The sequence below is a fragment of the Poecile atricapillus genome, chromosome 9 (assembly GCF_030490865.1).
Source record: "Poecile atricapillus isolate bPoeAtr1 chromosome 9, bPoeAtr1.hap1, whole genome shotgun sequence".
Lineage (NCBI taxonomy): Eukaryota > Metazoa > Chordata > Aves > Passeriformes > Paridae > Poecile > Poecile atricapillus.
The window spans coordinates 8,960,684-9,082,579 of NC_081257.1; the positions used below are offsets into that span (position 1 = coordinate 8,960,684).

Sequence of the window (121,896 nt, forward strand, 5' to 3'; positions counted from 1 at the left end):
TTGCACAGTGAAAGGAATTTTTTTTTCATTTTTATGTTCTCTAACAGACATGAAAAGTGATTTCTGAGATTAATGCAGTATAAAATTTTAACTCACTTTGTATAACTTCCTTCTTTTTAGACAGGAAGGGTTTTTTCCTCATCTATATTATGACATGCTTTGGCAAAAGCAATCTAACTCTTTTTATCAGTGGCAGCTTGGGATGGGCATAATATTTACAAATGATGCCATGAACAAGTTATGCAAATCACCCAAAATGAGAACCAGTAAGCTTTTATATCCTGCCAAACAATCGTGTATTGTAGAAATGCCACATTTTACAGTCAATTTGAGAAATGTTTAAGAGACTTTAAAACATTAGTGCCCTATTTTTCATATTGCTCAATACATATAACAGGATTTGTTAGTACCATGAGTCCAAAAATATAAACCTTTGGAATATGACAGAAAAAATAACTGTAATAGATTTTAAAAATGTAAGAGACTTTGAAAAGCCTCTTGGAAGTTCATAATACTGTCAATTTTTTAAAGATCTTGTCTAAAATTGAAAACCTGTATGACTGCGGAGAGGCAATCTGTGCCTTTCTAACTAGTATAAAAATACCGTTTCTTAGTGCATGTAAATGAGCCATTATAAAATAAATCAGAAAAAAAGTAATGGATTCTCTTAATGTATGAAGCTCTTCAAAAGGCTCATCTCCACTGCAGAATTCACAAGTGTCTGAACTGAGCTAAGGATCAGTGACTGCCTGGCCACATTAACTGATTTTTAATATTGTTCCACAATTCCTTTGGCAGTGTCCTGGAAGATTCTTTTTCAGGAAGATCTGGCTACTCAAAGTAGGGTTCCTGGGAGTCACAAATCCCAGGGGGATTTGCAAGACCTCCCTTTCCTAACTAGTGTAAAAGCAGCAGAACCAACTCAGCCTGTTAGCTTCTATGCCAAAACTAACTCATTTTAAAGTGATTTAACTAAATTTGAAGACATTATTGAATTGTTTGTAAGCTTTAATTTTTTTCAATCATAAAAGGGACACGTGGATTTTTGGATTGAAAAAGAGCAGAAACTTTCCATTGGAAAGGAAATTGCCAGTCACAGTAGTAACCCACACAACTTTCTTCCCCAAGTGAAACAAGGGAACATCTTGGGGGGGAATAAGGAGCAAACATCGTAATAGTAAATTTGTGAGAACTACAAAATGATAACTTTTTAAAATGTGCTATTGAGGGTTTTTTTCAAGCAAAAATGTTTTCATGCCATATTTGAAATCCTTACAACAGCTTTCCACCTTCTCTGTAAAGACCTAAGAAGAAAGGGCTTATCTTTTCAAAGCTCTTCTAAATCTCCATCTCCCTGCCAGACTTTATTGAAAAGGTTACAGAGCACCAGTGCCTCTTTCGTGGTGTTTTACTGTTTGTGTGCTGAGCCCAGTGCCCTGGGTTTGCATGAGGCTGGTGCTGTGTGGCTTTTTTGCAGTGATGAACTGTTTACTGCTCAACAAGGGCAAGCTGGGGGTTTTCTAATCTTGGTTTTCCACTAAGTCTTTTTATTAAAGGCTCACAACAATTTTGTTTTGATTGAAGCTGTGACAGAAGCACTTGGGCTGGATGAAGCCAGGCCAGGCCCTGCCAGGGAGGACAAGGTGGGACATTTCAGAGGTAAAAATAAATGCACGGTGTGAAGTGTGAGGTAGGGAAGAAGGGACAGGGGTAACCGAGTCCTGTGAGGTGCTTTGTAAGTGCAAACCTTTGTGTAGTACGATTAAATATTGTACATCCTTGGACCCTAAAGAACCACAGGGCCTCTCAAGCTGAGTCTTCTGCTCTTTTCCAAATTTATAAAATATTCTCCTACACTGCTGTATAGAGTGTTGGGTGTTCCCAGTCCAGCTGAGACCCCTGCCCACCCTCCTGCCACACTTGTGCAATCGCTTCGTTTGTCAGGCCCAAGTGTTGGGGCTGAGTGGGAACATTACCCCTCTGTGAAGCATGCTACAAGTTTTTGGCATTGAGAAAATAACTCTTATACTGAGTTGTGCTGGCAGTGTAGTATTGTGAGCTATTTCACCAGTGCTGTGGCATGTGCAATATATATTGTGCATGTTGCAGCAACAGGAGGCATGATGAATGGCTTATGTGTGCCCTGCTTTCTGCTTCTGTTGATAAGTGACTGATAAAGCTGACAAATAGCTGGATTAAGTAAACAGAGCCTACATAACTCATTCAAAGCGAATAACTGTTTACAAATTATCAATTGTTATCTGCACAGTTTTGAGTTAGGAATGATGGATCCCGTTCCTGTGCAGAAATAATGGGCCAGTGATGTGTATCAGGTATGTGAGCAGTAAAACTGGCCATCTGACAGTGCTCATCCTCAGGACAGGGACTGGCAAGAAGGTAAGAAATGTTGCCTGGACCAAGTAGAGCAATTTTTGACTCCAGCAAAGAACAGGAATCTGAATACAGTAGAGGCTTCGGGATTTGGCTCCTAAATACAATCAGAATAATTTTAGGCTTGTTTAGAAGCTATTGTAACTAGTTACTACTCAAGGACCAATTTCCTTCTCATTCCCACGAGCAGTGTTTGCAGAAAATGTAGAATGCATATCTTTACTAGAACAGGAAGAAATGCCTGCTAATATAATGGCACTTCATTTCATAATTCACTGTAGGATGAGAATGGGATTTCAGAGCTGCTGATGTTTTAATCTCACGTTTCCTTGTCCAAATAAAATGCTGTGCGTGAACCACATCGAGTTAAACAGATTTAGTTCCTCAGTGGCTGTGTCACGTTTGTAGCACGTGTTAAAGGTTTGTGCTCAGCTCTCTATGATCAAGTGCTTGCTTTAATTTAGTGAGTCGTCCCTGCAACATCCTGATAACAAAACGTGGCTTCAGATTCCTGAGATAACACTGAGCGCCGGATGCACATCAGAGAGAAAATGGCTTGGCAAGAGCCTGGATGGATCCACAAAGAAAGAGCTTCTGAAGGGGCTGGAAGTGCTGACACATCCCAAGCCCGCAGGCAGCACAGAGAGGGAACCTGCGGCTCTCCAGGTTCCAGCCGGAGCGCTGGCGCTGGAGCAGAGCTTCCAGCGGGGAATTCAGGGGATGCTGAGAGCTCCGGGGCCTGGCTGCGCTCCCTCTTGGGGTTTGGCACCCTCTGCTGTCCAGTTGTTGAACAAAAACCCCCAAAACACCCCGGCAATCGGACCGCACGGGAGACGTAAAGGAGCTCATCAAACTCTTGACTGAATAATTTTGGTAATCAACCCCCCACACTTTTTCTTGCTGCAGTATGCAGTGAATGTTCACCAAAAAAACACAAAACAACAACAACAACAAAAAAACCCCCAACAAACTCAGAAAACCCAAAAACCAAAAGAAAACAAACCAAATTTTCCTGCTTCACAATAGTAATTGCATTGGCTCTGTTTCTCATAAACGAGGTAACCAAGCCTTGGCTCCTGAACCCACTGCAAGGCTTCCTGACCATTCAGGCTGGATGCAAACAAAGCACAAACACTGATGCTGAAGAAGTCTCAGATATGCTGAGAAAGGCTTTTTCTGCCTCTGCAAGGGCTCTGCACAATTATCACCAAGTCAAAACCACCCTGCCACAGTGAAAACAAGCAGGTTCCTAACTAACATCTGGCATGGCTGTTCTTGCTACACGAGCATCTTGTGCTGCAGCTGAGAGTGCTGAAAATTGCGTAGGACACCTTATGCATGTTTTAGCTATTTAGTTAAATGTTTATTCACTCCAGGGTTTGTTTTTTTTTTGGAAGCAATTAACAAATACTTTCCTTGACAGAGAGACACAGAGCTTCACTCCTGCAACAGAAACATGGGACACCTGGCTCTGCACAAAGGGGAATTCAAACCTAAAAGCTCTGGAAAACAGGAGGCATGTTTCTATTGTGTGATTACCTCCACTGAATACCTCCCATATATGATTGACAAGGTAAAAAATATTCTGTATGGTAGGCATGGGAGCCTGTAAGGGAACAGCCGTTGTTTGTCCCTTCTGTATTTCACATTTTGGATCTGTACTTGCACACTGTATTCAAGCTAAAAAATAGAAATTCATCACCCAGATCTGCAAAGCCCATGGTGCCAGTCTTCCCTTAACAGGACACCAGCAAACCAAAGCTGTGCTTCTCAGTAGAGACCCTTCAATGGCTTTGATTGTTAAATGGTTTGTTACGTCTTTATGAGTTTTCAGATATCCAGTATGAAATCCATGGCAAAAGTAGGACAAAGCACCGCTCTTATGCGGGCACAGATCGTGACAGGCATTGCTGCATTCCTTCCTGCGTTAGCTGGAGTTCTGAGCCACATTTCTTGTGCTAATCTGGACTCCAGAAGACCCCCATAATCCAGGACAACAAGCACAAGTGCCTGTGTAGGGCACGTGGCATGGTGGGCAGTGCCTCGCCCCTTGCCCTGTGTGCCCTGGAGCTGGGGGGTCTGGGGGTACAAGTTCAACCAGGGGCTGTTCCCTGCAGGAGCTATGCCTGCTAATGTCCACTACATCCCCAGGGGAAAGTAATTTGGAGAATGCAGCTATAGAGTAAATTGCCACTTGTTTCTCTTACGTTTCACTTCACTCCAGCAGTCTCAATGCTGCTTCCTTAACAAAGGCTTAAATCCTTAAATGGATTTACTAATCAACTGCTTTTCTTTCCATACCCACTCTGCTTCTCCTCACATCTTCTCAGACCTGGGAGGATAACTAAAGGCTCAGAATGCTCATACTCATTTCTATTATAAGAAGAAGAAAATACACTGATTCTAAGAAATTCCACTTCTGGAAATAGCTTTGGGTTTTTTTTGCTGCAAGAACCATGGTGTTCTAAATAGACTGCAGCTCTTCACATTCAGTCTCAATAGAAAATAAAATGGAGGAAGTGCAGAAGGCAGCACTGGCATGATTTGCATATAGTCTTTGAAAACGAGCCTCAGATAGTGGCAACTGAAAACCAGCTTTATATCAGGCTCTTGCTGCAACAGTGCTCAAGTCAAAGAAAGAAAACCTGACCTTGTGACAAAATAACCCTCACTCTGGTGCATATCTGAAACAAACAAACAATAAAGATGAGACATTGTTATTTTAAAGAGGACACAGAATTAGAAACTTGAGTGGTGGGAAAACACTAAATAAAACCCAGAATCCTTATTTGAGATCTCCAGTGAGTAGAAGCCATGGTACCTAGTGTTGCCTGTGCATAGGGCACTCTGCTGCTGATCTATATATTCAACCACAGATTGGTTTCCCCAAGCATCAGCCAAGACATTGTTTTTATTGATTTATTTTGCTATCTTCCCACTGCAGTGATAGGATGACAAAAGAACCACCTGTGGGTATCCTAATATATCTAATGCCAGCAGATTTTCAGGTTGAATACAAACAATAAATCTTTCCAGGCACAAAGGGGGAACCGTGAGGTAAGTTATTTTGGGAAACTAAAGAGCATGATTTAGGAATATTGGGTTTGTTAGAATGGATCAGACCAGTCCTCCTGCTTTACTATCTTCTCCTCAGAGATAGTTCCTTAGAGATGACACAAAAGAACACAAAATGAGCCCCAAAATAGTAAAGTGTTCAGTGACACTTCCAGGGACTGGTCTGCTTTCCAACAGTGCAGCAATAATTGTGTTACACCGGTGAGCAAGAGGTGAATTATGCATATTACAAGTGCTCCAAAAATCTGTAGAATTTCCTCAGGAACACAGGTATAATACAGGTGCTCGTGGCTGTGCTGATCACTGCATCTCTTGTGGGACACAGCCTGGATTTTCCCTAGGGCAGTACAATTAGATTTGTTGTGCAATTTCCTCTTAAATTAAGGGAGAAAATGAATAAATATGTAAACCTGTTCCACCACTTAATATATTCACAAATCAAGGCTAAAACAGTAGTTAGTCAAAGGTGTTGTAGAGTCTAGCACACCAGAAAACAAAGTTCTCTTTCTCCTCTGTTCTTCCAGTGGGGTTTCCAGTCTCCTCACTTCCATGAACAGGCTGAACTTGTCTTGTGGGGTGCTCCTAAAAATACATATTAAGCCTTCATGGTAACACAAGGCTTCTTGGATCCAATCTATTTCAAAAGAATAATTTTAAACACTCTTCAGCTTTTTGCTAGTTAAAGCTTCCAGAGTAACAGACCTCTGATGCTACACTACTCTGCTTTCCCCAACACAGGTCCAGAGTGGGCAGGAGTGGCTGAAGTTCCCTACCCGTGCTGCTTTGCTGATAAATCTTAGCCCTGACCTATTCTTGGTAGTGCATCTGGAAAGGTTAGTTTCTGCTTTATAGCAATTTCAGATCCTGGTTTCTGCACCATACTTGTCCAGATTTTGAGCCTGACCAATTTTATTCATCCTGATCTTGGATTTTTGATAATTATACTACAACATGGTACACATATATGAGCACTGCTATATATGTGGCTGAAGAATGCAGTTTTGAATGATCTGGTAAATTGTCTAATATATTTACACTTCTTTAGATTGCTCAAAGGAGCATAAATAAAGGCAGTGTATCTGCCCCTAAAACCCCAGATATCAGTAGTGGTTGCCTCTGTAAGGTCAAGGCAGTAATACACACCTGCCAAATTTAGACATGCACCCTTCTCAGACACAAGAAAAAAAATCAAATTTAAGATATAAGAGCTCCAGAGATATTTCAAAGGAAGCCAATAAAAGAGAAAAGCTAGAAACTGACACTCACCAATAACAGGATTCTTAAAGCCTCAAATTCGATAAACCCACAAACCAAAAGAAATTAAGCAGGCTGTGTCACTTCAGGATATCATGCTATGGGATTTTAACAAGATTCATGGGTATTAAAAAGTAATGGCATGAAGTGGGTATTTAAAGTCAGTATTGATTTGTTGCCAGATTCTGCATATCAACAATTGCACTTGAGTGTCCATTTACTTTGCTCAGAAATAAATATTCCTGCCCAGCTGCATGTGCTAGTTGGAAGAGAATCAGTTTTCACCACTGGCAAAGGGACAGGTTGTTATCTCAAGCCACATGGTTCATTGATTTATCCGTGGTGGAGTAAATACAGAAATTTATAGGAATGCTGTCAAAATCATTTCTTTAAAAGCTTTTTTTGGAAGAATGATAGTGAATTCCCAGGTAAGAATGCAAGAAGCTTTCTGAGTATTTGGACTTATTAACTGGTTGAGGTAAATTATCTTCATTTGATGTTTCTGGCTGGCAGAGTTAATTTATTTGTACAAAAGTATTTAATGATGCAGGGAGATTGTTATTGGTGGTTTAATTATTGTTTTGATCAGAGCTTCTGTATGGGTGGTAGTACTCCTAATAAGATAATAATACTTTTTCATCTGTTAATGAGTCTTTGGAGTATTCCCAACACAGTTTTAAGTCTTAGTTGTTTTCCCGCTCTTGGCTTAATTTCTGTGTTTCATTTGGCTTGCATAATGAAACAAGATGGGCTGCTTTACTGCTGTTTATAATAGGTCTTCCTAGTATGGTTTTCTGTACTTGGGCTGATCAGAATTTTCCAAAACTACATAAACATTTTTAATCTAAGGGGAAAAAAAATCACTCTGCCCATAAATGGAAAGCAGTAAATTTGTTCTCAGGTAAACTATAATACTGTTTTTGCACAATCTCATTGTGGTATCTAAACTTTACTATGAAAAAGCATGTTGTCTGCCTCTCTTTTCCATCTTTGTCTCTTAGAAAAAACTCCGAAGTATTCCCTGTATATCTTCCTGCAAATACTTACTAAGCAGTTGGTAAGATCACAGTCAAATACAGTGAAAATACTGACAATATGGGCAGTATTTGAAAGTTAACAGTGGGAAGGGTATGGCCTGGCTGAAGTCAAGGGTACTTCAGCAGTGGGTGTTGATGTAAACTATCTTGTACAGAGGTTAATTGTAATAGTATGAGAAGTTGGGAAGTGGATAGGAATGATGAGAGGAGAACCATAAAGATCACAGTTAATATCATATAAACACAGGAGCTTTGTTTTTCTCTAAAGGTGAATATTCTAGTCCTCATAGTATTCTTCTTTATATTTCTATACTTAACTTTTCCCAGTTGTGTGACCACACTTCCTTCCCCTCTGCTTCATTTTTGTTCCAAATTTACTGGGCCTGGCTCTCCTTGTTTTGCAGTCCACCTTGGTTCTGTTGCAATAATGTGCACATGGGGACAGCCCACACTGCAAGGATATAAAACCATGGGGACACGAAAAAGCAAGCAGGGCCTAAATGTTCTTGTGTTCTGGCTGCTGCAGGCACAAACAATATTTCAGTCCTCTATGACAGTTATACAGGTATCTACTACAAAAATCGTACTGGAAGAAGGTGGCAGAAAATTCCTTCTCCTCTGGAACTTTCTCATCCTCTTTGATGCCAAGGAAATAAAGAAATGTATTAAAGTAGTAACAGAAATGCTCCCATTCCAGCTTTACCTTCAGAGCTGGGTGATGGCTTTTTGCTAGGTCATTGTCAGGGTTTCTTTGGGACTGTTTCACTGTTTCTTATGTGATGGGGTGTTTCACCTGTGCCATCTCACAGAGCTTCCAGAGGCAACAGGAGATGCACAGAGACCTGGGAAAAGATGGGTTTTTTTACCAAAAAGAAAGAGAGGACTGGAAGGAACTACATTTGGAAGGAATAGAACTTCTTGTATCAGGCATCACAGATCTTCAGAGTTAGCAGTAATTTCCTATTTGGTACACAGTGAGCTGGGGAAAGGGCACATCTACCTATAATTTAGGAAAACTGCAAGATTACTCATAGTTTCTCCCCTCATCTCTCCCAGGCTTTAGCCTGAGAAGTTTTTCCCTCTCTGTTGTGACCTGTATGATGTGCCTTACACATGCAAATCTTCAACTGTGTTAAAAATTAAAAAATTATGAATATTTTCATAGTATGGCAAATATCCTAATATCTTAATTACTAACATGAACCTGGGGAACACAGCTAGAACTGGACCTCATACATAGGGAGCTGTTGCACAAGTAGAAATTGAAACTCTCTGAAAAGGTAAGTCTAAATAGACTAAACAAAAGGCAGAGGAAAATTATAATGTAAAATGAACAGCACCATGGCTGGTAAAAATCACATTTCTTCCATTCATTTATTCTTTTTACAGTTTTGGGAATTAATCTGAAGTGTAAAATGAACCCAAGTGAGGTAAAATAGGCACTAATAGGAAATAATAAAATAGTATGTACAGCAGTCAGGAGAAATGAGAAAGAAGTAAAATTCAGGTGGAAAAGCAGTGAGACATAAAAGAGACACTCAGAAGTTGAACAGAGAGAAGGTGGAAGGTGGGTGTCCTGTGCTGCAGAGACCGGTCTACAGCTGCTTTACTGCTGCTGCTGCCAGCTGAATGTATAACTAAAGGTCCTGTAGCCTCTTTTTTTTTTCCTTCTTCTTCACTTTCCTAAAATCACTAAAATGATGTGCCCTGAAGCCTTCTTGAGCAAAGTCTAGAGTATCTAAATCAGGCAGCTGGGGAAGGGAAGGTGTGGAGCAAATCACTTGGATCTGTTTCTTCCCCTCATCGTACAGCTGAACCTGCTCAAGCATACCTGCATGCCAATAAAATGCCTTTGAAAGAGACCTGCCTCTAATATTTGAAAGAAAGTGTTGCTTCAGTAACTATTAACAACCCTCAGTGTCCACCCCACACCCTGCTGGCACACCTGGCACCTGCTGCTGACAGCAGGAGCATCTTTAACAAGGCCACTGAAGAAGCTGGGTGGTCTGAACTGCACCACCTTTTGTGCCATCAGCACATCTGCAACAGCAGAGGGAAGAGTCCGAGTGTCTCTTCCTTTGTGTCTGTATTAGGGTTCCTTTGAGCATGAACTGATTGTCTTTCATGGGACTGTCAGCTGAGCCTTCCACCAGTGCTAAAACTGCCACCATTTTCAGGCCAACCAAAGTGTGAACCCAGGAAGAGCAAAGCAGAAGTCCAGGGATGTCACTGAGTCACCCACAGGAGGTTATCTTCTGGGTTAGAGTTAGTCTGATCCACTGGTCACAGAAATGGCAACTGCAAATACTTCAGTGCACATCTCTGGTTATTATCCTACAAGTACAAGCTGTGGAGAACATTGAAGGTTAAAGATTCCTTGGCAAATGTTCTTTAATGCTGCAGTAGAATAGTGTACATTTTGGAGGAAGACATGAATTCTAAGCTAACAGCTAAAGATCAACAGCATCTGCTGAGAAAGTCCCTGTAGTTATGGAAAATTTGACGAGTTCAAACCACTGTGGAGAGTCAGACTAACTCAGCTTAGTCTCAAATCACCTTTGGGCATCCTGGGAAATGTTGGTTTTGAGCCTGCAACTCTTGTAAGGGCCCTGTTTCCTCCAAAACCACCAACTTTTGCCCCCTTAATGGGCTGAGTTGCAGACGAAGGTCATAAGAGGTCCAAGAATTTCAGAAGCACTCTTGGATTCCCTACATAACACACAAAAAATAATTCCAGTAAGGCCAACATATGTTCTTCATACGTCTCACAACCTTTACTCAATCAAATCTACCCTATAAGTAGGGACAAAAGCTTTTAACCAACCTGTAACTAATTTGAATGAATATATCTGTAACTCAAAGCATTCTTCTCTGCATTTTCCTCTCACAGATAGTGTTCCCATAAATTAATTATCCCCACTTCACTGAAGGGGAATGCTCTGTTCCATGAGTTTCATCTGAGTACAAGCACAGAACTGCAAACCCACACCAGTCCTGTTCTCAGTGCAGGGGTGTACAGCTTGAGCCTGCTGTCTGTGCAAAAAAAAGTTCAGAGGAACTTCTTGGTACTCACAGTTTATAGGAGTGTGCTGCTAATTAATGTAGCAAAGCAAAGGCAAGCTGAATGTTTCCCTGGAAGAAGCAGAAAGCCCTGCTCAGAGAAACTGGCTGGCACTGAAACCTGGGTACTGATTATCTAATGCTGTTCACACAGCTTGAACACTTCAGCTTCAAAACAGGTCTTCCCTAATATGAGAGGACAACTGAAGGAAAAGGTGGTGTGATGCTAACAATAAATGTGACTTGCTGGATCAGTTTAGAGAAAATTTAGAATTTCTCATTAATCACTTAACACAAACAAGGAAAATAAGTTTTTTAATGATTAGGAGGTTCCTAAAAGACATGTGGCTTATTTCGTATGAAGCATTCCAGTTTAATTTTGTGGAAGAAATGGCCTACCACAGTCTGCACCAAAACAAAAACAAGTGCAAAAACACAGTGAGAGGTTGTAGGGAAACAGGTGAACCATTGTGGTTCTTGGAGATACATGTGTTGCTAGGGATACCTCTGGTTGAAAAAATGGGACACATGGAGGAATTTGTAGGTAGTCTGGAGCCAGGACGTTTCACAGAATCTCAGGAACAGGCTGCTTTACAAGGACAACATTTGCCACCTTCCTGACGTGGCCAAAAGTGTGGACAGGTTGCAGAGTGAGCTGCTGGAGACCTCTGAGCAGGCTCAGAATGGTAAATAAACTTAAAAATAGGACAAGATGCATATTTTTAAGGCATGGAATCTTAAACTGCTCTAGCACAATTGATCTATTGCCTGGAGTACCAGAAATGGGTTGGAATATAATAGCAAGAAGTCATGCACTTAAAGATTAATTAGAATAACTGGGAGTGAGCTCATCAAATGTGAGATTACAAGAGGAGGAATCCAGGTAGGTTATTGGTTGTAGGATAACTATGATGCCACTGTAATGTGGTCTTAAAAATGCTAATGTATTCTGGGATGCATCGAGTGAGGTATTTTCAGGAGACGGCGAGATATTAATATCGTGGTACAAGGCAGTTGTTAAGACCTTGTTTAGAACACTGCACACAGGGTAGAAGGTATAAAAGGACACTGGAGGAGTGGAAAACCTATTTGGAGAGAAGATTAAAAGCAAAGCAGAAAGACTGAGAATGGATGATCTAATTGGTATTTATAGGGACATTTTAGGTAAATATCAGAGAAGCAAAGTTATTTAATTCGAAGGGCAAAATGGTAAAGACCTAATGGGTATAAATTGGTAGTGAATACATTTACAATGGAAATTAGAAAGTTTTTAGTATCAGAAGAGTGGATGCTAGAAAAACCTTGAAGATAAAAGTAAGGCACCTTGGCTGTTTGATGGCAGCTTAGTTACCCAGTTCATCCTCCAAACTGGATAATAAAATGCTATTGGGTTTCTCACAAATTCCCATTCCTGCAAAAGGGATAGAAGGAGATTTAATCCCCGTGTGCTGAAATGTGTATTTGCAGTGTGTTAGCCCCGTGTTTCAGGAGTTTGCTAACATGCCAGAAGGTCCAGCAAGATTCTACTTCCTTTCCGTGCCTTTTTAACCTCCAAATCAGCAGAGATGACACAAAGTTAACGTATCATGGAGCTGGCCAGGCGGAGGTTCTGTAAACAGCTGTCCTTCTGTGACTGACGATTAATAGGACACAGAAGATCGTTTAGATGTTTCACGGATCAGACTGGTGGATCACGTTTCTTTCTCTACGCAGTTGTGTGTACCAAGGACTCATTTCCAGGACCAACGTCCAGTCTGAAAGGGCGTGCTTCTTGCTCTTGTCAGCCTGAGAAGTTAGTGATACCTGACTTTTGAGGTTTTCTTCCTGTTGCACAGTAGTTTGGGGCTTTTGCACATCAAGTCCTCCGTTTCTTAGCGGCTGTGCTTTGGTGAGGGGGTGGCTGCCGTGCCTGGCGGTGGCCGCGGACATGCTCCGGGAGACTCAGGGAGCCTGGCCGGGCTGGCCCGGGGCTGCGTGGAGCGGCGCTGGGTTATGCAGGCGGTGTCTGCTGGGACTCAATTAGGCGGTGCGGCAGCGGTTTCGTTTGAATAGTTAATTGCGCGGTGCCGGGCCGGGAGCGCTCGGCGGGGCGCTGCGGATCGGCATGGCGAGACCCCCCTCTAGCGGAGGGCCCGGGCCTCGCCCGCCCCTCGGCGGGAACGGCAGCGGGAGCGGGCGGGCCGCCGCTCCGGGAAACGGAACCGCGGGCAAGAAGCGCTCCGGGCCCGCGGGGCCCGTCCTGGGGCAGCGCCGCGGCCGCTGCGAGCCCCGGGGCGGCTCCTGTCGGGCGCGGGCCCCGCTGTCCCGGGCGGCGGGCGCGCTGTGCTCCCTCCCGAGCGCCACGCGAAACGTCGTCGCTTTTTTACTTCAAGCCAGTGAGAAACGGAGGTTTCTTATTCTCGTGGAGAGCAGCATCTCTCCTGCTAGAGGGGCTGCGTGGCCGGCTCCGTCCTGCCTGGCATCGCAGCGCATCGCTAAGGAGTAATCGGAGCCCGGCGCGTCTCCGCGGTGCCGCGGCGCGCAGAGCGGTGTGTGCGATCTGCCCGCTGGATGCGTAATGAGCAAGTTCATGGTTCCATTCCTTCTTCCTGCCCGCTGTTCCGGCACTGCCGCTCTGTTTATTTGTTGGCACTTGTTTTGCTCCAGAGACAAACCATACAGCTCGCTCGATCCGCCTGCTCTTCGCCTCGAACACCCATTTCGGCTCGGTAGCAACTGGTGTCCAGCACGACGCGAGGGCACATACGCACGGATAAGCTCCGGTGCCCGCGGGTTGGGCGAGCCGGCCGAGAGCCCGCGGCCCGGGAGCGCGTCCCTCTCGGCGGCGAGCGGACCGGAGCGCGGCCGCAGCGCTCCCGCCGCCGTCTCCGGCCGCCGCCGCCGGCGGGCGGATGCGCTCCCGGGGAGCGCAAAGGTTTTTCGCGCTCTGCTCCCGCTGTCTCCCGCTGACCGGCGGGCTCGTTGCCGCCCGGCGCCTCGGTGCGGACAGGCTGCGCGGATCGGGGCGGGGGACTCTCCCTTTCCGCCCCTCCGTCCCCGCCGCACGGGCAGGAGCGCGGTGTTGCACAACACGCTTCCTTTTTCTTTCGCTTCGCTGCGCCGCGGGCAGCGGCGGCGAGTGCGCGGGGCGCCGGTCTCCGCCCTGGCTGGGGGGGACGACACGGCCGGTGCCTCCCGCCCGCTCCCCGCCAACTGCGGCGCTGGCGCGGTCCCGCCGGCCGCGCGGCCCCGCGAAGGGGTCACCGCCGGTCCCCGCGACCCGACCGACGGGGCCGGTTCTCTCCGAGGGGAAGGGGGCTAAAATCCTCGCCGGGGCGGGGGGGATGGACTCGGGACCGCGCATCCCGCGGCAGGCACCGACCGCGCGCTCGCCCGCCGGGCCGTGTCCCTTCCCGCGGCGCCCGGGCAGGGCGTGGACGCCCGCCCCGCCCCGGCAGAGTGGCGGCGGCGGCGCGTCCCGTTACCGGCGGCCGAGCCCGCGCTGCCCCCGGCGCGGCGGGAGCAGGTGTCCGGGGGCAGCAGCCCGGGGCAGCGCGGCGGGGGCGGGGTCGGGGCCGGGCCCCGCGGGGCCGGGCGGGCGGGCGGCGGCGGGCTCGGCGCGCCCGCGGCAGGAGGGAGCCGGAGCGCCCGAAAAGCCGTGAGGGGAGGGGAGGGCGGAGGGGCGGGAGGGGGGAGGCAGGCGGGCGGGCGGCGGGCGCATGCGCTCTGGCGGGCCGTGCCATATTGGAATGAGGCAGTGAGCGGAGCGCCGGGGAGCCCGAGCCCCGGCAGCGGCGCAGGGCTGGAAAAACTCCCCGCAGGTGAGGCGGGCGGCGGCGGCGCCCGCGCGCGGGCGGAGCGGCCTCGGGCGCAGCTGTTGGGGGCGTTTTGCCGGCGCGGCGCGGGGCCCGGAGGGTTTTTCCGGGCTCACGAAGTTTGGATGCGGGAAAAAGGCGGCTAGGCAGGAGGAGGAGGAGGAGGAGGAGGAGGGAAGAGGCAGGCGGAGCGCGGCGGGGAGGCGGCGGCGGCAGCGCAGGGGGGGACGCGCCTTCGGCCGCGCCGAGGAGCGATGCGCGGGGCTGGCCGGGCGCCGCCGCGCAACTGCCCGCGCGCAACTCTGCGCGCTCCCGCCGGGGGCCCGCGGCGTCCCGCGGCGCGCTCGGCCGAAGTTGCCCTCCCGGCCGGCCCCGCGCCCGCCCGAGGACGCGCCCGGCCCCCGCGGGAACTTTGTGCGAGCCGCGCCGCCGCCCCGGCGCGGCCGGTCCCTGCCCGCGCCCGCGGGGGGCCGAGCCCACCGAGCGCCTCTCGCTCGCCCCCCTCCCCCTCAAAATGGCGGTGGAAGGGGACCTTTAAACCCCGCGCCGCTCCGCTCCGCACCCCCGCCGGGCGCGGCCGCGCTCCGCTCGGCGCGGCGCGCGTCCCGCCCGGGGCAGCGGCTGGCGTCGGTCCCCGTCAAGTGGCCCGTCAGCGAGCGGCTCTCGCCTCCCGGTCGGGCTGGGTGGGTGGGTGTGGGGGGAGAGGGGCGGGCGCCGCCTCCGCGGCCGCGCCGCCGGCTCTCCCGCAGCGCCGCCGCCCGCGCTGCGGGGCCTGCGCTGCCGCGGGGCCGGGCATTGTGTGCGCGCCGCGCCCGCCGCCGCCGCTCCGCACCTCCGGCGGCTCCGCGCCCGCCGGCGCTCCGGCGAGCGATACGCAGCCTTTGTCTCTCGGGGAGTCGGTCTGCGCTGCCCGCCGCTCCTGCACCTGAAGTCGTAAATCGGGTGCCGGTGACACTGCCCGGGCGGCCGCCGGGGATGCCCCGGGACGCCAACTTCGGGCTGGGGAGGGAGCGGCGCAGGGGCAGCGGCTGCGGGAGGGCTCCCGCCCGGACAACGCCGGCTGGAAGCGGGAGGGCGGAATGCCCGCATCGGAAGGACTGAGCAAGTTTTCCGTCCGTGGCTTTTGCAAACTTGCTACCAGTCCCCGTCCCCCCCCACCCCCACCCCACCCCCTACACAGTGGAAATAATGAAAGGAGAAGAAAAACAGCGCGGGCAGTTAATTGTGAATTTGTAACTACGCTCGCTATTGCAGTTCTGCAAGGCCCCTATTTATTGAGAAATAGGCCAGTGATGCCTGTTTCACAGTCACATGTGTGCTTTAGCGAAACAATTATATCTACTTTGGAGAAACTTGTTGCCATTATAAAAAGATTGTACATGGTAACCCTCCTCATGTCCGACAGTAGGATTCTGGTGGGAGAGGTTTTGCAGCAAAAGAAAAGGCCTAACTTGCTGTTTCTTTGCTGTTCCTTCCTTCCTTCATGGGAGCTGGCTGCTGTCAGTAGCCCAGGAGGTTACCATAGCGAACAGTTCTGTGAGGCAGAATATAAGGTGCACCCCGCAAAACTCAGGCTGGAGAAAATGATAATTCACCTTGTAACTTCAGAAATACCATTGTTGCAGCCTACTTAAGGTTTTCAATGTGTGTGAACTGGTCAGGAACATCTGACCTGTAAGAGGAAAAGTTGTTAATGGCGAGTAGTCATGCGCCTTCAGGACTTGGGGCTGTAACTTGTAGCATCTACAGCATCCAGCAGGATGAATTCCTGGTCTGGCTGCGATCTGTGATTACTGTTTCAAAACAGCCAACTGTTTGGACAAAGTAAATCAATGTGAAGGTAAAAATAGACCAATTAACTGCAAGCCTACGTTTTTTGCGTGGTGAATGGTACTGACATGGATATTACAATTAAAAACAAAAAAAAAAGTTAAAAAGTATCTGTCTATGTAAAAGATAATCTCTAGAGAGAAGACTTAGTGGCCTTCCCACCTTGGATTTAGCCACTTCCTCTTTTGCATTTGGTTTGTGAATTGTTGCCGTGATTGAAGGATGAGAATGAAATCTGGTTCTTCCCAGAACCTATGTTTGGAAGATGCTTATGGGACAAGACAGGCAACCCAATAAAACTGTTCTCACTGCCTTTTTTAATGACTCATAGTTAGGAGGTGGCAGGGGAGTGTTGGGAGAATGGCTTTGCTGGTGTTTGGTGTGTCTGTGCTGGGCACTTACCCTGGGACACCTCAGGATGCTGTCATGTTAGAGCTGACACGCTCCTCACAGGAGACAGCAGTGCAAGGCAGAGGGCAGGGAAACAGTGGCAAATCTCTGTAGTTATTGATCTGTATGGGTTTTCTTTTGCTGGTTCCCCCCCCCCTCCCCCCCACTATTAATTTGCTGCTATTGAGTTATCTTATCTGATTCTTAAAACTGGCAAATCTCCTAAGCAATTGCTGTGTGGAAAAGGTGGATTAAGTGTAAACTGACATGTTAATGACTGATAGAGTTTGCATGGTGTGATCTTTATATTCTGGGAACCCTTTCTCTGCCTCATGGGGAAGATGTTAATGACTGATGCAAAAACAACATGTGCCACAGTATGTTTTGATAACACATTTCAGGGGATTTTTTGTCATTTCTTGGCAGACCAGTGACAAATGTAGACCACAACCTTTCTGTCATGGTTGCCTTTTGAATCCACCATATTTGGAATACACCTTAATATCATTGCTGTGCTTCCACTTGTGAAGTTTGGTCGTGGCATGATCATCATGCAGTGATGCAGACATCAATACAGTCATTTGGTGCTGGCTTGACTTAAGTAATTGTCCTACAGCTGATGCACTTGAGGCACGTGGCAACTTAATTACATGAACACGATGACAGTGAAATGATTCACGTTAAATCCACTACAGTGTCCTTTAAGGGCATGGGAAAATTAAACCTGGAGGTGCTTAGCAAGGGGCATTTTGGGGAGACAGCTTCCAGTGCCTAAAACCACAGGGCTTGCATTACATCCATTGTTCCTATAATGACATGGCAGCCTTAATGGTACAGAATTATCTTGGGATTTGGTTTCTTGACTTAAGTGTGCAATTCTGTGTTTTGTAGATTGGTCGTTGACTTGAAACAGTGTAGCCCGTTCAAGTTACAAATGTTTTCTGGACCTATAACAGCTTTTTTTGTGTTGTCCATCTGACTCATCTTGCTTGATGATTAGCAGATTTTATGTGTCATTTTTATTTTGGTCTCTTGGAGCATCAGTGTTGCTGCTGGTAGTGGACTTGACTTTGTGGTCCTTTTCTTCTGCTTTTGGGAAGTGGCTGTCAAGTTTTAGGTCATATGTTTAAACTTGAAATGGGTGTTATTTAAGGCTTTTAAGGTCGGAGGGCTCTCCCTCTCAGGATTACTTTCTTACTTGAAAAGTCATGGGGTAGAATAAAGGGGAAGGAGTTGGTTTTTTTTGTTTTGATTCAAGTGCTTGTTGAAATGGTCATGAAGGCAGACACTGTCAGTGTGTGAAATCCTGAAAAGGAGATTTAGCAGTTCACATTCTCAAAGTTCAGAAAAAGTCAAAAATGAGAGTAAATTTTAATCTTAATTTTATGTTAGCATCTAATGATTTTTAAAGCCACGACATCAGTGCAATGATATTTTATGGTAATTATATATTTTTCTGACTTTAATCCATAATTCTTTCCACTGTGCGCAGTTTTCTTTATATTGATAAAACCTATGAGAGAAGCATTGAGATGCTAATTAGTGCTCTTTTGGTTTTAAAATAGGTTTGGTTCCCAGGGTGCAGAATATAAATACTTTTTTTTAAGTTAGATTAGATGCATGTGAGATGCACGTTTTCTGTTCACTTTGTATCTGTGTTGATTTTTCCCCCTTTTTCCCAGGCTTTGCTGAGATCTTTGTGGATTGGTGGTGGTCACAGGATAATAATAGTAATAATAGTCATAATAGTAATAGTAGTCATAATAATAATAGTAACAATTATCATCATTGTTTTGCCCCTATTTATGGGTGAGATTGTGGTTTTTTAAGTGTTCCTAGTAAAGGCTAGTCTGTAGAATTAAAGCATTACAACAGGAATTTTTCTGTGCATTCTTAATAGGGCATCTCTGAGGGGAATTACATGTTTGAATAGTTTAAAAGTTCCCCTGTGAGAAAGGAGGGTGTGAGCTTAGGCTGGAAAGAGATATTGTGCTTATAAACTGGGACTCTCCAGGTGACGCTCCGAGTCTCTGGGAAAATTAGTGAATTTTAACTAATGCAAAGCTGCCTGGTAGTTACTGAGTGGTAGGGGAATGCTTTAATAACCTTTGGAGATGGAAAGCCGTAAGTCTTCGGGGTAGTTTTCTGCTTTGTTTGGCTTGGGAGTGTTGGGTTGTCACCCACAGACACCACTGAGGAGTGTTCAGCTGGGAGCTGTGTAAATAAAGGAGGCCTGGGAGCCACACGACTGGGGAAGCCCAGGTCCCAAGGTCTCTTTTTTCCTCTATCTCCCCCTCCTCTTTTTCCCTTTCTTTATGTCTTGTGGATTGTCTGGGATGTCTTCATTCATCTTTCAATGGAGACAGTGATGTTCAGATTTATTTTCCCTGTGAAAATAAGCATCCTAGTACAACACTTGTTGGATCTCAGTGTCATAGAAACCCCAAACCCTCAGTCATGTTTTGTTGACTTGGTTTGGGGAAGAGTCATGAGAGGAGAGGCAAAAAACTGCACACGTGCAGGTATTCCATGTTAATCTAATGAGCCTTGTTTCCTAGGGTAAACAGGTGAACAATAATGTTAAAACCTGAAGTAAGAAAGGCTTCACTGAGGTTTGCAGTAGAACAACCATCTCTTCTGTAATGCTTTTCTCTAGTACTGGTATTTCTGCTCTTTCAAGCATCTTTTTTTTTTTTATATAAGACAGAGCAGCCTTAAATGACACAAGCTTTTTGCTGCATGGATTACCTGTGGTAAATAATGCACAAGTAAGAGTTTTCCCTTCACTTAAAGTTGGTGGGAGCCATATATTTTGTTTTGGTTTTTTTCCACCCATTGGGATTTAGCACATGAACAGGCTACAGATGCTTTTACCTACAGTGCAGGTGAGTTGTAGCTACAGAGGTAATTTCAGCAATTTGTTCAGATTATGTGGACATTTAAAATGTGATTATTGTCCCCAGAGTCATCCTGAGCAGCAACTTGCTGGTTTTCAAGGTCATTGTTTATATTGCTGTGGCACTTCATTTACACTGGTTTATTTGCTGTTACACTTGAGGACACTCTTGTTCACTACAGAAATGATCTCTTTCTTCAAACAGATGAGTTGGGAAGGAGATTAGTAGAAAGTGATGCTATCTAAAAATGATGCAGCTATTAAACTGGCTTTGAGGTTCTCTGAGAGTGCTGATCAGTGAGAGAAAAGATGCATCTTGGATTATTTTTTTCTCTAAGAGTAAATGATGTAGGGCTGAGCGACCTCCTCTCCCATTTTGGCTGATTGGAGTTGAGGGCTCTCAGCATATCTCAAGAGGTGCTCTGTCTTGCAGAATTGGGTCATTGGCTGAAAATAATGATGGTGGTGGGGAACCCTGCAAGGTTTTGCTGTTTGTCACTTAATCCTTTTCAAGGATGCGAGGGACTGCAGCAGTGATCCTGAAGTAGATATCAAATGGATTGGAGAAGATGAACTCTGTCTTGATGTATTTAGAGGCTGTAGTCACTATTTCTTCTGGCAATGGGTGACAGAAAGCCATAAATAGCAGCTTCAGATTTGTCATTGTTTCCAGAAGAAACCAATCAAGTCAGGAAGTGAAGGCACTTCCCTTCTGATGCTGGGTGCACATTTATTACAAATGGCTCTGCGAGGCCTCTGAGTGTCTCACCTCTCTGTACTGGAGCAAGTGATGCTGTGGCATTTCTTATCTTCTTTGTGATCTCTTGACCTGGGAAAATACATACAAATGTACAATTTATTTTTTTATTATTTGGTATATTTTTTCTTTTTGTTGCCTGACAGAATGAAATCCATTTAGAATTCCTTCCCTCCTCGGGAGCTGTAGTAACCTGCACGTTTGCAGCTCAAGCATGCACTTTGCTCTCTGCACAGGGAGCCATGGCCTCTGGTTTAAAAAAAGAAAGTTATTTGTCTTGAAATCATAAAAAAAAATTAAATCTAAGGTCTGTGAAACTCCATTATACTGTAAAGCGTTGTCTGAAACCACAGTGGGTTTTTGAGAGTATTTTTCGTGTCAAAGCATCTTTTGAAAGGAGGCCAACACTGGCTTTAGTGCCCAATAACTTTGAATGAGGACATGGTGCTGAAAAAGCTGTGGTGTTTCACAGCAGTATGGAAAAATGCTAGTGAAACCTGACAGGGGTCTGTATTATAGACATAGGCTTTCCCTCACACATATAAATATATATATATATGTATTTGTATATACAAATATTAGTGTTTATTTTTTTCTAATGTCAAGTTCCAAACATGCCCCCATTCATGTGTTAAGCATTAAATTGTTCAAGTTGTGTTTTCAGGTAAATTACAGGGCCTGTCATTAGATTCCTAAAGACATGTCCAGGTGGAGAATGCCAAGCAGACAGGCAGGGGGAATACACCAGAATGCTTCCTTGCAGTTGGACCAGCAAAACTCACAGGATGCACACTGGAAAAAAGAAATTATTGAAGGAGGCAGTGATTCCTTCCAGGATTAACTGTGCTCATTGCTCTTTAAAGTGTTAGCATGAGGGTTAAACTAATGGCCCTAAGAAATAATACAAGTACAGGATCAGTCACAAGTGTTACAGATACAGCACTAATTGGCCAATTGAACCGAGCTAATCAAGTCCCTTTAAATGAATGTGGCCATAGGCGTGGGCATAGGGAAATCTTCTCCTCTTCCAGGGAAGCTTTTCCTCCTCTTTTTGCAAAACAAAATCCAATCTATTTGGCTGTCAGGCTTTTTAGTCCATTGGCCAAGAGCAAAAGTCTTGTTTTTCATGTGATTATTTTATATCATAAGTTATTTGTTAAACTTCTTTAATAGATTTTGGGGAGGGAGAAGTAGTGTAATTTTGAATTCTCCTTTTTCTTGTGGCCAAATTTTACATTTTGGACTTATTCCTTAGCAAATTTAAACATGTATTTTGTTGCTCTCCTTAATGAAAACCAATGTATTTAGGGAAGTGGTTTGTTGAAGCACATGAGTCCAGTTTGTTTTGATAATAAGCCACTTCTAGATAATTCTAGCCTCACTGCAAGTGTAGAGGGAGTGTGTCCAACAGCTGCTTTGTCTGGTTTTGATTTTTTTTACTGGTTCATGTTATGTAAGAAAGAGATAATGACTGGAAGAATGAGGGAAGGTTGTTTCTTCTTCTGGTCTTCATACAAAAAAACAGATAGCAGTAGCAGCTGGAAGGGCAAGGTGACAATAAAAGCCACAAATTTTTAAACTAAAGTTAATGTTTCTTGGTTTAACTCTATGTTGTTACTTAATGAGTACCAGAATATTGTTTTCTTTGTTATTGCCTTCTCTGTATATGCTTGAAGGTAAGAATACTCATAATCCAATTAAAAGGAAAGTGCAGTTTTTATTTCTAATTGAAGTTCAATTTCCATCTAAAAGCAACTTGACAAAAAATATTATTCTTATGATTATCAAATAAGAAGTGCTGAAATTATCTTTTCATTATAAATCTAAGTTTTTATTTCGATAGTCATGTTTGATCTTTTGCATTTATATTTTGTTTCCAAACAGTGGTTGCATCTTACTGGGAACTATTTTTAGGTTGTTGAGAACTTGCAGTATTGCATAGTTTAGTATGCTTTTATTCAAAACAATTTATATAAATGCTTTCCTTTTGTGCTGTGATGTAGATAATGGCATCAAAATACACTTTGTGTCTTGATCATTCATATATGCAAACATGAGTACAGATAATATTGCAGAAAAAATAACAATTTTCTATCAATTACTGGAGGCATCTTTACAGAAAAATGGCAGCACTGATGCTTCTGAAGAGGTGTGGTTTTAGAAAGCTGGGTTACAGTGGTGGATGAGTCTCTGAATGAAGTGGTGTTTTTTTGGCTTTCAAAGACTAATGGTGTATGATTTCTTCGTTATCTGCCTTACCTTAATGCAGCTGACAAACAGCATGGCAAAATCCACCTCAGTGTGTAAAATTAACCCTTCTGAGATTCTACCTTAGCAATGAGATTTGAAAGAAAAATAATGCTGTGGTGGCTCTTGGGCATGACTGGGAAGTTTCTTAGCATTGCTGGAGGAAGACTGGCTTCAAGTCTAGCTGAAACTGGGATGAGTATAAAAATTGCCATAATGTGTCAGATCAGACCCCTAGTCCTGTGTCTCAGGAAATGTCTTGGAGTGAGGATAAGAGGCAGTGGAGTAGAGCACGGCACTCTCCGCACTGATGAGGCTGTGCAGGAGCCAGTCCACAACTGCCTGTGACTGTGGGTCTGCAGTTTATTGTGTGCTGTGTGAAAAGTGCTCAGTCTGTGTTTTCTGGTTCTTGTGGTAGGAGAAATAGGGAATAACTATTCCTTATGCTTCTTTTTGATAGTAGTTTTGATTTTGCACAGCTCTTGTGCTCTCCTGTAGTTGCACTGCTCAGCTCAAAGACGGAAACCTCTTGTGTTGTACAGAAGATGCTGAAGCTGATCTGTAGCTTCAGTGCTGGACAGGGGTTCTCTTTCTGGATGTGGATGTTTCTTATATTTGCTATAAAACTGAGTAGTACCTCCATCCCTATTAGTATAGAAGTATTTCAAGCCTCTGATGCTCTTTCTTACCTTTTTATTTTGTGCTTCTAGTAGTTCCATGGCTGTTTGACAGCAGCACTACAAGCTATCTCCAGGGGCCCTGGATTCTTAGAATTGTCGTACAGTGTTTGTTGTTTTCTTCTCCATTCCTTTGGGCTCTTAATGAGTATGAAATTGATGGTCCAAGAGAATTAGTTGTAACAGTTTCAAAATTCTAAGTTGCAGTAGCTAATTTCAATCGCATTGTATAGGTGCAGTTATTTCTTTTTCTGTGTCTTATTATCTTGCCTTTAATTTCATCTGCTATTATCCTTCTGCAGTTCTTAGCAAACAGCATTTATTTTTTTATCTCCTGAATGGTTTTGCATTGTTTTAAAACTTCGCACTCATTTTGTGTTTGTGTGCTTCCCTTGAAAAGCAGGACACAGTACAGTCATTAGTCCTCCTGGTATTATGAACAACTACTTTTTCTTTCTATCATTATTTCATGTCTTTATAATCAGGATTTTAAGTAGGAGACGTTCTAGAAGAAGCTCCACAATATTTCAAGTCTCATTGGATCTAACCTGAGGTGATCACTGGGCTTGGGTTTGGCCTTAATGCCCAGGTTGTATTATCTGCTTTCTAAAACTCTTACTTCTTGACAAATTAGTTGATGAATTACCTTCATTTAATGAAGTTTTACCATTTAGTGATCTTTGACTAGATCTGCTGTGCAGCATATGGTATGGAATTTAACACTGATATTTTCAACATTTAAAAAGTATTATTCTGAAATTCCCAGGTTGTGAAGCTTTTGAAATGCTGGTAATTCAGATATGTGTTGCCACACACCAAGCCTACATGCTGTGGTGTGAATAGATCAGTGGGTGCATCAGTTTGGAAAAGGACAAAGTGAACATCCCTGGTCTGGAGGAACAAGATCAAATCAGTCTCCTTGTGGCAGCTGCATGGTGCCTTGTGGCATTGTGGCCACACCTGTGTGATGGGCACAGGGGAAAATGGATCCTGCATTTGATCCCTATTGTATGGGAATATGCCACAATCTATAGGATTTATATTCCACGTGATTTACTTTGGTATAAGGTAGTAAGTATGTTGGAGATTGTTGTACTAAGAGAAGTGATTTCATTTTGCTGTTAATGATTGTTTTTCTGTCACCTTTAGAAAAATCCATTCACTCTTTGTACCTCAGCAGTTTTCTGTTCGTTTTGTGGCCATTCACTTCTGGGTGTGCCCGGTTCTCATATCAGAGAAGGAGCTTTTAATCTTTTGTAAGATTTTTGTTAAGCCCCTTTTTGTAACCATAAAGGCTAACAAAGTACCTTACTGAGAATTAAAGTTAAGATGTTGCTGAGATGTTGACCTCAGCTTTGGAAAGCTTTTAGGGAGTATTTTTCTAGGCCAGTTCTTCACTCAGTTGATGCTCTTGCTTTGCATAGAGATCTGATAATTCATTTTTTTCCATCCCTGTTGCTCCTGGAGTGATTGTGGCAGTGCTGGGCTGTGCAATTTCCGGTTGCTGCTGAGGGCAGCACTTAAGTGGAGATGGAGTAATTTACATCCAGTACTGCACTTGCCACTTAATGTTTTCTAGCAGCTCCATTTCTATAGGGAGCAAATCAAAACAGACTTGGGCTGTCAGCGGAGATGTGTTTTTTAAACACAACCAGGCGAACGGTTTTCTTTTCCATTTAATCAAGAGTATATTTAGAATTGAATGTCACAGCAGAAGCATGTGATTATAATACATACAGGTATTTCTAGTAGGGTTACCTCCAAAGAACTTCCATGGGCTACACTTAGATGCAGAATATTGACATGGAAAAATGCAGGAGGCTTCATAAAATAACTTTTTAAGGTAGTGTTTTCAGGACAAAGGTATCCTTTGGTTTTTCTGAGGCACGGTTTTTATTACATCCTGCTACAGAATTAAAATTCTAATTTAATGATCACAACTAATGATTCAAAAGTTGAAGTGGAACTTGAATAGAAGAGTATTATCTCTCTTTTGTGTATATTAATGAAACAAGGCTACATGTGACAGCACGGTAATGTCTGAAAAAATATATACTGAACTTTGCAGGGAAAGGGCTGCAAAAATAATTCAGTGGGGGGGAAAAGTATGAATTTGAAAACACTTTTTATGACAGCGTAAATGTTCCAGTGTTGTTAGGATCAAGCTTTGAAATTGTACTCCTAAAAATAGAGAAATCTTTTTCAGTTGCACTCTGTCTTTTGAGCCCTTAGGCTCAAGTCTTGTTTTTCTCTCTGTATGAACAGACACGAAGAAAAAAGAATCTTAAAATGAGAACAGATTTTCTTGTAATTTTACCATTCCTGATGTTGGGGTAATAAGAGCATCAGCCCTTACTGTGAGCTCTTTACTAAAACCCTGTGCTTTAACTCTTCTTAGGCCTTTAGGCCTGTTAATGTTCTCGTGGTTCAAAATGTGTAGTTGAAAAATGTTGTCCTTCTTTTCTACTTTCTTTGTTTTTTCCCTTCCTCTCTTTTTAAGCTTTCAGTACTTTTCAAAGGGAGGAATGAGAAGGGAGCACATCAGTTAATGAGCAATGGAAAAAGGCAAGGCCATATTTTTGTAGCATTGCCTAGAGAGAGAGAATTCCATGATTTAGCACAGCTCGTAATAGAGTAATTGTATTTAGGGGGAAAAGATCCAGGGAAAGGCTGTGTTTTGCCATCACAGTTTGCATGTGCATGGAGCAGTAGATGACTCAAAGGGAGCTTTAGCAAGTTAAAACAGCATTTCAGTGGATAGTGCAGGCACAACTCACAAGCTACAGTGGAAATTGGTCTCTGTTCAGCTCCCTGTCTGAGGGTTTGAAGATCGTGTTTGGTTGAAGATGTTCCAAGATCATATGTGCAGACTTATGATGATTATTTATGTTGATGCCTGAAGTCTCTTGGAATTAATCAATCCAGGAGGACCTGTACTGGCATTATAGCCAGCCTAGTGTGTATGTTTTTCTCAGTTCTAGAGTTAAAGTGCCACATTTAAAGCCTTGTTACTCTGAGATTTTCTCAGCCTGTTATGAAACTTCACTTACTTCACTGGAAAAGCTCGGGTACTGCCTGAACGCCAAAAGGGTATGAAATAATCCAGGCTGTAGGCTGAGAAGGAACTGTATTTCTGTGCTTTTAGCCTCTTGTTATTTCTGCTTGGACATAATGTTAAGAGATGTGCTGGCAGTGGATCTGAAATAGTGGCTGGGTTCTGCTCGGGCACTAATGATAGCTGGAGAGGGATTTTCTTTTCATACACAAGAAGTTGTGTCAGGGTATCAGACAGCCAGGAGCATGTATTGCTGACACAATGGCAGTGTATTCAAGCCAGCTTGTCTTTTTGTGAGATTTGTTGGATCTCACAGGTAGAATGAAAAATATGTTACGGTACCCAGATCTGTAATTTCACATAGAATAGTGTGTCCTGTAAATATCTACTGTTTGAGCAGACTTCTTCTAAGAGATTTGTGGTGGAACTTGAGACATTGATATTTCTGGGTTACCTTCAGATAAAAAGGGAGATTTTTGTATGTTACCCTTATAATGCACCTCCTTAGATATGCATGCATTTCCATTAAAAACACATTTGCTAATCTGAGCTTTTAAAACAAAATGTGAATAAAATCTTGGAAAGCAGTGGGAGACCTGAGGACTCTACAGTGAAAGGATTGAACTCTGCCATCCACAGCCTCTTATGAATAAAGTTAGCCTTCTAAAGATAAAAGAAAATTCAATTACAAAGCAAGAAGGAGGGCTAAGGGGTGTAATTAAAACACATAATCCTAAAAACAACATGAACAGTGCTTTTTCATGTTACATTTAAAAGCAGTCTGCTTTGTGTGTGCAGTTGCTATTGCTTAAGATTATTGATTTAGTTTCCTGGGGGAAACACTTTTGAGAGGATGTGAAAAGGATGACGTCTATTGGTGTGATTTCACACGAGCATTCTACTTAAGGCAGTTTGCTGGAGAGTTTTCATTCACTGCTTGCTAATCTTTCTTGGAAAAAAAAATAGAAAAGGGATGAAATGAAGTGCTGCTTCTCCTTTCTTGTCACGCAACCAGCACTTGTCCTGTCAGCCCGAGTGCTGCAGGCAGCACAGGGACAGCTCTTTCTCCCCTCTTACATCCAATCCAGCACTCCATTCCTAAAGTTTAGCAGTTGGACCTGGATTCTCAGAGCATTTGGAGTCCAAGTCCCGCTGAAGCGTGATCCAGTGCCTAAAAGCTATGATAGGATGTACTGCCCGAGGTCCACATTAGTCTGGGAACTGGAGAAAGCTCTCTGGAGTTTGGTGCCGAGCGCTAATGCGGCGCTGTAGTAAATACACATCTGCTCTGCTGCGCTGCTCCTCTGCTAATTAGCAGCTTAGTCTTATGCTAATGGAGGAGTTGGGTTAGACCACCTATCTTCTTGGTAGTGAGGCATTCCCTGGCTGGAGTTAAAGCATTGCTTTATCAGGACTGGCTTTTATGACAGAAATATTCTGGTTCTGTCTATAGCAGGGTGAGGTACTCGCGCACGCTGACCTGCTCTGCAGCTGGGTCAGAAAGGAGAAGCTGTAGGTGTTGGTGAGTAATTGAAGGTGACAGGCTGTCCATCTTCAGAGCTCACTCCTTCAGGAACTGCAGCTGGTTTGATTTCACAAACAGGGATGATGCCTGATTTGATGGAGAGGAAGAAGCTGTGAGGAAGGAAAGGTGGGAGGGAGCTGGAAAAAGAAAAATGAAGATGAGTATAGAGATCAGGGTTGAACGTGAAGTTGACACTCAAGAGGTTTCAGAATGTCTTTTGAATGCTCTTCTCTTATGCTCTCAATACCATTCAGAAACTCATCTCTTTCCCAGTACTCTAGTGTTAGGTATTACCATTTTCTTGGAGTATTTAATACTTTAGGCTGATAGCTTGATAAAATATTAGTGGCATTACTTCATAAATTATTTTCTGCAAAAAGATTTCTCTGTTAAGGGGATATTTTGAATTCTTGTAAAGAAAGCATGCATTTCTTATAGCAGTTGATGTGCATGTCTTGTTCTCTGCCTAAATATTGTATGTAAGCTTAAAGAAAAACTGCTTGACTAAACTTTAATGTAAGAAAAAAATGTAAGTTTTGTTATGAGGTTTCTTAGACAAAAACTATTCTTGCCTCTATTCATCTTTTACCTAGAATACCTTTATGTTTGTCTGCTTTTGTAAAAATAACTTGTGCCATCAATTTAGTTCCTTTGATAAAACTAATAATTAGAAGATATGCAATCAGAAACTAAAAGCAGCTATGCTTTTCAGCTGGAGAGAGCAAGTGTGTAATCACTGCTCAGAGAACAGGTTCCTGAATTCAGGCTGCAACCAGTGCATTTGCATTTTGAATCCATAAAAAAAAAAATCACAATCCTTTCAGAAAAAGTCAGTGGAAAACCTGTTTCTGCAAGAGATGAGCTTGCTTGTTTTCTCCTGATCTGCTGGGAGATAGAAATGCAGAAACCTAAACGTGTTGCTAGTGTTTTTGATGAATTGAAACACTGTGTGTGACTCGGATCCTTCCCTCAGGACGTGTTTCCTGGCAGCTGTGTCAGACTGAAGTTCTGGGCTTCAATCTGAAACTGGCCTTTGCCAAACGTGTCTTGCATTAAAAGTTTCACAGCAGCTTTTAAATGCCTTTAAGTGGCTGTAGTCCTTTGAGGAGCCTCATCTCTGATGGGTTTGATAATTAGCTGCTGGCAGTGTGCTGGTGTTGCCCTGGAGTGGAGCTGGGATTGCAGGGAAGGTCTTTATGGTGTCTAAACCCACTTTTGGGATGGGTTGAATGAATGATGCAACTGCGGTGTAGATGTTTGGGTCTTGGAGACTGTAACAGTGACTTTCGAGTATTTCATGAAATATCTTGGGGAGAAGTTTGAGTGTTGATAGAAAATCACATCAGGGGAAAGGTAGAGACTAAAAAAATAAAATATATAACAAACTTTTCTGCTTTTCGTAGGTCTCATGTAATCTGAATGTTGAAGGTCTTTGTGGATTGTTTTAAGAGTTGCTATAGCATAATGTCATGTTGAGCAAATATATTCTAGACTTTTCTGATGCTTCCTCACACAAAGAGTTAAAGGGCTCAGCAATTTTCACCTGCTGTAGTTGCCAAAGAAGTGCAGAGAATGATTTACAGAACAGATTAGGTACAGCGCAGTTGTACATGTCCACAGGTGGCTGTCTTCCCCAACAACAGGAATTTTCCTTTTTTACTGTTGCCACTTTTATACGGGTAGGGTGTTTTTGGTTTATTATTTTTGTAATAAGGCACCCACACTCTGTCATACCTTTTACACATGTTTCTATCTTCCCAGTTTTGATGGGCAGCTGTTAATTCTGAACTCTGATTATTATTGTCTCTGCAGTGCTGCGGATACACTTCTGCCAACACTCACTTCGAGCAGTGGTTTTGTTTTGTTTTCTTATTCATCACAAGCCATGTACAAGGAGATGCATGAGGCATTCCCATGTGCTTGCAGGCTGTAGATGCTCTTGCTTCGCTGACTTGGTGATAAAATGCCTTCTCTGCCAACAGCCCAAACCATTTCCACACTCCAAATATGAAGTTACCAGAGTCCCCACATTTGTAGGATCGATCTTTTTCTTTCTCTGTTGTCTAAAGTTTGCTTCAGGGACGCAAGTGGAAGTTAATGGAAAGGGAGCCTAGTGTTAGTTCATCCTCCTGAAAAACTTGAGGAAGGATTATTTGGAAAATTAAAAAAAATATATATGTAGAAACTGCAAAGCTTAAACTCTGCTGCAGATACAGAGTGATCTTTATGACTTATCCTGTGTCTTTCAATAACCAATCAACTGTAAACCAAGAGCTTGTAGCAAGATTGTTTTACCTTGAACTTTATTTAAACTTCTCTGTGTTGTTATTCTCTTATATTGGTCAATAAGACTTCATATATTGCTGCTCATTAGCCTGATTTTATCACAATAATCAGTTTTATAAATGGTTGTAAGCCTAAAAAGATAATTTTGACAGTTCTCTGTAGGAAGCTATACTGATAACTGATGTTTGCTGATAATTTTTCATTATATATTTAACTGCTATGTGAAAGGTAGATTGAGCTTAGACTAAAACTCTTCTCATCAATGCGGACACTATATTCATGCTAGATAGATTAATATTGGAAAACCAAACCTTTACTAATTTGCCTCTTTCTCCTTTTACCACACTCTCCCCTGCAGAATGACAAAGCCTTTGCAGACTTTATATAAATAAAAAGGCTGAAACCATTTCTCCTGTCATGAAAATAGTACAAATTTTGCAGTAACATTAGTTCAGAGTTGCAGTAGATAAGAGGTTTAATGTGCCTTCTGTTTTTTTGTGGGTTGCCTATCAGGTTTTAAGAACTGAAATAGAATATTGTGTTAGAATAGAAACAAGATTGTATCTACCCAAATACAAGAAACCCTTAAAAATTATACAAAGTGACATGAGGAAAATAGAGAATTCGTGTTTGCTCGTTCATGCTATCAGGATGATTTTGGGCACAAGATGAAGAGTGTTACAGTGAATACCGTGGCTGGAGGAAAGAGTTTGAGTCTTGATGAAGGGAAGGGCAGGTACCAGTGCGTGGAAGGACTGGAGTTAACAATATGTCCCAGAAATAACAGGCTGCCAGAGCGAGACAGCCTGGAATGGGGTGGCCTTGGTTTAATGTGCATGTCATACACAAAATGTATTGATCCATTTTTGATCCCTGTCGGTTCTTTTTTGCTTGAAGACTTTCCATAACAATCTTTTCTTTGAGAGACCAGAATAGAAAAAACGTTCTTAAAAGTTCCTGGTTTTGGCTGCTGCAGCTTTTCAGTCATTGCACATGTAACTGCATCAAACCCATTTGTCTCTTCTAGTTAGAGCAGAAAGGAGTTGTTTTTCCTGTAAGTTTTTTCTGGCCAGGATGAAGGATGCAGGGAGCTGTTGTCGCTGCCCTGTGGTACCTGCCTTGCTCTATGATATTGTACAGACACCATCAGTGGCTTTTGACCTCCCAGCTTGAGCTGCCCTCGTGCTGCCAGCCTGGGGCTGCCTCACCTGCAGGGCTTCCTCTGCCTCCACCAGAACTGCTTTAGTACCAGATTCCTTCTCACAGCTTATCTGTGCTCACCCCAGCTCACACTGCAGCAGGGAGCTCTCCCAACCTGCACTGAGTGCCCAAGTGAGATACTTACACTGATCAAACTGGGGAGCAGTTCTAGGTGAGCTTTAATGTCTTGCAAATCCCCTGAGCCATCCAGCTCTCTCCCCATAAATGTGTCAGGTGGCCTTTTCAGCTGCTTGACTGTGACTGATTAAGAGTGTGGGGAAACTTGTGTGCTGTGCAAAATTTCTGTCTCCCCTTCATTTGATTCCAGTTTCTCCTTAACCACGAATTTTCCTGTTCTTTTGATGATGTCTGGTTCTCCTCCTAAATTTACATCATCTGTTTCTCTGATGTTGTCATTTTATTGTGTATATAAAGCTGAAAGGTATTTCACTGAGCAGGTGAAAAGCTAGATAATAGATCTTGTTTAATCTGATATCTAAGGCAAAGCTGTTGATAAATATGTTTTAATAATTTAGTAAACATTTTAAGGTTTATAAGTTAATACTTTTGAATAACTGAGGTGACAGTCTGAGCTTGCTGTTGGAATAAGTGCTCCCTGGAGCTTATGTAGAAAAATTGGGTAGAAATTTTGAATAAGGAAGGTGTGATGTGAATGGCTATAGTGGATTTCTAGGAAGTGCTGACACGTTCCACATGTTTTAAGCTGTGCTGAAATGTGATTGTTTTGACAAACCTGAGATCTGCAATTCCTCCAAGTTTTGATTAAATTTTGATTTCCTGTGTGACATCACATCATCATGATGTCATGCTACTGGGACTTCTTCTGCACAGTCTCATTCAGTGACAGAAGTGACCTGTCTGGTTTAGCTTTGGCTATGGGGGTCTGCTGATGGAGATGCTTTCAAAATTACTTTAATCTTCATTTGTTTTCCCTCTTAAAAACCACCCTAAATACTGTCTCTTTGCAACCTTTTTTTATTAAAAGGTTAGCACTGCAAAGCACAGTGGTGTTTGTACAGCAATATAATTTCAGGTATTATCACACAAGTCCCACATGCCCCAGCACACCTGAGCTGAATTCTCCAGCTCTGTTTGTGTTACAAGGAGAAGCTGTTGTGAAGTACAAGTACAAAAAAAACCAGGGGGAAGCACCTGTCCCCTCTTGGGACACCTGATACAGTAGCTCAGCAATTTAGAATAGGAGTCTGAATCTCTGGTAAGTAGAAATTTGATGTGAAGACTTGGATCGTACCTGGGGCATTGCCCAGGTCTGATTTCCTGTGCAGTTTGCAGTGTGAGGAGTCACTTCAAACAGGATCCTCGGAAAGCTGCCAGATGTTGTTCTGCTGTCTGCAGACAGCAATCCCATATTAAGTCTTTCGCTTGGTGCATCAGAGAGCAAAAAGCACATGCTGGTAAAAGTAGGAGGTTATTTTCAGCTTTACTGTTTAAAACAGGAGATCTGGAGTGTGAGTGTAAAACAGTGAAGTGGCAGTGAAGACTAAACCAAATTTCTAATTTCCTCTTAACAACTCCCCAAGAACACTTGATTTCAGTAGTTTTTCTTTAGATACTGATAGCGGATTAATTTGGTTACATTATAAATTAATAAGCCCTCATGGCATTTAACTTAACTTCCACTTTATTTATTCCTGTTGCAATTATTGTCTTTAACATCAGTGCTGCCGTAAATTGTAGAAACTAATTTTGAGTGTCCTATGCCTACAATTTCTTCATAGCAAAGTATTAGAGGCTGTGCTACAGTGATGACTAAGAATCACTATAACAGAATTGTTTTGGGGTATTTTTTTTGTAGGCATCTGTTTAAGATCAGGATGTTTCTAAAGATGCTGTCATTTATGTGCCTTTTGGGTACTTACAAATTCTCGGTAATAGATGGTAATGATGTGATCTCTGTCTGAACTGACTATAAATGCATCAGCTATGAAAAATTAAACTTGGGCTTTTGCATTAAATGAAAAGGTACTGAGCACAGAGGCAGAGAGCCAGTGTGGGTTCTCTCAAATCCAGAGCACACCCAAACCTCATCTGTGTTCAGTGACAGCTGAAACCAGAACCCATTACACTTTCAGTAATTCTGATCAAAAGAATGAGAAGATTGCATGTTGCCTGAGCAGTTGTGTGGCAGTGCTGGATGCCACCACCTGACTGCTCTTCATTGTCTCTGGCTCCTGGATCAGTTCAGTGGAAGCCACTCATGGGTCAGCATCAATGGTGCTACAGAGCTGGCATTGCCACCACTTGCTGGGTTTTATTTGTGTTTGTGGTGACAATAATGAACTGGCTCTGGAGCAGGGAGGGCAGGAAACTTAAGAGCAGCTCTGAATTTTATCTTCAACTCCTGAGCAGCATTTGGCTTTAGCATCTTTAATTCACAGCTGCCTCCTAGGAAGGCACTGGCCTTTTGGGAAAGCTTTTCTGATCAGCCTTACAGCAGTGAAAGTAGCTGGAAACAGCCAGCCTGAGGAAAAAGCCAGCCATAAATTCCTTATTTCCTCATTTTTCTCACTGTGTTTTCCCCTATGTAAGTGAGAGAACTGCATCCCTCTGTATTTAGATGTAGCACTTTCAGATCTTTCAAATTTCTGTTACTTTGTCTCTGCTGGCTTAGAAAAAAGCCAGGACTGGGCAGGCAAACTGATTGATGCACTGGAGTTCACTGCCTTGCTTTTAGAGGAGGAGTGTGCTAGGGATGCAGGGCACAGCAGGAAGGGTGGCATGTCACATTCCCTTCTCCAGAGCTCAGCTGCAGCAGCAGGCAGCCGTCCTCTTGCTGCACTCTAGAGGCAGCAAGGTAACACGATGTGCTGGGCAGTGGAGACCTCTAAACTTAGAATTTGCTGCCCTTTAGATCTGTTCTACCTGTGTTACTCTAAGCTCAGGGGAAAACGTCTTTATTCATCAGTCCAAAACAGGTCTGGCACCATAAACCAAAGGCAAATAGAGTAAGCCCCAATTAAAATTAAAGAGTGATTGCCCAAGAAGAACTATTAAGTAAAACCCACAAAATGACATTCTATTATCCTGAGCAAGGTGTGAAATGACCAGGCTGAAGGGTCGATTTTCTAAGATTGAGCAACTGTTTGTGCCAGGAGCCAGGTGGCAGGGTCAGAGCACTGGTGGCTGTGGCTGTGCCAAATGGTTTTTCTGCTTACTCAGAGCAGAAGGCTCACAGATGATGCTCAGAAGCTGATGGCATTCCCCACCTGGAGCCTTAGCTCTGTGGTGGTACTCTTGTGATGGATCTGGCATCATCATTGTAACATAAACACTGGTTTTCAGGTAAAAGCAAGGGGATTCTTCCTTTTCTGAGCAATGAGTTTCACAGATTGGGTCCAGCTGGCTGCATTGTTGTAGGATAGATGTCTGAGGCTTTTGATAGTTCTAGATAAAAGTGTTATTTCCCATTCTGTTCAGTGAGTGCTAAGAGGAAAAAGGAAGATAACCACTCACTTAAATCATTAATAAGTAACACTGAATTATCTTGACAATGGACATTTTTTTCATCTGGAGAGAGCTGGAGTACAGGTGCTATGTTCTTGACAGTCACTGATGGATGCAGCTCACAGTCTAAACTGTAAGCTGTCTTTCATATTGATCAAAATGTATTTATGTACCTTAAAAGTTTGATCTGGTGAGCACAGATGAATTTTCATATCTAAGTGAATGAAACATATATAAATGTATAAATGAAGCTACTGTTTTCCCTGTACTTGGGGTTCAGTTTGTACTCTTGGTCTATGGTAAATGAAGTTGTACATTTAAAAGCAGCTGCTAAAGTAAAGATTCTCGTTTGACACAAGAAGCTGAAGCACGTTTCTCCTCTTAACAGGTTTTTTTTTTCCCTTGGAACCAGCACAGTTACTGTCAGATATAAGTTCACTTGAGTTTCAGAGGTACCAGACTGTGCTATAGTGTAAACACAGCTGCTATTGAGTAAAATAGCTTCAGTCTTCTCTAAAGTATACAAGTTCAGTGTTAGTGCAATAATAGATGCTTATTTCATTAACTGTTAGTCTGCCTGCAGACTTCCCTACCAGACTAAAACTATGAAGTTCCCCATGCTTGGTCTTCCATTAACTGATAAAGGATGCACATGGAGGGTAATGCTGGAGCTTCCTTGGGAAAACCTGCATCTCCTGGTCACCCAAAGGGTTGGATAGAGGGGTTTCCTTCCTCAGATTGTCCTGTGGGAACAATCCATGCAATGATGTGCAAACCATGTTACTTATGCTGGTTAAGTGAGTTCACATAACATGCCTGAATGTTTGGTATAGTTGTGTGTACTTCAAATATCAGCACAGATAAGGTCATCTCATGTTCAGCACTGAGTGGGAAACTGGTCAGGAGCAATTAATCAAGTACTGATGAATGTTGATGGACATGGCCCCTCCAAGTCCTTGGCAGTACTGCTGGTGTCAGGGAAGCAGAGGTAGCAACCATCTATATAGAAATCCTGATTTAATTTTTTTGGTCACTGTATGCTTGTATTTCCTGTGGTTCTTTTTGTAACTGAAAGAAGGTGGGGTTTTATTTTTTCTTATTTTTTAGCTTATGGAGGACAGCTTATTTAATGCATAGGGAAATGGCACAGTGATACAACTTAGCTGATAAATGAGAATCTTTGCATGGCTGTGCTCATTTCAGACAATCTGGGCATAATGGTTCTCTCATCAGAACCAGCTTTAAGGAGACTGATCCCACAGATGTGTCTCACTTCTGCAAGTTTGTGGATTAAAAAAAAGTGAAAGTGCACCATGGAATTTTGTCCTTAAGATAACTAAAATATAATTTAAATAAAACAGGTCAACTTTGTGTGTGTAACCATCCAATGACTGAATATGTGGAGCTTGTTAAATACCAACATTTAACTTATATGACAAGGCTGAATTCCCTTGTGCTGGTTGTGAATTGGTATTTTTGAGAACTGTGGTGTGTAGATCTCCTAGAGCTGTGGGAGCACTGCTGTCCTGTTCATAGCACAGAACCTCTGGAGCAAGTGGGTGATGCTCTGGTGGGTGGAAAGCATTGAGAGCAAACAGGTAGAAGAAGGGCGGAAAGGGTTTCAAGGCTTCTTTGTGACTGATACCCAGAGAAATCAATTGCTGCTGTAAGTGCAGCTAACCTGAAAGTATAATCCAGACTCCTGTTTTGTGTTTCAAAACTCACTGAAAGCTGCTGTGTAGCTCCAAAGTCGAGCTGCATCGATCAGCCAAGTCCTAGATGACAGAGCTGTCCCCCCCTGGCTTCTTCTGGCACGATGCCTGGGGAGATTTCCAAAATGTGAGAGCCACAGAACAGTGCCAGACTGCTGTGCTGTTCTGTGGCAGGCACCTGAGTGAGCCCTGCTCCGTGGCTGCAGGACAAGCTCGTGCTTGAGCCTCTGCTGCACATCCCTTCTCAAAAACACAGTCACTGACCTGTGTGCTGAATGCTGCCAGTGCTGATGTTGCCAGTTAATGCCTGCTTGAGAACCTGGGGTGTTCAGGTGAATCTAGAAAAGATTTTCTTACTCGAGCTCCATAGTTTCTGGTCTGTGCTTGGATATTTCCTGTGCTCTGTCAGAATGGAGCCTGTGTGGAGTCAAAGCACACTGTGTCACAGCCAGGATGATGGGACACTGACAGGATTATAAATAACTGAAGACTGGAAGTTTCATTCATCTCTGCTGTTAGAATTGAATACTGTACCTGATCAGGAAGATGAAGGGGGTAGTAGTTGTTTATAAATCTTATCAATAAAGGTTTAGCCTAGACACAGTCTCCTCTTTGGCTTTGCCGTGTGAGTTGGTTTCAGTGGAAATTTAATGTGGGGTAGGGATGAATGAGTGGGTGTGGAACTACATTCTTCAGACCAGTGCAGCCTAATTTTGCTTAAGTTATGAGTGGAACTACAGACAAGTTATAGAGAATGTTCACACATCTTTTAAAAACATGTAAGTGGTGAGGTCTGGAAACAAACATTTGAAGGTAGGTTTCCTTGTTGAGGCTGAGCCCTGAGGAGCTGTTATTCTCAAGAAAAGCCTGACCTCTTCTTTCAGGTTCCTCTGCTTTCTTTAACATCAAAGGTTCTATTAGCACATGTTGAGGCAAGAACTTATTTGGACATTTACTGTTAGTGCTTTGATTTTTGCTCTCTTCACTGTTGCTCACTTGTTTGTGGAGGTGTGGTACTTGTGGAAGATTTTTGTGGTGCAGGCCCAGGGTCAGTGGCATTTCCACCATTTCTTCACTGAATCCAGGTATGGAGGTGAGCAAAGCGATTGCACAAGGCCCCTTTTTGTGTCAGAGTAGTTGGAATCAGAAGCCTGAGACACCTCTGCATTTCCACTTCCTCTAACTCACCAAAAATCTAAACTGTCCATGAGTGCTGGACTGAAATAAAATTTAGGAGAAGAAAAAGACAGCTCTAAAAAATTTACATTTGTTCTATTTTTCTCTCCCATGCTGGGTTCTAAGAGGCAAAGTCTCTTCCCCTCTCTCCCCTTCAGAAGCTGTCCTTTTTGAGCTCTGGAAGCAGGAATAGCACTGAGCACATCCCCAGGCTCCTGGAATTGCCCTAAGCCAGCATAAAGCCATGGTGCATATAACAAATTTAGGCTAAAAACAGGCAGTTGTTTCTTTTTTTTTTCTTCTCAGTAACTGAGTTTTGTCACAGTAGCTGGCATTCTAATGTACCAACTTGTAATTAATGTCAATGAAATTTAGCTTGGTTGTTATTTAAATAATGCAGTAATTTTGGTAGCAGCATTTGTGGGGTTTTGTACCATCATGTAGAGAAGACAGAGTGTGGAAAGTAGAAGATAAAAGACTAAAAATCATTGAAAGCTGGCAATTTCTGAAGCTGTGAGAAATATTTACAGTGCTTATTGTAGTAATGAATGCTGTAGAGTTCATGGATGCAGAAAATGAGTAAGCTCTTTGGGACGTTGTTCTCAGAGCCTTTTCTCACATCACAGAGGATGATGCGATGGATTTGTTTGGCTGAAGGGAAAAAAGGCTTCTAGTCATGAAAGAAACTGTTTATATGGACCTGGGGTGGCTAGTGTGTGAGGAAGAGCAAGAGTTTTTAGTTAGCTCTTTGTTTTTGCAAAGAGTTTGACAGAATGAGACCTGTATAGACAACTTTTATCTTAATTTGATTCTGTTTTTCCTATGTTTTTAGATCTAGGAAATAATGACTGTAACCTTGAGGTATAAATAAGTTGGACTTGTAGGGCAGGAATTTTAAATGTAGAAGATATTTGCTACACCACTGTGGTGTAGGTCAGTAAAATAAATTTCCAAGTCTTTTGCTGAAGTGTTGGTGTTTCTTCTTCACAGAAATCTCTGGACTAATTGGTTAATGTTTAAAGGAGGAAATTTTGTTTCTGAAGCAATTGGCTGTTTTCTAGTTGTTTACTCTTCCTTTTGCCCTTAGTTTCTCTGATCCTGATGGTAAAACTGCAATGATTGCTTTTACTGACCCCCTCTTTTCCTCCTTTCCCTTGCTCCCCCTGTCCCCAGCTGTGTGTGTACCAGGAGGAAGAGCCTAAAAGGAGCCTGACACCCTTTCCTCCTTGAGGCTTTTCTTATCAAATTTAAGTTTTTCAGGCATGATATTCTTTAAATATGTATGATCTAATATGTCTGTGGTCAGGGAATTGAGTGATGCTAAAAGTGATCTTCTTGTCTGAGGAATATTCTGGTGTTTGCTGTTTATAATCCAAGCAGCACTAAGGATGTAACAGTGCTATTTCCAAGGCAGTAGAATCAAATAAAAAAAAAAACTCCACAATCAAAAATGCTAAACAAGTAACTGGTACCACTGTGTGACCCCATGTATAAGATAATGTTTAAAAGCCCATGGAAAGAAAAAGTGTTTAAAATCGGCCTCGTTCAAGATTTCAGAGTAAGGTTTGAATAAGAAAAACTCCTGATCTCCCTTACCTGTTACATTTGCAGCATCTGAAGTGCAAAGGTACAGTTTTGGAATGTTCTGACTTCAGCACTGCAAGGCTGCAAGAGCATTGCATTTGGATTTTGTGTTTTTAAAGTAGAGTGATCTGAGTGATCCCAGCTCCAGAGCTGGCAGGTGTTAATTTAACCCCCCTGTTTGTGATTGCATCTTTTTGACCTGCTTGGTAAAAGCTGCTTCTTTATGGGGTCTCCCACAAGTTGATCCTCTTTTTCCCTTGGAAGTCCTTGCTTCACTATAAAGGCTGATTTGCTGTTGTCTCTGTCTCTCTTGACTCACAGCACTGTTTTTCTCTCCTTCCTATTTTGATGGCTCCCATTTTAGAGAGCTGCAAGTTATAACCTTGTTTTGCTTGGAGGGTGAGGAGTCTCGATGCAGTTCACTGCCACTGCAACCTTCCTGTGGCTCATCAGCATCTTCACCTTTGCCTTCTTGCCTTGAGCACTTAGACTTTAAAAATAACCTGTCCTCCTATGGCAAAGGCTCCTTTACCCTTCACTCCAAGAATTAAAATTAGTATCACTTGGACACATCTAAAAGTGAAAGGTGCCATTTTTTCTGTGGAAAAAAATTAGCTTGCACAGATCATCTGTGGCACAAAGGTATGAAATAAGTTTTGTAAAATTAAAATTCAGGTGGGGGGTTATGCAGATTGCCTTATTTGAATATTTAAATGTTCTGTAGCTTTTTGATGACTGCTTTATCATTGTTTTCCATATATATGCAATGATGCTCATTTACAGCCTTCCCCAATCAGTTATACAGCAAATACCACTGCTATAAATAAAATGTCATTTGCAGGAGACAGAGTTTTGGAAGTTAAATGAGGAAGAAATATTAGCTGTGATCAGTTGGTCAGGATTTTCTCTACAGGATTATTAAAAGGAGTGGTTGAAATGTGGATTTTCCATTCCTTTCTGATACTAGCCAAGGAATACTTCAGGATTTCAGATAGTGTTTCAGGAAGATTGGCCAAGAGAAAAAAGGAAAAAAAAAAAAAAGTCTGGGGATGTTATCTCATGTTGCAGCTTAGGCAATGTAGTATTTGGCAATCAAAAAGCAGCAGTGCTGCCTGTCACCATCCCTACCCGTGCAGTCTCACCCTCCTCTCTGCCATGGCTGCTGTCTTAATCCTGCAGTCAGCTGTTCCTTCTCTCTAGCAGGAAACTAATAGCTGTTGGGGGCTTTTTTTCCCTTGTTCTTTTCTTGGTCAGATCATGCTTTGGCTTGTTTGGTGCCTCTGCACTGTCTACTAAATAATTCAGATATTTCTGTCTAGTTATTCAGTATCACTGGCTTTGCTTTTAGCATTTGAGTGGTGTCAGTAAACTCGTATTTGTCACCATCAGGGAAAATACACTTATTTTTGCTGTTACACTCCATAGCCCCAGCAGTATCTGCCAGATGCTGCACTTGAGCAGCTCACACAGTCACACCTCGGGCTGCTCCTGATCCTGCTTCTGCCACGGGCTTTCCTGCACCTGCAGGGAAATCACATAACCTCCTCTGCAGTTTTATCATGTCTCACATGGGAGTGATAGATCCTGCTCTGGGCCAGTGGATCTTGTGGAATCAGTCCTAAAGTAACTTAGATTAGATTAGTTTGAGGTGATTATACTCAAGACTTCCTCATCAGCGACACTATCTGGAAGATATGGAGCAGCTCAGGTCAGAATGCATCTCATGGTAACAGCACAGGAGGTGTTCAAGAGTGCACAGGAGACCCATGAAACAGGTTGGGGATCAAAGTAAAGATCTGTTGAACCCAGGCTGCAGAGGGCTTTTTCTTGTACAACTGGTGGAACTTAGGATGTAGGATAACCTGCTCTCAGCACTAATTTTTATAAGGGTCTTTAAATATGCATTGTAGGAAGTTGAATTTTGCTTCATTTAGGATTTCTGACTTGAGGTGATAATTTTTACTCAGTGGTTGAGATGGCAAGTGATTCAATTTAATAAAAATGGAATTAGAAATTCTTATGTTCACATTTGGAGATTCAAGCAGAGAGACACAGGCTTTGAGATGCATTCCCCAATGGCATCCGTGCATGGTAGAATCATAGTTTTGTTTTTGGCTTCCCCCTCAATTTTAGGATGATAATTGACAGTCATGTTTTGACTTTTAAACTGGGGAGTGCCTGTGAGTAGGAAATCACTGTAGTCCTGGCAAGAATTAACATTTAATGGTATATAGGTGACATGCATTGGGTTGAGCTGGTCTGCTGGCGAGGAGGAGAACAGAACATATCCTTACAGATGAGGTCAAACCTGCTGCTGTTTAATTTTCTGTGCTTCTGGTGTTTCTTTGCAGTGCTGGGGGAGGACTTTGGGAGGGATGGGTGAGCCCCAGGTTGCAGGAGCTACAAGGAAGAGGAGGAAGGGGTGTCCTCACTCAGTGCTCCTTGTCCCCAGGCTGGCAGAGCAGGGCTCGCTCTCCCCCTCTGCAGATGCTGTGCTGGTGCTGGCACCTGCTGCCTGCAGAGCTATTTGGGAATGTTCCAGGGCTGCTCTGGTAATCAGGCTTGCCTTGCACGGTAATGAAACAGCGAGATTAAGCCATGACAATAAAAATTTGAGGCACACAAGTTCCTGAAGCCGTGCTTTACTCTGAAACATGGGTTTGTGAAGAAAATGACAGGGCAGGCCTCCCGGAGACCTGACTCTCCAAAGCTTGTAGTCTCATTTATTCAGGTTTAATCTGAAATGAAGAACTGCTTCTCAGCATTTCAGAAAGTAAGACCTGAGAACTGACGGCCTCAATGATAAGGTGGCTTTGTAGAGTGTGGTCAGTGTGTGTTGGGTGTGGTTGTCTCCTTTTAGAGTCCTTTTTCCTGTTAATCTTCCTGCTGTTAGGTACCACAGCATCCTTGTTAGGGAAAATGAGCTCGGATGACACTTTGCAAAGACTTCTGCAGGCACAAGCTTTCCCTGTTTGTTTGCCTGTTCTGTGCCTTGTGCTGGCCACTCAAGAATAAGTTAATTTCTTTGTAAGGAAAGTCATGACTTCTTAGTCTGTTTTGATTCAGCTTGATTTGTTGTGATGACTGCTTTTCCTAAAACTGTGTCCTATTTGCTTCTGCAGCTTTTATTTGCAATCATGGAGCGTTTCTTTTTAGTGCCACTGCTTGTTAAAATGGGTTTTCTGTCTCTTGGACAGTTTGATTTGTGGTTGCATCTGTCTGTACAGACCTTATGTTCAAATATCATTAGTGGGCATAAAAGCAAATAAAGATGCTATGATTAAGGTTGGTTTTGGTTTTTTTTTAATTGAAATTATTTAAGATTAAATTACTTGGATTGAAGTTATATGATACCAAAGCTGCAAACTTTGAAATAAGTTATTTTCCATCTTAATCTTCGCTCCAGCCTGCCACTGACAATTTGACTAACAGATTGTTTGTCTGAGAAAGAAAGCATGATGATCCATGTATGCAAAGAAATATAAATGAAGTGCCACTCCCTTTGTTTTCCCCTAGTATGGGTATCAATATTTTAAAAATAGGAACATAAAGTTCAACAACCGAGTCAATCTCTAAACCCAAATCTGAGTTGTCCTGTGGTTGTGGTGGGTTCAAAGGAGAGTTGACCTTTCAGAGTGTAGCTTGTGGATGAGAAATGAGTGTAATATTTTGCTTTTTTCTGTATTGTGTACCATTTCAATGTCATGACAAAGGAAGGAAACAAGTAGGAGTGTGCTTTTACATATAAAAGATGTTTTATATCATGGATTTTTTTCTTAAAAGTCTTATTTCCAAGGTACCTTCCTTCCCCCGCCAGTCTTCTCCTTTAGTTGTTGTATTGTCTGTAGTGATGATATCCACTAGTTGGTTCTCTGAAACAGGAGTTTATTTTCAAAGGATTTGAAGATTGTGCAAAGTTTTTTTCCCTTTATGTGACTAGAGTGCTGAGTCAAGTTGAGTATCATGTTCAGATTTTATACAAATCTTTTCCTATAGCACATGCACAGAATATGAGTCAGCAGCAAGGACTTGTTTGAATAAATCAAGCCTCGTGGCAGCATTAGGGAGCTATTTATTGTAACTTTGTGAAGACTTCACTGACCTTCATATGTTGTCTGTAGTCCTGACATCCTTTACAGATTGAAATTAGTTTCCAAACTGGGTGTCCTGGGGTTTCTCCAGTAATTCTCATGTTTCCAGCACTTACAGATTAATTTGTATCTTTGTTAATTGCCTCAGTGTATGTGCAATGAGGGTATTTTTTGATTTAAAACACATTTCTCTCACATAGAGGATAGGCTCCTCAAAGGGAGTGTAAAGGGTTCCTCTCTCTGCCGGCAGATTAACTCTCTCCTATCGCTTCCTCACAGGCAGCATCCCTTTCCCCATCACCATGTCCCATGGGATTCCGTACTTACATGCACCAGGGATTCAGATCCAGAGGTGGAAGTCAGTGTCTTTCCATCTGAATGCTCTGTTTTATCTCACCATGAATCATACTACATTTTACTGGTAGAATATTTGCTTGTTCATGCTGCTTGTCTTTGTACAGAGGATAAGAAGCTGCCAGGCCGTTGTCTGGGATTTGGGATCAGCAGGAACTTCACATTTTTCCTTCATCTTCTTTTCCAACTTGTAACTTTAAGCAGTTGTATTCATGCAATAGGACATGAATTTAAAAAATCAACAATGAAAACAGAGCAGTCTGTTCTGTCTGGTTTCTTTATTTGGCCCATAACCCCCGACGTGCTTATAGTCTGCATGCCATGAAAGTAGATGAAGAGAGCAGAATAATGCTGGAGATTTTGCATTTCAAAAAGAAAAAGAAGCCTTAAGGACTTGACAGAACTCCTGACTATCTTAAACGTTAGAGGCAAACTGTATTTAACAGCTCCTATTTGCAGCCACTTACAAACATAAGGGAACTTTTTGGGACACCCTGTTGTGTGTTATTCCCCTGTCAAGTCACTCCTCTCTCTGTCCATTGGCATTTAAATTAGCTGGGAATAGAGCTGTGACTTTTACATTCTCACCTGGACTTGAACTGCAGACCCATGGAAATTGCTTTACTGGCTGGGTAGTGCAGCACAGGTTGTAAAGTCAGATCCTGTAATTTGTTGAGCTGGACCTGTGTGTTTCAGGATTCATTAACCAGTTCTAGGTGTGTTACCTGGATGGTTACCTGGCAGATCCAGGCACTGAGTGAAATCCTGGAAGCCATTGGACTTCATACAGGGATTGGGATTGGAAAACAGATGTAAATTGACCTAATCTAAGTGGAAAATATAAACATCATGTATGGTATCAGCAAAACTTTGCTAAATAGGTTATTGTTTGTTGTTTCTGTGATGTACAATCACTCTAATGAAAGATCGAGTTAAACATATGAGCACTGGTCTCATTTTGTGACCAAATAGATTCTCTTTTTCTCTGGTAAGTATTTTTATGCTAATAAAATATACATTTAGAGACATCTCTGCATTTGCAAGGCAGAAAGGACTGCCAGGCTGTAACCCCTCAGTCTGCTGCGAGGTTCCTGTTCATTTGGGTGTGTAATGGCAGCACTTGCTGCATTTAACCTGACGTGAGGGGCTCTGGTTCCCTGGTGCAGCATTGGCTGCAGGTGATGTCCCCACCCTGTCCTGGTGACACAGCCACCCTGTCCCCGAGTGCTGCAGGCAAGGAGGGACCAGGAGCACAGCTGGGATGCTGCTGTGGGAGTGCATTGCTCAGACACCTGCCTGAGTCCTGGAGGTGACTGTGCACCAAGAACAGCAGGGATAAAGCCTGTCAATAACTGGGGGTTTGCTGCTTCAATATGACCAGAGCAGCCTGTGCTGCTTCTGCCCACCCTGATGATGGTCAGTGCAGGGAACCTGTCACAAACACAGGCCTTTTATTTTGAATAAACCCTTGGAATAGAAATGGTAAGTTTGTTGTTGCATTGCAGTGCAGTGGTGCAGGCTGGCTTAGCATCCTCTGCAGGGGTGTTTGCTTGTGGTTACTTCCATGTGGAAGGTGTGAAGCGTGTTCCAAGGCCTCACAATTCTCTGTAAGCCTGGCCTGCTGTTGTTGGCAATGGCCTGGATCCTCCCCAGTAGATTCTTTTCCCCTTTTACATCTTGCAGGAATTTCTTTGGGTGTGTTCTTTAGATGCATTTCTCTTTGAGGAGTCTCAGTGTTGCAATGGAATGGATGAACCTGAGTTTTCCTCTGCTAAAACAGATTTAATGGGAGCAGCAGGGAGTTGTTGGGGGTTCTGGTCTGTGAGTAGAGATTTCAGTGCAGGTTTGAGAGAAATTATAATAAGTTTTAACAATGAATCTAACTCTTGTGCTAGTCCCTTTTTGTATTTATATACATATATAATCTTCATGTTCAACGGTAGTAGCAGAATTTTGCTGTTCAGATAAGACAACCTAAAGGAAATGCTGGTGGTCCTACCTGCATGAAAGGTGATGCAGTGGTTTGTTTGTCTTTGATAAATCCTTACCAGAAGCAGGCAAATAAGCTGCTTTTTATAGGCCAACTGTTTCATTTGTGTGTGTAAAAATAATGCTTTAAAGAACTGCAAGTCAGCCAAAGGTTTCTGTTCTCCACATTGGGTGGGATAATTTCTTCAGCACTGTGACTAATGAAATTGGTAGTATTTTTATTACTTTGTTAAAGAGGCATCAAACTTTATTTTTCCTATCTGTAGTCTGCTTTCTGGGCCTTGCAGGTCTTGGAAAGATTTGGAGTGTGCAACAATGCTGAGACAAGGCTTCTGTGACAGGTAGTTTTCTTTCCTACAGAAACAACTGAAACTGATTTTTTTTTTTTCCTTGTCACAGAACAGCAATTAAAATGGCTTGAAAATTTTGAATTTCAGCATAAATTGGAGATTGTAAGAAGTCTTCCACTTTGTCGTCTGTTTGTGGGGGGTCAGGTGAGGGCTTGTGAAATACTTACTTTGTTTATACAACTGAAAGTTAGAAAAATGTATTCATGATTGACTGTAGTGGTCTTAGATTAGGAGAAAGGTGAAAAAAAAGCACTTGGAGTTGTGGATTATTTTGTGGGCTGTGGGAATTGCTGGTTTCTGCAGCAATAATAGAAGCAGAGGCAAATGAGGTGCAGGTTGGAGCTGTGGTTTTGCACAGCAACATCAGGAATTAGGAATGGGAGGGGTCTGTGCCCTGTGGTTTGGAGCCCCATCCAGTGCAGCACCAGGATTGGGCCCACTGTGAGCCCTAGAAAAAAGAATTGTTACCAAAAGTCTTTAGAGGAAGTGCACATGTCCTTTCCCCCCCTGAGGAAATGCATAATTGCCATTTCTCAAAGTGAAAAAGCACAGGTAGTAAATGTGTGCGTGGGCATAGGGACCAGGAGGGCATCCTGCCCCTCTCCTCCCACCTGCAAGAGTAACAAAAGGAAGGGATCTTCGCCTCCCTCGCTGCCTTAGCAGCAGAATTTTGGGGGCAGAGCTGCAGTTTTCAGGCGCTGGGGAGCCCTGCCCTGGCAGAGCTGTAACAGGTTTCCTCCTGCCCGTGCCGAGAGCAGCTCCATGCCGGACACAAGTTTGAAACAGAGTTTACTGGATGCCTTGGCATGAAGGAATTCCCTGAAACCTGTTCCTCGCTGGAGCTCTGTCCCCAGTCCTAAGAGGTGTCTCCTGTCCCCATTGTCTCGTGCGCCTTTGTTTTAAAATAATATTAAGCCTCAGACACCAGCTGATTTGCTTTAATTCAACATCCAACTTATGTTTGATTTCTTTTCATATTCAAGTGAGCCATCTGGCTTTAATGAACTGTAACTGTTTTTAATGCTGCCTCCAGTTGCTAACATCTGAATATTTCATGTGCTGAAAGGAGATTTGAAATGCAGAAGTGAGACTGAAGAGTCCAAAGTATTTCCAAATCAGCTCTGTTCCAGCAGCACTTGTGCTCCACTTCCCTTGAGATTTATCAAAAGATAATCTTTGGGGTGCCAGACTGTAAGCAGCAGCCATGGTGGGTGCTAATTACAAGTGCTCTCTATTTTGTGTACATAAAACACCACAACTGCTTATGAAATCCTGAACAACAACCCAACTTCACTTGGGCAGAATATTAATCAGCTTCAACAGGAGCTGCCAGTGTTTGGCATTTTCTAAATCAACAGTTTCTTTGGTGCTTGGGGTTTTTGGTTTTGTGGGTTTGTTTTGTGGGTTTTTGGTGGGGAGGGTAGTGTCCTAAATATCCTCATGATGCAAAAAAAAAAAAAATTAAAAAATAAAAAATGGAGTGTAGTTGCATCACTTAGTTTAGTTATAGAAGCTAATTGAAAGCTGTATCCCATAAACCGAAAATAGCTTAATTGCAATTAATTCTGAGTATACTTTGCCAGGGCTGCACTGTTCTAAAGCAGTGGCATATCCCCAGACTTGTTGGAATATGTGCTTTGCTCACAGCATTGCCTTTGTTTTGGCTTAGCACTGTGACAGCTGATAGGCTTGGGATAGGCCATTAGCAAGGCATGTTTTGATTAATGTTTTGTTGGTTAGTTTGTGTGCAGAGCATCTTGCCAGTGACATCATCTTCCAGCAGCACTTTTTAAAAGATGGAATAGATGGAAGCTCAGTCTGTGTAGGAGGAAGGTTTTGGGAGGGGATAGTCTGGGAACATGTGCTTGAGTTACCTTACCCTGCACTGCTTTGTCCTTCCTGTGAGCCTGGAAAACCAGTGGAGAGTGAGAGTGGAGCTTAATTTCTCAGTAGCTTCCTCACAGAGGCAGAGCTGGATTGGAGTTAATGTGTGCCCTTGTAGTTACATTCTGAGCACTGACTTTCTGAGCTGGAGTGGAGCAGGTTATAGAAGCATATAGCAGAAATTGGCAGCTGAGTTCCATTCCAGACACATTCCTGTGAAGCTATAATGAATAAAAGTTATTAGTATCTTCTACACAGTAGATTTTTGTGGCATTAAGCTGCCATTCAATAAGAGCTCTTCATGATAACTCCTGCTACTCTCAAAAAATTTTTATTTTCACACATAATGAAATTTTTGAAGTCAGCTGTAGTTTTGATTGTACTTGAACTTCCTACATGACTGAGCACTGCTGCTGGATATTTTATTCTATCCAAGTTTGTTGATTTATTTGTGTGTGAAGGAAGCTACCAGTGTTGTGTACCTCTAAGGATTATCAGGTAGTCTGCATAGACACTGTAGCTGTACAAAACTCAAAATCAAAGACTTTTCAAATGTGTAGGACTTCCTTTTTATAAACCATTGTTATTCAAAATGTGTTCATTTCAGAAGTACAGCCTATGTTTCTTAGAACCTGATTTTTAGTCTTCTATATTATTTCAGGTATCTCAAAACAAGTACTTCACAGACATTCAACAAGAATGCAATGACTTTTTGAAATTACCTTTTCCTTACAAGAGTTTTCAAGCCAATAATCTTTTTGGATATATGGATTTTATGTATTTGGATTTATGGTATTTATGTATTTTATTTTGTTTTATGGCCACTCATCTCTTTGATTTCTATAAAGATGTCAGTCAAAGTGTGTTATTTGTAAAGAAACATGTCACCCAGACTCTTACTTACTATACAGCTTTGCTTTTGTGGAGGATTTTGTAAAGAAACAAAACCTGTGGTTCACTGCCAATGAACTGGTGGGCTTGCTTTAGCCCTGTTTTTACTCATTTTCTACCATCATCAGGAAATAATTGTTTTATTGCTGATAGGAATAGGTTTGTAAATTGGATATTAGGAAGGAATTCTCAGCTGTGAGGGTGGTGAGGCCCTGGCACAGGGTGCCCAGAGAAACTGTGGCTGGTCCATACCTGGAAATGTCCAAGGCTGGGTGGGATGAGACCTGAGCAACCTGGGACAGTGGAAGGTGTCCCTGCTCATGGCAGGGGATTGGAAGGAGATGATCTTTGAGCTCTTTTCCAACCCAAACCACTCTAGGATTCTATCTTAAAAGTAGCTAAAAATCCCAGGAAGATTTTCTTACCAGGTGTTCCTTTCAGGTGTTTTCCAGGATCTCTTCTTGAATGTCCCGGCTGCTGTCGAAGGTGGGAGGCAACTCATGACCACCAAACAGTGACAGCCTTGGACTCTCCTGCTTCTGGCTGCTGGCAACAACCACTGGGCTCCTGTGGAGATGAATGGAGAACAGCAGTATGATGCAGGTAACAGTCCAGCCCAGCTCCCTGGCTAACTTTTCTAAAAACATTAGCAATGTGGAGGAAAGATGAGTGCAGTGAGTGTCTCACAGGGCACGTGCCTGGTGCTGTACACGGGGAGAAACTCCAGTCTCACAGATTCTGGGTTCTGTTCTGGCTGCAGGGCTGTCATGGTTGTGTTTGTTACTGCTCTGTATCAGAGCAGGGTGTATCACTGCCTTGAAGGGAAAGAAAATCTGGCCCACCATGGTGGTTGTGTTTTCTAGAAGCTGTGGCTTTCGTTTTTGTGGTACCACTATGAGATGGGCTTATGAAAAGCTTGGTGGTGTTAACACTTATTATTTTAAGGCATTTATCTTTCAGAGTAGTTAATACCTAGTTCTGTCCTTCTGTTCATCTTGTTAACATTTTGGCAAGCTTTTGCTGCTGGTTGAAAAAGTCAGATAACTGAGGCTGTTTGCTGCCATTGTAATCTGTCCTGTTTTCCTGAAGTGCCTGGGTGTGTCCTCTATGATAAGCTTGTGATATCAATACCTAACCTCCTGCAGAGAGGTATATTATGATAAATCAGCCCAGGTTTTGGATCACCTTGGAACACCAGGCCAGGAAGAGTGTTAGTCTTGGGTGGCTGGGAATGCTAACAGCTTCCTGAAATGGTTCTGGAATTGTGAGGGTAGGGATCATCCATTTTCTCTGTCTTGCCTGATGTGGCTTGTCCCTTTTCTTTGAGGAGGTGCCTACCTATTACAGTTTATATAAAGCAAATTTTAATTTGTAATTATCAGTGTAAACAATTGATCAGGATTTTATCTGAATATTACTTTCTTTTGATACTTGTCTAACAAGCTGCTCTTCTCATAGGACAATCCACTATTGGTAATTTTTGTACCTTTACTTTAAGGAAATCTAATTGTTGTCAGTGTTGCTGAAGAAATATTAAATATCATTTTAATCCATAGTGTTTTTAGGAAAATGCTATCATCTTCTTTATCATGCTGAAATATGCTTCTTGATTATTAATTACAGCAAGTCAGTCAAGTTGTTGTCGATGTTATATCCTCAAATAATCAAGAAAAGGCATCATGGATGTGGATGTAGAATTTCTCCTGGCACATGCAAATATTTTTTCTTTGCATAGTAGAAACTGCAGGCTTCTGTCACAGAGTATAAGGAAGGGAGAAGAAGAGTGAGGAGTTCTTTACATGGTCAGCAGTGATGTGTCAACAGGTTGTGATAGCACATCCCTCAGTCTTAAAACCTTTATTGACATTTTTCCATCTTCCTCAAAAAGTACCAGGTCACAGAGTCCTCTCTCACTTGTGCTTTTGAATAGCTAAGGAAAGGTTTGATACTGGCTTGAAATTACTCAGCAGCTATTTCCCTGAGCATCCTTTTGTGCCAGGTTGAGTACAGGAGGCTGTGAAGAGCAAACAATAAATGATGAGAGCTTTACTTACATTCAGAGATAGTTCCCAGCAAATGCCTGTGTAAGCATAAGCACACTGGTTCTATTGTGCCCTCTAATACTATTTTCTGAAGTGCTTTTGAATTATACCAGTCCAAACCACTGCTGGAACATTGCCTTCATATTCTTTGACTGGTGTAATTTTCTTCCACTTAATAATTTGCAGCAGCTTTTGGAGATTCTCCTCTTTTTCTGGTTTTACATCCAGGCCCTCTGGTTTTGAGAACCTAGACAGAGCTCAGTGTGGTTGGTTATGATGTTCCCTTGCACTATGAGGGGAAGACAACTTTTATTCTTGTCACAGTCTTTCTCAACTCCTGAAATTCCAACCTGTCTTTATTTATTCATGGCCTCGCAGCTGGTGGAGATGAAAAAGATTAACTGTTATTAAAATCAGATTGAACTATATCTACATTTCAGGGTGAGAAACCTTTGGGTTAGCCTTACTGAAGTCTGCAAGACCTTCAATTGTGATGTACTTAAATGTCCAATGTGACAGTCTTCTACTAAATCACATTAAAGATGCATGAAAGTTATTTGCAGTGAGAATTTAGCTGAAATCCAAAGATGAGAACAGCCTAGTGTAGACTGTTTCCATTTCAGATATTTTTAAGGGCTAACTTCCTTAATATTTCACTACACTCTCCAGTCCAAATGGCATAATTCCATATTCTTTCTCTACCTGTATGTATCAGAGAGCAGCAGGATGTAATTTGTGATAAAATTCGGAAAGAGTGAGTGTTCCCAATAATGCCAGTAGAAGTAATGAAAAATGGGAAGTGATGCATGTGCCTAGAAAACTGCTGATATTCTTACAGAGAATTTTCTCACCTCCAAAGTGGATGAATATTCTCCACAGAACCTCTGCAGGACACTTCTCAGATTTTACTTAAGAAAATGTGAGCTTGATTTGAAAGTTCTTCTGACGCAAACTGGTTGCATGGCAAGGCCAGAGAGATGGGAATTGTGTAAGGTTTCTTCCCTTGCCTTTGCCAAAGTTGTGCTTTGCCTCTGGGCTAATGTGCTGCTCAGTCATCCTGTCTAATACAGAGAAATAAGTCTCCACATAGGAGAAAGCTGAATTCATTTAGGGCTTGTAGCAATTAAGGATATGGGGAGAATGAGAGAGCATAAATATGTACAGCCATGCAGCATTAGATGAATAAACTGTGCTTTGGAATCAAATGCATTAAATACAGTTTTGCTTGTTGTCATCTGTCACACTGATTTGCAAGTTTAGAACCTCTCCTGTAAATGTCTGAGGTTTTATTGAACGTTCTGAACTCAGACTGATCAGGGTGTTTAATGCAGACTTATGGCCCCACAGGAATGTGGCTTCATTAAACTGGTCCTGTGTCTCCAGGGATCTGCTAACCTGTGAGGATGGAGCTGTGCAGTAGGCTCTTGCAAAAAATACCAACAGAACAGTTCAAAGGCTTGTTTTAAGCAGGGTTTGCTCTGCTGCCACTGTATTGCCAATAAAACCAGAAAAGTGATTGCATTCTGACTCTGAAAGCATTACCAAGAGAGATGGTCCTTTGCTGCACTTCTGGAGTGTTTCTGCATTCAGATGTTGAAAAAAAAGAGACTTCTTTGGGGGGTTTTTCTTTGTTTATGTAGTCCTACCACATGCCACAATTAATAAGCTAATTTACTGCTCTCACTATGAATCCTCATACAGCATTTTTGCTTGGAGCTGTATTTTGTGAGGTTTTCCCGTTCCACATTACTCCAGAAGGAGCTGTGCTAAATAACCTGGGCTGCTGTGGCAGGTTTGTGAGAAGCAGCAAACAGGATGGTTCAAACCATAGCTAAGCACAGCCCTCAGCTTGGGCAGCCTCTGAAAGGGAGGACAGTTCCCCAGCTCTGCTGTACTCAGTGGTGGAAATGATCACCTCAATTGTAAAACCTCTGTAAAGTGTAAATGAAAGCCGAGTTCAGCTTTTGTGAATGAGTGAACAGAAAAAGTTGTGGGTGCTTTTTGGAGTTTTTAAAAGTCCCTCTGACTGAAGGAAACTCCCTAGAAGAAAACGGTAAGAATATTAAATTTGCCATGAGTGTTGGATAGGGATTTAGGTTGGTTTGTTTCAGTTTCGGTCTGGTTTTGTTTTTTGGTGGGGGTGGTTTATTGTTTGGTTGTTTGGGGTTTTGTTTCGGTGAGGTGGTTTGGTTGGTTGGGTTTGGTTTGTTGGGGTGTTTTATTTGTTTTTTCCTATGAAAACTGTGTTTCTAGTGAGCTTTTGGCCGTGCTGCTGAGCTGCGGGTGCAGGGCAGTGAGCGCAGCCCGGCCGTGCGGGGAGCGCTGCTCTGGGCCCGGGGATCCGCCGGGGGAGCCGCGGCCGCTGATCCCGGCGGGAGCCGCTTCAGCCGCAGCCAAAGGCGAAGGGTCACTGGAGCAGCCGGTAAACCGGCTTTCCTGGGAGCTCCTTGTAGCAATTAAGTGGCAACATAAGTTACTAATTGACCCTTTCAGTGTGTGAAGTGACCTGTGGCTCATTTAAGGAGCTTAGCCGCCCCTCCGGCAGTTATCTGATGGCAGCGGGCATTGAGCGCTCCGGGACAGCCCCGGCTCCCCGCGGCATTCCCGGAGGAGCCGCTGCCTTCCAGAGCGGCCAGAGCTCTGCTCTGCCTCCCTCCGAACATCCCCTCACTGCCACACCATGCAGGACCTGCTTTTTGGGGCTGCAGGGGAGGGAGGTTGTTGCTGCAGGGTGGTTTTTATAGGAAGGGTGAGATGGTTTTCTTTGGGTGGGAGGAAAGTTAGAATTCGCTCCTGGGTCTGACTGGTGTTTGTTCCCTTTTGATGGTGAAGCTGTGAACTTCAGTGTTTTTATGGTCATATAAAAATAAAATTCTCTTTTAATGAGTTGAGAAATCTTAATCTGTTTTAACGAAACTTTGAAATGAAATTGTTTTATTAGAATGGCTTGCAGCCAAAGCTCTGAGCAGCTCCACCCTAATTTGCAGACAACTGTGGTCTGTGTTTTAACTTTTTGTTCCCTAAAAAAAATTCTAAATAAAATTCCTTATTTATTTCTCCAGGTAATTGCCTCAGTAAGCTAAAAATTATCCCTTAAAAGTGATGGTGATATTCAAGCTCTGAATCTTTTGAGCTCTTGGTCTTATGAAAAGCCAAAATAACCTCCTGTGGTTGGTTAAAAACAGACAAAGTTGGGTTCTGCAGAGATAAGAGCCTCCTTTAAAATAGATAATGTCATCAGCAAACAACAGCTAACCGAATATACATTTTTAAGTTTTGGGAAGTGATAATTCCTAGAGTCACAACGAAAAGTCAAAGATGAGCTTAACCATCAGTCTGAAGATAAAACAAACCTATTAAACTCAAGACTTGTAGGTTTTTAGTCTATTTAACGTATCTCAGACTTTTGGACAAATATTTGGTCCTTTCTATTGAAGGACTGGGAATTGTCCCAGATCTTACTTAGCAAGTTGTTAGCCTGTCAGGGGTCTGATAAGGACATGTGGTGGTAATTAATTCATTTTTATTTTTTTTATGTGTAATGTTTCCTACTCAAACTACTGCTGCTTGAAAGCTCAGTTACTGCCTGTCCTAGGAAAGGCACAGGGTGTGGGAAATACCCGTGTCCTGTAGCCTTTGCTGAGCTCTCCTTGGGCTTGTGATACACAGAGATTTCTCTGTTTTCAAATATAAACAAGGTGTCAGGTTTCCTGGTCCTGAGAGGGGGAAAGCTCTGTTGTTCATTCATAAGGACAGCTATGGTGCAGATGGTGGAATCAAGCCTGAAAATGAAAATAAAAGCTCTGCTCTTGTGTGCTGTCGCTGCCACTCTGTTTTGTTGCTGAACCTGAACCCCTTGTGTTAAGGTTAAAAATGCTGCTTGCATGGGCTGGAGCCCTCCTTGGCCATCCCCCTGTGTTCCTGCAGGAAAAATGTCACCTGGCTGCCTGCTGAAATAAACAGGGGGCCTGAAATCCAGCCTGTGCTGGCTTGGTGTCTTTTTAGCAAAGTGGGGGCATGTTGGAGAAAATGGGAGTAAGAGAGAGGCGGGGATGGGGGCCAGGCCAGAACTGAAGGGGAGACCAGGGCTGGGGTACAGGCTTGACAATAATAATAGAAAATTTGACTGATCTGTAGTGTGGCTTATTACAGGTGCTTGCTTCCCTAACAGCCTGAGTGAGCTTTGAACTGTGGTTTGAATGATTTTAGCACATCTATGCTTTAAATGCATCCCATAATGAGGTTTTCTTGGTCTAAGGAAGCTGTTACACCTTATGAACTGGGGTTTTAAAGTGACCAAGTTGAGTGGACTTTATTTCAATTTTGTCTCAAGTTGTTTTCTTTAGAACTACCCTGAATCCTCCTCTTTGCTTTTGATGTTTTAGAACAGCTAAATGTATACTATCTAACTTTAAAAATAGCAGTCATATTTCAAAGGTGTTTTAGACTTTCTTTTCAAATCTATTTCTAGTGGTATTGCTCTTTTCTGGGTGATTTTTAATTTAAAACACCAACAGTCCAGGGTGTGTGGAGTTCTGAGTCTCTCATATATGTTGATACAAATATAGAGCTTCTCCCTACATTTCCCTCTCACAAATTGTAAGCAAATTTGTGCTAAACTAAAATCCTCAGGATTTCACTGTTTTCCAGACCAAGTCCAGCTTCAAAGTGCTGTTCACTGGCCAGGAAAGGCCAAGTAGTGCTGTTCATTTCTGAAATGTGTTCACTGCACACTTGTGTAGTCAGTCATTTGGAATTGAAGTGGGTTTTGCTGTGGTTTGTAGTAGCCTAAAGCTACTGATTTAGAAATGTTTGGCTTCTCTTCCAGATGCTGGTTCCAGTGTGGAAGAAATGGAATTCAACTGGGATGAGTATCTAGAAGACACAGGAGCAACTGCAGCCCCTCATGGATCTTTTAAACATGTGAGTAAGGGAGTGTGTTTGCACTTAGCATCTCCTACATTGTTTCTTTCATACACTAAATGTTTAGGGTATCTTTGCATGAGTTGCTTTTCTCAAATTTGGAAGACTAACTAGAATCATGTTATTTTCTAGAGAAATACAGGATTTAACCTTCTTATTATTGTTTCTTGTCCTGCTCTCTGTACATAGCACAGGGTAACCCCACCCACAAGTGCTGAAATCTAAGGAGTTAAAGTCTTTTCTGCACCAGATGATAAGCTTGATTTTTCTCAAGAAGCTCAAAATATCCAGTTTCTTTCTTCTTTTGGTGATTGCTCCTGGACAACTGCTATGGAGGAGTAGCTTTAGAAAGCTTTAGAAAGACAGCAGAATAGTTCTTGAACAGCAGAATTCAAATTGCTCTCAAAGAAGGCTTTAATGGCAGAACTCAAGGAGGCAAGGAGAAAATAATAGCTTTGCCAAACACCTGACTGTAGTAGTTAGAAAACTGATTAGGATAATTGTTGATTAGGCTTAATGAATAGGATGAAGTCTTGATAAGCCCTTGTCTTTGCCCTTGGACATCTTAAATGTTTTCTGGTAAAGTCCTGGAGAGCACTGTCCCATTGGGGAAGATCTGAATGTGAAATCTGCCTTCTTGTACAGGGTCCTCAGTGAGGGTGAGCTGTACAGAGCTGGTGTCCAAACCTGTTGTTGCTCTTCCAACAATTAAATCACCTTCCAGACTGCCAGACTGGTGACTGTGTGTGACACATTGCTTGGAAGACACCCTGTGGTGCTCAGGCTTTTGGGTCCAAATACCATGACTTTCAGTATGAGAAAATTTAAATCAGCAGGAAAACAGACTGAAGTCTGTTTGTGAAGGATCATGAAGCATTTTGAGTCCAAGAGTAACCTGGAGAAATGAAGACTATTAAATAATCTGTAAAAATATGTCAGTTGTGTTAGTAGTACAGATGCACAGAAAATATAGACTTCACAGAGGCTGTTAGATTCTGCACGTTCAGAATGGAACTATTGGGCATTTTGTACCAGAGCTCCTTAGAATTTGGCTGGAGACCAGTGTTGATGTTCTCTGTAATAATCTTGGCATAAAATTCTGAGAAGTTATTGCTGACACTGAATTGACAGGCAGAGAGAGGAGCGTATTTATATCAGTCTCGCTGTTAATAGAAATGCAGGAGTGCAAGGTCACATGCTGGGGGTTTCTGCGGTCCATTGGGAGGTGGTGTGTTGGAAAAGGTGGAGTAGAGAGCCTCACTGCCTCCCAGTGGAGAGTGACAGCCTGTCTTTGTGAGAGAGCACTGACACAAGGTTAGTGTGATTCCAGGATACATCAGGTGAGTGACTGCACTGGTGTGGCTGTGCTGGTGACTGTGGTCCCTCCAGCTCAAATCCGTGGTCCCAGTTTCGTGACTTGAAGAATGACGTGTTTTTATAATCCACCATCAGGAGAGCTAACAAACTTTACTCTCAAAGAAACAGAGTGGAAAAACCTGATCTGAAGAATAGTATTGGCACAAGAGCAAATGAACATATATGATTAATTAATATAAATGTATTTTTAAATGTAACTGTATGGTTTGAGTTTGGTGCTTTTTAAATACTGAAGTAGTGAGCTCCCATTATGAGTTGTGGGTGAGAACTATCTCGTCTTGTAGAATGAGAGTACAGGTCAGGTTAAGAAAATGTAATCCATGATCGCACAGCCTCTATTAGCAAAGCACTGGACTTGCTGATGGGAGAAGTGACTTTTTATATTTGCTGATATTAACTCTGAAAGTTTTGCCTTGCTATGAGTAAGATGCATTGGAAAATTAAGCTACTTCTCAAATTAAGTGTGTTCTAATGTTTAATTTGTTAGCATTTTAAAAATTAAACAATATCAAGATAAAAGTGACTGTTTGGTATAAAATGTAATAGGAAAAAGAACAAAAGCCTGGAGCTGTAATGAATGCCAGTGTTGTTACTGCTCCCAAGTCTAAATACATCTCCTCTAGAACTGAATGCTATTTTAAATTCCTTTCTGCCTTTTAAAACATGAAAAAGAAGTTGGTGTTCTGCATCATCTGAACACATGTATTTGCTGTGGGTTCTTGCACGCTCTTTATCCTTTTTGTCTGTTCCTTACCATTATCTCCCCCTGGACTGAGTCCCTGGGCCTGGCTTGTGCCACAGCACAAACTGGGAGACAGCTCCTGATGGGAAGGGGGACTGGGACTGGAGTCACAGCTCCTGGCCAGCTCAGCTCAGCTGCCTCTCGGACCCACTGCTCCAGAGGAGATGCTCTGAGGGTGCCCATCCTGCCCTGCTGGCCAGGCTGGTGCGGGAGGCCCCTTGCAGGATCCCACAGTTTGCTCCTTGCAGGATCCCGCAATTTGCTCCTTGCAGGATCCCACAGTTTGCTCCTTGCAGAATTCCACAGTTTGCTCCTTGCAGAATCCCACAGTTTGCTCCTTGCAGGATCCCGCAGTTTGCTCCTTGCAGGATCCCGCAGTTTGCTCCTTGCAGGATCCCACAGTTTGCTCCTTGCAGGATCCCACAGTTTGCTCCTTGCAGAATCCCACAGTTTGCTCCTTGCAGAATTCCACAGTTTGCTCCTTGCAGAATTCCACAGTTTGCTCGTTGCAGAATCCCAGTTTGCTCGTTGCAGAATCCCAGTTTGCTCCTTGCAGGATCCCACAGTTTGCTCCTTGCAGAATCCCAGTTTGCTCCTTGCAGAATCCTGCAGTTTGCTCCTTGCAGGATCCCACAGTTTGCTCCTTGCAGGATCCCAGTTTGCTCCTTGCAGGATCCCGCAGTTTGCTCCTTGCAGAATCCCGCAGTTTGCTCCTTGCAGGATCCCGCAATTTGCTCCTTGTAGGATCCCACAGTTTGCTCCTTGCAGGATCCCACAGTTTGCTCCTTGCAGAATCCCAGTTTTCTCCTTGCAGAATTCCACAGTTTGCTGTGCTTCCCCAGCCCGGTGGCGCTGCCGGGAGAGGGCGCGGGCAGCGGCTCCATCCACACGGTATTTCCAGGAAATGGCCGGGACACCTTAGGAAAGGCACCTGGTGGCAGGGAACGCTCCTCCTGCTGCTCTTGGTTTTGCTGAAACCTGCTCTCCCTGCCGTGAGGCTTTGTTGAAAGATCGGGTATAGGGAGAGCACAGATTTCCCAATTCTTCAAATGCCGCTTTGAGCTTGAGGCCTTTCTCTCAGGAATCAGAACGTGAAGTTTTTGGGAATATCTCTTCAGCGAGACAAGTCTCTTAAAAAAGAGACACCCTCTATAATACTGCTTCAAAATGCCTGCAGGTATTGGGTCCTGCTGATTAGGCTTTTAAGAAGAGATTTCTCTAAGTGAAGAGTATTAACCTGAAGGATAGGAACAGTTAACACAAGCATATGCTTTTATTTCTGGTGTAGTTCTCTTATTTTTAGCAAACCAGTATCTGCTGGCTGCTGAGACTATAATAGCTATGGCAGTTACTGAACTGTCAGCACAGAACTGGGAATAAGTACCCCAGAAGATATCTGCTCCATCTGCATCATACTGAAAGCCTTTCTTGTAGTTGGTTCAAAGAGGAAATGGAACTTGGGACCTCATAAAAAAGAAAGAAAACACCAATTACAGTCAACTGAGAATGGGGAATTGACATGTCAGAGTTTTAATTAGGACTGAGGTCCTGGAATTAAGCACAGATCAGAACTTTCTATAGAGAGAGCTGAACAAGGTCCATCTGCTCTTTCAGGATTGTTTGAGTTAAGAGAAGTTAGGGATATGAGAAACTTATGGAGTTGCCTTCTCTTTTAAGTGTCCCATTTCCACGTCTCAGTCCCATGCAGTCGGATTGGTCACCTTCACACAGCACACCCACATACAAACAGAGCACTCCCAGTGTTTGGTGCTTTATTGTTGTCAAAGCATGAAGAATACACACTGATTGCGTTCCATGTGATTTATGTAACAGCGCTGCTTATAGAATTATTTAGGTTCTTGCACAGAGAGGTTAAAAATCCTTATTCTGCACTCTGTGCAGTTTTGTGACTTCCTAGATGAGCATGGTGGAAGGGACAGATACTGTTACCTGAGGCATGTGTGCTTTAAATGGGTTTTATGTCCAAAGACCTTGAATGACAAGTTTAACACAAGCCAAAGTGGTGGTGCTGGGTTTGGCCTTTAGTTGTGCTCAGGTTGAGAGCCCAGCTGTGTGTGGGAAAGCCTTGCAGTGATGCAGAAAGGTATTGCCCAGGGCAGAAAAATGAATGGCACAGTATTGCTTTAAGCTTGAAAAGATATTCTGAAATGCAAAGAGGATTTCATTAGTGGTGATTCCATGTGCATTCCAGTTTGGGTCCCATCATGTGATAAAATTGTTTCTCTGAAGAGACTGGGTGGCATTTGGCTTGAGATTTTCTGCTAATGATCTTGTCTAAATTATTATCCTCTGTTATTCAGCAAAGTTTCTGAGAGGCGCTTGAGGAGACCTCTTGTGATGATCTTCTTCCTCTTCAGGTGGATACAAGTTTGCAGAATGGTTTTGCCCCTGGCATGAAGCTGGAAGTCGCTGTCAAGTCTGACCAGAACACCTACTGGGTTGCCACCATCATCACCACGTGCGGGCAGCTGCTGCTGCTGCGCTACGATGGCTACGGCGAGGACCGCAAGGCCGACTTCTGGTGTGACATCCTGACAGCTGACCTGCACCCCATCGGCTGGTGTGAGCAGAACAAGAAGATTCTCAAAGTGCCTGAAGGTACCAGCTCTGTGTGCAGAAACAGGGGAACACGCCAAGGGGTGCTGTTGTCCTGTGTCAGCCGGGCAGGGAGCGTGTGTAGCTGCTGTGGTGTGTAGGTGCTGGTGCAACAAGCTGAGGTCATCTGCTGTGTTTTCCTGAAATCCCATGACAGAAGCGTGGGGTTATCTTAATCATCACCATCAAAATCTACTGCTTTGAGGTTTCCTTTAAGTTTGCTTTGTTTTGTTTCTTTGTTTTGTTACTGGTGAGTGGCAGATTTTCCTGAATTAGGCAGTGCAAGAGTGTGGTAACATCCTGTGTCTGAATAATCTTTATCTGGCAGGAAAAATCACAGTCCTTCTCTTTCACTCTTTGTTTAGGTATCAAGGACAAGATACCTGACCAGGAGGAGTTCCTTCAGCGGGTGCTGAAGGGGGCCTGCAGTGCCCCTGCTAACCTGCTGGAGGGGGTAAGTGCTGCGAGGGGCTGCATTCTGAGTTTTGTCTTGGCTTTGCCTTTCATCATTAAGAGGACCTTATTTGAATTGTCAGTTCAATTCCCTTTTTAAGTTTAGGGAGCATTGTAATATATTGTTGACCCCAGAGTTCCTCTCTCTAGTGTTTCCTATTTACAGTATTTAATTTTTATAGTGTTGTCTTGAAACATATCTGTTGCTGCAGGTTTGGGTTGTTCATTAATCCTGGCAAAAGAAAGACCTTTTTCAACTCCCTAAGGTTTCAATCTTCTTCCAATTCTCTTCCTCCTCCATACAGCTCTAAGAAAATAAAGCTTTATTTATCTGGGTTTTATGTTGTCTCCTTTCTTAATTGACTCCTACTTTGCATTGGTTTTTTTTGGGCATTTTTCGCTAACGGTCGCTTTATTGTTTCACTTCAACATTACATCTTTGCTAGTGAAGAAGCAAATTTTTACCCCCTGTTCTGCACTTAAAACAATATCTGCACCTTGTATCAGTGTCTGGCTGTAAAGTACAGAACATAATGGTTTTTGGAAAATGCCTCTGACATCTGTGTTACAGCTAACAGTTCTGTCTGTATGTTTCTGTCTAGTCATCTTTGTGTGCTGGATGACTCAGTTTTAGAAAGAGGTTATTCATGTTTCCATCAAACCATGAATATATAAATAATAATGTCTCTGAAAGTGATAATGAGGACTTAAGTGAAATGTGTGACTGTATCTACAGGCAGTGCAGAAGCTCTGACACAAACACCAGCAATTCTGAACATTGTCATTTCTGACTTGAGTTAGGAAGGGACATGGATTTCTGTGCTTCTGTGTTCATACTTTATTTATGCAGACAGAATGTGTGTAAAGTGGTGGAAGTATGGCATTTGTTTTGTTCTGATGTGCAGAATAACTTGTATTCTTTTTGTAGCTTCACAGAGGGAAAAATCCATTGGACCTCATCGCACCTGGCTCCCGACTGGAACTGCAAAACATCCGGGATTCCCTGGAAGCCTGGATAGTCAACGTGGTAGAAAATGTTGGTGGGAGGCTGAAGTTGCGGTATGAAGGCCTGGATGATTTGGACAGATTTGACCAGTGGCTCTTCTATTTGGACCCTTTCCTTCACCAAGTGGGTTGGGCAGCTCAGCATGGATACAGCCTGCAACCACCTTTAGGTACTTGAAAACACAGATCTTGTATGTGGTGATCAGAGGGTAGAGGCTGCTGCTTTAGTGCTCTGAATTGTCCTTCTGGGTGCACGTGGTGGTCACATAATCCCTGTGATCTGAAAAGTCCTGTACCTAATCAAATGTAGGTGAAGGTACAAATAGTCCTACAAGACTTTTTCACCCACTTGTTCTAAAGCTGCTAAATGCTTTTGGCTGTTAAAACTTTCCTCCTGTTTGTGCAAAGGAAAGAAGTGAGGAAGGGATTGCCTTCCTGATTTGGTTATTTTTGGTATGTTTGTTTTCCTGGGGTGGAAAAAGTCTTATAGTTTTGAAGTACTGCTCAGCAGGAGCTTTTGCCACCCTCAAGCCTACTGGACTGATGTAGATACTGTTTGAAGACATGAAAATGTTCCTTAAAAGAGTGACCAAGTGAGTGGAAGTGGAGGCAGAGGCTGGAACAGGTGGACACATCTTTCAGGCATGTCCATGTCAGGGCAGGTCATCAGAAGAAGGAGGCAAAAAGTGGCAGAAATACAAAGGGATTGCTTATGAGCTTGCTGGTGATGTAACGTATTTCCTGATGAGGGGAAATCTTGGGGAAAAAAAAATTGGCAGTTTAAGAGGGGCACAAATCAAACTTTATTGCTATGTGTTCTGAGGGAAAAGAGGAAGAAAAATGACTACTCAGTCTTTCCCTCCCTTTTTCCTCAAGCCATTAGGTCCTTGAGGAGTGAAGCAGATTGGCAAGAGATCTTGAAGAAGGTGAAAGAGGAGGAGGAGGAGTCATCTGTTCCTACTGATCTTTTTAAGGTAGTTTAATGCTGTGGCTGATACCATGGCAATGCTATATTCCTCAGAAATAATACAGCAAAGTCAGTCACCCAAAATTCTTTCCTTGTTTTGTTGGTTTTTAAAATTTATTTCCTTTCTCTCTCTGGTGTAAAAACGTGATTATAAGGAAAAATAATCAATGCACCCATCACAGTTATGTGAGTCATTAGTTATCATGGTTCACATGTTTTAGACCTTCAGGTTCTTACTTCATTTTTCTTAGCTTTGTTTGGACCCATAAATAGAAGTAGAGGTGCTGTTGCTCTTGATTCTTTTGGGTCATTTACAGAGCAGGATACAGATAATTCTGGGGCAGGAGCCCTGTTCTGCAGGTTTCTGTTAGACTGGAAATGGAGTCCTGTATAGTTCTCAATTAGTCTAGTTCATGAGCAGTGCTAAAGGTTACAGGGAAAAACCTCAACACATTTCTATCGACCTACAGGACCACTCTGTATTATCAAATCTTGCTTCTGTGTGGAGAATGTCAGAGGAAGAAGTCAGAGGGACTCAATTTCCTAAAACGCATCAAAAACTGTCAGTCTCAGGGGGCATTGTTGGCCTTTTCATTTAGAGAAGTTGCTGGTACCGGGACATGTTGATTTCTTGGAATGACCTGATAAAAACTCCTTAAAAACTTGTCCTCTTCAGTTTATTTATGTGAGGTACGTGTCTTTTTTGATGGAGGAGGGCGGGTAATCACAGCAACACATCATTTTCCAGGATAAACCTGTGATTGGAGTGCACTCATTCTCTGAAGGCATGAAGTTGGAAGCTGTGGACCCCATGGCTCCATTTGTTATCTCTCCTGCTACAGTTCTCAAGGTACCAGGGTTCTGAAACCACTTCTGCTCTAAGATTCAGTTCTACTGCTACTTCTGTTCTTAAATGCTCAGAGAATTCTCATTAACTGGTTATCTTAAAATCTTGTGCTAGTTTTCAAATGAAGTGTTTTATATGTCTCCCTCAGGGAACAGGCTGCCTGTTAAAACAACTGCTGATGGTGAAGCCATTGGATTTCATTGGAGGGGAAAAGTTCCATAGAGATACAAGCTCAAAAGATGAAATGATGAAAATTGTCAAACCCAGAGTTTTAAAATTGGGTATAATCCCTCATAATCTGAGTATCCATCTGAAGATAGTTTTTTGGCATTATGATTTTGCGAAGGTTATGTCATTACTGTGTACACATGACATTTAGATGGCCTGATTTCCAAACAAGGGGTTTCAAAGTTGAAATGAAAACTCTCCAACATGATCAGTTGTTACTTTTCTTGCTATTTGCTTGTCCTGCTTCTATTTACTTCAGGAGTGTAGTGGGTTTATTTGTGACAGTCCATCCTGGGACACAGTTCAGCCTTGTTGAAATAAGCAGTTTGTTACAGAATAGTAGGAAGACTACAAATGCTAATTTCTCTGCATTTTTCATGAGAAAATTCCCTAAATCATTTGATTACCTTAAGTGCTCAGACATTAAATTTTATTATTTATATTTGTTAAGTTTCTGGATAACGCAGATGAGTCCGCTGGTTTATGAATCCCAAAGATTCTTTTAATTTTATTTTTTTATAGCCCTCACAGTATTTCAAGGTAAAGGGTTTCCATCAGGCAGTGTTGCTGTTTAATAAAGTTATCAGAATGTGCATCTCACGAGAGCCCATGGTTCTCTTTTGGCTGACTACAGGTGTACAATGACAAATATTTCCTGATAGAAATTGATGACTTGAGACCTGAGCGTGCGACCAGCCAGCGCTACGTTTGTCACGTCAACAGCGCCGGCATCTTCCCGGTGCAGTGGAGCCTGAAGAACGGGCTGCACCTCAGCCCCCCGCCAGGTACGTGTGTGCAGCCTCCTCCTGCTCACCCCTCTGCTCAGGACAGCACTTGGGCAAGACAATGGCACATAGCAGCATGAGACAGATCCAGCTCTGAAAATCAGGAGCTTTGAGTTCGGGGAACTGAAGTTTCCCAGGCACAAATGTGGATCTGGGAGGATGAGAGTGGCTAAGGATGCTGGTCATGCATAACAACCTGAACACTGGAATGAATGGAGGCCTGAAAGAAATGTTGATTTCCGACTTAATTAACATCATATCAGAAGCCTGTAGTCTTTGCATTGGATTTTTGCTTCTGGTTGGAATGGAACATTGTTATCCAACATTTTATAATATTTTTAGGCTATCTTATCGCTCAGAAGTTAATGAACTATTTTTTTTTACCAATGGCCTGTCAGGCATTGTTGCAGATTGTTGAAACATTGCTTCAGGACATAAGGGAATAGGATAGTGTTCCTGTTCTGCTGAAATATTTATTCATTTTTGCAAACTGGAAATGTCAGTGGAACTGTAAAACCTGGGCCTCTGCGCTCTTCTTCGCCACCTCACAATTCAGAATGTTTTGTTTTAGCTGCTCCTTACATCAGAGGAGCAGACACCATAGGATGTTTGTGTCCTGCCTTTCCTTGGATAAGGTGTGAAAAGTGTCTCTGCCTGACCAGCATTTCCTAGAATTTTGCATGTGAAAAGTGAAATCTCACTTCATAGGCATGTGACTGGAGCTGACAAAGATTTTATGTTTTTATTCTTGTTCCCCCTGGACAAGAATAAAAATGGACATTCTGAATTGTGTGAGGTCTCGAGGGCCCTATTGGCACTGGTAAAACTGAGAAAAATTAATAAAGTCCTTCTATGGTTCAGCCCTTTCTGAGGGGAAGAGTCACAGAATAAGTTAGAGTTTGGACTGGTGAGGTCATTCCTCAAACCCTGGCTTCAGTTTTGGGCCTCTCACTGCAAAACAGACATTGAGGGGCTGGAGCATGTCCAGAGAAGGGAATGGATCTGGGAAAGGCTCTGGAGCCCAAGTCCTGTGAGGAACAGCTGAGGGAGCAGGAGGTGCCTGAAGAAAAGGAGGCTTGTGGGAAACTTTGGCTTTCTACAATTTTAGATTGTCGTGTTAATACTATATTCTTCCACTGGGTTTAAAATTTTGTTTGATTTCTTAAACTGTTGTCACAGGTGTCACTTTAAGGGGAGTGGAATAAGTGCAGCACTTGTCCTTGCTGATTTACTGCCAGCCTTAAACTGACATGGCAGCACACTTTTGTGCCCCATTCCCTTCAGTTATTTGCCTTTTGTTAGATCACAGGGGAGCCAAGTATTTCCCCCAAGAAGAATATAATTTTTCTTGGAAGGATTCTCTGCCTCCTGATGGACTCCTTGTTAAGACACTTCCCTTCAAACGTGTGCAGATCTACAGCTGTTATCAGGCTTGATGAGGCTCTTGGCACATCTTACCACTCTCTTTAATGACTTAGTATTTAACATGTCTTTGAGAGAGTAGCACATTGATATTGTGCACATTTTGACTGCTCTGTTTTAAAAAAATAGTTTCAGAGCTGACACAACAGCATTTGCAGAAATTTCTCCTGAATTTCATCTGTACTCTGTGAAAAAGGTGAAGCTGCTTTCCCATGTTTCAGTTGGTGCCCTTGTCTGCTTGGCAGATTCATGGTTCAGGTTGGAGTGGTCTGACCTCACATGGCTCCCTGAAGCCCTAAGTCAGCTCACAAACCTGAGTGAGCCAAACAGATCTCAGTGCTGAGTGTGTCAGGTGGGTTTGAAATGAGTCTCAGCTGTTCAGCTCTAACCCTTGGCTCTTTGCTATCCTAGGTTACCCTGGGCAGGACTTCGACTGGGCCGACTACCTCAAACAGTGCGGTGCTGAGGCGGCTCCCCAGAGCTGCTTCCCTTCGGTAAGGTTCTCCTGCAGGAAAATCTCCTTTGCTGCCTCAGTGCCACTCCTGATGCCGGGGAGAGGAATCTTTTGTGTGTTTCTTACTTGAATTGCCTTTCCAAGTAGAATAGAATATTCCAGCTGGAAGGGACCTGCAATGATCAATTATCCCATCCAGTGCCTGACCCTCTTCAGGGCTAACCAGAAATTAGTGTTGTTAAGGGTGTTGGCCAAACGCTGACAGGGATGGAGCTTTGAGCACCTCTCTGGGAAGTCTGTTCCAGTGTTTGACCACCCTCTCAGTAAAGAAGTGCTGCCCAGTGTCAATTGTGAACCTGTCCTGACACAGCTCAGAGCCATTCCCACACATCCTGTCACTGGAGATCAGCACCTCCCTCTCCACATCCCTCCGGAAGCTGCAGGGAGCAGTGAGGTCACTCCTCATCCTCCTTTTCTCCTAACTGGACAAACCCAGAGTCTGGAGCTGTTCCTCACAGGGCATTCCTTCCAGCCCTTTCACCACCTTCCACCTTGTTGCCCTCCTCTGGACACATTTGAGCACCTTAACACCTTACCTGAGATAACTCAGGAGGCAGAAGAGATAAGAGAGTACAAATGAATGTGAACTGAAGTAGCTGCATGCAAGTTTCCTAGATAGGGAAGCAGTGGACCAAATATTTCAGTTGTGATAAAGCAGACTGAAAATAAGTGTTTGTTTTGTGAAATTGAGATGTGTAAGAGTCCGTGGAAGAGACACAGAACAGCATCAATCGTTGGTGCTCCTGTAACTGTGGAAACAGGGCCTTTTAATAGACCTTATTTTCATTTACTAAGGGTACTCTTTCAATCTTCCATCCTTTCAGCTTGAAAAATTAATTCCATTGTATCAATCAATACAAAGTCATCTTAAATTAGTACCAAATAATCATTTTACATTAACCAGTGCCTGAAGGACATGCAAGATTTTGAGCTTTTGTTGCTTCAGTGACAGTATTGCCATCCCCCAAAGCACAATACCTCGTCAAGCAGAAAAGGGTACTATTAACACCTGCCTTCCAGTTCCATTTACCATACTTGGGCTATTGCAGTGCTTAGGGAGAGAAATTAGAATGAATAATTACCAGTTTTTGAAGAGAGTGTTGCTGGCTATGAATTCTTGTTGCCCTTGTTCTGTCTTGTAAACTGTGGCATCTTAGAACAGGTCACTGAATTTATTATCCCTTTTCTGAGAAGAGTTGATCAGTGTAGGCTAGTTCCAGAATTCATAATGTATTGATCCTGTAATTACATTGCAGAGTGGCTCTGGGAAGAAGAGTCCTCTGTTTGGCTGGTATTTCTTATCTTTAATTCAAGAGCTCCAGAGCTGGATAAATACCTATTCTTGTGTTTGAGGGATTTTTTTTTTTTTTTTCCATTAAAATAAATGCAAACTATATTGGTGAATAAAGCAAGACTCAACTTATCCAAAAAATGTAAAATGAAAAGAAAGCTTCCTATTCTGCCTGCCAGAACTCAGATGTGGCAGGAATGTTATTTGCATACGTAAAGTGGATTTCCAAGTTAACATGATAGAATGGAGAACCTGGTCAGACTATTTGTCAGACTTATCACTCAGGTGGCAAGCAGCAGAGAATTTCTGATCGCTGAGAATGCACTCAATCCTTTCAGTGAGCCTCAGCATCCTTATTTTTTGAGGATGTTCTTTGCTAGGTCTGTCTGTAGAGCCTTTTTTAACTTAAATTCATTGTAGTTCCTAATCTATCTTATTTGTATTCAGCATACTAATTATCTGAAATCTCCTCTGTGTTGAGTATTTTTCTGTGTTATTCAAGCACTGAGGGTTTTATGTGTTCCTCCTGTTCATGGCTATTCATATCCTATCCTGGATACACAGCTGGTGTCTCACTGAACTATTCTGGCTTTTTCCTAGTTAACTTCTGACCATGGATTTAAAGAGAACATGAAACTTGAGGCTGTGAACCCAGTTGATCCCGAAGAAGTTTGCATTGCTACAGTCACCAAGTTAAAAGATTCATACCTCTGGCTTCAGCTGGAGGGTAAGCTGATTTGGGAGAAGAGAGGAGTGCTTACCCATCACTACACTTGCTTGTAGTGCCATCCCCAAACCTGAGGGGTATTTGGAGCAAACTCATTCTGTGCAGACGATGGGCAGCAAAGCACAGTTTCCTCAATGAAATCACAATCAAAACCCACTTGCATTGTCTGTTTCCAGTTTGCCTTGGCTGGCACTGCTTGTTTAAGCCAAAAATGGCATTTGTGCATTGCAGTGTCAGTGTTGGGCTCAGGCACCGTGCAAAGTGCTGAGCAGGGCCTTGTGACAGTTTCACAGATGAGTGACTTGCATTCTGAGCAAGCTTTGGCCAGACCTGGGAAGGAAAGTTTCTTCATTAAGACAGAGTAAGCCTGTGTCAGCTGTTCTCCATTATAATCCCATTTCTTGATTGGAAGTACATCAGCATGCACTTACTATGCACTGTGCATCCCTGCTAAACTGCGGAAGGAAAATTCCCATCTCCAGCCTTTAGGAGGAAGCAAATGAGGTCAGGAAAGAATTTGGTCAGAAAAAGGGAATGAATAAATGATTGTTATTGTGTTCCAGATACACCATAAATCAAAGCAGCTTCACTAACAAATGTACAACAACTGTTAACCAAATAAGGGGTTTTATGACTTGTTTCAATTTTTCCTTTTCTAAACTGAACAGGCTCCAAGAAACCTGTCCCTGAGTGTATAGTGAGTGTGGAATCAATGAATATATTTCCAGTGGGTTGGTGTGAGACGAATGGATATCAGCTCAGGCCTCCTCGCAAAGCAATAGGTACCAGTTCTCTTCTATTTGCAGTGTTGGGTTAGAGTTGGTGAGCAAATTACTGCAGAATTATTGCTGCCATCACTGAATTTGGAAACATTCATCGTGCTCAGAGAATCTGTGTGTTGCACAACTGCCCCTCTGGCTGTTGGGGCCAGTTGGAAGCCCTGCAATAACTCCAAACCTCACAGTGCTGGCTTGAGGCCACTGCACACTGTAGGGCCCTGCAGGGACAATCCATTGGCTGTAACAAAGAAATCCTATCTGTGTATGAACACCCCCCATGCTCTGCATTTACTCCTGTCTGAGCTCTTCTTCCCATGTGTCTGACTCTGATACTGATTTTACACTTCACTTGGGCAAAGTAAATGCCAGAACAAAACAGTGTGGTGTGTGTGCACATTTTGGAGACAAAATAAAGGGGGAACTGATTTTCTCAATGGGCCAGCTGGGGATGATCCCTAATGACAAAGTGCTGAAGAGTAAACACTACCTTTTTAACAACACTAGTAGGTAGACTAAGGTAGTGTCTTCTCTCAGCTGGTTAGTGAGGCATGTTTATTAAAGTTTAATAGGTGCTGGAGAAACTGAAGAAATTCTTCAGTGTTCATTAAGTAAGATAAGAAAATTTTTAGATTTAAATGAGCTGTCATTTTCTGCAAGTCAAAGCAAGAGAAATTAGTCCACTTGCACTGCCAAGGACAGATGAGGAAGAAGGGGGATCCTAATTAGATAAAAGATGATTTGAAAACAAAAATCCAGAGGTTTGCTGGGGCCAAAGCTTGAAATTGCTGAAGAGGCATAAAGTCGCATTACCTTGTTTTATTTTACTACCTGATTGTGAAAGCCAGAATTAGCAAGTGGACCCATCACCTAAGTGACTGACTTGGTTGCAACAGTGTTCTCCTGCATAGCAATTATCTTAAGTCATTTGTGTTTCTAACCAGCTGATTTCATTCCATTTCAAAGTTAAAGTGTTGAAGTTACCATGCCAATAGAGTGGCACTCTGGGACGAAGAACATAACCTTTGGGTGAAAAACAAAGCATGTTTTTCCTTTTGGGCTGGTAGTACAGGTGGTTTAGGAGCTCTGATGCAAACAAAGAGGTACAGAAGGTTAGATTTCGTAGAAAACTGGACATATGTATTCTTGATTTAAAGAATTTTTTTATGGTAGTTGAAGTAAACCTGGTTTTCTTCAAATTGCTTGGGTCAGTGTGCCTCTCGTGCAGCTGGCTCACACTCTGACACTGCAGTGATGGGAACATAGATCTTTTTTCCTGTGTTACTTAGATGAAATGAGTCCATTATAAGTATGTTGCTCTAAATGCTTCATTTGTTTGCCTCTCATACTTTGCTCTTTTTTTTTTCTTTCAGTAAACAAGCAGAAAAAAATTGCAGTAGTTCAACCAGAGAAACAGTAAGTAACAGGTTATTTGCTTTTACTTTTTATTGAGGTTCTTCTCTTTATTTTTTAGTTGGAAAATATGCTGTGTTAGGAAGATGTAGGTTTGCAAAAGTGCTGTACTGAGTGTTGAGAGATTCCACAGTCCATTTGTGTTAATGCTGGTAGATTCTGCTGATGTTCAAAAAGACACTTGCACTACAGTAGGAGAGGATGGGAAGCTTAGAATTTGGGGGTTTTTTTTGTAATTGTTTCTTCCCGTATGAAATTTGGCCCAAAGCAGGCAAAAAGAAGGGTTCTACTAATATCTACAATTAGTCTAGAAACTCTGTGTCATGCATGTGGAACTCAGTCTTGTGAGCCTGCTCAGATATGCTCCATGGAATGCTCACAGTTGGCTTTATTGACTCTTACAGCTTTACAAACACCAGAGCTGTCAGTAGTCCTGCCAGTGTTTGCGTTGCTCCTAAAATACTGAGCAGACTGTTCCTCCATGTTTTGTAACTGGGATCCTTACCAGAGTACTGGAGTAATTTTGGTTGCATTTTGTTTAAATTCCAGCTTTTTCAGAATGCATAAGCTGAGGCTACACTGCCTTGTGCTGTGAAATGTGAAGTTAAAAGGAGTCAGGGAATGTAAACTCCTGTGGGGAGCTTTGGGAGGTGTCTGTCACCATGGTGGCCCATGGACTTCAAGCAAGGAAGGATTGCTGCTGGCTTCAGCAGGACAGAAGTCCTTTCCAAATGGAATTTGGTAGTTTCTGCATGTTATTGTGAAACAGGGGAGGTATAAAAAGCAGGTTAATAAGGCTGGAGCTGAGGAAAAAATATAATGGTGTTTTAATAATGGGGAGGTGACTGTCGTGACTGTGTGTCTGTTTTCCCAACCTTCTTCTTTTCATTTCAGAATTTTGTCTTCAAGGACAGTTCATGATGGACTGAAGAACCAGGAATTGAACTCTTCTGACTCAGGTATTGATCACAGAGGTCAGGCTAACAAAGGCAATATCCTCTAAGCACCTGCTCAACCCTGTTAGGAGAGGGAAGATCAGGAAAGGGTTTGGAGATTTTTCATCCCTTGATGATTTGTTGAGCTTCAAAAAATGAATGAAATAAACAAAAACCTGCAGTTACTTTCGTTCTGCATTTCATAGGTGCATTAAGCCTGGAAATCAGATTTTTATACCAGCACATTACCCGTTCAGCAGTGAGGATATGTGGAGCTGATACTGTGACCTGTGCAGGTGACCTTTTATTGTCACCTGTTACATTTGATAATGTGGGGGAAGCAGGTGTGCTGTTTCTGTGCTCAGAGCTGTTGGATTCTGGCTTTGGGAAGCAGATTTCTCTGGTTTTTATGTTAACTGCATCATGGTGATAAACAAAACCAATTCAAACAGTAAACTGCTTTGTGTGCCAGATGGCAAAATCTAATAATTTTCTAAACTGTTGCAAGAAGGAATGTGATGAATAAGTACATCTGCTGGTGAAAGTCACACAGATCCATCCATTTGGCAACACAGTGCCTCCTCTGCTGTTTTCTGTACAGTGAAGTGCACATCTGAAGCTTCACCAAAAGCAAGATAAAAATGATGTGTGCTTGTTTATCATTTTAATCGGCTTTTAATAGAGTCATAAAGTAAATTCGACTTAATTTCTTGATCTGCCAGTTTTCGGCTGCTGAATTTAAAGTCTTTAAGTGATAGTGTTGCTCAATCAAGAAAAAAACTACAATACTGCTGGGTAAAACAACATTGGTTTTGAACATAAGTGTATTGCAATATATGTTAACACTTGAATTTTGAGCAATGCTGAACCATTAAATAGATTCAGAGAGCTGATGTCACTTCATCAAAGGTCAGTTTATCAGTTGCTGCATCTTCTGTTTGCTAATCAGAGAAAAATAATCTAAAAATGCAAAACAATGTGATGCTGCAGTTTAGGATAAACAGTGGAGAATAATTGACAGTTTCTCTGGTGGCAGAAGTTTGGGGGAGAGAAAACTGACTGGAAAATTTATCTGTAATTGCTGTGTAGGAACTGCTTCTGCTACCAAAAAGTTGGGATTGTCTTTGTCTTTGTTGTTCTCACTGGTGTGATACCATGAAGCAGCAGCAGACTAGCCAGGAAGGAATGTTTCTTTTCTGATACATGACCATCTTTATTTACTGCAGCTTGACAATTTGCAAGCATGGGTGTGAAGTATGAAAAATGTTTTGGCAATGTTGGAATAACTAATGGTGCCATTGCAAACGTGGCACAGAAACTACCTCAAATCCCTGTCACTCAGGACTTTTCCCCCTCCTTGTTTTGCTGCAGACAAACTGTTACGTAGTGCGAGCTTCTTTCCTGGGGCGCTTGCAGCGTGTGATTTAAACATTTGTTTTCTCATGTCTCACTTCTCAGTGGTAATTAATGGCAAGTACTGCTGCCCAAAGATCTACTTCAACCACCGGTGCTTCTCGGGGCCTTACCTGAACAAAGGCAGGATTGCAGAGCTTCCCCAGTCCGTGGGACCTGGGAACTGCGTCCTGGTGCTGAAGGAGGTGAGCTGGATGGATACACTGCAAAAAGCAATATCTTAAACACGAGGATCTCTCTCTAATCACAGATGGGTAATTCAGAAATTTAAGCTGATGATGAGTAAAGAGTGTCTTTTTGCATATAATAAAGTATAAAACATAAATGGTTTTATGAATGGCTGATAAGAGTAAAAGCCTCTCATTTATCTAAGTAACACTCAGCCTTCTACTGCTAAATTTTATTTTCTGTTAAAACAGTGTAACCTGTAATTACTACAATCAAAGGAGTTAGTATCTTTTTATGGCTGTAATAAATGTTTCCATTTTAATTAACAGAATTTAGCTGGAGATAATCCCAAAATTCCTTTACGGTTTGCACTGTTGATGGTAAAACAGAGGAAATGCAGATTTTCTTAGTCAGAATGGCAAACTACATTCAGTAATTGGGAAATTAAAAGACTTATCTGTGTTTTATAAGTTGGATACAATTTGCATGGATCAGATGAAATTACAGTTTGGCTTCTTAATGTAGTTGAGGGAGGAGGAGGAGGACATTCTTTAATGCCAGAGAGCTTCTTCTCCAGAAGGTGTTTCACAGCAAATTTACGGATTCTTTAATGTAATAATTATTTTTCTGAGATTTCAAAAAAGGTCATGAGGTGCTTATTATCTGACCTGAGAGGCTGGAAATTTCCCAAGATGTAACTAACTGGATGTGCACACTTGAACTATCATGAAATGATCGCTTTATATATAAGAATTGGCTCAACATACCTGGAATTTTTATCTTCCCTACCAAGTATCTTAATGGGGAGAGACTTTAAGAAAGACTTTCTGGCAGACATGCTGTAAAACAGGAGTCTGGTTGTCAAGAATCAAGCAGATTATTGAAAAAGGTCGATTTTTGCATGCAGAAAAGTACCCTATCCTTCCTGCCCGTTTCAGTACTTTAATGTAAGAATGGCAAAAAAAAGTGAAATTCTGTGGCAGCTTCATTTTATCTTGAAGGTTTACTCTGCTTCATTGCCTGAAAGCAGAAAGAGTGCACAAATCCTGCTGATGTGCAGGTGCTGAGTGGTGCTGGAAGTTCAGCCAGTGTGCTCAGTTGTGTTGATTTCAGTTGTGAGTCTTGTTCACAGTATGAATCCTAGAGAGAGTTTGGTGCTTGCATTATACCTAATACTTTTCTTTGATTTCTGGACTACTCTGTTAGTAACAATAAAACTGCAAATTTGTAATGTCAAGGTTGTTATGCACCCAGTTGGGAATGACTGGGAATAAGCACATAGTGAGCATAAAAAGTACAATTAGAGTGCACATTTTGTACTATCCCCCTCTAACTTCAGGTTATTCACAGCTTCCAAGTTACTTTACGGTACCCGAGAAATTATTATTTTATTAAAATACAGACTTTATCATGGTTTGTGGAAGCAAAACAGATGAGAGATTAGGATTCTGAACTATGTTTTTTTTTTGTAAGCAGTAGGTTAGCAGGCAGCAAAATCCTGCATTTTTTTGGCACATCTTTACATGACATACAATCTTTAAGATAATAGCTCAGATTTAGCCAAGGTTATGCAAGTTTGGGAGTACTGAGCCTCAGGCATTAATTTAGTGATGTGTAATTCAAGGGCAATGACTTGGAAATTGCTGGATACACTCGTGACTCTGCAGACAAATTCTGAGGGTTGGGAAGGCCCAGAGTGTCGGCTGCTCTCAGTGTTCGTTTTGGCATTGTCAGGATGTGTCTGTAATCCTGCTGTGAATGAGTGCTTTGATGCTAGATAATTTGGATGAATAGGAGTAATTTCCTATTCTGCCCTGGCACTTTAAAACAGATTTATTGTACAAATAACTTACACATGTTTTCTGCTCTTCCCTCCCGCACTGTAGGTTCTCACTTTACTGATCAATGCCGCCTACAAACCCAGCCGTGTCCTGCGAGAGCTGCAGCTGGATGAAGAGGCTGCGTGGCATGGCCATGGAGAGACCCTAAAAGCCAAGTAAATTCTTGTCCTGTTCCCTGTCTCATCAGTCCCAGTAGCTGTTCTCTGCAGTCTATGCTTGAACTTACATTTCAGGGAAGGAAAAATCGCTTAGAGCATATCAAGATGCCAACTGCCATTAAATGTTGAATTCTTCATAAATTCCTTTATGAATTCTGGTGGAGTGCATGTGATTTTAATGCTCCATAATATGGCAGTGTACTCTGCTACAGGCATGTGAGCAGCTAGAGACTGGTGTGGCACTGCTACAACACTGTACTGACAGACAGACGACAGACACGTGGGTGAGGTTTAAGATTCTTTAATTCACCTGAAGATAATTGTCAGTTTTTTAAAGTAGAAACATGTACTGCTTGGGAAGCTTCTCAAGCATTTCCACACAGATTTCTTAGTGGAAAAAGATTGTTCAGAAATAAAGTTAGAAGCTTTGAAATGGCCTGACATGGATGTCTTTCCACAGCAGTCTACCCTAAAGCACTCCCAGTTTTCCTGCTGAGCTTTTGGGTTGAAGCTTCTTTGCAGGATTACTTTTACAGCTAGGAAAAAAGCAGTGAACATATTTGCATATATTTGATAAATCCAGATATTTCTTTATAGTCTGGGGATGGTTTTGTAATTAGGTCACTGTGTTTGCATATTAGAGATTAGATTTTCCCAATGTGCCACTGCACACTTTCCTACATAATTTTGAACGTGTCAGTAATTCTTTTGTTGGATCAGTTTCATGTATAAAAAGACACCTTTCCATATATTGAAGGATTGCTCTGAACTGAGCAATAGGAAGATGGCAAAGGTTAGTGTAAATAGAAGGTGTAGTTGAGGAATAAAGAACAAAATATTTGTTTAGTCTCGCTGAAGTTGCTGTTTGCTTTCTTTTGCCACATAGTGACACCAGGAGTATCTGGACTATGATCATACAGCTGTTTTTTTCAAGGTATTAACTAGGAACTTGCAGGCCTGAACATCTCTGGTAGATATCAGCACATGCTTGTAGCTGTGCTGGGAGAACAAAGCAGAAATGCTGAGCAGCTCTGGCAGATATTGCACAGTGCAGCTCTTTCAGTGTAATGGCAAGGTTGGTGAAAAGGAATAATTTCTTCTTTTAAATCAAATGGAGCAGTGTGCAATAATAATCAAACAGGAGTCATGCAATAAGTGACTGTCCTAGGGAATTGTTCAGCAGTTGGACAAAAGCTGACTGGAAATGTGTCAGTGGTCCCCTTGCCACAGAAAGGCTCAGCAAAAGCTGTCTGCTAATACCTGAATGAGCCCAGTGGGTGCTCTCAGCCTTGGTTTGGGGAGCCAGCTGTCCATGTCACAGTGGGCATTTCTGCAGTCCCATAAAAGCAAAGGGAGAGCAAACCATCTGTGAACAAAGAAAACAAAATATCTGAACTCTGAGACAGTCCTCCCAGATGATGTTTTGTAGTTGTTGATGGAGCAATGTTGCTGTGTTTGGTACTGCAGCCACCTCTGTGTTGGATTTTCTTTATTTGGGGATCTGACATAAGAGACAGGAGCTCCTGTTTCCTGGACTTGGTAGCCCATAAAGTTCATCACTGCTCATATTTTTTCTCAGTTTGATCTCAGTATTCTTGTACACCTTTAAATGAAGTCTTTTTATCCTGGTAGGCAGAAGATTCCTAACTGTGCCTGTATTTTCAATGCCAGATACAAAGGCAAGAGCTACCGTGCGACCGTGGAGGTGGTGAGGACTGCGGATCGGGTGGCAGATTTCTGCAGGAAAACATGCATCAAGCTGGAATGTTGTCCAAACCTCTTTGGCCCTCAGATGGTGCTGGATAAGTGTTCAGAGAACTGCTCTGTCTTGACAAAGACAAAATACAGTGAGTAGTAGATCCATACCAAGGTGAAGTTTGGAGTGTGATGATTTAGTTTCTTTTGGCTTTGACTCCAGAAGGAGCAGCTCAAGCACTACATAGAGAGGCCTGCAAAATATTCATGTTCCAGTGTGTAGAGGAGAAAAAATTAATTCTGTATTAAGTGGTGGAAGCATGGCTTAACTTCTCTTGTGTGCTTAAAACTTTATCTATTTGAAAACAACTTTTGAGAAAAGAGCTGACTAATGTAATTTAAGTGACAATATAAATTGCTTTTACCAATTTGTTGTAGGGAAAAAGAAATGCAACATCTTCAAGCTCTTAGTTTTCAGGATTTTTGCAGACTGGCTTTAACCATTTGGCACTGTGACAACAAACAGTGCATTGAGGCCATGTTTAAAAACTACAAATCATCATATAAAGCGCCAATAAATTGAACCAAATCTTTAATAGTTTTTGTATAAAATAGGATCATTTGGGGGCTTCCCAGATAAGGAGGAAGTAAATTTTTACAGGGTAAACAAAGTTGGTCAATAACTCTTTTTTCTTAAACCAAATTGAAGTGGAAAATACAGACATACTGATTTTGAAGTTTTGCAGAGCTGGGATTCCTATTGGGAAGTGTCATTCTACTGATTTTCCAGTCCTGATGAGGGACAAACATAACTAGTGACACTGAAGGTGCATTTCAACACTGCTCTGTTTTCTGTCTGGTAGCACACTATTATGGAAAGCGGAAAAACAAGCGGATAGGTCGGCCCCCAGGTGGCCACAGCAACCTGGAAGTAGCCATGAAGAAACCAAATAAAAGAAGGAAGAGACGAAAACATTTCTTTGTTCATAAGAAAAAACGTTCTTCTACATCCGTGGATAACACTCCAGCTGGATCTCCCCAGGTAGGACCCTGCCAGCAGTGCTCATAGATCTGAGATGTGATCTTTGACGGCTTCATTTGAAACAGCAAACATCAGTTCCTTGTAACTTCAGGGTTACAGCTGCCTCTTTTTCTTCTTTCCTAACTGTTCAGGGCAGTGGGGCAGAAGAGGAAGATGACCAGGATGAGGTGGATGAAGAGTCTCTGACTGAGGACAGCACCTCAGAGCACCAAGATGAACTGCTTGAAGAATCAGAGGTGTCAGAGAAGAAATCCTTGTCATCATCTCCCACCCAGAGTGAACTGTCTCATTCTCTGGCTCAGGACCAAGACAAGCGGAAGAGGAAGCTCAGGACCTTTTCCTTTTCTGATGATGAAAATAAACCTCCTTCGCCAAAGGTAACTTGGAATGTAGATTTCTGCCCTGGCTTGCTCCCTGCTGAGCAAGCACCAAAATCTGGGGAGTATTAACCACAGTATGTGTGTTCTCTATTACCCCGTGAAGGGCATTGTGAAAACTTCAGAATAATTGAAGTCCATGATTTTTGTTATGGTTGTGTCATAGGACTGTAATAAAGACTAAGCATATGTGATATTTTGGGAATTCTTTTGGCTTGTCTAGGACATAAAGATGGAAGCTGCTGAAAAGCTGCAGCTGGACAGTAACCCTCTGGAATGGAGTGTAGCTGATGTGGTACGATTCCTCAAATCCACCGACTGTGCTCCGCTGGCAAGGATTTTCCTTGATCAGGTATCATTTTCTGTCTGTTAAATGTTGAATCTGTCACTTGGCTTCTTATCCTCTAAAGAGTCGGAAAAAGAATTTTTTTTAATAGGGTTCTGAGGAAACAAACACTTGTGCAACCTGCAACAGTTTGAGAGAGTTCAGGGAATGACCAGAATTTTTCAGGTTTCTCACTACTGAGGGGAGAATATTTTGGTCTGCAGAGCATCTAAATCCTATAACTACAAATAATGACAACATGCACCATGACAAGAGTCAACATTTTATTCGATTCTCGATTAAAATTTGCCATAAAACCAGTGTTAAAAATTAAAACTAATAGTTAGGGTGGTTTATGATGGTGGATGTTCCAGATATACTTCACCTCTGTTTTTATAGAAAGATGCAGTAGTTGGCTAAAATTACTTTCTTCATGAAATTCCCTGGGTTTCTTTTGTTGGGTTGTATTTTTTACAATAGAATCTCCTGAGACTCTGTACCTCTGTGGATTTGAGCTGGCATTTTAAAAAGCAAGTTAATTTGTTGTGTGTGAGAGAGATTTTTAAACTGCGTGGGGGGAGCATGAAAGAAACATCTAATTCACAAATGGTCACAAATCTGAAATTACAGCAAGTCAGAGCTGAAGGAGCAGGGAGAATAACAACAAAGTCACTGTGGAACTTTTGTGTTCTGACAGGAAATCGATGGCCAGGCACTGCTGCTGCTGACCCTGCCCACTGTTCAGGAGTGCATGGACTTGAAGCTTGGACCAGCTATTAAACTCTGCCATCACATTGAGAGGGTCAAACTTGCCTTCTACCAGCAGTTTGCAAACTGAGGAGCAGCCAAGTTGAAGTGGACCTTTGAAGCACAACTACAAAAACATGCTCCTTCCTCTCTAGCAAGTAAAGCCAAATGAACTTTAACTGAGGCCCTGGTGACCTAAAAGTGTGTGTCAGCCTCATTTTTTTCTATTTCAACAGAAGGAAGACAACATCTGGAGCAAAATGCCAATGCAAACACAGGGGCTACTCTACCAGCTGCCAGCTCGGGAACACAATAGTCTCTTGCTCTATGGTTCCCTTTTTTTAATGTATTTTTTAATGATTACAGAAAAGTCTCCTCTTGGGGGAAACGACATTTCAATAGTTCTGTTGGCACGAAACTTTAAAAGGAGGAACGGATCCTGTTTACGTTCGCATGTAGGCTGCCAGAAATAAACTTTCTGTTCCTGATGTTTCACAGAATCCCCTTCCCTCCCTGTGGACAAACACTTGCTTTACCACAGCACTGACTTTGGAATGTGTTCTTTGCACATTCGTGTGTTAATGTTGAGATTTTTAATGAATTTGTTCATTGTTAGGACAACAATGTGGCCACAGGGTTCTGAATGTACAGCATAGCAAGAGTGTGGTTCCTTTTGAAGTTTTTGTTTGTTTGTTTGTTTGTTTTGGTTTGTTTCACTGTTGTTGGTTTTGCTTTTGTTTTTACTACCTCTGTAGCCTGAACAGTAGAAGCGATGAACTAAAAAGGGAGGGAGCTGCTCTTTCTGGGCACGTGGTCCGTGGCTGCACAGCAGTCTTGCTTCTGTGGGCATGTCCAGAGTGCAAACCAATGTCAGCACACAGAGCTTCTGTTCCAAAGCTTTAGCTGAGACTTCTGTAGGCATAACCTGGATGTTTCCTTTTTTCAGATGTCAGAAAACTTAATTATTTTGCACTTCTCTTACAGGCAGGCTGTAGGACATAAGGAAGGAAAGAGAAAGTGCCTCTGCATTTTCTATATTTGGGTTATCAGATTTTTATTGGGTTTTTTCTTTGGTTGTTTTTTTTTTTTATTGTATGAAGTTATTTTCTTTTTCTTCTAGCAAACAATTGGGCCATGTATATAGGGCCTGTCAGCAGACTTTTGCTTTGCTACCTGAACGTCTATTTAGAGAATACACTAAGGAAACTGCAATCGATAGAGGGCTGCAACATAGCTCTGCCAGTGTTTGCATTCTGGAAACTCTTAGGAGCTTGACTTTGTATTTTTAACTATCTACAGATGCTCAGGATCAGACTTGATGAAAATTGGTGGGTTGGCAAGGGATTTGTGTGCTTTTATTACAGAAAAGGAAAAAGACCAGTGGGATATCTTAGTTCCATCAGAACTAAGACCATCAGAGTAGACTCACAGTAGGATGAACTGCTGATTTTAATTTTCCAAGGTAATAAAACCCAATCAGCCACGTGCTGTAGGGCAGTGTTTTACACTTTGAGCAAGAGGGCTTACATTACTTTCCATTATAGGTGTGGGGAAGCTCACATCAGGCTCAAGATCTACATCAAATAAGTGTTGAGTTTCAGCTGGCTTGCATTCATTCACTCTGCCTGTTCTCAGAGTGTTTGGAGGAGCACAGGCAGGAGCTGGATGTGTGCAGCTCTGCCCTTTTATGTCCTAGTCTAATCCATCTCTGCAGGAAGCCCCTGCCCTACAAAAGCATTTGAGTTAGGAAGGTGCCTGCTGCAGGAATCTGTTTCGGAAAGATGCAGTTACTGGGTTTTGATGAACAGGGTCTACTCTGATGAGATGGAATGATTCAAGTGTCCCTTAGGCCCAGTGTGACTGGCCATTCCAGAGCTGTGAGCTGCAGGATTCAGCAAGGATGTGGTCTGTAGGCTAAGAGCTGAGTTGGCACAGCCCATGACTGTACCTGACACGTTGGTGTTGAGGGGGGAGCTTCCTCCAGTGAAAACTGCTGGGACTAAGCCAAGCTCAGTAACTGGGGGTTGTTGCTTTTGCCCTTTAGAATAACTGCCTAGTCAAGGCAGAACTATTGACATGAGTATTAAAATAAGATTTTATTTTTTTTTCCATTCCAGAATTGAAATGTAAATGTCAGACCATTTATTGGCTGAATATTCCTGAGGGAGGGGCAGTGTGATGCTAGGACAATTTTTCTCCCACATTGTGAGCACAGTGTGAAGACACAATTAAATTGAAATCAAAGTGTCCCTTTTTCCTCCTTACACCAGATATGTGGCCAATAAATGGATGTTTTGGCTCTTCATATTATGCTTAGATCATTTGCCTGTACTCCGGTCCCTTAGGACAAACTCATTCATAAGCCATTAGGCTTGAAAAAATTTCTAAAGAAATAGTGCTGCTTTGCTGTCAGCATCTTGTCTTGAGAAATTTAACCAGCAGAGAACTTCTGGGCTGGAAGATGATGCTTTTGGGTCAGTGCAGTAGAATTCCCAGAGTTCTGTTGTCCTGCTGCCTGGCAAGATTGAACTGACCAAGAGATGTTGCTTCCACCTGTTCCCATAGACAGATAGATGTCTTTTTAAGTAGTTGTCAGGAGAGAAGAGAGCTGAACATGTAATTTAGTCGACCTGTTAACATGGTACCTGGGGTTTAAAATACAAATGTCATACTTCATTTTCTCAGTAAATAAAGCAGTCAGCAGTTTCAGCTGTTAGTGGGATACTTACTGGTCACCTTTGGCATGTTTTATAGGCTGGATTTTTCTGCCTTGTTTTGGGAGGCACTGACAGTCTGGTCCCAATGGGATCTATTTTTGTTGAGATTTTCAAAAGGGATGTTTTCATTGTTTGTGAAATGTTTTTATGCTGCACACGGGTACTGTACACTCTGTTTCCTGGAAAAAAATGCACTCTGTTTTATTGCTGGATTTAAAAGGGATACTTGGGGCTTTATCTTGATGGATGGTGTTTCTACTTGACTCTGTTTCAAATTCCTCTTTCTCTATGCGTGGCAGATGACACAACTGCACTTACTTGTTCATCTTACTCCAGTACGACTTGAGATGAGCTCACGCGCTGCTTCAGTCGCTCTGTTTCTTCAAAACTGGATTTGTGTAGCTGGTGGCTGAATCTTGGATTTGGGTGACAGCAATCTTTCACCACCAGAAATCACTGGGACTGCAGTAATTTAGGGTTCAGGGCTTGTGCTGTCCTCTAGCACATAATTCACCATACAGTACAACAAAGCTGGAATCCAGGAGAAAGGCACTGATGTCTTACAAATGTCTCCAGTACAAGAAAATGAACTCTCCACTGAGCCTTGTGTACTGGTAATGTGGCTGGTAACAGGAGTTTGCCCTTGGATTGACTCAGAGGGTTTGTGTTCTTTCTTGTCATATTTTCACATGCATTGTGCGATCTTGGGTTTGCACATCATAGCTTTAGAAATCTGGTGGTGCCATTTTGACTGTACCAAGCTTAGCCTTGTTAGGCAGGAAGATTTTGTTGGATCACTGTTGTGTGCTTTCTGCACCAACTCAAGGATTCTGTAACAGAGAAGCATTTGACCTCCAAAAATGCCATGGCGGTCTAATGTGGTAGAATTATCCCCAAAGCACAAGCAGCTTGCAGTCCATCCTAAACTGAAAGCAGTCCTTCCAGGAGAAGAGAGGTACAGCACTGACCTTGGTGAATGAAGACTACTTTTTTCCTAACTCTAAACATTTTTGAAAGTTCCTCTGAGGAATGAAATAAAAGGCAGATTAATTTCTGTACTGTATAGAACTCCAGTTCAGCAGCCTCTCCTGGGATTAATGGAAACAGTACATACAAAGTTCAGGAGTGGTTTTAAAGATTACATTCTCTGTCACAACCTTTAGCAGTATTTTGTTGTTGTTTTAGGATTTGGTAGTGTTTGTTCTTTATTCCAGTGATGCTTTAAAGGAGGGAAGGAGTATTTAGCTGCTAGGTCCACAGAAGTGTAAATATATTTACAGTTGATTGGACTGAGCACTCCATTCTTCTGTATGAAGTACAAAGCCTTGGTACTTTGTTAGCAGAAAGCCCAGTGGCTTGTGAGATTTTTGAATGTAATGGAATAGGCTTCAAAACTATCGAGCTCGAATTGGAGACTGGATACCTTTGGACCAAATCTCTTGTTACTAGATGAAGTAGCCTTACCAGAAAGCCAAAAATATGATCCTGTACAAAGCTACTCCTTTAACCAGTCCTGTCACAAAGTGTCAGCCTGGTTGCTGCCTACTGTGAGCTCAGATTACCTAAAAGTAACTAAGCACAAAGACATAGGCTCGGTCAGGAGACTTCAGATGTAGGATGAAGGCTTCCCTTCCAAGGGATTGTGTGCTGACCCCTTGTTTCAGAGTGCTGCCACCCTTCCCCAAACATGCATGAGCCTTGTTTTCAAGGGCAGCCTTCTGAGTGAAGGATTGCAATGGGACTTGGAAACACCAGAGACAACAAGCATCTTATTGTTGTAAAACCAAAATGCTAATCTGTTTGGAACACAAGGAAAACAAGATTAGTGATACTTTGTCTCCGTGGTCATTTGTAGCTTCTTCGGCCTGGTATCTGTTCTGAAATGCACCAGACATGCAAGTGAGAAGATGAGATTTTGATGAGAAGTTGCTCTGTTCAGGTGCCCAGCCAGCAGTGTTTGGCTCAGCTTGAAGCCATGGAAGTGAGCAGGTCTTGCACTGACAGAGTTCCAAGGCAGTGGGTCTGAGTGACTTAGCACAAACAATGGGAGCCCTGGCCTGGCACAGACTGGGGGGAGAAGCCCTGGGGCTTGGGGACAGCTCATGGCACGGGGTCAACTCTGAGCTCTGGGCACAAAGGAATTCTCACCCACTCTGAAAGTTGTTGAGCACCAGTTTCCAAGAAACCTCATGGCAAAACAAAAAACAATCTGGAGGTGTCATGTTTCTCCTCTTTTTCTTTTTTTTTTTTTCTTTTTTTTCCTTTTCCCCCCATGATTTCTGTTTAAAATAAATTTAAAATAATCTCTATAGACAATCAGAGGTCTTCTAGGAGTTTCTACCCAGAAGGGTGCCAGCTCCACACTTGTGGGCCTCTTTCTTATACTAACTCATTGGAACTGATGCACTTTTCCTGTATTTTGCCTTTTTTAATTAGCTGCTTGTTCTTAAACAAAGATTTAAATGCATATTGTGTTGTGTCCCTTCTGCTTGTTTTATCTTTCTTTAACTTTTAAAAGAAAATATATATATGCAGTGAGACTGAAGTACTACACGGAAGAGAAACATGCACAAGAAAATATGCCTATTAAGTCCCACCATTGTTTGAGCAGGTGTAACAATTTAATCAGAGGATTTTTTTAAAAAATATTTTGGATGGATATTTTACTTGTTTTGTCTGTAAATAGTGTACAAAAGTTTGTGTTATATGACAATTTTAAGTGGTTGTAAGAAAATTAAAAAAGATGCTTAAACTGTTACTGATGGCTTTGGTGTTAATAATCATCATAAATGGTGCTGCTGACCATGAGCAATTTTCCAGCTTGGAAAACTGTGGAAAGCTGTCTGGCATGTTCCATGACTTGCATAAAAGGTAAATGCAAGCCACATAAATACCACTTGGAGAGGCTTCATGTTAGACCTTGATAGGGTTTATTCAGTTCCCTCAAATGCAGGAGTCCTCTTTATCAAAGCTTCTTCTAAGGTAGAGGTTTTGTTTCACAGGGTGCTGAATCCAGTTAATACACAGGAGATGAGGACAGGACTTACAAATTGGAGTAATTTTCTTTTATTGCCTTATTCGAACTTTGGAAGTTGCTTGATACAATCTGCTGCAAACCTTGTAGGTGCTGCAGCTCCTTCTGGATGGTTTTATAAAGGTTAGTGCTACCCCAGCAAGCTGAAATTTTAAAACAGGCTGGTTTTACTTCCTCTGAATAACATAAGAGTCCACAGGATGCTTCAGAAACAACTTTGCCTTGCAAAGTTCTTGTTTCCTTACTTGGCATTCCAGCAGATTGTACTCAGCACTTGTTTCTTGGCTGCACTTCAGTTACCTTGAGCTGATTTAACACTGGGTGCAAAAAATGCATAGGAGTGGGATGAAACTGATTTGCTTAACACTGTCTTTAGACCTCTATAAATATGTAGGATTTAACATAAATCTTCTACTTGCCTTCACAGAGCACTGTCTGCTTGAGAGAAATCTGAAGGCTTGTGAATAGCACATAGCAGGAGGCAGTGATTTGTCTGCCACAAGTTTCAGAAGGGCTTATAGGAGTCATGATGAGATGAAACCCTTGAAGAGGTATTTTGGGGGAATGATCTGTTTTAAAGCATGGAATATGTAGTAACATGAGGCATAAGCTCTTTGAGTTATGTTTCCTGATTCATGTCTGAAACATAGGTTTTGTGTGTAAATAGCATTAGGTAAATCTTTAACCAGTATTGGGGTCCAGGTCAGGTACGTGTGTGGGATCTCTAATGTTCAGCAGCAGCTGTGGAAGCTGACAAACCACCCTGGGCCACAAGCAAATAGGTCAAGTCCCGTTTGCAAATGCAGTGCTTGGTGGCTGTTAGCCCTGCGTGCAAGGGGGAGAAAAAGCAACCTGCTTCAGTCCCTGTCTTTTCTGTTAGGTAACAGAGCTCTTGCTTTGGCAGCTCAGAGCAGAAGAGTGTTGACCTGAGGCCAGAGCATTTTGGGCAGAACATTTTGGCTGTGTGCTCTCTAGGTCAGAGAGCTGAGAGGATTTATTTTCCTAGCTGCAACTTCCAAACATTTATGACACAGCCTAAAAAACAGAGAAATCACTGTTGTGTGCCAATACTGTTTGGCATCACCTGCCAGGAGGGACAGTCACGTAGGTAGGTTTGCAATGTAGACACAACAAATGTTATTTAAAGAACTATTGATTCATGTGCTTGGCTTTGCTTTCTGATAGCCTTAAACATGTGCTTTCTGGGTCATATTTATAACTGAATTCATATTTAGACATTGATTTTAAATTATTTAAAGAAATTAAAGAAGTTGTGTAAGAAAGCAATACAATGCAACATGACCTGGGTTGATCCCACACAAAAATAAAAAGCTAAAATTGGTCACCAGTTCTGTCTGGTGAGGATGAAGAGGGGTACAGCACAATGAGGCCAGTCAAGGCTCACTGGCCAATAGGTCCAGTTTCACAGTTTTTCAAATGAAAGTGCTGACATGTTTTGTTAAATCTATTGGGTCGGGGGTGTTGCCCTTTATCAAGGATGAAACATTTTTGCTAAAGACCCCAGGTCATACTTTCCTCTTTCTAGGGTGATAGCACCCCTGCCTGACCCTGTGCGGTCTGGGCTAAGCAGAGTCTCGGGTGCTGTGGTTCTGGCCCGGGGATTCCTCGGGGCTGTGGTGCGTTTTAGAAATGGGGGTGGACGCTGGAGCCAGACGGTGTTTGGCTCTGCCGTGCTCCTCAGCGGGCAGCCCTGGGGCTGAACCCCTGCTCCCGGGGACCCGAGCTCGGAGCCTGTCCCGGGGCCGGCGGCTGTCGGTGTCCCGGGCGGAGCGCTGAGGGCCGGCCGGGCGGTGACGCGGCGGGGCGGTGCAGGGGCGGTGTAGGGGCGGTGCAGGGGAGGGCAGGGGCGGTGCAAGGGAGGGCAGGGGCGGTGCGGGCCGGGCAGGGAGCGCAGGCAGCGGGGCGGAGCGGCAGCGGGGCCGGCACGGCCGCCATGCGCCGCTGAGGGCGCCGGCCGGGCCTCGCTATGGGGGCGCCGCCGCCCAACGGCAGCCTCGGCCTCACGGCCGGCACCCCGCGGCCCGGCCCGGCGCCGGGGCCCGGGGACCGCGGCTGCGAGAACGGCGCCCTCATGGACAGATTCGGCATCTTCCTGCAGGGGCTTCTGGGCGTCGTGGCCTTCAGCACCCTCATGCGTGAGTGGCGGGGCCGCGGCCTCCGGCCTGGCGAGGGGCGGCGGGGCGGCCCGAGGACGGGTCGGGCTCGGTAGCGGCGCCGCGGCCGCGCTGCCCCGGGGCCGTCCCGGGAAGGGCCGGGCTGTCCCGGGCCCCCGGCCGGGGAGGGCTCGGAAGGGCCGCGGCGGCCTCGGGGGGCGCAGCCGCCGGCGCCGCTTTGTGGGTGCCGGGTGAGCTGGAGCGGGGCCGTGCGGGGAGGCCTCAGAGGCGGTGGCTCAAGTCCTTTCGCTTTCTTAAACTTGCCTTCTTAATGCTCGTACCCGTGCTGATGGAATTTATTGGGTGGGTGTGTGTTCTGCTTGGAATACTGCCAGCAGGAGGAGGTGGTGTGTGCGGAAGCGCTCGAGTTTGGGATATACAGAAGTCACGGGTTTGGCTGATCAGTTTTACTGCAGGTGCACCTTGTCATGTCACCGGCAGCCAAGTCACACTCGTTTCAGTCGTGCCTCGCTTCCCTGGACGGCCATTCCTGGGATGTGGAGCAGCCCGAGAGCTGTGTGGCGGCTGACAGAGCTCAGCTGACGGGCAGCAGCTCCTTGCACTGCTTTTGAGCGTGGTGGAAAGACAAGGAAGGTCTGTGGTGGCTCCAGCTCTGTGGTGAGGGAGTCACAACAATGTGAAACAGTTCTAATGTATTTGTATCTATCCCGTGGTCTAGTTAGTATCCTTTGGGTTGAGGAGTGGAAAAGAAACCCAGTGCCATTACTCAGCTGACAGTGACCTTGCTGGCAGCAAAAAGTGGGAGAGGGAAAAGAGAACATCAGGGACGTGTTTTGTAGCTTGATCTAAAGACCAAGATCCTGTTTACATTAGAATTGCACTGATGCCTTTTCATGCTGCTGTCACACTATTATGGTTAACTTAGACATTTGCTAACGTTATATTTGCATGCCTTAGTGTCTCAGTCACAATTAAAAATTACATTGCTCTTGTAAAAGCTATGTGTGTAGCTGTCATCCTGTGGCTGAAGGGCAACAGTAATCACCAGTGTAGCATTTGGTCAGTGACAGCAGCCTCATAATTAGAAGTTCTAGCAGTTTCCAAACAGAAGTACCTCTGTGTAAGAGGGTGATGGGTACACAGTGTCAGTTTTAGATTTAAGGGATACAGATAGGTAATTCTTATGGATTTGGCGTCAGAAGATGAAGATGTTAGTTGTCAGGATGGTATCTTTTTCTGGAAATAGTATCTTTATGCATATTACAGTAACATTAGGCTAAGTGAAGACAAGAAAAAGTGACTATAAAAAGTAGGGATGAGAAAAATGAAAACGTTGTTGCTGGCTGCACTTTTTGACTTGGGTTAGGTACTGTTAAACCATGAACTGTGAGGAGACTGTTGATGCAGTTGTGGCAGAAGGGAGTGGAAGGAAGGCAGCCAGTCCTTGCAATGTCCTGGTGAAAAAAGGAGTCTGTGTCCAAAGCAGACTAGAGCAAAAACCTAGCAACTTACCAGTCTTAGAAGTGCATATATTCAAAAACAGAGTATAGGTTTGTTTGTCCCTTTGCTAGCCACATTCTCTTCCACAGTATTTTGTGCCTCTCCATCAGCAGAAGCTGGTGACACCACATGAGCCTGATACACTGGTACAGGAGCAGCTCTCTCTCTGTCAGGGGCTGTTCTGTGCAAAAATTCTGTGTCTGATAGCTTTGTCTGAATGTTTCTATCCATTAGCACCATAAAGTCACTCCAGAACACCTTTTTATGTCACATGCAAAACACCTGGTATGTTGTTCCAAACCCTTTAAAGTTTCCTCAACAAATGGCACTTTTTGTGACAGAAAAGCAGGAACTTTTGGCTGAGAACGGAGGGAGAGTGTGACCTCAGCAAACATCTGGGCACCTACACAGCTGTTCCTGGGCTGCTGGATGACACAGCTGCTGGAGCTGCATCACAGAGCTGGTTGCATTTAAGCTGGAGTAGCTCTGCTCCTGTAGCTGTCTGGCACAAGAGGTGCTGGCACTGAGGGAGAAACAGGCAGCTGTAGGCAGGGGCTGCTTGAGATTTGTGACTGCAGTCAGGCCCCTTTGAAACAGCAGTAATTCTCCTTGTGCAGCTCTATCATTTCTCCAGCTCTTGTCTTCTTACCCATGACTGTCTGGTATTTAAATTTAATAAGGAGGAAGTCACTTGTCTTTTTTCTTTTTTTTTTTTTTCTTTTTTTTTTTTTTTTTTTTTTTGGAAGGAAACACTAGGAGATGTTCTAATACTTTAGTTGTGATTAATGGTACTGAACCCTCTGTAGTAAAAGAAATTAAAGTAATGGCACCAGAGATACATTGCACAATAGCTCTTTATGCACAGAAACTGTCTTTCTTTGAAAAATATTTGATTTGACATATAAAGAATAAGAAATTTTGGTAAGTGGCTAAATCAAAGGCTGACCCAGACGTGCCCTTTTCTAGATAATTTTTACCATGCTTGCATTCTGTGGAAAAAAAGGAAATATTTTTAAATGTAATCTGTAAGAGAAGAAGGACCTTTTCTATGCCTCGCTGCTGGATGTTCATCTACAAAGAACTAAAGAACTGTTCTGAAAGCAAAATTATTTAAGATCTGACACTCTTGTGTGCTGCCTTTTTATTCATGCCCCTGTTCAGTTGCTGTGAAGCTGTGCTGTCAGCTGACCTGCCAGTGACATCATATTCAGATTTCATATTTGAAGGGCTAAAATGTGTTAAGAATCAGGTTTTTAGTTCATGGAAGATGTGGTGGCTCTCTGCCAGGGTGAGTGTGAGAACTGCCCTGCTGTGTCTGTCTTCTGATACTGGGAGGAAAGGCTTTTCCACCAGGTACATCATCAGCTTACCTCGTGTGTTCCCTCACTACTGAATGAGCACAACCAAGGAGTGACAGGAACAGTGAATTTCTCTCTGTGAGCTGACAAAATGTTCATCTGAAATTAATTCCTAGGTTTCCTTTTCTTCTCTTGACTCCCCATTCTGACACGCAGGGAATGAGGATCAGTTTTGCTCACCTTAGCATTTAAATGAATGACTTCCTCCTAGGTTTATCCAGATTCAGATATAACCTGTCACAAGCCCCTAACCTTTTTCTTGTGGAAGGTGCTTTGGCTAGTGATCATCTATCCTTCATTTATATGAGAGCTTCCCTATCTCCCTTAAAAAGAGTAGAAGTTTGCATGTGGTTTTTATTGTTGTAAGTTAAGGCCTCACAAATCCACTCCGTAGTCTCTCTGGTTCCAAATTGTACCCTGATGTTCTTGATGTGAAGCAAGTGCAGGGAGGTCCTTTTCTGATGTCTGACTCAGTTGTGAATTTACTTAATGCTATCAGAGCCCACCTGTGTTGTATTTAATTACTGTGAATTAATTTTACTGCTCAGCTGTGAGGCTAAAGATGTGTGAAACAGTTTCACCCAGATGCTACAGAAGTTCTAGTACAGGAAAAGCTGAACTGAAGGTAGGTGAGACAACTTCTGTTGGGCTTCTCCTGACCACAAGCACTCACTCCCTATCCAAGGGAGCTAACTGATGGAAAAACACCTCATTTTGTCAAGTCTGCTTGGACTGGCAGCCCTCTTGGACTCTGGTTGCTAACTCTCAGACCTGTTAGCCTGATGGTTTTACGTGTATTGCTTGGTTTTGTTCTTGTCCCTCCTGCCTTACATATGGATTTGTTTTTCACCCTGGTTTGTTTAAGCTAAGCACTTCATAACAGGAAGTCTTAATGAGTTTCCCTTGATGCAAGAAATGCATGTTTATGCTACAGGTCACTAAGCCAAAATACTATTTTTTCAAAGTTTGCTGCTATCATATTTGTGTCTTTATTTCATAGGATCTTGATTTAAAATGGTGACTTTGCTCCTTAGGTGTTTGAGATTCCTTGGTGCAATATTTGTGTTTATTTCCTGATGCCACAAAACAGGTTTTAAATACTTTAGTGTGTTCTGTCTGTAGTTGCAAGCACCTTCTGAGTATTCTGTGGTTGGGCTTTCATCAGTAGTGAATGATAAGAGAGGGGTGTTGGCAAGGATTTCTCACACATCTATGATATTAGGTGTAGGTTTAAATTACTCCATTTTTATTACCCAAAGCTGGGAAAGGCATGGGGGAAAACCTGCTGCCCACCCCCTTACCCTGTCTGACAAACTGTTTAAAGTAGTTTATTTTTACTAATCTTGTTTGTCAGAATATTGGTACCTTATCAGAGTGTGGCTGTGTTTGTTTTGGGCTACTTAGGAATGGCTGAGAAATCAGATGTGAGTTGTATTGATGAATTATTGAAATAGAGGAGTCAGCTGGTTCTCTGCAGGTAGAAGCTTAGTGTCTGTCTGTGAGGAAAATATAAATATGCTGTAAAGGAGATCAGAGTGTGGGAGTCTGTTCCCTTTTTATGGCCTTGTTGCAGCTTGTGTCTGTACTCCAGCTGAGAAGGGTTTACAAAAGCGAAATGATTTGGTACAGGTGCAGTGAATACTTGAGTAGGTGGGTTTGCTGTTGAGAGTCACAGATGCAGCAAAAAGAAACCATTCTAATAAAAGATACTCTAAGTATTGTAAGGTGCTCTCTTTGCTTACAGTACCTTAAAGGAAATACCTTACAAACTACATCCTTAATGCCAGCTAACTTTACAGCAAGGTTTTCCCACCTAAAAAGCTGTCCAAGGAGAAGGAATGCTTTTTCACATAATGAACTGTCTTAGTAGGTAGTATAGTAGAATGTGAAATGTCTTAGCAAAAACGTGCTTTTCAGAGGAATTATTTCATATTTACATGAAGGTAAGGGGGTAATTTTGTGGGAATAATGTTCTGGGGAGAAGGAGTACGGAAAGGTAATTCCAGCTGCCTTTAACAAAAAAGCATAGAATAAGCTATTGGATACAAAAGGTCTAAACCATATGATTTATTTGTTTTCTACAGCAATTTTCTTTCTGATTGAGCAGGCTTAGAAAATATGAGAACGTGATAGCCTGTAATATCAGCATTGGCATACAGACCTCTGAGTAACAGCAATTAGTTTATTCTGCATGGCACTTCCTGACATGCTGGGCAGTGCCTGCTAGTTTTATTAATAAAAGCATTTATTCAAAAGATTTTATATTATTCTGACTTGCTAATAGTTCATCCTTAAATGTATTTGCTCTGAGTGATGCAGTTCAAGTTCACGTGAATTCCTGAGGACCCCTCAGCAGGGGCTTTCATGTGTCTGGTATTGAAACTTGTCTCGTACAGAAGTGTCAAATCACAAATGGGAGCTTTCCTAGTTATGAAAATATGGACAGCATTGTACTTGTGCACTGCAGACACGATGCAAAGCGTGCTTTATTCGTTTTCCTACAACTCTCACAAGTGCAAGCTCCTAGTGCCTTGGCAGGTAAATGCAGAAGTGGCATTCCAATGTGTGCAATGAGTTTCAGGAGCACTCTGAATCAATCCCTCTGCAGGTAAAGGAAGACTAATAAGATGTGCTGTTGTTGTGTGATAAAAGGCGAGGTTTTTAAGAAGTAGGAAGTGCGAGAAGCTCCCCGGGGAGCGGCGGTGAGGGGTGGGGCAGGACCCTGGACAGCTCCCGGGGCCGCGGGCAGCCCTGGCCGGGTCACAGCGGGGCCGCGTTCCCCTGACCCCGCTCCGCGGCTTTGGCCGCCTGCAGGGAAGGGCTGAGGCAGCTCCCTCCAGTCTGGCTGCGGGCCAGGGAGGAAGCAGGATGGAGTGATGGTGATAGAAAGATGTGTTATTCTCTTCCTCCTTCGGGCCCTTTCCGTGGCGGTGAGTGACATCGGTATCACAGTGCAGCACAGTAGCTGTTGTTGTGTAGGTTAAGTGTCTGCTTGTAGCTGCAGGACTTGGAAAAGCCCTGTGAGGTCACTTTGGTCACGGCCAAGTAAATTGTGCCTTACAATGATCCAGTGTTTCCTTATCCCCAGATGGTGAGGTATCGCTTGCAGCCATGCAGCATTGCTGCTCCTTGTTTGTTTTAAATAAATCATCAGCCCTTCCAGTGCCTCTGTGACATCCAGAGCAGTGTTTGAGACAAATAGGAGAGATGCACTATGAGTAGCAGAAAAAAGAAATCCAGCCCTGGCTAGGTTAGCAAAGTAAATTACTTTCTTTTACCATGCTAATCTTATATTACTTTTCAACATATGAAACATCTATGTGGAATAAATTCTGTCCATTATGAACTCTCCAGAAAAAGGCAAATCTTGCTGACAAATTTCATGCTGTACAAAAGCATGTAATAATAGGGTTGGGAACTGCTCAGCTGAGCCTTTTTAAGTGAAGAAAATAACCTGGTTTTTTATTAAGACTGCTTGCAAGATGTCCAATTCTTAGTTGCCATAGATTGTAATAGCACTTGATTGGTCCTCATGCCCTACTCATGACAGGTCATTAATATTTTAGTGTCACTAACTATCCTTGAAATGCCATGCTGGTAAAAGTTAAGACAAGGAAAATAAGGCACCAATTTAGACAAATAATCTGCAATCTCTAAGTCTCTTTTCATTAGGTCTGATACCCAACTTTGTCTTGCTGGCTCAGAAAGTGTTACATTTCCTTATTACTCAGCTGATTGCTGGATGTAGTTGTAGGCCTTGTAATAAAATTGTTCTAAGTATAATTACACATGTCATTCACATTATGAAATGTTTAGGGAAAAAGATAAGTTATGTTGACATTTGTAAACTATTAAAAATGACAAATTATCCAGGAACTCTGAAGCTGTGTTTAATTAGGATGAACTTCTGGACTGTTAGCTAGACTGGAGTTTAACTCTAAAGTGCATCATGAATGTCTTCTTGACTGGTGTTTTATAATTAAATCTGTAAGGAGCTGATTTGTACAGACACACAGGGTGCAATTTTGTGTTCTGTGGTGATATTAATTTCATGGCTAATGAAGTTTGCATTCTTAAAGTGGTATTTAACAAGGTCTCATCTTGTGTGTATTTTGTTGATGAAGTGAAAAATCAGGTCTGCTTTCTCATGCCTGCTGGTAGGAAATGCTTTGCATTCTCAAAGATTTCTTGATCTCAGCAAAATTTATTCCCTGTGAAACTCAGTTTGCTAAATCTCTGGCAGACTGAATACAAGCTCAGAGTTTGCATGAGTCTGCCTTTGCAGGTGGTGTGGTGTGGGCATGAAAATTTAGGGTTTAGTCAGGAATAGCTAAACCTATTCACAGTGATGGTCATGATAATGAAGACCTGTTTTTCTGCCACTTACCCTGAATCACACATTTTATGTATATTTTTTGTCATAAGCTGATACGTATGTTGTCATATGTAAGGAAGGTTGAGAATGAAAATGAGTTAAAATGGATTTAACAGTTCAAATTCCTCATAGCTCACTGTTCAAGGTTCAGATTCATAGTTCCAGGTGTGAGTTAGTTTACAGACATGCAGAGCTACAGCAGGGGAAAGTCGTGTAAAGGAAGTTACTAAACTTGTTTTTTTCTGGGTTTTATGATGTTTTTTCCTCTAAACATTGCGCTTTTGAATTTTTTAATATAATAATCAAACATTGTTTTGTAATTTGATATGTTTTGATATGGTTTTGGTCTTCTGCCACATTTTTGGCTACTCCAGGTTCTTAGACCAAGCATTCCTCCTCTCATGGTGATTAATATATGTTTGCTCTCCTGAGAGAAGAGGAAAACTGTGCCGCAGTTCCTTGTTTTATCTGGTGGCGGGACAGTAACAAGCTCAGGAGCAGCTGGTCTGGGAGCTGCAGAGTGCTCAGGATGTGAAGATTTGTGACAAGGAATTTGCTTGGGTGCTGCTTCTGTTGGAGAGGTTTCTCCACTGATGCTGTGGAAGGGATGAGCCCATGGAAGTGACTACAAATAAGATTCACAGCAATCTTGGACAGAGTAGCCAGTCCCCTTGAGTTAGTTCTTTACTTACAGAAATGACCTTTGCTTGCTTTTTCTTGTTTCACTGTGATTATTTTTTTTTTCTGTTTCTCAAAATTACAGGATTTTATCATGGAACAAAAATGACTTTTCAATTACAAGCAGCTATTCACAATTACCCGCATATATCCTCCATCTCTAATAATTTTTGAAGATGCTATGCTCTAAAATTTTAATTCCTTTTTAGAATAATTGTCTTTACTTCCTTCCTGGTACTGGAGAAGCTGCTATTCAACATCTTCCAGCACACCTTCCTTGCTTTGAGGCAGGGAGTATGAATAACAGCCTATGTTATTTTATATACACAGGACTTAAATGCTTTCTTTGGAAGATAATCGTAATGTTAGAAGATGAAATAGTCTAAGGAGCGTTAAAATTATGAGGGGGGGAAAACCTCACCCTCCTCCATCTAATCTTAAAACCATGAGTTACTTATGCAGTATGTTTTCACTGCTGGCATTAGGTTTTGGTGTTCTTAAGGAGTAAGTTTTGCAGGTGGAAATTGTTAGATGATTTCACCCTGATTTTGTAAATTTAATTTATGAAGTCTATACCTAGTTGTTAGATATATTATATCAAAGAAGTCTGTGTTATTGGCCTCTGACTCTCCTTTCATGGTATTTGATCATGTGTAAAGAGACTCTATGAAAGTAGGTTTTGTATCTTTTGTTCTTTTTGAAACAGTTGGTGTTGTATGAAATGTCTGTTTTGCAATTTAATGCTCTGGTAGTTCCAGCCTAGAAAGACTGAATCTGGTAAGCAGAGCTCTTTAGAATTTAAATGGCCTCTGAACATATAATTTACTTCTACCTTTGGCCTCCTTGATTTAACATATTTGCTGTTTCATCATTTTTTACAAAGTTTTTACAGTTTTCCTTTTACTTTTTTTTTTTGCATCTGGACTTACATTTCAGGTTTACTTTCTGCTTTTAAAACTGCTACAGTTTCTGCTTTGCTTAATATTTTAATGAATGGTGATTGAGTTTGGAGCTGTGCTTTGGTAGTTCTGCTCATTCCCAAGAGCTGATTTAAAACAAGCAGCTTGAATGACTTAAAGTTCATTGATATCTGTTGTCATACTAATAACGTTCAGAAAGCTTCATGTATTATTGAGTGATCTGGTGAATGCTGTATGTGAAAATGGTGTTGTGAATCGTAAATTGTTGCTTAGTGCACATTAATATGGATTGATTCTATTTGTTTTGTACTAAATAATTCATGTTTCCCAAATGGTTCTGATTTCTAACAGGGAAAAAAATCCACTTGAACAGAGCAGACTGTGTTTTTCAGTCTTTGCTGGCTGCTTGTATAGCATGACAGGAACGGCACAGCTGTTTTTCTAGCAACCTTGCTTTTTCATTTGGTAGTTGTTTAATGATACCTGGTTCAGAGTATAAAAGTGTTTGCAGGAGGGGTCTGTATCAACTTTCTAAAGTCAGTCTCACAGGCATTTTCACTGGAAGCTTAGATTTGCTTTCTTTAACTATCTCATACCTGTTGAAGAAACAGAATAGCAAATGCATCTGTCCCTGAAAGTGCTGGGAAACTGATTTATTATGGCTTTCAAACGGAGCACACCTTAACCCAACAGTGTTGTGGATGCTAAATGCAAAGATAACAAATGCCTGTCTCTTAAGACTGAATCGTGGCTTTTAACTTTATTATTTGGATAAATATTTCCTAAGCTACTTGTGCTGTTTACCTTAGAGTTCTCAAAGCACTTACTTGCAGTCCTTTATTTTTAGTATTGCCATGGCTTTTGAGAGCTGAGGGCTGGATGCTTCTGTTTACAGGGTGCATTGTAGATGCATTTTATGACTTCTAAAGTGCTCCTCTCTCTGGGGAGATAGCAAATAGGTTAGTAATCAAAAGTAAGAAATTCTGTGCATTTCTCCCTCTGCTTAGTTTAGCTGTTTTTAAAGTAAGCTTTACCTTCAAAAAAAAAGGGAAAAAAGCTCCATGACAATGGCTATTGATGTGGTGTGTCTGGGCTGCTGGCTCAGCTAAGACGTATTTGTTTCCTTTATTGACAGCCAAGTTAATGCATGTGTCAGAGCCACACTGTCATGTGCTACCAGGATGCACGAGATCAGTCTTGCTGAAATTGTCCTAGGCTGAGTTGTATGCAGGTAATATGATTTATTGGTGTCTCCCACAGCCAATCTATACAAGCTAAGGATTTAGGAAAATATTTTGGAGCTTAAAGTACATACATGTTAGGAATAAAAAACTCGCCAGTCTCATGTAATGCATTTGGCTGCCTTTCCTGAAGCAGCAGAATCATCTGATTTATATCATCTTATTTATTCCAAAGCTCAGACAGCAGTATTTAGGGTTCTTTTCCTGAAAATTATTTGTCCTCTCCTCCCCTGCACTATGAAGGGGAGCTTTACTTTGTGATAACCATTCCCTGCAGAATGACTGTGAAGTTTTAGCTCTCATGAAACCTTTGAAGGGACAAAATTTACAGGTAGGTTTTTAGCTGACTGTGGAAGCAGGTAGGAAGTAAATGCCTTTACACAGGTAACTTTCAGTTACTGTATTTCACCAGCATTTATCCAGCAAGCACTTCTGCCCATTTGATAAATCATGTGAAATCCAGTGCTGACACTTTCTTTTCAGTCATATCATGTCATCTGTGTTGAGACAAAGGAGCCCAGGTCATGAGATAGCTGGGCTTGATGGATGCTTGGCACTGGTGTGTTTAACTTCGCAGTAAAACAGAGCCCCTTGTTCTCTGCTCTGACAAAAGTGCCAGTCAGGCCACAAAGGTTTGGCTGCCTTAACCAGAACATTATCATCACTGCTGACAGTGGAAGAGAGACTGGGATAAGATCTGTGGTTTGCAGATACCTTGTGGCTGTCCAGGCACTGCATCTTCAGTGTGACATGTCCCTAAATCACCAACTGGCTGGGTCATTAAACTTGATTGTGTCCAGTTTTCTATAAAGTTTCTCTCTGTGTCATCTTCTTTAATTACACTGCAGAATCATTAAGGCCAAGGGCACAGTGGAATTAAGAAAAGGGTTGGGTACTTGCATGGTTAATACTGTTTTCTCTCTTACAGAATTTAAAAATCGTTTTTGCCAGGCAGCAAAGGTGGGGGCTCATGCACTTCATAGTATGTCAGTCTAATACTGACTAGAGCAAAGTGAGTTATTCCATAACTTTCCTTGAGTGAGTTACTCCATAATTCTTTTCATCATGAAGAAACTGTGTTTCTCCAATGCAGCAATATCACTGGAAATCAGTTCTAGCCCGATATAATTTCTGATTTAGTATTATGAGTGTCTCAAGTGTGAAAAAGTCTGGGTCCTTAAGCAAAAACATGATGTAGAATTCTGGGGCCCATATGCAGGGAAATCAGCAGCAGGCTTTCAGGGTACCCTCCATTTCAGCATGTAGCTAATGGGACATAGGAATAGAAGGAAGAATTTTCAGTAGGGCAAAAATTGGACTGCCAAGAGCATAGTGCATTTTGGGACTGGAGAAATGAGCAGCACACCAAAAACACTGGTTCTTTTGGTGTTTTTTTGCAATCACATTTATTACCTCTTTTAAAACAGATGCACACAGAATTCCTTTTTTGTTTAACTCTGAGTATGGGGAGACACCAAGCTCATAAGTGTCACAAAAGTCTCTGGGAATTGAGTGATACAGGGTTTACACACCTATATATCTTTTGTTAAGCATCATTGTAGCCTATTCTCATTGGGCATGTTGTTTCTTGCACAGTTAATTCTAAAAAGAATAATTCTATTTTGGGGAAATCTTTTATGTAATCTCGTGTAATTACTTATTCCCACTGTGCTGCTACCAAGAAAATAAAGGGAAGGGCAAACAAAGTGAAATGGCAAGACAAGACTCTTAAAGGCTTTGCTTTTACAGTAAAAGGAGGTAAATTAAAATTAGTGATAAAGATCACAAATAACATGAAATTCACTGGTAGTTTTCATTCCATAGTCATGTGCATTTTCAGAACTTATTAGTGTATATACACTTGTTCAGAACAGACATGGTTCCCACTGTTGTGGGAAAAGTGTTGATTCTAACAAGTAGAACAGTGTTTTTCAAAGTCTTCCTAAATAGAATTTATAAGAAAAAAAATCTGGCCTGCATATGCAGTTGACTTTACAAGTTTTTTACAGGGTTAGAAATTGTAGGTTCAGATTTGTGAGGCATATGGTCTGATATCCAAATGTTCTGAAAATAGTGCTATTCTTTGAGAGTGGCCGTCTGAAAATCTGCATCCGATTCCGAGCTCGGGTGCTCCTGCTTGGTGTAACTTCAGCTGTTACTCCGCACACAGTGAGCAAACAGCCTTGTACAGGAAACTTGTAATCCTTGTCAGGAATGCTGGAAATCATGTGAATCAATACCAAAGTAGCCTGCAGATCCCAGCAGTCTTGCACTGTGAGGGCTGTGTTGGAGGCTCTGTCTGGTTGCAAACCTGCTATTTGGGAAGCTTGCACTGCAGCAGATTTCTCAGTGTGAGATTCTGTCCCTCCACGTGTGTGATTTTCAGTTAGCCATACTTTAATCCTTTGATAATTGGTTCAAATCTTGGAACTTTTTAAGTGTAAGATCACAGAAAAATGAGTTCTAGACTTACACACCGAATTTTCTTGGAAGGAACTCCAAATGTCACCTGCTCCTAACTCCTGCTCAGAGCAGGGCCAGCCCATGTCCCCTTGCTTGGAGCACTCTCCAGGGTAATTTTCAAGGTCTGTCAGACTGCAGTCTCTGCATGTTCTTTGGGAAACTTGTTGCAGAATTTAATTGCTCTCACTGGAAATTTTTTACTTCTTTCACCCTGGAATTTCCCTGGCTCCCACTTGTGGCTGTTTGTGAGAAGGGTCCAATTGTGCCCCAGCTGAAGCTGCCCACACACGTGAGGAAATGTGAGTGTGGTGTACAGATGTGATCCTCACTAACTTTTCCTCCTTTTCTCTCTGGCCAGCTCAGCTGTCGCTTTGCTGAGGTCTGATGGCAGAAATATATAGGAAGTTTATGAAATGAAACAGTCACATGCTTTGTCTCTGACCCATCTTTGAAAAAGTTTTGAGAAGCACTGGAAACACGGGTGAAATTCCCAGCTCTCTCCTCAGAAGAGCAGTATTGTCATAGTGCAGCTGCAGAGGACACTGAACATGTTGATTTTACTTCTTTTTAATTTCAAATTAATGAGCTAGAGAAATCTTTGATCTTTACTGGGGTCAGAAAGACTTTCATTGAGAACTGCCAGAACCCGCATCTAAGAAATGCAGTAGTGCATGATACGTAGAAACATTTCAAAGGTGTGTGATGACCCAGGTTTGTGCTGGTACAAGAGCAACCATCCAGAAACTTGGAGTTCTTGAATCTGTATTGAAGTTACTTCACATCAGCAAAATAGTTCCTGTGGACTTCTTGAGGAGATGAAGGAGAGAAAGAAAGGCTGGATTTCAAGTGTTGCTTTGCATACTGACAACTTAGAGAGGTTTTATTTCATTTCTTTTCTCGTTTCTGGCCCTTATGAGAAGACCCTGTGAGTCTTCTGGAATTCTGATTGCAAAACTCCCACGTTAAAGTAAGTGTTAGAAACCCTTCCGCAGTACTCTAGCATTAATTATTCCTAGAATTTCAATGAAGTGGGAAGACAATTCAATGAACTTGAATTTTGCATTAGCAATACTGTGTCTTATATGCTTATCTGTTATCTGTCCATCTGGCAGCTCACATGCTTGTTGGCAGAAATGCTTTTATTTCCTTTCCTGAAAAATTCTGGCACTGAATGTATAAACAAGCAGCGCTTCCTTCTTCATTTATAATTCAGCATGAAATTCTGAACATTATTAGTTAATTAATATTAACTCTGGTGGATGGTTGCTGGTGCTCCGAGCTGGAGCATATGGAGCAGCACCGCATCCTCGCAGCCAGGAGCCGGCAGATTGAGATCCATCTGTCAGCTGACACACGCACGAGCCTGAGTTTGTGCTGAGAATGCCAAAAGAAACTGGGGCTGGGGCTGGGAATAGCAATCCTGACTGCTCCTGGGGGAGGGAAAAGGGAAAAATTACTTTCACCTCCCCAGTTTGATAGGTGCTTAGAAAAGTGCCAGTAAAGATTCTGTAAAAAGCGTGCTGGTTTTTGGTTCCAAAATGAATGTATTACTAGTGAGCATGCTGAGGACCCTCAGTTTACCAGTGGGGTTGTCTACAGCCTGTTGGGATTTTGCTCAGTTTAGTTACTGGGAAGGCTCAAGTTCTACACCAGGGATATGTTGGGAAGTACCTGGCAATGGCTGCATCTGTCAGAAACACCTGATGCTCACAGACACTGCTGCAGGGAGCTGGGCTGGGCAAACAGCACTTTCTTATGGACCTACTGAGTTTCAAATGTACAGGTACATATTCATCAAGTTGCAACTCCTAAAGATTTTACTCATTTAATTTGGGAGAATGCATGTTTGTGCTGTGGCCAGCCAGTTACATTCCCAGAAGATAACTGCAGAGGCTTTCCAAGCTTGCTCTCCTGTTTAATGTTAACTCAAATGAAATGTTGTGTTTCTAGAACTGGCCAGAGAAATGCAGACCTTATCAAGGCTGTTCCTCAGTACAGATAAAATTTGAAATGCTATTAGTGGAATTGCTTTTGAGTATCCTCTTCCAAAATGAATTTGTTGAATTTTTAAAGGAAATTAATGAATCCAGAGGCATTACACAATTTCATAGCAATAACAGACAAAAGCCTAAGCATGGAATTCACCCCCGCCTAAAGCAAGCACACCATAGCAGCTTAATGCCATTTTGTCTGCAGAAAAGCATCTTGCACTAACTCCACAGTAAGCTGAAACTTCTGTTTCTTGCATTTGTTTTGTGATGCTTTGTGGCTTCCCATTGTTACACAGAACTGCCACTAATTAAAGTAATCCTTAGTGTGACTGAGGAGGACTTGTCATAAATAACAAACTGGTTAACTTGGCTGAGTGTTGCTCATTTTTAACAGAAGTTTTATATTTATGTCATGCTGTTCACAGGGAATACTGCTGGCAAATGTTGCTATTACAACTTTATCTTTGGTGTAAATGTACAGTCTTTTAATCTTGTCACTTTTTAGTTTCTCAGGGGGGGTGAAACAGTTTGTCTCTGCTGTCAGAAGCAGTGACAGACAGTGAGATGGCAGGTTGGCAGCTTGGTGTCCCCTGAAATTGTTGCCCCTCCACCTTGGAGGTGATTTATTTGTTTCATGAGGACAGTTTACTTTGGGGAAAATTGCCTTACTTGTGAGTAAGTTATGATTGGTTCAGAAACCAGAATGAAGTTTAAAGGCTTGTAAGCTGGGTAAGCATGATGTACACAGAGCATCCTATATTAAACTGAAACTCATTACTAATACCTGGAGAAGCAGGTTAAAATAACTGTTGATATTTTGCCTGACTATACCTGCTATGGTTTGTGCCTCTGTAATCAGAATCTCTGCAGTTTGAAGAGGTGGAGGGGAATCAAGGCTTTTTTTTTTTTTTTTTTTTTTTAAATAAGGGATAATTTCTGAAATAAGAGCTTAAATAATTGTTTTTCAAGAACTTATTGAGGGAACTGGGGAGTGGTACTGAAATTTGGGCAGAAGTAAAACCCATATATAAACTCCATTCTTAGTGAAAAGGTTTCACATTACCTTGTGTCTGTCTGTCTTTGGGATGTGTAAAGGTTTAGTATCTTGCAGCTGCACCAAAGAATAAATCTGTGTTAGGATATGAGGCCAGACCTGATAGAGGTGAGACTGCCACAGCCTTTGCAGGTCTGACCCATGGCAGGGCTGAGTGTGTGTTCCCAGCAGGAAGAAAGGTTTTCTTGCCCAGAAGGAGTTAGAAATGGAATTTCCTAAGATGATGGGACAAACTGCAGACCAGACAGAGCAAATGTATGGACCAGCCACTGTTGGCACATCAGCAACTGCTTTTATGCCCTTGTCCCTCTATTTTCCCACACTTGTTCTTCAGGAGTCATCTTGAGCCTTCCAGATGGAGCTGGGATGGGTTGGAAGTACATGGAAGTAGCTGGGCAGGGTATGAGAGGAGCTTTCTATCAGATGCCCAAACAGTTTGTATAATAAACTGCATTGAAACTGAAGAGACAAACTTACCTACTTTTTTGCCTTTGTGTATAGTTGTCATTAATTTTAATACTGATTATTTTGTTTGTTTTCAATACATTAACAATTGTCAACCTTTCTGTGAAGGGATTATCAGACAAAAAAAAAAAATCTGTCCTTCTTTCCTTTTGTACTTCAGTTTGCCATAATAGAGACACGTTGTCAGAAAATGCATTTGTCTTGCTACTGATTGAGTTAATTTCATTCTGATATTATGGACTGCCCCATGTTATGAGGATACTTTGCGATTTGGGTTTGAGTGTCCAGTGAGGAAAAGAAACAGCTCTTTCTAATATCTGCTTTCCTGTTGGAAATTAAATTTTCTGGATGGGCAGTCACAAAGGCTCAGGCCAGTGGGATAATGATCAGATGTGGATTATTGTTTCATGTGAGGAAAATTGGCAGTCAGAGAATGGAGCTCTAGGAACTTAGAGATGACAGAAGGGAGTTTCTTTAAAAATGGATCCTTGGAGTTTGATACAGTAAAGTGCAGTAGTGAAAGATCCATTTTGTTGCAGGATGTCATGTTTCTGCAAGATGATCTGCTTTCACTTTTTGATATTTTTGTTGCTTTGGAAGTTGCTGATTGTCTTCAATTTTTAATTTTTTTTTTTCTTCCTAGTAAAACGCTTCAGAGAACCAAAGCATGAAAGACGTCCCTGGAGGATATGGTAAGTTTCTGCATGCTTTATTCTTAACTTCTTTTCTTCTGGCATGTTGTAGAAATTGAAGGGATGATGTTCATGTATGATGATTAAAATAAAGAAAAGTGATGACAAGAAATTGGTAACTGTCAGTGAGGAACCAAAAAAGTTACCAAAATACATGAGTCAGGTTACCTTCTGTGTGTTTCCTGGGTAGTCATTTCTTACTGAATGCTTCCAGGAATCTGTAAGAGATGTGCACTTAGGCACAAAGCTTCAATTTGTACTTCTTCCTAAAGATGAAAAGTTAGAGTAGCCCTAAGACACATCTGAACATCTACAAACTTGCATAAGCTTAGAAGATGATCTCAGCTGGGTGCAAATAAAATTCCATTTTTTGTTGGTATCCTATGTATAAAATAGAAAACAGGATGGTAAAAGATACAAGTACATCACCATAAAAAGTATAAGGTATAAAAAGTGTATTTGTATTTGTTACATTTTAAAAGTTATTGGATTGAAGCAGTGCCAACATAAGCTGTACCAATTTTGAGACTGGTCTAAGTGTTAGGCTGCCACTTGTTCAAGACTTCAGTAGTTTAAATTCCTCTCATACATGGCTGCTTTTCAAAATAACATTGACCTTTATTTTATTGAAAAAATAAGTACAAAATCTTTGTGTGCTACAGTCTACCTCAGCCTGAAATTCTGACAAGTGCACTGATAGCCCTTAATTTTTAAGCAAAGAATCTTGTTCTGGGACTCAAGTATTGTTATTTATAGCATGGTGTACTGATTAGATAAGTAACTCACTGGCTTCCTGCCTCATCTCCAACACTCTGCTCTCTGTGTCATGCAGTGAATGAAGAGATTGAAGTTCAAGACAGTTACCAGGGAGGGTGGGTGAATTCAGGCATAAAATGTCATTTGGAGTGTTTAGATCTTTTTAGACATGGAAACAAAACAGGCAAAATGGTTACTTTTCTGTATAAACAAAGAACACACTCCTGCCTGCAGAACACTCTTATTATGATTCTTATGTTTTGCATTTAATAACACATCTACTGAAAGTTTTGGTTTTGTGCAAAGGATGATGAAAAAAAAATGGTAAGGGCTGGAGTTATCACTGTCTAAGTGGGGGTTTATAGTTTCCCCTTGAGTAATAAACTGTTTTCTCTCTGACTTTATCATCTGCTTTGGAGATAATACTGTCAAGGTTGGAATTCTTTTGCAGTGTGTTCTAAGCTCTGTACTGTAGATAAAATTCAGTGAAACTACTTCATGCTTTCAGGTGAAAAATATGCTGGCTTTTAAATAAAATGCTGAAGATAAAGGACTCATTAGTCACTATTAAGTTGTTCGCCCACAAGCACATGATGAGGATTTTATTTTTGTCTGTGCCATAAGCTTGCTAAAAATGCATAAACATGAAAGGTCCAAAATACCTATCAGGGCTGGGATACTCATTGTTTCCAGGAGGTTATTAAAGACTTAGCTAGAGTAAGTTGGGATTAGCTCTTGGATAATGCATATGATACCAAGAGGATATCTGTAGACTTTACATTTACAGTGGTAGGTTTCAAGTTAATATGATTTGGGTTGTTGTTAGAAAAAATAGGGGCAGAATTTAAAATGGAACATTATTAAATAAAAGCTAAATACCATGATACTTTTATCATTCTGGTGTTCTCATTTGGGGAAAAAAAATAATAATAGAGATGGAGTTTTAATTAACATAAATTTGCAACATCTGGCTGTGTTGCAAACAGTTTTGTGTGTCTTAAAAACTGTTTTTACTTTACACAGGTTTTTAGATACTTCCAAGCAAGCCATAGGGATGTTGTTCATCCACTTTGCAAATGTCTATTTATCAGACCTTACAGAAGAAGACCCTTGTTCACTGTGAGTGTTTAATTTTGGAATAACTGGTCTTTATGGAAGTTCTGTAGCTGAGTTTGGTGCATATGGACGGTAAGACAAAATAAAGCTGAGAAGAGAGTCTTCATGGTAAAAATCAGTCACTTAAAAAAACCTGTGGTTTAAACTTAGTTAATTGAGGATCAGGATTTTTCTCTTTAAGTTCACGGCAGGCAGGATTCTGAACTGTGTGCTGCTGTTTTAAACATAACAGACAAAGCCTTGCTACTTGGCCCTCTCCAGTGAATGAATGAGGACTTGGGATGCACATTGCAGTTCAGGTTTGTTTACTGAAGGTGCTGGGACCAAAGGAAATGAATATCCAGTTGTGTTCACTCTAGCAAAGCAGGGCTGTAATATAAAGTGAAGTTGCTTTCAAGGTTATTTAACAAATAAATCATTTGTGTTTGTATTTGCTTCTAAAACTTACATTGGCTGCTGCAGTATTATTTTCATTTTGTTAAAAATGGGAAATCTTGCTCAGGAGCCAGGCAGTTAGTACAGAAATTAATTCTGCAATGTCACGCTTGGAGCAGTGTGACTAAATAGATAAACATTTCTCTGTACTGTATTAAACCTGAAGATTTCGTGACTAAGACCCCAACAGGCTCTTTACAGGAGCTCCTGAAGCAAATGGTAGTTGTTTGGGTTTGCTCTTGATAAGGCTCATGCTCAAAGTACCTTACACATTGCTGGTAATGGAAGCTGTGAAATTACTTTTAAAAGCCCAGTAATTTGCCTTTTAGAACCAATCCAGTTCCTTTCGATGGCATCTGCTCACTTGTTCTTGGGTAAACAAAGGAGACACACAGCTCAAGGAACTTGCTTGCGTTGGTGTAACAGCCAGTTTTATATCCCTTAGTCCTTTATGGTTCCCTCTGTGCTCCTACATGGTATAAATGTGCAAGAACACTGCTTTTCTCCTCCCACCACAAAGCATTTTGTCAGGCAAAATGCATTTATTTTAGCACGTTGACTGTAAAGTTTGAGTTATAATTATGACAGTTTCAACAATATCAGGCATCATTGTAGGATTTTCCTTGCTTATAGATTTAAGAATTTCCTGATGTAAAAACTGGTGGGTGCAAATTACTTTCATTCCATTTTTATAACTCAAAGTGTAAATTCAAGTGAGGAAACAAAAGGATGTAAAAAATTGTCAGTGTTCAAAGTAAAGCACATTAATGTATTACCGTATTTTAAAATTAAAATACCTTCTGCTGTATTTTCAAAATAAAGGGTTTACTGACATTCTCTCCTGCATCTACATATTTTTATTTTCAAATCCCACTTTTAATGTAACATGACACAAACCAAGTTAGTGAGGTTATTCAGTATTCTCAGGATAACAGAAATTACAGTGTGGAGCTGCATCATTTTTCAGACAAGGTTCTTGATAGCAGAAGAAATATCACATAGCGTTAACCAAAATCCATCATAGGAAGAGTATTTCCTGAGTTTGAAAGTGGGTCCAGACCTGCCTGGTGCTGTGGCCAGGTTAAGGACACATCCCAGCCAAGCACGAGGGGTGAGCCCGGTGAATCTCGGTGTTCCTGGGAACCTCGGGCATCCCTGGGTTGCCGGGAGCCCTCCCTGGCTGTGGAATAGGTGCTGGCACCTCTGTTTTCCCTGCTCCTGCTGCTGCCTTCCTGCTGCGGGCTTACAGCAGCCTCTTGTGGCCTCGGCGGGACTCGTGCAGCCTCGGGATTGCCGACGTTCCTCTGCAGACACTCAGCTTCGATTTTAATGTTTGACTAATGCAACGTTAATTAAAACTCAGAATTGGTGAACACTTCATAGAAAAATAACTATTTTTGGAAAGTTTTGGGATCTTTAAGGACAGAAAAAAAATATTGAGGCTGCTAAAACTACTTAAATTTTTGCTCTCAGTGTAATTACAGAAGTGGGTAAATGATTATTCTCAATACACTAGCTACTCCATATACTTCTATCAATCATGGTATTAAAATACCCCAAACCTGTAGAAAATAGACCCTGACTCCTTGTTTTCTTTTGTGTTTTTCCTTTCAGGTACCTTATCAACTTCTTGCTGGATGCCACCTTAGGGATGCTGCTAATCTACATTGGGATCCGTGCTGTCAGCAGCATCGTGGAATGGCAGCAGTGGGACTCCCTCCGCTTTGGGGAATATGGTAAATGTTCTGTTCTGGCACTGAAGTGATTCTCAGGGTAGAGCCCCAGAGTATTTCAGCAAGTGGTTAACTCATCCTGAAATAATTTTACAGTTATTTTAATATTTCACTTGTCATTATGTTCTTTTAAGTTCTATATCTAAGCATGCACCTTCTGTCTTAGAAAGCTCAACAAGTCTCTGAGCATTTACTGAGTTTGGAACAACTGCTTGAATATTTCTTTTTTTAAGGAGTGATTCAACAAATCATGATATTGGCTAATCACATGGAAAAAATACCAGCATGATAAATTTACTCTGAAACACTTCTAAAAAAATGACTGCTGGAAGGTCATTTCTTACTAAAATTTCCACTGAACCTTGTGCCACTGGCTGAAGATACAGACCAAAAGTTCTGCCAGCCCTCTTTAAACAGCCACATTCCTTCAAAGAAAGGAATGGCATGATGGCCTGTGCTGCTCCTCAAGTAATGATCACTGGAGCTTGTGCACGTAGGGCCTGTATCACTGCTGAAAAATGCATGTGGGACAGACTGTGAAATCACTTTCAGGTGAAGTTGCAGAGTTTATCTTCCATTCCATTACAGAAGTCCACTGATCTGCAGAAGTTGTGGATTTGCAGCTGCGGTTGAGTATCACACATACTCAACATCAACATTTAATTTTGTTCAGTCTGTTATTCTCAGATTGCTGAAAATGAAAGTTTTGTGTACATTCTATAAATCACATTTGAAGCTTTTTGAGACAGGAATGGGAGATGTTGCCTTATAAGTGAGCTGTGGCTCTCCATCAGAGAGAAAAACAACAACCCCAGTGGTTTGAGGGGGAAAAAGTGTAAGAAAGTAAAAAATGTTTGCCCAACAGAGAAAGAACTTCCACAGCAGTTTCATAATTATTATTGGTAGAGGTTTTGGTTTTGTAGATTTCTTTGGTTTTAATGATCCTGAGTAGCTGACAGAACTAAGAATAAATAAGGGCCTTGTGAAATTCAAGCACTTTAAAAGCTTGAGAAGTTTGCAATCAAATAACATTAATTGCTATTTGCTTTAATGTCAGAGGTTTAGAGATGATGTCAAGCTACTTAGGAGAAATAGCTGCCTATACCATTAGGGCATGTTGGATTTATAGAGATTTAATGTGTATCTTTTAGGGTACAGTTTATGGCCACTTAAATCAGCACTGCCACAACACTCTTTGTCTGCTTTTATCCCACATGCCACAGTCCGGTATTTCCACTCCTTTCCTTGGACTGGTGCATTTCTGATTCTTCAGGGAACTGACCAAGAGAGCTAAACCATCAAAAATTCACTAGATGTAAAGAAAAGTAAATAGTCCCTCCAGTTTAGTCCCCACACTTGTGTCTTTAAGGGATTAGGTAAGCCCCAATGCCCAGGGAAGGCAAAGGGGGAAGGAAAGAGACCTCTTGCCCAGAGCCCCGTTTCGTGATTGTTGGTTTGGCTTGAAGCCATTTAAAGATGTCTGAGCAGCTTTCAGCCCATATAAAACTTGAGTTTCCATTTAGAGAAAAAAATTTGTTTTTCTATTACAGTTATAGGTAAGTATTTGTAATCATGTCAGATATTAGATTTTCTTTCTTGCTAATAACATTTTGAACTTTTTTGTGTGTAATCTGTTGTCCTTTCCCATTTTAATGTTCTTTTGACAGTAAGCAGTCTGTGTGGTCAGGGAGATGTGGGGAGTATATTCACTCTCCTGAAATTTCTCTATTTCTTAAAGACTTTCAGAATGAACCTGAGTTTATTTTAGTTATGAGGCATTTCTGACTGCAGTAATTAAGCTCTTAAAATCAACAAATGAACCTGTGTTCTGCTGTGGAGATGGTCTGTGGCTGCTCCAGTATTGTCACTTTGAATTAAGAGATCTGAAACACCTGAACCTGTTTATTGAGTACTCCCTCTGTGTAAATCTGGTGTATGAAATTACATAAACCCTCTTCTGTTAGTTGTTCTCTCTAATATCAGTTCATTTTATTGGTCACTAACTTTCTTTTCTGCATCTTATTAATGTGTTGTCCTGCCCTTTGTGTGTTAGGTTTTTAATCAAGCTATTGTAGGGACTATTTTAAAGCATATTGCAAAACTGCATTTTCATTAATCATGGGGAAGAGGCTTCTGGTATAAAAAGAATTAGAGAGCAGATGGAAAGCTATTAGTTTTGGCTGTGCAGCAAGGTTAGGCCCTCTGTAAGAAATCCCATCTAAAAAGACAAGTTGCACTGGATCATTTGTTGTCATCTTCTGTTAAGTGTCCCTGCTGTAAGAAATGAAAACCCTCTTATCACCTGTTTATTTAATTTTTTTTCAGTTTGACCCAAAGAACACTTTTTTTTCTTAAGATTTCTTAAAATAAATTAAGTAGGGTAGAAGAGGGGACTAAAATGCAGTTCTGTGGGGTTGCAAGTGTGTTTAGAACTTGGGATTTTGAAGTTAAATATGGATGTTTGGTGTGGAAGAGAACTCAATGCTCATCTCATTCCACCTCCTGCCATGGGACGCTTTCCACTGTCCCAGGCTGCTCCAAGCCCCATCCAGCCTGACCTTGGGCACTCCCAGGGATGGGGCAGCCTCAGCTTCTCTGGGCACCCTGTGCCAGGGCTTCCTCACCCTCACAGCCAAGAATTCCTTCCTAATATCCCATCTAACCCTGCCCTCTGGCAGTGGGCAGCCATTCCCCCTTGTCCTGTTCTTCCAGGCCCTTGTCCAAAGTCTCTCTTCAACTCTCTTGGAGCCCCTTTAGGCACTGAAATGCTTCAATAAAGTCACCCTGGAGCCTTATTTTCTCCACGCACCTCCTCTCTTCTCCATCCCATGACTCACTGAAAAGTATTAGAAGGCATTTTATCTGGAGTAGTGAAGTCCAGTCCTCAGCTTGGAGATCAGGATGATTTCAGTTTGTTTGTAAGTGTGGGAAAACAAACAGGAGCCCTCCTTCCACCTCCAGACAAGTCTCTTCTTGTGACTGAGTGATGTTTGTGTTCTTAGAGCCTAAATAATCATTTGTCTCAAGTTAGTTCTCACTGTGAGCTCATTTCCCTTCTTAGCTCTATTACTTGATCCCTGGTGATTCATTACTTGAAGCTGTCACAAAAATAGCAGTGTCCTGCTGGTTTTAAAAGCCTCTTCTTTATATGGAGGATAGTTCTTAAGCATAAATGCCTCAAGAAAGGAATGGATACCAAAATATCAGTATTTATAAATGCTGGCTGTTTGTACAGCAAAACAGCACTGCAGTCTGATTTATGAACAAAGGGCCCTCAAGGGCTTTTTTACATCAGAATTTTTAATTTTATTGGATTTGTCTTGTCATCTATGACTTTGTATTTTCAGATTCATTAGATCAGTAGTTGGATTTTAATAGAAGTGCAGAATCAGTTAACATATTTGAGTGTGTAAAGAGGAGAAAAGCAGTGATGATCTGTGCTGAAAAGAATGTTCCCTGCGTTCTCCTTCCCTTCTTGTCTTGAGCTACTTTAGCTGCTGTGAGTAGAAAACAGGTGATAAATCCCTCATGGTGATTGTAAACTCCACTGGTAACTGAATCATGCTGTTGCCTCTTTGCTTGGCTTTGTCCTCTCTGTGGCAGAGCTCAGAAATTGTATTTGATGCATCTTTTCCCTCCTGCTCTTCATTTGCAACTTGCAGAGCAACTTACTTATAGCCATGTGGGGTAGATAGCACTGACTTCAAAACTATTTAAAATTTATTTTGGAGTAGTTCTGTGAGTTGGCATTTTCTGAAGAAAAAATTTCCAGGATCTGAAGACCAGAGGGAAGTTAGAGGGTAGAGGAATAACAGGTATTTGGTACAATAACTGTCTCTAAACTTTCTTTTGCAAAGCAGCTGATGGCAGTGGCAGGTACAAGTATAGACTAATTTGGCATTACCCAGCGTTTTCCAAAAATGTTGCTACAGTTGTCACTGCAGATGATTCAAAATTTTTCAGTTTCATTCTTTATTTGCTTTTCTTGCAGTAGCAAGATTTCCACTAATTTGCTGGATTGTTCTATAAGTGACAGGTATAGAATCAGAATTCAAGAGATGACTGTAAAAGACTTTAGAAATCAAATTGGAGCTTTATGGCTTCAACATGAACTTTAAATTCTAATTTGGGATTGTGTACAGAATCTCTGAATGTACAAATGTGCAAAATATTCTTTGGAGCACCTTCTGGGTGTGGTGATGTTATTAACTTGAATTTCATGGTTTATAAAACCATAGAAAAATTGGTTAGAAAGAATCTTCAGAGGTCATATAATCCAACCTCTTGGTCAAAGCAGGATTAACTTCAAAGCTGAAGTGGGTTGTTCAGGGCATGGTCCAGTCAGTTTTTCATTTATCCATGGTTTAGGATTTAAGAACCCCAGCAGATTTAACCAGTGAGATTTAACCAGTCTCACTGTGAAAGGTTTCTTTCCTTCATATCAGAATTATATCTTCACCCACCCAGTCTGTATCTTCCCCCCTTTCTTCAAGGATACTACTGGGGAACTGTCAAAAGACTTGCTGAATTCAAACTAGGCAGCATCCCTCTTGTCCCCACTTGCAGTTATAGCCAAGAGATAATTTTGTAGGTGCAGTAGGGCACACAAAAATCCTCAAGTAGAATTTAATAACACGACTTCTGATTTCAGTTGTACCAATACAAAAAACTCCAATGGAACCAGCACCACTCCCCACAAAAAGATTGTGGAACAAAACATTCATTACTGAGAGTGCACAACACTTAATGCAGAATTCCACAGTTTTTGAATGTACAAATTCTCCTGAGTTGCAAAAGATGCAAAGCTGTTTTCACTGTCTTTGCTTTTAGGGATTAAATAAAGATTGGAAAACAGATTAGAATGAACTATTTGTCTCAATAGTAAGGCTGTAGCTAAAGCTAGATTATTTTTTAATATTTTCTAATTAGTGAAAAAAACTAGAGAATGCTAATAAAAATATGGAGTATAGAAATTAATTGCTAAAATTTAATTCTCAAACCTAATTCAGGCCTTGTATCTTCAGAAGAATCACACTTGCTCAACTTTGACTTACTGATTTTTCCCTTTCAAAATTTCCAGCTCTTTGGGTTTTTACAAGGGAAGCTGTAACTGCAGTATGTAATTGTAAAACTCAAGCATTTTAATTGCTTTCCTCTCAAACTGTTTAGTTTTGACCACTAACTCATCCTGTAAAACGGGTTAGGAAGTATTTGTGTTTTGGACACCTGTCTGATTTATCAGTTTCTCTGTGGAGCATTTCAGCAGCAAACACTAAGTCTCAGACTATTACCAAGTATTAATACTGAAAGCCTTTCAGGAGTGTTCCAGAAAAGGAAGCAGCAACTGTCCATTATGCATTACAAACACATAAAGGCATCTGATTTTCCATTGCCCATTATTCATCCCCAGGCCAAGTGTTCAGAGCTGCCTTTGAAGAGATTGCAGAGGCTGCTGCAAAGACCAAAGATCTGTCACCCCCTCCAGAGGGAAAACTTGCTTTTGTTTTTGAGTGAAGTGCAGCTTCAAGCTCACCTTCAAAGCTTGCTAGGCTTTCCAATCCTTCTTCCCCTTTTTTGTCTTCTTTTTCTTCCTCTACCTTCTTTCAAAGCATCTAATAGTGCACATAAGTGTTCCTTTTAAAATATTTGTGGTCTTCTTTCTGTCCTGGCAGATAACTTCATGCACTCAGGTTCTCAGTCTGCCCTCAAGATGCAGCAGAATTTCAAACTCTTTCACACTGGAGCTAAAATATGATCCTAATTTTTTATTCAGTTAAATTTTTCTTAACAGCTCTTGCACCTGTTGCTTCAATTGGTTACTTATGGTAACTAGCTTTGTAGAGAGGAAAAATATGCTTAAGGTAGCCTAGGGACAATAGTGGAAATTAAGTTCTACTTAGACTGAAGGGAAATGTGTTTTCCCCAGCCATGTTTCCCTTAAATTTTTCCCTTTAAGACACTTAATATGTGATGATAGAGGATCAAAATTAACAATGCGAGGAGAAACACAATGAAAGTTTATCTGTCTTGCTTTCATCAGATTATGTGAAACAGTGTGAGTTTATCACAGGTACTGCTGAATGGGACAAAGTCCTGTTAGATTCAGTTTCTGATACTTTCTGAAAGTTGGAGTGAGACAGAGGGAGGGGAAGGAGCAACACTAAAGGAATTGGAGAAGGCACTTCTGGAAGATTTAGCTGCCCTGCTGCCTCTTCTAATATTGCTTTTTTAAGATGTTTACTACAAAGTAAATCAAACCTAAGCATATGTTGAATCTTTCTTCTTTTTTGCAGGTGACCCCCTGCAGTGCAGTGCTTGGATGGGCCAATGTGCTCTGTACATAATGATTATGACATTTGAGAAAACCATCATCATCATAGTGCTGCTTATACCTCAGTGGAAAGAGGTTTGTGTTTTTGCAGCATTTTACAGACAAGTAAATTTTAGGTGGAAGCTGTAAAAAGACTTCCAGCAGTGTTTATTGGTTTGGCTCAAGCATCATGATTGTCTACACTCATTGCCAATTAACTCTGTGGTAGTGGTATGTTCTTTTAGTTTAATTGGGATGCTGCTAATGAGACCTTTATCCAGTGCCAGGAATATCGTATCGTATTTTGAGGGTTGTTTTGTAACCTGAAATATCCAAAATTTAATTCTATCTCCTTGTCTAAAGTACCCTTGAAACTACTAAGTGGTTCTTTCTTTTCTTAACTCTAATTCTTGCCTACAGCTATTTTGTATTCTTGCAGGATTTTAAAGATTTTTCTTTGCCTGACCTTGTTGATAGGTTTTAACTGTAGACTTTTAGAAATTTGTGGTGCATTAGTGAATCCACTAATGCTGACTGAATTAATCTTTATTTTGGTGGACTCTGTGCAACCAGATACTGAAAGTGGTGCTGTTACTGCCCATTAAAACCAGTTAGCTCTATTGTATGCTCTGGACTACTTTGAGAACTCTCTTCTCCTTACTGTGTGTTTTGTAAAAATTCTGCTGTTTAAATTTCCTAAAGATGGAATCTACAGCATGTTCCTTGGGAGCAGCTCTAAAATGTTCAAGATGATTCTAAGGCAGCTTCTCAGACTTCTGTAAACAAAAATGACAGAGATAGGTTTCTTGTCAGCTCCACTTACTTATCTGTAGTAATTTATGAGCTGTCCTAAATACTTTGCTTTTCTCAAAGCTGCCCTTTTTTGGTTCACCTGCATTATTTCTGTCACATTAGCTTGTACATGAACATTGCCCTGCCTAAGCCAGTTGTGTGCATGTATGAGCTGAACTTGATCCTCTTCTTTTCACAGGTGGCTTTATTGAATCCCATAGAGAACCCCCAGCTGGAGCTGGCAATCGTCATGCTGATAGTTCCCTTCTTTGTTAACGTTAGTATAACTCACTTTATGAGATGTTTACTTGGATATCCTTCTGCCATGTGTTCATTAATTAACATTAGTCCTTAAAACACAGTGTACCTTGGTGCTTGAGTTAAGGACTGCTAAAGAATGGGTAAATTGTCTGGATATGTAGATTTTACAAAGCTGAAATCCATAGGGAGCTAAAGAACCAGGTTCAGGAGAGGGGCAGAAATGCTTCATAGACCCCTTTGGCCTGATGACTTCAGTAGATTAACTGAGATAGAGATTATAAAATTACAGTGAAATTTGCTTCAGGAAGCAGTTGGTCTAAGGACAGACGTCCTGTGAAGTATCCTGTGTCTGACCATAGCTAATAGTGGCTGGCCTGTGGTGGAGCAGAGGAAAAGGGCAAGTGTGCAGTCATCCTTCCCAAAGTACACTCTTGCAGCAATCTGGGATTTAGGGATTAGAGCCAGAGACAGTGGGTGTCCTTGCATGTAATAGCTGCTGGTAAAGCCTTGCTACATGAAGAGTTAATATATGATCACTGTGCATAGTCACTACTTTTCTTATTTTCTTCTCTTCCACAAAGTGTAAAGTATCTGGGTTCTAGAGCATTCCTGAAAGGTGTAAAAAGCTGTGTGACACTGTGCCTAGACAAGATTTAGCTTTTGGCCAGTTCAGAATTATTGTCAAGTTCATTTGATCAGTAGTTGGACCTTTCTTCTACTCTGAAGAAAGCTGAACTGTCACTTTCCCCTTTTTTTAACAGGCGCTAATGTTCTGGGTAGTAGATAATTTCCTTATGAAGAAAGGGAAGACAAAAGCTAAACTTGAAGAAAAGGAAGCGGGACAAGATTCAAGAAATGGAAGTAAAGTCCGATACAGGAGAGCAGCATCACATGAGGAGTCAGAGTCAGAAGTATGTAGAGTTAATTATTGCAATTAATGCAATATCAATCCAGTTCATCCCTCGCAATACTGATTTCATTGTTGCACTGTCAACTTAGGTTTGATTTTCTGAGCGTGGACCTCTAGCAGTAACTCCTAGCATTGGCAGTTGAGAACCAGTTAAGGAAAAAGTCATTGTACTACTCTGGCACTTAATTTCCTTCCAGATAGGCAGGAAGACACATTACAATAATATATGTAAATACCATAGGTGAGCTGTGCTGCAAGTGCTTCTAAAAAAAGCCTCACAGGGAATACAAAGCTAATAGACAATTAATTAATAGACAATCTCTAATTCAAAGAGAAGTTAATAGCTTAAAGTGAGAGGGAGCTGGTGGAGGCAACTGACCTGATTTTTGAGAATTATTTACATAGTTGCCTTAGCATAACATTATTTTAAATTACATTAAGTGAGCAGTTTTTAGTTCAGCTGAAAGATGGGTGGTTTCTCTGAAGGTGAGTTGGTTTAGCTTAAGTAAGTTAATGTAACTTTTCTGTATGATAAACAGTGCTATTTATATGGGGTTTGCCAGGTAATGTTACTGCCTTGTTACCAGTGTGGCTCAAGACCTGAAAAATTCTCTCAAGCTGCCTCCACTGTTCAGGCATCACTCTTTGGCTTCAGAGTCAGTGGCTGTAGTGAGATTAAAACGCATCCATCCTTCTTCAAAATCTACTGGAGGTTTCTGATAGGATCTACAATGATGTTTGACAGTGTGGCAGTAATTCCAAGTTATCCTGTAAGCTCTTTCCTGAGCAAATAATAAGGTGCTTTGCAAGGATAAAAAAGAGTAGAAGTTTAAAAGTAGAAAGGAGTGTGTCTGCTTCATGTGCTCAGAAGCTGTAATTTGTTTTTAGATCCTTATTTCAGCAGATGATGAGATGGAGGAGTCGGACGCTGAGGAGGACCTGCGCAGACTGACCAACTTAAAGCCCATCAAGAAGAAGAAGCATCGCTTTGGTCTGCCTGTATGACACATTCCTTGGCCTGTGGACTTGCAGGTTTCCTAGCAAAAACTTCTGTCAGTGGGATTTAATGTTGCAATTGCATCTCCCTTTTCATACAAACTGACTTAGAAGCAAGGTCTACCAACAGAAGGCAAAACAGTTGGAAGACTTCCAGTTCAGTTGCACTACAAACACACTGACCAATTATGCAAGAATGTCTCCTCATCGTGTGTGGGAAATGAGTCACTGAGGATCCTGTGGGAGGTGTCAGAGAAGATCAGAGAGAACAGATACAGAATCTTTCACTTTCAGTTACTGATGGGACAGTGTAAGGAGTTCTCAAAAAGGCAGCAGAGTTGACTATGTTAAAGGACTGTGTTTTATTACTAAAACTGGCTTTTGCAGCATAATTCCTAGAGCAGAATAGTTTATGGTTACAAGCTGTAACTTAACATTATTTTTTTAAGTACAGAAGTTTACTTGCTACCGGGTACCTATGTAACTAATAGGTGGAACAAAGATTTTTTTCCAAGTCTTCTCAAATCTATCTGACTATTTTATATTTAAGTTATATTTTCATACAGTTGTATTTAAAGATTCTCTTTATCAGAGAAAAGGGTACAGTTCCCTTTTTTGTGCAAAACAGGTCAAAAGATTTGTAGTGAAAATCTTATTTATCCTGTCTCCTGATTTAAGACAAAGGGATTGCAAAGGGAACAGCTCTCTGTCACTGCTGAAGTCACCAAATATCACTAAAAAATGCAGTCCTATGTGTACTTTTGACCACATAATCTGAAAATATCTTTTTCAATAAGAAGCGGTGTTTGCATATTTGACAAAGGTGCACTTTAGTGTATAACAAAAATCTGTTGTGATAAATTATTTGTGAAATTAATATCTATGGATGACTTATTATTTCTGTTTCTGCAAGTCTCTTGTGCATACCTCTCAAATTATCCAAAAGAGATGGAACATTTCTGGTACTTTTCCTGTTATAGGGCCTGCAGTACAGGACTGTGATCTGATTGAAGCAGTTGTGCTACAATACTGCAAATACAATTCTATCCCTTGTTTTTTGTTGGAAAAGCAATCTTCTACTTAATGTGCTTAACAGCAGCAACAACAAAATTTCTCCTATTTAATTTCCATAAAGTCTCATTATCCTTCAGTAGTAAAAGAACAGCCCCAAGGGGTACAGTGCAGTTGTTACCCCAGCATTTCTGGGATTTTCAGTGTCTCTTCTAATTGAGATAGAATAATAATCTCTGATAACTGAGAACACGTGGTGGTCTGAAACCTAGCAGACATGTTTTCAGTGACATCCTTTTGCTTTGCATATTTTCTAAATGATTGTTTCTGACAGCTTTCCTTGCTCAGCTAAACCTTGTGCAGGACAAGGCAGTGTGTCAAAGAGGTGACAACAGACCTTAAATGCAAATCTGTTGTAGTATCTGGACACCAGAAAAATTCCAAGCCTTAAATCAGTTTCATTGGAAAACTGCTCAGAACTTTTTAAGATTTTTTACATTTTTTAATAGATTTACTAGGTCTTAATGTGATTTATTATCCAGACCACTTAACTGGGCCTTAGTAAATACTGAACTGTGCGCTCCCATGCTTACTTCCACTATTCCAGCATCCCTTTTCCCAGTGGCTGCCAAGGGGACACGATGCTCTGTGACACCTCAGGGTGTCCAGCCAGCTCAAAGGGACATTTACCAAACCCGAGGTTTTAGCTGAGCTGCTGACCTTTGTTACTGTGCACTGAAACGTAAGAACTGCAATAAGTAACAGTACTAGTGTTTCCTTTAGACTAAATCTAGAAACTAGTGACAGTGGAAGCTTACCTGAGTGCTTTTGACATGGGGGTGGGGATGGGGAAATGTCCCTAATCAGTGTTGCCTCTGGTTTGGGGGGTCTGGGGTTTTTTTATTGATTGTGTGACTCACATCTTCTCTTGACTATTGACCACTGGGCGGGCGCAGATCTCCAAAAGCACAGTACTTCAAGGAATTCATCAACAGAATAGTCTCCTACAGCTCACTTTTCCAAAGGGATTTAATAGTTAGGACTGGCTCTTGTCACAATCGTTAGCATTTCTTTTTTTTAGCATAGGATTTGTTCTATTTCAGATAGTGAACTAAAGCTACTGACCATGTGCTACATCCCAGTGCAGAGCCATGGCTGCCCTCGCCAGCTGAGATAACTGAGCAGCGCACACAAATTTAACCCTATGAGCTTGCATCTTATCTTCCTCTTCCCTCCTCCACTTACTTCAATTACCGAAATGATTCTAGTCTCATGTTTAGTCTGTGAAGTGTCAGTATAAAATTATGGCCTTAATCATGTAAAAATATTTGTTTTGAGCAGACCTCAAGCTTATTGACCACGTACAAAACAGTATAAAGCACTACGGAGCTGTTTCTCGAAGGAGGTTGTAGCAAAGGTTCTGAATGCCTAATTTTTCATGTCTTAAGTGCTTAAATGTCACTTGATGTGAGATCTAGATATGCCTAGCAAGATGATGTAGTAAAGCACTGTGATCCAAAGACACAGAAGTATTTTAAATACCACAGTAGTAACAGGAGGAGCAACCTTCAGAGGGGAAAAAAATTACTTTCTCTACTAAGACAATAATTTTATTCAGAATTTTAGCTAAATAACAAAATCTGGCTGTTTTTTCTACACATTCTTTGTTATCATTGTGAAAGAGATGGAAAATGTAAAACTGTAAGTTTTCCTCTCTGTAAGGTAAAGATTTGAATTCTTGCAGTAAATACGAGTAGGACAAGTCCTTTTGTCTGACAGGTTTGCATGTGTGAGAAGGGAGTGTGTGTGCTTAGTGCTTCACTATGTCTTACCACTGATTAAAATGTATTGGCAGTACAGTCTGAAATGGACTTTTCATAAAGAGTTGATCCAGTAGTGATACTGCAACATCATGTTTGCATTATCCTCCAGTTGTCACTCAGATTTCTGCCTGGCAAATGTGCTTCAGGACAGCTCATGGCAAAGGTTTAATTCAGGCTGTGCTTAGAAAATAGGATTCTGTTTAATGAAAATAAGCTATGTAGTGAATGCTAAAGTAAGAGAAAGGGATTATAACTTAGAGAAGAGGCACAGAAATATTGGTGGAGATAGAATTTACCACGAGCGGTCAACCTAAATGCATTAACTGTTCCTAATATCCAACCTGTGAACATCTGCATAAACTTCAAACACTGGTGTTGTCTAATATGTGGTTTCCAAGTTCTAGCTCCAGTATGTTCAGGTCCCCTTGTCTTACTTTAAGTAGGTGAATGCTGTCTGTTAATGTTGCTAACTAAAATGTACTATAGCTTTTCTTCAGGGAAAACTCAGAAACTGAGTTGCAAATTAGAGCAATGCAAAGTGATCCCCTCGGGCAGGTGTGTGCTCCGATCCCTGCCGAGCCTGGGGAGGGGGGCCTGGGCTCTCCCGCTCTGCTCAGAGCTGAGCATCACAAGGAATCTCTGCCACTGTGCTTGACTAACCCGTGTTTGCAACTTTGCTGTGCTTTTTACAGGAGAAACCAGTAGTGAAAGCAAATAAATTCAGCCACACCAAGTCAGAGTACATCTACAGCATAGGCGTGCAAACTTTTTAAGGTGACGTTTCCAGTTCAATTACTGAAAATGACTACTATGGTTTTACAAAGTAAAACTGCAGTATCTTTAAAAAAGGGACTCTTTTGTAGGTGTTTTCGTCTTGTGTGGGTATCCGTCTCAAACTGAATGTGGGGTTTGTTTGTAAGTAAATTCAGAGTATAGCCAATGTGAGCAAAACCAACAGCTGTATTCTGCTGCCCTCTGGACCATATTGTTTAATCAGTGGTGTTACCTTAAACTTTTAAGGGTATCTGATGTAATTACATTGTATAATGGTTTACAATAAAGTTTGACTTATTACAGATTTGTACACTTGTTTTATGCTTGTTCTCTTTCAAAGTGTCTGTGTTTCAGTGTTTATGGTGTGCTCTTGTGGGAAGCAGGTTCTGCTACTTGATTTTAACTTCAGCTCTAACTGTATGCACTGTTATGTTGATTTTAATTTCACTATATTCATTTACCTTAATGGCAAGTCCCATTTGATCAGGAAGAGCCACTTAAGTTGCAAATTTTGTTTACAGGTTTAAGAATCCTTG

The 121,896-nt window shown here is 41.9% G+C and overlaps 2 protein-coding genes across 3 annotated transcripts; both read left to right on the forward strand.

The window, feature by feature from the left end:
* The first annotated feature begins 14,141 nt into the window (after positions 1 to 14,141).
* Positions 14,142 to 85,295, forward strand: SFMBT1 (Scm like with four mbt domains 1). 2 transcript variants are annotated; one of them, XM_058845211.1, is made up of 21 exons: positions 14,142 to 14,322; positions 49,433 to 49,594; positions 55,862 to 55,956; positions 60,454 to 60,694; positions 61,057 to 61,145; positions 62,073 to 62,319; positions 63,026 to 63,123; positions 63,865 to 63,966; positions 64,826 to 64,976; positions 66,810 to 66,892; positions 68,804 to 68,930; positions 69,599 to 69,712; positions 71,080 to 71,122; positions 72,014 to 72,078; positions 73,513 to 73,652; positions 75,522 to 75,631; positions 77,306 to 77,481; positions 78,193 to 78,371; positions 78,503 to 78,748; positions 78,972 to 79,100; positions 79,771 to 85,295. In XM_058845211.1, the coding sequence occupies exons 2-21, from the start codon at positions 49,567 to 49,569 to the stop codon at positions 79,909 to 79,911; spliced, it is 2,604 nt and encodes an 867-aa protein (XP_058701194.1). In that variant the 5' UTR covers positions 14,142 to 14,322; positions 49,433 to 49,566; the 3' UTR covers positions 79,912 to 85,295. The 2 variants fall into 2 exon arrangements, with proteins under 2 accessions (XP_058701194.1, XP_058701195.1); XM_058845212.1 differs by lacking the exon at positions 14,142 to 14,322 and adding an exon at positions 14,504 to 14,617.
* A 2,181-nt stretch (positions 85,296 to 87,476) lies between these two features.
* Positions 87,477 to 121,664, forward strand: STIMATE (STIM activating enhancer). The gene is made up of 8 exons (XM_058844931.1): positions 87,477 to 87,727; positions 104,395 to 104,443; positions 106,223 to 106,318; positions 108,365 to 108,486; positions 114,777 to 114,889; positions 115,785 to 115,862; positions 116,608 to 116,757; positions 117,645 to 121,664. Exons 1-8 carry the CDS (start codon positions 87,559 to 87,561, stop codon positions 117,759 to 117,761), a joined length of 894 nt encoding a protein of 297 aa, XP_058700914.1. The 5' UTR covers positions 87,477 to 87,558; the 3' UTR covers positions 117,762 to 121,664.
* Positions 121,665 to 121,896: the final 232 nt, after the last annotated feature.

Bases quoted from the DNA above. Each gene is read 5' to 3' on its own strand.
- SFMBT1 (XM_058845211.1), top strand. From the start codon at position 49,567: ATGAATGGAGAACAGCAGTATGATGCAG. The intron at 66,893-68,803 runs GTAAGGTTCTCC...GCTTTTTCCTAG, and splicing joins CCCAGAGCTGCTTCCCTTCG to TTAACTTCTGACCATGGATT. The intron at 78,372-78,502 runs GTAGGACCCTGC...CTAACTGTTCAG, and splicing joins CTCCAGCTGGATCTCCCCAG to GGCAGTGGGGCAGAAGAGGA.
- STIMATE (XM_058844931.1), top strand. From the start codon at position 87,559: ATGGGGGCGCCGCCGCCCAACGGCAGCCTCGGCCTCACGGCCGGCACC. The intron at 115,863-116,607 runs GTTAGTATAACT...TTTTTTTAACAG, and splicing joins TAGTTCCCTTCTTTGTTAAC to GCGCTAATGTTCTGGGTAGT. The intron at 116,758-117,644 runs GTATGTAGAGTT...ATTTGTTTTTAG, and splicing joins ATGAGGAGTCAGAGTCAGAA to ATCCTTATTTCAGCAGATGA.